The sequence below is a fragment of the Adiantum capillus-veneris genome, chromosome 30, assembly GCF_014529385.1.
Source record: "Adiantum capillus-veneris isolate H3 chromosome 30, ASM1452938v2, whole genome shotgun sequence".
Classification (NCBI taxonomy): domain Eukaryota; kingdom Viridiplantae; phylum Streptophyta; class Polypodiopsida; order Polypodiales; family Pteridaceae; genus Adiantum; species Adiantum capillus-veneris.
The window spans coordinates 12243304-12387482 of record NC_140960.1 but is presented as its reverse complement, the minus strand read 5'-3'; the positions used below and the strand labels follow the sequence as shown (position 1 = coordinate 12387482).

General features: G+C 43.4%; 2 protein-coding genes across 3 annotated transcripts; one reads left to right on the top strand and one right to left on the bottom strand.

Annotated features, from left to right (window-relative positions):
- Nucleotides 1–19829: 19829 nt before the first annotated feature.
- Nucleotides 19830–24361, top strand: LOC147417553 (uncharacterized). Its single transcript, XM_086506641.1, has one exon. The coding sequence runs from the start codon at nucleotides 20179–20181 to the stop codon at nucleotides 24145–24147; it is 3969 nt and encodes a 1322-aa protein (XP_086362767.1). The 5' UTR covers nucleotides 19830–20178; the 3' UTR covers nucleotides 24148–24361.
- An 18491-nt stretch (nucleotides 24362–42852) lies between these two features.
- LOC147417552 (E3 ubiquitin-protein ligase UPL3-like) lies at nucleotides 42853–135580 on the bottom strand. Of its 2 annotated transcripts, XM_086506564.1 has the most exons (18): nucleotides 135432–135580; nucleotides 134467–135300; nucleotides 134086–134196; nucleotides 133885–134001; nucleotides 133612–133791; nucleotides 133383–133535; nucleotides 47689–47877; nucleotides 47487–47608; nucleotides 46136–47384; nucleotides 45944–46048; nucleotides 44533–45861; nucleotides 44220–44450; nucleotides 44022–44126; nucleotides 43866–43946; nucleotides 43705–43773; nucleotides 43481–43609; nucleotides 43277–43396; nucleotides 42853–43191 (listed from the first exon to the last, which is right to left on the bottom strand). In XM_086506564.1, the coding sequence occupies exons 2-18, from the start codon at nucleotides 135247–135249 to the stop codon at nucleotides 43126–43128; spliced, it is 5139 nt and encodes a 1712-aa protein (XP_086362690.1). In that variant the 5' UTR covers nucleotides 135250–135300; nucleotides 135432–135580; the 3' UTR covers nucleotides 42853–43125. The 2 variants fall into 2 exon arrangements, with proteins under 2 accessions (XP_086362690.1, XP_086362689.1); XM_086506563.1 differs by having other exon boundaries at nucleotides 134467–135570.
- Between the last annotated feature and the right edge of the window lie 8599 nt (nucleotides 135581–144179).

The following is a 144179-nucleotide window of genomic DNA, read 5'->3' as shown; positions in this document are numbered from 1 at the left end:
CAGGTTGAGTTCCTTTGATTGATTAATAATGAGTGGGAAAAATCTTGGTACTGTGAAACCCATTTTCAAGTTGCTATATGCGTAATAAGAAAAAGGAAATGGTCTGCATGCGGTATCCCTATAAACTTGGATGGTAATGAGAAGAACTACTTTAGCTGCTATTGAATATATATGGTTGACAGTTAACCTGGTCGTTATACACGTCTTACTAATTAGTGTAATGTATTTGGAAAACATGAGAAAATTGGCTTGGTAGTTGGTGTCACAGACTGGTTATTCATCTTAGGCTGGCAGTGATAAGCCCTCATAACTGTGTAACCCCTGACCTTAATTTTTCATTGACATGAATTGAGTCTGTAGAATGTCTTGACCATGGATAGAGGTCCATCCTTGGGTAGATTAACTGTGCTATATCCGAAGGTATGCAATCTCGAAAGTGATAGTATATATGTTGATTAACATTCCAGGCTGTTATGGTATACTTGCTATGCTGACCGGTTGCTTTGGTAGCTTTCATTTACTGGTTTACTTTGGAAGCTAGTCCAATCCAACTGATGACAATGATTTACTCTATACTCATTTAATACTAATGTCATGACAATATACTAGCCTTTGCTGACTTAAAACAGTATAACCAGGTATGTGCTAGGTGAGAAATTGGGATAAGGAGAGATTTACTTACTAGTTATGTTTGTGCAGGTTCATTGCTAAATTCTAGAGTGTATATTAGCTTGAATTTGGATGGGATGTTCATTAAGCATGGATTATGGATATTGTCATGTTTACGGCATACTAATGCAGGTTTTAGTAGACTCCATAGTCTAAACTTCTTACTAACCAGGCAGTTTCATTTGGCTCATTAGACTAGGTCTGAAAGCTTACTATCCTAGGCTTTCTGGACCATAGCTTGTTATGGTATTGAAATAGGGTAACGGATAAGGAGAGATGTACTTGATGGTTATATATGTGTGCGCAGGCTCATTGCTAAATTTTAGGGTTTATATCAGCTCGACTTTGGATATCAAACTCATGGGATGTTCATTGTATTTGAAAAACATGAGAAAACTGGCTTGGTAGTTGGTGTCGCAGACTGGTTATTCATCTTAGACGGGCAGTGATAAGCCCTCATAACTGTGTAACCCTGACCTTACTTTTTCATTGACGTGAATTGAGGCTGTAGAATGTCTTGACCACGGATAGAGGCCCATACTTTGGTAGATTAACTGAGTTATATCCGAAGGTATGCAATCTTGAAAGTGGCAATATATATGTTGATTAACAATCCAGGCAGTTATGGTATTCTTGCTATGCTGACGGGTTGCTTTGGTAGCTTTCATTTACTGGTTTACTTTGGAAGCGAGTCCAGTCCAACTGATGACATTGGTTTACTCTATACCCATTTAGTACTAATGTCGTGACATTATACTAGCCTTTGCTAACTTAAAACAGTATAACCAGGTATGTGTTGGGTGAGAAATTGGGATAAAGAGAGATTTACTTTATTGGTTATGTTTGTGCAGGCTCATTTTAGAGTGTATATTAGCTCAACTTTGGATGGGATGTTCATTAAGCATGGATTATGGATATTTTCGTGTTTACTTCATACTAATGCAGGTTTCAGTAGATTCCATAGTCCAAACTTCTTACTAACTAGGCAGTTTTGTTTGGTTGATTGGACTAGGTCTGAAAGGTTACTATACCTGGCTTTCTGAACCATAGCTTGTTATGGTACTAAAATAGGGTTATGAATAAGGAGAGATGTACTTGATGGTTATATATGTGTGTGCAGGCTCATTGTTGCTGAATTTTAGGGTTTATATCAGCTCGACTTTCGATTTCAAACTCATGGGATGTTCATTGTACTTGGAAAACATGAGAAAATTGGCTTGGTAGTTGGTGTCAGAGACTGGTTATTCATCTTACACGGGTAGTGATAAGCCCTCATAACTGCGTAACCCCTGACCTTACTTTTTCATTGACGTGAATTAAGGTTGTAGAACGTCTTGACCATGAATAGAGGCCCATACTTGGGTAGATTAACTGAGTTATATCCGAAGGTATGCAATCTTGAAAGTGGCAGTATATATGTTGATTAACAATCCAGGCTATTATGGTACTCTTGCTATGCTGACCGGTTGCTTTGGTAGCTTTCATTTACTGGTTTACTTTGGAAGCGAGTCCAGTCCAGCTGATGACATTGGTTTACGCTATACTCATTTAGTACTAATGTCGTGACATTATACTAGCCTTTGCCGACCTAAAACAGTATAACCAGGTATGTGATGGGTGAGAAATTGGGATAAAGAGAGATTTACTTACTAGTTATGTTTGTGCAGGCTCATTGTTGAATTTTAAAGTGTATATTAGCTTGACTTTGGATGGGATGTTCATTAAGCATGGATTATGGATATTTTTGTGTTTACTTCATACTAATGCAGGTTTTAGTAGACTCCATAGTCTAAACTTCTTACTAACCAGGCAGTTTCATTTGGCTCATTGGACTAGGTCTGAAAGGTTACTATACCTGGCTTTCTGGACCATAGCTTGTTATGGTACTGGAATACGGTTATGGATAAGGAGAGATGTACTTGAAGGTTATATATGTGTGTGCAGGCTCATTGCTAAATTTTAAGGTATATCAAAGTCATGGGATGTTCATTGATATAGCATGGATACTTTATTCATGTTTGCTTCATACTAATGCAGATTTCAGTAGACTCTGTGGTCTAGACTCCTTACTAAACAGGCTGTATCATTCGGATCATTGGACTAGGCCTGAAAGGTTAACTGTACCTGGATTTCTTAACCGTTGCTTGTTATGTACTGAAATAGGGTTACAATGTGAGGTGAATTAATAACCAGATCTAGCTCAAGATATTACATTCTTGATTTGTTGTTGTTTTCATGCTGGACAGTTTTGGTACTGGCCTTTTCGGGATTCGTTTAAGCTTTACATAGGCTCGATCTCAGGCCCTTCTTAGGGATAAAACTCCTGGCCTTTCATATACAGACTCTGATAGGCTAGTCTTACTATACCCCTTAGGATAGATTTAAAAGCTATCGTGCCTAGTTACTAGACCGAAATCGGTAAAGTTGTGGATATGGGGCTATTGTTTGGTATTACTTGGGATTTAGTAGAAATGTCTTGGGTTTAGCAGTTATAGCTGAGCATCAAAGCATCATGGTTGTTGATGTTTACTTACCACATGAATTGGAATATTGTCTCATTGCAGGATGGTGATAGTCTCTTGGCTGGAGTTCTTCTTGTTTCCAATTACTAACACTCATAGGGCTTTCAGAGTTTTTGATTTTTGCTACATAACATCATGTCTGGGACATGGATAGGAGCTAGACCAGCTAGTGGCAAATAGAATCTCATTAAATAGGTTTCCATTAAACTTTCTGACCCAACATGTGACTATAGCATGTACAGATTACTTCAAGTTTAATCATGGTAGCTGTACTCTGGTGATTATGGAGTCCAACGACTTGAGGGCATAGGAGGTCGCTCAAAATTATGGCAAAAAATGTCACGGTTTCATACATAAAAAAGAAACCTGCAAAAGTGTGTTAGTCTTATAAAATGATTTGTCTATTGTTATCAGGTTCTACCAAAATATAGGATGACTGCTCGGATGAGTACTATAAGTGATCTGATCAAGAGCGCACAAATCTCAAAAAAGCTTAAGATAGCTAGGGATGAATATATAGCATCATTTGCAGCAAAGAACGGGGCATGGTCGAGGCAGAGAGCATATCTTGATCGAACTTGCAAGAATAAGGAGATAAATTATAAAGATACTTAAAAGAAAATCATTGGGAGTTTGGTAACTGATGAAGCTCGTTATGAAGTTATAACTGACTACCAAAGTCTTATTAAAATTCATTTTTTAATTCACAAAGAATAGTTGAAGCTTTGTGACATGGATAACAACTAGGATGCCCATACATCACCTACATACAAAGCCAATGCTAATAGAATGTTATGTTGTTCTATGGGTGCAGGTGAGGGCTACTCTCTTTGGTTCAGCTTTTTGGTTGCTTTATGGTTTGGAGGAATGGCTGCTGGTTCACAGTTTGTAAAAGAATTTCTACATTTGGATGGTGACTTGTACCAACCTAATTATATTCATTTATACAAAATCATGCTGGGGCTAAAATAATAAACCTTGTATTTATCTGGGTACCTTGGTCTTTGAACATATGTATGTTCGTATGTGGGTAATATATGTAGATAACTAAAACACACACAATTGGCACTTAGATTCAATTTTACCACTAGGTCAAGACCAAGTTCCCGAAATTTTGCTAGGATAGATTCATCAGATTGTGCACTCAATCTGCTCTAGAGGGGTTAGCCTCACACCATCATTATGAATTTTTATGACTGGTTGATGGTTGAGGTGACTACCAGATTACTATATTAAACCATTAGCATTAGGCTTATTCTAATATTCTTCCTTTTATATTATTTCCTTTCTATTTTTTTCTAACTACACCTCCTTCATGCTATTTCCTTGTATCAGGGATTGGAATTGCCAATGGAGCCACTCTCAAGAGCTTCATTGTTGGTTCTAAGATGAATTCAAGATGCGAAAGCATCTGCTCTCATTGTGGCTTCATCTAGTAATCCTACTACCTCCCTTATTCACACCATCTCATTTGACAAATGGGTCAAAACATTGGCAGCGTTAGTCAAAAACAGTAAGGATGGTGTTTCGGCTATTTCCAAAATTATTGCAAATGTCCCAACTATCTCTAAAGCGCATAAAGAGGACTTGGCTAAATTTTCATCTGATGGTGTTGAACTTGCTAACCTTATCAGAATGCAATTTGGACTCAACCCCAGTTTTTTCACAGCCCCGACTATTTTGATTCTCCCACCTACAAACAATCTGTTTTGTAGAGATGCAGCAGTTGCAGAAGCAGTTAAAGAATTTCAAAAAGATTTATGTTCTCTAAGTGAAACTTCACTTTTGGAATTAGTTCCTTAAGGTATCTAGAATATTTCCTTTTTTTCCAATACAACAAGTGGAGGTTGAATCCTTAGGGGTTGAGCACAAACTTTCGCTACTCTCTAATAAAGGATTTATGGCTCCTATCTCTATAGAGACCTGGGTTTTTTTGGCAAATCTACCTGCCTCCACAATGGAGGACTCTTGACTGAAGATACTCAAAGGAGTGCAATGTTTAGACAAAGGAGACCTGATTAAAGCTCCGTTCAACATGATTTTTTTGGACTCCAAGAAGTGTGGGTCTAATGCAGGGCTTTGTGTGAGAACAAAAGGACTCATGGAATTCAGTAAAAACAATGCTGATTATTATGCAAAATCAGTCTGGAGTATTTATAGACCTTATCTGAAGTGTGCTTGCAGATTTTTGGACCACCCTAAAGCGTCATGTGAGTCTAGCATCATATGGTTTGACCATGCAGTTTGGTTTTCCATCAACAATCTGGAATCTATATTCCCGGAAAAGCCTACATCATTTCATCTTACTCTCATCTGTTCATGGTTAGGTGGACAAGCCAAGGGGTTAGTTCTGGCACAAATTGCCTTCATACAATTTCATACTTTGATCATTGAAATGCTCAAAGAGCTAGGGGAAAATGAACTAGGAATGCTCCTAACTACTTATGGTTCTTACAAAGGGATAAAAACTATTTTGGGTCTGCTAAAACCTAACTTTGAAGATGATGAATCCCCCTCTCAAAAAAGACCCAACACACTGCTAACTCCAAATTCCACGTTTACTTCCTTTCTTACCCCCTCTTTGTCTATCGACTCCAGTTTTGGAAGAGGAAAATCTAGAAGCTTTACAAGAGGTAGGGGTCAAGGACTACCAGTTGGAAATGTGACTATGCAGGTAGTGGTCAATGAGATCGAGAGGTGCTATCTACCAAGCAAAGCTGAGGATTGCAGTACTTGTTTCATTCATTGTCATTTCACGAATAGAATTTTTGAGTTCTTTTCACCTAAATCAATTTTTGAGTTCTTTTCACCTAAATCAATTTTTATAGAAAGTTTTGATTTGGTATATGGATCATTCTATAATAAATAATATGGTGTTTGGGTGGAAATACTCTGAAACTATTAAGTGCTTTGTATACTCAAATGAATTTTTGAGGTATGAACCTATTTTAAGATGTAACTATAAAAATCTTACTACCTTCTGTAAGGATTTTGAATTACTTAGTTCACATGTCTGTAGGACAAACCTAGCTGTCATTAACCTTCTTCTCTTTGAAATCTACTTGGAATGGGTTTGAATCACATACCGATGGAACCGCTTAACCCTAGAGTGGCATTTTCTGCACTACTAGAATGTCTGGCTAACATAGCCTTAAAGCTCCAACTGGAGCAACAGATCCAACAGGATCTTGCTGAGAAACCAGAAACAGACTTTTATCACAAGATTAATCTTTTGCCAGAAAAATGGCTCAGTTTGACTACTACTTGGGTCACGCCCAAAATTATGCAAGAATGTCATGAGCTGACTCGGGAATGGTTTATTGTCGGGCTAGATAAAGCTGCGAACACTGTATCAGTTATCTGTAAAAAGCTAGTATATGAAGCTGCCCTGGTAAGGTTGGCGGGAACTGAATTTGTAAAGACAAATGAAATACTAAAGGATGTAGCTCTAGCATTGTTGAGAGATTTGGACAAAATATGGGTTACGATGAAACCTCTAGTAAGCTTCTTGTTTTGTTCCCAACCTTTAAAAAACACAAACAAAAGTTCAGATGGATTTCTGATGCTTCAAACTGTATATTCTCCAATATTACAAAAGATGTTACCTCTTATCTAAACCTTATCATGACTGAGATGTACAATCTTTGTGCTAAAAGAAGAGTAGATCTTAAAAGATTCAGTGGTATAGAATGTTGTACCTTCTGGCTTGCTAAGAATTCATCGGAGGTGTTTATCAACTTACCTACAGATATCTATTGTATCTTCACAGCTGATATTACAGAATGTAATGAAAAAATTCCTCTCTCAGGAAATTATGGCCTTCTTGGAGTGCTCGAAGAAATTAGTAACCAAGCTTTTTCCAGCAAAAAGTCACAAGGGTTTGAAAAGATCTCATTGGTAAGAACACCTTGTTGGGTTAAAAATTCAGTCAAAAAACCACAACTGTGCTTTGAAAAAAAATCTCTTATTATGGTAATCAAATGGATATTGCAGAATTGCTTTATCCAATTAGGGCCAAACTGTTATAGACAAAAAATGGGAATACCTAAGGGGTTCTCCTGCTCACCCATAATGTGTAATCTGTACTTATTGTATTTGAATACAAATGGGTATGCTCTAAAATGAAAAATTATGAGGAGGCAAAACAACGGTTAGCCTTCAATAACACATTTAGATTCATGGATGATTTATTGGGTATAAACAATCACACTTTCAAAAACCACCTAGCAGAAATTTACCCACCTTGCCTCATAATAGAGCCTACCTCGTTGGAAGAATTGGTGATAGATGGTAAGACTATAGTTAAGAGAACCTGTTTTTTAAACATGGAGATACTGCTTCACTCCCCTTACATTGGACATTACACTACACACTTCTTCACTTAATCCTGCTGAATTCATTAAAAAGAAAAGTAGCAGACCAAGTAAGAATGCGAGTGACACCTGCTTAGGTATTCTATCACTTATAATATACTCTTCGTCAGATAAATTTTTTTGCATTTGTAGAAATAAACAAACTGATTGGTAAATTCTATAATAATGGGTTTCTGCGGAAGGAATTAGTTGCTAATATTACTAAAGCAATCTACTTGCATAGTTGGCCAGGTACGAGAATAAATACTGGGTTTCTTTGTAATCTACTAAGGAAGTAGGCCCATACCTAATAGGTCTATGACCTTTTTAGGTATGTGCCTGGGTATGGGTGGACACACACACACAAATGACTTAAAATGGGGAAATGAAATTTCCCTTGGCCAGGAATCTTTCCTTGTTAAGCCTAGGGAATTTTGTAGTGGAATTCGGAATATCAACTTTTGTACTTTTGGGATTGCAAGGGGTGTTCTTGGGAAAGGGCGTTGCCCATTAGTCTTATCGAAGTATGTAACTGTCGATCAGTATCTTCTTGGGAATGTGAAAGTGGAATTTATGGCAGATTTAGGTTGTTGTCAGTTTCTGTGTTCTGTTCTAGTTCCAATTCCATTCTGATTTCTGTGTTTGGTCTATTCTGAATGTTTGTGCCTTAAACACTTGGCGATCACGGTGTAAGTGTGATGTAGCATGGACGGATTCAAGTTTCTCTCGTAGGAGCGAATGTTGTGGCAATGTAAGGTTTAGTTGAATGGAGGGAGGATGTTCAGAATAGTGTGAGTTGGTATGGGTGGTTGGCTACACTCTGGAGGAAGCGGAGGAGGATACATTCCCGTATTGGACAAGGTCGGTTGCTAGGCGGTTTCGGCAGTTGTATGGGCGAGATGGTCAGCGTTCGAAACTGCAGGTAATTTTGGATTATACTGGGATGCACCGAGTTTCTATAGGGGAAGATTCAGATGATACTGTGGAGGATTTGGATGGCGCAGAGGATTATCTAAGTAATAGATGGGAAGAAGTAGCGAATGAAGAATAGGATATATTTTCGCGGTTGTTGGCGGTTGCAGTTGTTCAGCATGCATTAGTGGCGAGAAGGAAGTTGTTGTTGGGCTCTCCAACATTTGAAAAAGGTAAATCACCTTTCAAAGTCTCTTGGAAGGGTTTGGAAGAATCGGAATCAAAGCCAAACAGTTTCACAATGGAATCAGAATCAAAGAAATCGGAGTCCAAAGGCAAAAAGGTAACGCTGTTTATGAAAGGATTGGGTGGAGCTGTGGAGAAGACTGCTCTGGAAAGTTTGAAAGTAAAAGCGTGACAGTTATGAGCAGAAGGGAATTTTTTCTGTGGAAGAGATAGCTAACAGTTTGACTCAATTGAATGAGTTTATGCAGAATCAAGATGCAGCTTTGAGGGTGATGGAAGCTGAGAAAATGGAGCATAAATGCAGTGCTATCCCGGAGTGGGAAATGCAGATTGTTCGGATGCAGTTGTTTCAGGAGAGGTCAGATAAAGAAAGACTACAGAAGGAAGTTAAACGGATTACAGGAGAGGCTTTGGCGAGAAATGTTGAAGTTCTGAGTGTAGCTGAGGATTTTACTAAGTGGGCAGACGGACTAAAAGCTGCAGTGGATGAACAATTCAAAGAACTGGGAGACAAAGTGGCTGAGTTGACCACTAAGAATATTTTCTTGATTAATAGATTGACTCCGTTGATGGATATGCATTGCAGAACTAGGGAATGACAGGTATTTTGGTTGCAGATTCAGATGCAGATGTTCTGAAGCAGGAAGTGCTGAAGTATACACAAGAGATGTGGAATAAAGCAACTAGGCTTTGGAGGGAACACATGGAGAAGGCAAATGCAGAAGGGGATGCTGGGGAGCAGGTTGTTTGATCAAGGGATTGTGGGTCCAGGTCAGCTTGTGGCTCTAGCCACCGGGCTCTGCCAGGTGTTAAGCGTAGGGAATTTTGGATACTTTACCTTAGTGGAATTCGGAATATCAACTTTTGTACTTTTGGGATTCCAAGGGGTGTTCTTGGGAAAGGGCGTTGCCCATTAGTCTTATCGAAGTATGTAACTATCGATCAGTATCTTCTTGGGAATGTGAAAGCGGAAGTTATGGCGGATTTAGTCTGTTGTCAGTTTCTGTGTTCTGTTCCAGTTCCACTTCCATCCTGATTTCTGTGTTTGGTCTATTCTGAATGTCTGTGCCTTAAACATTCTTGCTTCATGTGTAACTAAGCTTTAAAAATCCTTTTAAGGTATTTTTTCACTTAGTGTGCTTTACTAAATTGAGGAAAACTGAGATCGAATAAAGGGGTTTAGGTGGATCTCTGCAGCGCACCTACTCGATCGATGAAACCAGGAATCTGTGCATCTGTAGAAGAGAGAAACTAGTAAGGCACATGGCCATTCATGGCAATCTACCTTCACCGAATACAAGGATGTGGATAATGGGCTCGACGCTAAGTTTGGGCTGTGTAAATTTGAACTACTCTACAGCAACGCTATAAAGGTGAGGGTCTCCCTCACTTAGCTAGCTTGTATATACCTTTGTATTCTCTGTGTGTAACGAGGGTTAGTGTCTAAGAGGGTGAGCTTGGAGTGTATTAAATTATGGTGAAAGGAAAGAAAGTCTTGGAAGTCCAACCGTTGGCCTCTGCTGCTTCTTCTCAGGCCGAGTTCCTTTGCTTGATTAATAATGAGTGGAAAAAATCTTGGTACTGTGAAACCCATTTTCAAGTTGCTATGTGTGTGATAGGAAAAAGGAAATGGTCCGCATGCGGTATCCCTATAACCTTGTATGGTAATGAGAAGAACTACTTTAACTGCTAGTGAATATATCTGGTTGACAGTTAACCTGGTCGTTATACAGGTCTTACTAATTAGTGTATTGTATTTGGAAAACATGAGAAAATTGGCTTGGTAGTTGGTGTCACAGACTGGTTATTCATCTTAGGCTGGCAATGATAAGTCCTCATAACTGTGTAACCCCTGACCTTACTTTTTTAGTGACATGAATTGCGGTTGTAGAATGTCTCAACCACGGATAGAGGCCCATCCTTGGGTAGATTAACTGTGTTATATCCAAAGGTATGCAATCTCAAAAGTGACAGTATATATGTTGATTAACAGTCTAGGCTGTTATGGTATACTTGCTATGCTAACCGGTTCCTTTGGTAGCTTTCACTTAGTGGTTTACTTTGGAAGCTAGTCCAGTCCAATTGATGACATTCATTTGCTCTATACTCATTTGATACTAATATCCTGACATTATACTAGCCTTTGCCGACCTAAAACAAGATAGCCAAGTATGTGCTAGGTGAGAAATTGGGATAAGGAGAGATTTACTTACTTGTTATGTTTGTGTAGGCTCATTTTGCTGAATTTTAGAGTGTATACTAACTCGACTTTGGATGGGATGTTCATTAAGCATGGATTATGGATATTTTCATGTTTACTTCATACTAATGCAGGTTTCAGTAGACTCCATAGTCTAAACTTCTTACTAACCAGGCAGTTTCATTTGGCTTATTGGACTAGGTCTAAAAGGTTACTATACGTGGCTTTCTGGACCATAGCTTGTTATGGTACTGAAATAGGGTTACGGATAAGGAGAGATGTACTTGATGGGCATATGAGTGCCAAAGGAATGCAAATCCTTCAAACAAAAAGCTTCTACCAGGTTTGAAAGAAGTAGACTTAGAGTTCTGTGAAGATTGTGTTTATGGTAAACAAAAGAGGGTAAAATTTCAAAAATCAGGAAATGAAAGAAAAAATAAAAAACTTGAGTTGGTTCATTCTGATGTTTGGGGTCCTGCAAGTACACCATCACTTGACACGAGCAAAACCAAGGTGGCAAAGGCAAGAGGCAGAGAAAATTTACACTAAATTTCTTTAGGCTTTGTGTTAAACTTGGTTTTTTTTCTTGCCTTCAAGTTAGAATTTTGTTGCTAAATCTATATTAGCTTCAAAAGAATACAATCCCGTCACGTTAATATAAATTCTCTCACTCACAATTGTGAGTATAGAAAAAAAAATAAAAAAATATATGGCTAAATCTCAAAATTTATAGGTAAACCTAAGTTTACTTTGAGCATTTGCACACAGTACAATGTTTTTTCAAAAAAGTTTAAAAACCGACTGATTGAAAATTAAAGGCAATTTTGCTATGTTTCATCAATGATTTTTTCCTAAAATTTGTAGGTTTTCTCATCTTCAAAACTAGAATTTAGAGGTGGATTTCAAATTTTCATATGTGAGAATACACAAAACTTGTGTTTTTCTTTCAAGCAATCTAATAGCCACTCATATACACAATGCTTCTGCTGAGACACTTGGTAAACATGCATATGAAAAATTTTAGACGCAATCTACTTCTACTATATGAGCATTGGAAGCTTTGTATTTGAAACAAATCCGAGGTTTAACTGAACACAAGCAAAACCGAGGCAGAAGGTGAGTGAACCCAAGGCGGCGTGACCGAATCCAAAGCAGCATGAGGAATCCGAGGTGGGAGGGCAGATGTGAATCTCAAAATTTATAAGTGGAATTCTGGTAAAATCAGGGTTTCTTCTCACCTTCGATTAGCATTTAGAGGTAAATCTCAAAATTTGTACGTAGGATTACACTAAATCTAGATTTTCTTTAAGCATTCACATACAACTTCTATACTATATATAGTGGAGCTTAAAATTTTTGAGGAAGGCCCAGGGCATCCACATAAACTATTAGGTGACCTTATTTTGCTTTCATTTCTATAACATTTGAAGGTGCCAATGGTGTATAAGTGTACATGAACAAATAGTGTACACGTGCTAACCTACTTATGCATCGTTATGATCTGATGAACACTATTACCATACTTGTGCACAAAACATAGATAGAGATGCAAGCAAGTGTGGCATCTGTAGAGAAACATAGACGGAAAGGCCAATCACATTCTTGATATTAAAAGAAAGTCAACTCATCTCTTTGAAACTTGAAGCTCTCTTGCTACATTGGAGACTATGAGTCCTAATAATGTTTTCACAAGTCCACTCTTAGACATGAAAAGTTTTATGATTACACATTGTACTAGTTATGGGAACTCATATTTAAAAACTTGCTTACTTACTTACTCAGTTTGTACTTTTGCATTTGGTAGCACTTCTATCAACCCTAGGTAGACCAAGAGGAAAATGTCCTTCCTACTATATAGTAGGTTATGATGTGCACTATTGCCATGCCTTGCTCTCACAAGAAAGAATCAAGGATAGAAGCAAGTAAGAGAGTGGAGTCAAAACATTGAATCCAATTGTGTTCCCGTTGTTGAAACCAATTCTATTGAACCCACTCCATTGTTGAAACCAATTCTACAGAATCCAATCCATTTTCAAACAAAGTTTTATGATCACATTGAATTCTCTTAGCTTTCAAATAATTAGTAATCATTATATTTGTTGCTTTTCATGGTTTGTTCTCTTAATATCTATTGCAAATGAAAACACACTACAATGTAGACTTCTATTCATTTGCAGTTCAACATGTATTTTTGCAAAAGCATGTGCTTCTAAAATTGTTATGTTACTAGTATACATAAAATACTGGGTCATTACATTCCGTACAAAATCCGTATGAGGGGGGTGGCTCATTGCGAGAACGTCTGTATCTTGTCCATATTTAGGGGGGTAGGTTAGCATATATGATACCGTACATAGGGGGGTTTCTCTAATTTTGATGCACGCAGGTGACATCCCCCCATCACTAATAGTGAATCCCCCGGGGTTGGACCTTAATCTACCGTTGCGCTTCTCGGTGACCATTGGGGTCTCAATCAACATCATCTCACACCCACATGGAGGTATGTTTTGGTATGCTTGTAACGCATGCACAATAATGCTTGCATTAGTGTGTGCTTGGGCAAGCATTAGTGTGAAAACACACTAATGCAAGCGTTAGTGTGTACTTGTAACGCATGCACACACTAATGCTTGCATTAGTGTGTGCTTATGCACAAATTAGTGTGTGAAAACACACCAATACATTCACGCACACACTAATGCCTAATTTGTGCATAAGCACACACTAATGCAAGCATTAGTGTGTGTGTGTGCATGCATTGGTGTGTTTTCACACACTAATTTGTGCATAAGCACACACTAATGCAAGCAGTAGTGTGTGCAATTTTTTCACACACCAATGCTCACAATAGTGTGTGCTTGTGCATGCATTAGTGTGTAGACACACTAATTTGTGCACAAGCACACACTAATGCAAGCATTAGTGTGTGCTAGAGAGGTATCCACACACTAACGATTGCATTAGTGTGTGCTTGGGCACAAATTAGTGTGTGGAAACACACTAATGCATGCACACACTAATGCAAGCCTATGCTAACTTATCTAAGCTATATAATCAAGCTTCGTAGCATTGCTAAACCCAGACACACAAAAAGGAGGACTCTCTCTCTCTCTCCAACCTAATAGAAGTTTATTGAACAAGCGCTAACAACTCACAAAAGATAATTTCTTTGAGCCTAGCTCCCAAGCTTGGTATTAAAAAATGATTTGCAGCTACATATTCATATTTGTTAGAATTTGTCAAGAGGTTGTGTCATGCATCACTTTTAGAAATACAACAGACTATACATGTAGAATAGAGTATTGATGGTGTTCCACTGCGAGGAAAGATAGCCCTATGAGAATAGTGGCCATGTTTCTTTGGTCGTAGCAATGCACGGGTCACATACTAGTATAAGGTGAAGCACTATTCAAGAATGTCTCTTTTATTAAACGATCGGGTTTCCTCCTCACAAAGAAGCAAACCAAATATGCTAGTAATTTTTTTGAAATTTGTAGGATTTTTTAGCTAAGTTTTGACATCATTGCACCGGTTTTTCTTCTCTTTATCATGGTTTGTTCATTAATATATATATATATATATATATATATATATATATATACACACACACATATATAACTAATAAATATATATGTGTGTGTGTATGTGTATGTGTGTACTATAGAACTTACTAGAATTAAGATAAAATAAAAATATCCATTTAATACTTTAAAACCAAAATAACATTTAAGGTAAGTCTCAATCGTCACTGAAAACATTGAAAGTATCCTAACCCAATACATCTCCAAGGATTCTTTTAGAAAGCCAAAAAAGATATCTTGTTGCCATGTATCACTAATCAACAAGCTTTTTAACCAATGGTCCACAATTGCACCCAAAATGTAACCCTTTTACAATGGCCTTATGGAGTCCCAAAAAAATAATGTGAAAGTTCATTATGGTCTACACAAGGCTATGTGAGAGAAAACAAATAAAATTTAAATAACATTTAAGGTAAGTCTCAATCAGGCTATTTTTTTATGTTCTTCTAGTCGGTACTCGCTACTCGCAAATGGCTCTATATTATGAAAGAGCCCCAATAATAAGGTAAATGGTACATATACGTGGTTCACCCAATGCGGGCTACGTCCACGGGAAAGCAGCCACTCAATGGTTTTAGCACTTCAAAAGAAGAAGTAGTTTACAAAGGGATTAAACCCTTGATAGAGCTCCCGCCTTGCTTCACTCTCACCACCTCACACTCACCTTGTTGCATCAACTTCACACTATGAAATGTGTGTAGAAATGGCCTCCTTTTATAGGCCAAAAGGGCTGCCCTCTCTTATGAGAGACAGACATGTGTAGCCGCCCTTGTGCGAATAACTCCAAATCGGACCCTCCAATCCGCCCATGTGTGGCCGCCCTTGAGAATACAAGTCCGCTTTTGAATTTGGCCACCGGCCATTGACTTTCGACCACCGGCCACCGGCCATTGACTTCCGACCACCGGCCATCGGCCATTGACTACTGGCCAACCGACCGGTTGTTTTCCGACCATACCTACACACACACACACACAGCATGCTCCCATATATATATATATATATAAGGTTACTCCTATCTCCCATATATACATAGACACACATGCACACAAATTAATACACACACACACACATATAAAGCAAAACATATATAAATATATAAGGTTACTCCTATCTCCCATATATACATGCACACAAATTAACACACACACACACACACACACAAAGAGAGAGAGAGAGAGAGAGAGAGAGAGAGAGAAGTATTGTCATCAAAGGTGATAATATGACCTATGGGACCAATGCTTTATGCTAGGTTGTCTAATGGTTCTCAATGCTTGAGGATTGTGGAGACGAGGGTGACAATTGAGCATCCATGAAGTAACTGGGAGGCTATAAATGTGAGGAAAGCAAGTTTGAATGTGATAAAAACCAAGCACTCAAGTTGGGTAAGAAGCTAAGCCTACTAAACCTGCAAGGGGTATAGTGTATGCGCAATAATGGAAAACACTTCCCAAAAGTCCCAATACCATGTTTCAAATCAAAGGGAGTGGAAACTAATTTGGATCACTGCTGAGGTGCAGATGATAAGATAGGCTCAAGAATTTAAAGGTGAGTTCAATAGATTATCTCCCCATGCGGATGACAAGATAGGCTCAAGAATTTAAAGGTGAGTTCAGTAGATCATCTCTCAAAGATTAACATGCTTTAGCAATTGATGGACATATAGTAATTTGGATTGTTATAAATTATTACAACTTCATTATTTAATTTGATGTTTGAAGTTTTCAGCCATCACCATAGTATATTTAAGGTTATCATGATTCAATGTCACTCTCTCATATCATCATTCATTATCAAAGCATTAGTAAGTGTATGGTCATGATGATGAAGTGTTGGATGTCACTTTTAAAGAATGATTTCTTTGTATGAAAATTTATGCTTCAAAGACATCCTACTTCGTTATAGTGTGTTGGGACAATAAGATGATGATGGCACCTGTATAATTTCCTTCTTACGCGCACATTTACCTTCAAATCTTGTGAAATTTGATTAGGTTTGGTTTCACCCATCAATTTCCAACATTATCTCTCATCACACAAGGTCTACAAGTTTGCTCTCTCTCTCTCTCTCTCTCTCTCTCTCTCTCTCTCTCACACACACACACACACACACACACACACACACACACCAATCTCATGTTCACCTAGCTAAAGTTTGAGTGTAGTAATGACTTGAGGTTGAATTGTGTGTAATTTAAAGCTTCAATTACGAAATAATCATGGAAACACTCTTTTATTTTTATTAATACAAAGTGATTAAGAGAAAAAGAATGTCTCTTTTCTTTTTCAAACACTCTTTTATTTTTATTAATATAAAGTGATTAAGAGAGAAAGAATGTCTCTTTTCCTTTTCAAACAATGATAGGTAGATAAATAAGGCCAGAGAGCCTATCCATGCCATTAACAAAGCCCCCTACAATGCACACACACATGGTGCATCAAATATGTCCAATACTTAACACATTACATAGGTGAACAAAGAGTTAGGTAAGAAGGCATCTTCAGCGGACCAATTACTTCAAAGTATTGTCAGAGAAAATTCACAATGACGCTTTATATAGTTTTGTGTATTCCTTCGTAATGAACATGATGTATGTGAAGATCCCCTTTTGCTCTCTGTGTGTGTGTGTGTGTGTGTGTGTGTGTGTGTGTGTGTGTGTGTGTGTGTGAGAGAGAGAGAGAGAGAGAGAGAGAGAGAGAGAGAGATATGAATTCATGTATCAGCTTTCTTGGCTAATTGAACAACAAAATCTTGGAAATTATGATTGGAATATTATGTGATATGCAAGTTTGCAAAACCTCATAAATTATACACCATGTACACCAAGGTTCCATGTACACCAAGGTTATACATCCCATCTATAGATCATACAACAATTAGGCCATGCTACGAGCAAAAAGATGTATCACCTCTAAGTCATTTGCCAACCAATGAACATCAAAGAATAACCAACTCAATGGAACAATATAGTAACTTAAAGTAGCCACCCCAACAATTACTGCATGTCTCAAAAAGGTTATAAGGATAAACACATTGATTGAGTGGATTTCCATTGGATTGTCTTCTTAGAAGGTTTAGATGTCATTTCCACTATTTGTCTATATGAGATGTCACTATTGGTAGTTAGTTATTATAGTTGTCTTATCTAGCTTTGGAGGATGATCTTAGTTAATAATGAAGCATCCAAGAGTATATTTGGCACTACCTCATCGATGCATAGAGAATGTTTACACATGTTGCCACGTTAGGAAAAGAGGAGAGAGGAGAGTGTCACAGAATTAAGCCTAGCTTCTACCTAGCAGCAGCAACGTGCGGGTCACATACTAGTTTTCTATGAAGGCATTAAAAAAGAAGTCCTTAAATAACAAAACATTAGGTAGGGCGTTTGTAGCATAATCTGTCGTTGAAGACAATAGTGGGGGTCAAATCGACCAGTAAGCCGTTCTGGAACCGCTAGTTTGTAATTGTGTGTGTATATGGACAATACAATTTTATATTAAAACAATACAGCTGCAACACTAATTAAGACCTACTTTCAATAAATCTTTCCTCCCCCTTTACCTTCAACAGGCCATCATGAGTCCTCACTTTGTTGTATTCACAAAATTGATCCCTTAAGGACACTTGTTTAACAATGAAAATTGAACGACCTTCACCCTTGGGGTACTAAAGCTTTTAGCTGGCCAAAAATTGCCATCCACATACAACGTAAATCTCTAGGAGGAGTGAAAACTTGGATGGATCATGGATTGACCGTTGCAATTCACAAACCTTGCCTAGATAATAGCACTAGTTGACACAAACACACACACACACACACACATACTTGTCAACATCAAACATGTGCACATCTCTCTCTCTCTCTCTCTCTCTCTCTCTCTCTCCTTCCTTCTTCTTGTTCTTCTTCTTCTTCTTCTCTCTCTCTCTCTCTCTCTCTCTCTCTCTCTCTCGCTTTCTCTCACTTTCTGTGTCTTGGAAGTGTAAGGTCATGTGCAAAACTAGCTCACATCAGACTCCGAGTCATGACATGAGGATTGTTTGAGAACCGCTAGTTTATCATTGTGTGTGTATATGGACAATACAAATTTAATTTTAAAACAATACAGCTGCAACATTGATTAAGACCTACTTTCGATAAATGTTTCCTCCCCCTTTACCTTTAACAGGCCATCATGAGTCCTCACTTTGTTCTATTCACAAAATTGATCCCTTAAGGACACTTGTCTAACAATGAAAATTGAACGACCTTCACCCTTGGGGTACTAAAGCTTTTAGCTAGCCAAAAATTGCCATCCACATACAGCCTAAATCTCTAGGAGGAGTGAAAACTTGGATGGATCATGGTCAATAGCGTAAATCTCTAGGAGGAGTGAAAACTTGGATGGATCATGGATTGACCGTTGCAATTTTCACACCTTGCCTAGATAATAGCACTAGTTGACACACACACACACACTCTCTCTCTCTCTCGTCAACATCAAACATGTGCACATATGTCTCTCTCTCTCTCTCTCTCTCTCTCTCTCTCTCTCTCTCTCCTTCTTCTTGTTCTTCTTCTTCTTCTTCTTCTTCTCTCTCTCTCTCTCTCTCTCTCTCTCTCTCTCTCTCTGTGTGTCTTGGAAGTGTAAGGTCATGTGCAAAACCAGTCCACATCAGACTCCGAGTCATGACACGAGGGGCAATTTTACTACTCTACTGAGTCTACTCAAGTCCTGACCTCATCATCTTTTTGTGACGATGCGCTCATTTGCTTTCATAATTATTGATGGACATGCACACCACCGACCCTCGTTTCTTTTGAGATGACAAGGATCAGCTTCACTTCGTTAATGAATCTGAAGAAAATTTTAGCATCAAATTGTGGCTTTGAAGTTTTACAGTTTACTAATTCTTTGAAACATCATTGCTTGGGGCTTTTGTATTCAGAAAGAAAATAGAACCTACAAAATGGGGAAATTGGAATGACCACCACCCTAATTTCCAGAGTACCAAGAGTTCTACCAAACTACATTTATCTTTGGGAACCTTTTTGCTGCTTTCAGACAATTCTCCATAGACAGTGCCTGCTTGTTATCTTGTTGCACCTCCACTAAGTCTTCTTGGGGTCTTTGGGTGTCTCCATACTACATATGCAAACCGGTGGCCAGATTTTACCTTGTCCTGGTTTGCAAGGAGGTGTGGCACTGTGGAGGAGCATTGAGAAAAGTGTACACCGGTTTGCATATCAATGAGCCATTGAGAGGACAGCGTACACATGTGACATGGATGTGCAGAAGATAAGGTGAAGGGCCCCCCCCCCCCCCCCCCCCCCCCCCCCCCCAAAAACCAAGTTCCTAATTTCCTATATAATGAATCAACCACTCCTACCCAATGCTACCCATCTTTCGTTACATGATCAACCTTGGGCTATCAATAAACAATTTATCAGCTCCTCTAGTATCTTACCCTCCTACTCACCTAAAGCCCTCAGTAGTATCTTACCCTCCACTCAGCTATACCCTTCTTCATGCATGTAGAGTATCCTTGCTTTGCGCCCTCCTGAAAGTACCCATAAGAAATATACACTGATAACTACACAGTATGCATACCTCAATTGTAGGTCAGCCTCAAATGCATACAATTACACGCTCTTCTTAGTCATTGATACTGAAGTAGTTGCGATTTTGCCTCTTCACTGTACTGTTCCCCTAGCAAACATGCCCAAATCAGGAAAGGTGCCCAAGCTGCCTCCTACATTGTGCCCACATCAGCGCCACTCCGCAAAACATCTCTCCTCGGAGCATGGCAACAAGACTAACTGGGACTTATGGACAGTGGTGCAAAGGGGCCTGGTTTACCCTGCACCGCATGCCATCTTCTTGATGTGCTGGAAAACAAGTGATGTGCTCACCTATGATGTGCTTTGCAACCTCATGACAGAGGTGCGGCAGCACATTCATAGACATCTGAAAAGCCGGAACACTAGCGTGATTGTTGGGGTTGGCTTTCCTCTTTGGAAAAGCTGGTGCAAAGAGCAAAGCTTTGAGGTGCCCCATGGCATGAATTTTGCATACCCATCACCAGAAGACTCTTCAAAATCAGCTGTGGTGAATGACTCAAATGGTGTCTTTGCAAACTCCGAAGCGGACCTGTTGTTTCACATCAAGTCTGATGAGGAGGCACATTGTAGTGAGACAGAGAGCCTCATACGCCACAAGTTAGAGATAGAGCTTCAATGCATCAAAAGTGATAGCCAAGTGACGGCCACCAAGTCAGCTCGACCTGACAAAATGGGCGGCAAGGTGCTCGGTTGCAGATTCTCAGAGAATCTCATGAATCCCTCTGATCCAGTTACAATGCAAGACAGTATAATCATTGGATTTGAGGACCCCAGCCACATCGGTGGGTCCTTCATGATGGTGCAGAGGTTCAACTTCATATGGGAGAATCTCCTCAACATGTCAACCACAGAATTCCAAGATCTGGTGGGAAGAACATTTGATGATGTGATGGTTCCATCAGACGACATACGGAGCCATATCAAATGTGCAAGAGTTCAGAATGATGTGGGTGACACCACCCCTGTCTTGCGCTTAGGGCTGCCTTTTGGCAAGTCTCCTGCAATAGACACCGATGACGGTAGGCAGAAGGGTGCAAGCTTGCGAGATGAGCAGGGCATCTACTTTGCTGGGCTCGCTAAGACTGCTACAGTTTTGGAAGCTGTCATGCATAACCAGGTGGGAGACAATGCTGCTTTCTCCATGCTCGATAGGCTTCTGTCAAATGCAAGGTCAAATGCTGGGGGATTCTTCTACATACCCAACGTCATTGAGCTGAAGCAGGAGCTTGTCCTACCCACTAGGGTGTCATCGCAATGGGTGCACTACCCTGGTGTGGATTGGAGCAGGCTGGACAGGCACTACCAGCTCCGCTCTGCCAATGGCTACATGTACTATAACCACCAAGATTACTTGCATGCCATGGGCACCATGGTTGGCAAAGATAGGCAAATCTACCTTCCCCCTTCAAACCGCATTCTGCGAATCCTCAGCAATGTTTTCTCACGCTGGCAAGACAATTGGTACTTTGATAGAGCGCAGCCTGAGCTCGAGCCCTTGCACACACATGTGGAGAGATATTTTAGCAGAGAGACAGCTGATAAGGTAATGACATTGTCTGTGGCTGAGCGAATGGGGTGGGCTATACGCATGGGTGTGGGCTATGTGTTTGTCAGCCACGAGTATGGCTTCAGAGGGAGGAAGCAAACTCCAACTGGGTACATCTCTGGGGCAGATACATACAGGATTTATCCGGCTGAGATGATCGTAGGAGCACTACCAAACTTAGGGCTTGGGCAAGGCCGGTATGTAATTGACTATACACGCGAGGATGAGAAGCTCACAGGCTATTTTGCAGGAGTGACCTATGCATCTGGTGTTGGGCATGTTGTACCAAACTACAAGCTTGCCCTGGAGAAAGGACTTTCCGGGATCATAACTGAGGTCGAAGCCAAGCTCAATGCATCTGCAGATGCCTGCAAACGAGAATTCTACAATGGTATAATTATATCTCTTCTGGGTGTTCAGGAGCATTGTCATGCATACGCGCGCCTTGCAACAGAGATGGTGGCTAGATTGGGTGCAGGACAGCTTGCTGAGCGCGCAAATCTAGAAGATATAGCAGCCCGCATGAATCGGTTGGCAAGCGAGCGTCCTCAAAGTATGCTGGAGGCAGCCCAGCTTATCTTCACTCTTCACTCATGCTTGCACCTCACTGGCGAGCCCACTGCCATAGGCCGCCTAGATCAACTTCTTTACCCATTCTACGCGGCGGATATAGCTAACGGAGACCTCGACGAGGACCAAGCCCAGGAAATAATTGACTGCTTTTGGATCAAGATAGGTGAAAAGGTGCAACTGAACCGCTTCTATGTGGAGGATCATCAACCATATGGCAATCTGGCCTTTGGGGGGTCTAGTGGTAGCTATCCACAGGGGGGTGGCAATAATCAATGGGTTCAGCAGGTAACTGTGGGTGGGACCGTTGCAGAGGCTGACATGGAAGGTGAAGGGCAGCCTGCTTACAATGCCATCACAATGCTGTGCTTGCGTGCTGCCCGACGGCTGCCCCTCAATGCACCATGCTTAGCTCTACGGATAAGGAAAGACATACCAGACGAATACTTGCAGGAAGCAGCCATGGGAATCATTAGTGGGGGTGCCCACCCTTTTCTGATCAGTGATGAGAAGATCATTCCAGGATTGGTAAAGAGTGGAGAGAGGATTGGTGACGGGTCAATGTCGACCGAGTACACTCCCGTAGCAGAGAAAGCAGGGGATCTTTGGAGCAGTGAAGTTGACTTGGCAGTAGCTAGAGATTATGCCTGTGATGGATGTTTTGAACCTCAGCTCTCTGGCTGCAACTGGTTTATCCTAGGTGGATTCACAACACTTGTAGTACTAGAGGCAGCCTTAAACCAGGGCAAATCATGGGCAACAGCAGGCCCAATCTACTTCAGAGGACAAAGAGTCTCCCTCACCACCATCCCTCCTAAACAGATCCTCACATTTGAACAACTGCTTGATCTTTTCTTCAGTCATCTGAAATGGATGTACTCCAGAGATGTGGATAGCACACTTGCCATATTTGGCAACATGGCAGCATTATGCCCTGCCCCTCTTCTGTCTCTGTTCACAAATGACTGCCTGGAGAAGGGCCTCGACATCTATGGAGGTGGTGCACGTTACAATGTGTTTGCTCCATGCTTCACAGCACTGCCCAACACCATCAACTCGCTCTATGCCATAAACCAGCTGGTGTTCAACAAGGACACTGCAATGACATCTCTTCCAGAGCTAGTGCAATGTTTGATCAACAACTGGGGGCACTGCATGCAGGAGCCCTTTGTGAATGTGCTACAGGGGCCGGCGCGCATAGAAGGGCAGGCAGAAAGGTACAAGAGCTTGAGGGAGGCCACACTGGCGTTACCGAGGTATGGACGTGGCGATACTGACATAGATGCATTTGGAGACATGTTCCTAAAGAGAATGTCAGAGACGATCCTGAGCGTGTTCACAGAGCCTGTGGAGAGCACTGCAAAGAAGATGGTGGAGCTTGCAATGAAGCTGGGAACGAAGGAGAAGCCCTTTGGGGGGTTTCAGATATGGCCAGGGGTGGGCACATTTGAGAACTACGTGGAGTTTGGAGCTCCGTGTGGAGCATCAGCCGATGGGAGGCTGAATGGGCAGCCGTTAGCATCAAACATAAGCCCCACTCCAAGCCCTGCGGACATGGCGGTGCAGGCCCAGCGCGCGCCATTGAGCAAGGTAGTCAAGGGGTATACCGGCAAAGGGACTGAGAGTGTATGGTGTGGAGCACCCACAGACTTGAGCATAGACGAGGATTTCCCTCTCGATGAGTTGAAGGGGATTTTGCGGGCCTTCGCTGAGGGTGAAGGCTCCAATGTTCTCACCATTACATGTGCCAATCCAGAAACTCTTCAGGCGGCCAAAAAGAACCCTGAGAAATATGACCTTCTTAGAGTAAGAATGGGTGGGTGGACTGAATTCATGGTGGCCATGTTCCCCGCCCACCAAGCTCAGCACTCGCGTCGCCCACGCGATACCGCCGATCCGTCATTGCCAGCCGAGCCGCCTCTGTTGTCGAACAAGCGCAAACGACACTAAGTCGACAAACCTGTGTGCACACTGCAAACACATCATGTTTCTTTTCAATAAAGCGCATCATGTTTGCACATCATGAGCTCTCTAGCTGTTTGACATGATTTTAATCTCTAGTGTCTAATTTTTTTCTTAGCTAAGATTACAATCGTTTGTATCAAAATGTTTAAGAAGGTTGTGTGAGCAAGTGAAGGCTTGGGTTCAATTAAATTTGACACAATGGAGAATGCTCATTACTTGATTAACTTCAATGCACATGTTTGGCTTCAATGTACCGAGGCCACCATGATGCTTCTAAGCTCGTAGGTATGTTATTACGATATGGCAAACCCTTTTGTCAGCATGTAGTTTATGGTACGCACCCTCCCCTTCTTTCTTCTCTCCTTCATCCTTCACAAGCTCGTGCAACCTGTCGACGACGAGTCTCGCTCGCCCCTACCAACGGGATGTAACACACACTTTGCAATGGCCAATCCTATACCCTCTATCTATCTCCCCCTACTCTTATCTCTCTCTCTCTCTCTCTCTCTCTCTCTCTCTCTCTCTCTCACGGATCTAGTCTTCTTGCTCACATCCTTGGGGTACAGATGCGGCACTCATGGAGTTTTTTGCCTTCTCCAATTATAGATGCAAGTTAGATATGAAACATCTTCTCCACTTATAGAAACAAAGTTATATAGGATTTATATAACCTACTATCCACTTTCCCATTGAGAATATTTTTCAATTTGAAGCCCAATATGATGATCCAAGTCTTGATGCTATACGTAATGTAAGCTTTGAATGTGGAGGCTATACCCAAAATCGTTTCCCCCTTCACATTTGTTTAGTTCTTTGCCACAATTGCGTAAAGATTTGTCTCGTTGGTGGCGCTACCTGACTCGTTGCTTGTTATTTGGCTTCTTCGACATAAATCCTTGGTAACAAAAGGAGGAAGGGAGCATGGTCAAACCATGTATGTAGCTCATTTGCATTGTGAGTCGTTCTTGATAATTGCCCAACTTAGAGCTACTTAGCCATTCAATTGTTGTGCTCATCATGCAACTTCATCCCATGATGCTTTATGCTAACATCAAATGACGATCTTCTTGTTATTGTGACTGTGTTTCTCTCCTTGGGATGTTACCACATGCTCTCAATGCATCTTGACACTCGATTTGCAAGGGACTTTAGCAATTAGTATAGTACATATTGAGAGTTGATGCTTCAAGGGACTTTAGCAATCAGTATAGTACATATTGGGAGTTGATGCTTGCTTCATAAAGGTCTACTACTATTAGGTCCTCTCCACCATCTCTACTAACGGAGCCACACATGTACACACCTAGAGAGAGAGAGAGAGAGAGAGAGAGAGAGCTCTTACTCATCCCCAGTGCAGGCAGCCCATGCATACCATTACGTAGGGATTTCATATTCATGTAATCATGTGTTTTTTCATGTGATCACAATAATTAACAAAATTCTCAATTCACAACTCTTCACATTCACAAAAAATGACCATGTGACCTAAAGGCTACCATACGGTCCAGTCATTTTTGCTCGTGGGGTAATAGTCCTAGACCTCCAGGGTCCTTCAAGATACAGCCTTGACCCTGTGGTTAACATTAGGGGCCCTCCAGGCAACATCAAGGGCCCTTCAAGAAACATCAATACCCCAACAAAAGTGATATGTAGGCAAAAAAGCAAAATAGCATGAAATTGGTGTAATGATGAGGAGTGCTCCATTCCAACAATATAAATGATCCCCAAGCACTTGGATCATCTAAATCCTCCACGAGGATGCTTCCTACCCAAACCTGTTTCTAGGCGGATAGACATCCAAGGGAATTAATTAGTCGTAAACTACAAGTATATTGATGTAGTGATGTGAGGAGTGCTTCATTCCAACAATAGAAATGAGTCCCAAGCACTTGCAACACCTAAATGCTCCACCGCTCCACGAGAATGCTTCCTACCCAAACCTGCTTCCAGGCATATAGACACCCAAGGGAGGTAACTACATGTGGACGTTCTTATTACAGCTTTCAGACTAAAGTATACAAATAATAGTAAAGATATATTGTGTGAGCTCGACATGATCAAGCAGGGTAAGCTATTGGTCAGGAGTTATGTTGAGAAGATCAAATAGTTAACCAGACAGTTACAAGAACCCCTTTTTGAGAAGAGGATGAGAGCTTGGTTTCTAAAAAAATTCACAAGTAAAAAGCTAAGGGAACAAGAGGTTCCAGTGCCAATGAAGAAGTTCAACGACTTAGTACAAAGAGCTTTGAAACTAGAACATCAAGATAAGAAAGAAAAGGGTCACAAAAAGAGACAATCTAGTGATAGGGAGTCTTCTACTGAAGAGAACTCCAGTTCCAGTTTCAAACACTTGTACTCAAAGATGTTGTACTTACATAATCCACCCCTCGTTGAGTTTACACTCATTGTATTGTTTTACTATTCTTAATATACAATTCAAGTTCCAATCTCTAAGTTCAGTACCCAAACCCAATTTCACTTTCTTTTCCAGTTCCAGTCTTGTTTCTAGTTCCAGACGTGTCTATGTCTAATCTGGTTTGAAGTCTAATATCTGATCTGAACTGACTCTAACTAACAACCTGGAATAGCTGACTAAAAGTGACCAGCTCATTCTATTTTGGTGATCACGATGGCTTAGGCTAACTTGCTTTCAATAGGAGAATTATCTCACAGTGGGTGTTAGAGCTCTAAGATATCAAATATGCCGCCCAGAAGAGGTACAAGTGGTCGATGGCTAGCTACTGGATTCATGGATGATCCAAACTTGTCAGTCTACTTCAAAAGGAATTAGAGGAAACTGAACACAAACTTGGTAATGAGATGCATGTGGCCACGGGGCAAGGGACTGCTAACGAATCAAGGGATTCCTAGCATTCCACTCATTCTAGGAGAAGGAGGGATGCATGGGCTGAGCGAAGGAATCGATCCCATGGATCCTAGAAAAGCCAAAAACACAATGAAGAAAGTGACGGCAGTAAACGAAGTCACAAATCAACACATAAATCAGCAAAACGAAGAAGGAAGAAGACACAGTGTTAGAAATTGAGACAGACAAGGACTGGAATGTGGATATGGATCACTGCAGTAAAAGAAGGTCCAAACAGAAGAAGCCAATTCACAAAACTAGAACCAATCACATTGCTCAACACTCTAGTAATTTGAAAATTTCCTTCCCAGTGTTCAAAGGTAGAAAGAAGGATGATACCGATGTTCATATCCAAGCTTTTGAGCAATATGCTGAGCTTAAGAAAATTGACGAAGATGAATGGAGAGAGTAATTTCCACATACCTTAAAGGAGGTAGCTCGAAAATGGTACTACCATTACCCCAACTCCAATCATACCATAAGCTTATTAAAGCTTTCAGACTAAAGTATACAAATAGTAGTGAAGATATTTTGTGTGAGCTCGACATGATCAAGCAGGGTAAGCTATCGGTCAGGAGTTATGTTGAGAATATCAAATAGTTAACCAGACATTTACAAGAACCCCTTTTTGAGAAGAGGATGAGAGATTGGTTTCTAAACAAATTCACAAGTAAAAAGCTAAGGGAACAAGAGGTTCTAGTGCCAATGAAGAAGCTCAACAACTTAGTACAAAGAGCTTTGAAACTTGAACATCAAGCTAAGAAAGAAAAGGGTCACAAAAAGAGACAATCCAGTGATAGGGAGTCTTCCACTGGAGAGAACTCCAGTTCCAGTTTCAACTCCAGCTCATCTAAAAGTCAATCAGATGACAAGGGCAAAGAGAAGAAGAAAGGATCGTGGAGCAGAAAATTGGAGGAGATATTGAAACAGATCATTGAGATTGCTAAAACAAGACCTTCAGGCAAGAAAATGGAAATTTGGTGCTCCAAGTGTAGATCCAAAGATCATAGGTCCGAGCCGATGAATGTTCACAATGTACTTATTGTAGAGCCTATGGTCATGTGTGGAACAAGTGTGGAATCATAATCCATCATTTCAAGAAAGGGAAAGATCTATCAATGATAGCACTAACAAATCCAGAAGCAGTCAAGACAAATGGGGCCAGTGGGTCTAAAGAAAATGAAGGCATCACAATTCCTAGAGGTATTGGTTACTAGCAAAGGCAGATACCAAGGGGGCATTGGTAGGGGTAGAGGACAAGGAAATTTTGAAAAGCAAAGCCTCAACTGTTATACATGCAGCAAATATGGACATTCTGCAACTCATTGCCCAGAAGGTTTGAAGCCAGAGACTACTGACTAGAGGGCACAAGAACCAATGCCAGTCAGGGTGGTAACCATAAGTAAGGGAGTCGTCATAAAAGAGATCCCATATGAGAATGAGGGAAAACAGACTGTGGAAACCAGAAAGTGGGAGCAACATTAGCAGTCTCTAAGGCTAAGGGAAAGGAAAAGGTAGTGGACGAATGGCAGGAGCAAAGGGAGCTTGTAGAAAAAATCGCACAGAATTTGACTAGGAAGCTGCCAGAAAAACCAAAATGTTCTGAGGCTTGCACAATTCAAATGCTATTGTCTCAGTCTTCAGAAGAACAAAAAGACTACAATGAGAAGGCAGCATCTCGACCAAGTGAGTCCAAGATTGTTGCAGGACAAAGTCTGGCAAGCAAGGCGAGGCAAGTTAGATCAGACTTGGCTCAAGCTGGAGCCACTAGTCTGATGGATCCATCAAAGAATCTAGCTCAGAATCATCCAGCAAAATGGAAATGTGAGGATAGTTAGGAGGACCAATCTCATTCAAACTCGATGACATCAAGAGGACATTACTAGCAGCTACAAAGTTCATTAGACAAAAGAGAAAAGCTGAGGTTGAGACTAGATCAATGGACCTTGCGGCCATTCAAGATGATGAGGTTCCAATAACTCAAATTGATTACAAGATCACAAAGCAATGAGAACCATTGTCTAGAGTGATTCTAGATGGAGGGAGCCAATACTTCACCAGCCTAACTGGGATGTAATTTTCCATGTACGTGTAGATGCTTCTGGTATGGCAATGGGAGCTATATTGGACCAACCTAATGGAAAAAGGGACTATCCGGTCTACTTTGCCAATTGCAAGTTCAGTGGAGTTGAACAAGGATATTTTACCACCGAGTGAGAAACATTGGGAATGGAATTCAACACTACTAAATTCAGACACTACTTATTGGGCAAATTATTTCACTTTTATGTAGATCACCAGGCTTTGTTGTTTCTAATCAATAAGGTCATTATTTAAGGAAGGCTAATCAGATGGATGATGTTCTTAATGGAGTTCAAATTTAAGATTTTCCATAAGCTAGGGAAAACACACTATGGAGAAAATTTCCTTTCTAGAAGCACAGAGGGTTGTTGAGAAACTTCATTAAGAGATGAACTAGTAGATGCTGAGTTATTTTAGGCCACTACAACTTAGGAGGAGCCAAATCCAAAGTGGCAAGATGTCTATGAGTTTCTTCAGCTGGGAAGTTTTCAAGAAGACTAGTCTTATAATAAGAAGAATGCACTAATTATCAAAAGTACGAAGTTTACCATCATTGTTGGAGCACTTTACAAATTGGGAATCGATGGTTTACTTCGCAAATGTGTTCCAATGAGAGGAGACGAATAAAAATAATCATTGAAGCTCACAATGGAGATGCAAGAGGACACTTGTCAATTGACATTACATATAAAAAGATCCTTCAGGTAGGATGATGGTGGCAGAAAATGATGGCCAATGTCAGAGCTTTCTACAAGACTTGTGTTATTTGCTAGAGGATGGGAAGGCCAACAACAACTGATATGACACCATTAACTCCATTACAACCTTTGGGAATCTTTATGAAATGGGGTTTAGATTTCATGGGGCCATTCAAGAAAAGTCACTCCTAGAAGAACATATATATTTTTATGGCCACATGTTATGCCAGTAAGTGGGTTGAAGCCAAGCTTTACCAGACAACACTGCCAAATCCATAGTCATATTTTGTATGAAAATATTATATGCAGATAAGGATGCGCACTCGAATTGTCTCAGATCAGGGAACTCACTTCATCAATGAAACCATTCAAATACTGATTGAGATTTTCTCAGTAAAGCACCAGAAATCAACTCCTTATTATCCTAGGTGCAATGGCTAGGTTGGAAGTAGTAATAAAACTATCAAGACAATTCTCAGAACGATATTTCAGAAGGAACCACACCAATGAGATTCCAAACTCCAGACAGTGTTATGGGCCAACAAAACTACCTACAAGATTAGGACTGGAACAACACCTTTCAGAATGGTGTATGGCACAGAGGCAGTAGTACCAATGGAGTTTGTTGTTCCTAGTCTTAGACATGCAATAGAACATGGCATGGACTTCAACCAAAACTTGAAGAGCATGTTAGATGAGTTTTTGAAGCCAGATGAGGCCAGACAAAGGGAAATGTTGGAGCAGGAAATTGTTCAACAAAGGAGAAAACACTGCCACGACAATAAGATCAAGGTTAGGGAATTTTCCTCATACTTCTATATCAGTCAAAATTGGGACCAAAGAAACAAAATTTGAAGATAGATTCGTCAAGACCCTATGAAGTAGATTGGGTGTTCTCCAATGGTATGGTAAGGTCAGAGATTTTTTGGGATTGTTGTTACCGGGAGTATACAATGTGGCCAAGATCAAGTTATACTTTTCCAGGATAGAAGAAATACCAGTAGAACCAATACCAGATGTGCCTCTGAATCAGAAGATGAACCTCTGAATCTACTTTTCATTAGACTAGTAGGACAGCGACCTGTTAACCTTGAGACAAGTTCGGGCCAAATTCAGAAACTAACAATGCCAATACAGTCTTATTTGTCCAATACTTACGTGCAACATTGTCTTCAGATTCAATTATGCCACAACCCAATCAGACCAATTCAGATCTAGTGGGCAATACTAGTACCATCAGTGCCCTATAACGATCATCAAAAGGAAATAAATGCTACAATCATAAAAAGAATCTTGTTAGTAATAACAATTACAATGGACCATTGCATGTGTGACATGTCACAAATGGTGCACATAATTCCGAGCTAGCCAAGGAGTGGTGCATTCATGGCTCGTGTGCATATAACTATGCAAAGGGTGCACCCATCCTCACTTTACTCGCATCCTCATGCGCCGCTTGCATTGCAACCTAGAGAAATCTCCTTGAGCTTACAACAAAAAGATTCTTCGCTACACACACCCACTCCTTTGGCAGTCACAATAGCTTTACCCAAAACCCCTCGTTGCTCTCTTTACGAGTCCTTTTACTACTACAAGTGAGTATTCTTCTTCTACACAAGCTGGTTCACTTGAGTCGTGTATGGTCGGAGTGGTTCAACATAGAAAGATAGCTAAGTATGAATTTTAGGAGAGGGAAAAATCTTTGTTACAACTATGGCAATTAGAATTTAGAAGTTATGATGAAGATCCTTGATGAAACAAAACCCACACCTACCACTGCTGAGCAGGTCATATAACTATGCAAAGGGTGCATATAACTATGCAAAGGGTGCATAGTTATTACTCGCATCCTCATGCGCCGCTTGCATTGCAACCTAGAGAAATCTCCTTGAGCTTACAACAAAAAGATTCTTCGCTACACACACCCACTCCTTTGGCAGTCACAACAGCTTTACCCAAAACCCCTCGGTGCTCTCTTTACGAGTCCTTTTACTACTACAAGTGAGTATTCTTCTTCTACACAAGCTGGTTCACTTGAGTCGTGTATGGTCGGAGTGGTTCAACATAGAAAGATAGCTAAGTATGCATTGTAGGAGAGGGAAAAATCTTTGTTACAACTATGGCAATTAGAATTTAGAAGTTATGGTGAAGATCCTTGATGAAACAAAACCCACACCTACCACTGCTGAGCAGCAGGTCAATAAATTTTGAAGAAAGATGAACATGCCAAAAAGAAGCATAAGGATGGAGCCTAGGGAATTCTAGTAGCAACACTGGAATGTACCTCAGTATACAAATGTGTTCATTGCAAAAACCATTAGCTCAAATAAAAATGCCACTTATTTATTTGAGAAGATGTTTGCCATGCTACTAGCCAAAATTCAAGACCCGAATGCCAGTATCAATATCAGCCAATTCTTGTATACCAATGTGGTGCAATAGATGTCCAAGGTTAAATCCAAAAGTCTCTTTAAAGCCTAGAATGTTTGGTAGTTTCTATATTGAGAAATTTTGACTCCAGTCCATGTCAATGTTCAGAATGCTTAGGACAAATTGGCAAAGGAGAGGACGCCATAAATCACAGTATCGTCCTTTGACGACATTGAAATTGGGAAGGTTGGTAAGAACAAAGGACATTGCAACAAAGCAACCTGTTGAAGGCAAAGGAAAAGAGGCAATGCAACGGTTGAAAGGATTCCAGGTTAGAACACAAAAGCTAGTGAGCACTGTTGAGCCACTAGTGGACACAACACAAGGATAGGCTAGTGGGTAGCAAGAAGTAAAGAATACTACTCATAAAGATACCAGCACCGAATAGGCTTTCACCAGTGTCACGTCTGAGGAAGAAAAGAACCAGGCATCAGGTAGTGGCTTAGAACCCTCCCCAAACCAGATGCCAATTGTAAACTTGGACAGGCTTCAACGCATTTAGAAACAACCGCCCAAAGGGAGAATGGTGATGAAAAAAATAGATTGATCTACTCTACCTTATGCTTTTTCCATGACAATATATGAGACGCATCAGAAAAATCCGAAAGTCGTTCACAATGGTGTGCTGCAGCTATCCAATGTGGTTGAAATACAATTGTAAATTCAATCGACCACATGATGGAATCACAAAAATCCATTTCCAACTTAGAAGTGGATAGCTTGAAAGAAGAGCTCCATGTGACTAAAGATGATCTTGAAAGGGTTAGGAAAATACAAGGTGAGTGGACACAACAAGTTTTACACTTACAACTTCAGTAACAACATCACAATAGAGAAGTGGAAATTCTTCCGAAGAAGATTGAAAAACTTACCAATGCAAACATTGTTATGGAGGAAGAGAAAAGGATTGCTCGATAAGTAGTTGAACGCACGGAGGAGGAAAAAGGATTTTCTCAACAAGCAGTTGAATGATTCAAATCATTGTTAAATGCAAAACGAGCACATTATAAGAAGCTCCACTAAAAGCGTCATTTAATGAAAGAGGCCATTTTTTAGAAATATATTTATTATTCCTTAGTGTAGATAATGGACAAGGATGTCAATCTGACACACTGAATCTGAGTGATCTAGAAAATATAATCAAATTTAATCCAGTATGATCTACAAGAGAAAGCCAATGAGGACACTACAACACTGGTCAATGAAGCTCTGACAGAGTATTTGGATAATCAAAAAAATAAGGACGATGATGATTATGAAAAGGATTACCAGGATGAGAAACCAAAGAACCAACAATCGCCCAAAAATGATGATGTTGATGATGGCGATGATGACACCCCAGGGTCAGCTATAGGTGGGTCAACACCCATGGGGAGTCAGGCTCCAAATCAGGCCAAGGACGGGCATCATAATGATCAAGCGCCACAGACTAAAGAATCTCAACAACAAAACCCTCCAACTGACCAGCAAATTGGGCAATAGGCAGCTCTCTCTCTCTCTCTCTCTCTCTCTCTCTCTCTCACACACACACACACACACACACACACACACACACACACACACACACACAACACACTCATGCACATATACTAGAGCACACTATAAAAATATAGGTCTATGCATTGAGTTCCTCTCATGGCTATAAAGGTGCTAAGGTAGACCTACCCATAATGAAGCCTAGCGTGTTGTGACCTACCACATCCCAAATTGTATGCTTTACCTCATTTTCTCTTACAAATGTTTTTGAGACGTATATTCACATGACACCCAAGTTCAACTGGTGGTTTTGCAAACTTTATCTAGAAAAACTTTGATGACATCGTCCAAATATAGCTAGACACTTTTAAAGCTTCTGCACAAGCAATGTCGTCTAAATGAAGGGTCACACTTTGAGATAAGCTTAAGTATTGCTTCTCTTTCTTGACTTCCACCTTAAAAATAGGCCTTTGGTTGTGTACTAAAATGCTTACAACACCTTCTAGATAGTTGTTTGGACAAACAATTGAATTGTAGAGTCTACAGATATATGAGTCCTTTGTAGATAATGAAATACACGAATAGTCTCATGGTCATAGCATTGTCATGAGCATGTAACTCGTACCCTTTTCTAAGGCCATCATTAGGTGGCTAAACAATTTCTTACCCATCAATAACTATTTTTTCCCATAGAAGATTTTGTACACGTGAAAGCCTTTGAGTGGCTTATGTGCTAGTTTCACCAAACTCGTGCAAAATGAAAAACCAACAAAACAAGGTCATGCAAATGCTCAGCAAAGGAAAGGAAAAATTGCCTCATTTTTCATCTTCAATAAATATATGGACTAAGAATGTGTGTTGACTTGAGAGAAATCAGCTTTGCTACAACTAGCTAGTGCACGTTGTATCCACAATTGAAGAATTGCATGGGCATTGGAATTTTTAATGAAACTATGATCCCATTGTACTTATCGTAATTTGAACTCTCACCATAAGCATGGGATCTATGAGGCCAAGCATCTCCAATATGTTGCTTGATGTCTACTGAAATGTTTCTCTAGTCTGCTCTAGGCCTGCTTTATGATCCATAATTGGGTCCCACTTTTGGTTTCTTGGTCTTTAATGTCCACAACAATTCTATATAACTCATGGGTCCCCAAAAGGTGGAATGATGCCCCTTCTCAAAAATTGAAAGCATGACCTTTGCAAAAGAAACTAAATGATGCATAACTTTGTAGATAACTCGCTTGATCATTGGTAGAAACTCCTCCATGACTACCTCAGCTTTCTTTGAGATGCCTTTCACAAAACAAGCATATGTGGGTTCTAACTAGACATGAAGAGTTATAGAAAATCTCAAATGATCCATTACATGGACTATACACGTATAATACTGTACATGTATAATCTAAGTTACTACAATTGTCAATGTAAGAAACAATCAAAACTAAGTATTTTTGAGATTCAACATGACCAGCCTAGGCTTAGTGTGTGGCTCCAAAAATCTAGATTTCAACCATCATAAGGGTTGAAACTAGATAAATAGGTGTAGTTAGAAATGTTTCAAAGACATCATGTAACTAGATATGGTCCAAAAGGAGAAAACTCGTTAAAAAATCATAAGCAGTCCTCCTAACAAGCTAGCGTCCCTACAATGGGACAAATAAGTTTCTCACAACCTACATACTTGTGCTTCGGGGGACATCAAATAGAAAGTTTTGTCTCCTATCACTTGACAACAAAAGCAAGGAGATGACCTTAAAAGTGCTACTTTTCTTCCTGATTCTATTAAGGTAAACATTGGCTTCATGCTCTTGACATTGATGCTTGCAAGGCATAAAAAAGGTGTAGATTAAAAGATAAGGTCCACAATTAGATGCCTTGCATGTGAGGAGATGCACCAAGTGAAAAACCACCATAACGTTATGTCCTCTTGAAAAGACAAAGAACAATATATGAAAGAAAATCCTTTTTGTTGTGGGATAAGAGAGTGCATTCATCTTACTAAATCGCGTAGACTAAGAAGGAAATTCTGAATTGGGCATGGAATACCCTAGACCATATTGATAATGCTAACTCAGAGAAGTCAGCTTTACAAAGTATGTTGGAAACCGATAGAAAACTTAAATAGAAGTAAAAATGGAGGTATACCAAAAATCATGTCCATAAGGCAAGTAGAGATAGACTTTGATGAGTCAGAAGGTGGTGCTGAGAGTGCAAGCTCGTTTGTAGAATGTTTCTACAAATCTCCCTCTTTGGATTCCAAGTGTTTCTCATCTTCAGCATCTACACCTACTACTTGTTGCATAGGCCATGTTTGCCTCACATTATGGTGCTTTTATGGAGTTTGCTACCACTCCCCTATTGACACTCTTTTGAGCTCCTGCTCCCCTTTGCTTCTTCTTTTGTGCTTGTGATTTTTCTCTCACTCACATGCATGTGACTCATGTTGGCCTTGCTGGCAATGCTGAAAACAAGACAAAGATCAAGGATATCAAGCTATTACATCAATGAGAATCAGAGAGAGAGAGAGAGAGAGAGAGAGAGAGAGAGAGAGAGAGAGAGAGAGAGAGAGAGAGAGAGAGAGAGGAATGTTGTGCCATAGTCTCTCACTCCATTCCTACTCGAAGCTTCAATCCTTGGGTAAGTCGAACCTCCTTCATTGTTTACCAATGTGTGTGTGTGTGTGTGTGTGTGTGTGTGTGTGTGTGTGTGTGTGTGTGAGAGAGAGAGAGAGAGAGAGAGAGAGAGAGAGAGAGAGATCATGTTAACGCGAGGATGTGGAGGGTTGTTAAGAAACAGGTTTTGGATGTCGCTAGGTCTTCCTATAGAAGAAGTGTCAACTATAAAGACAACATGGGAGCCAAGAACCTATACGTCATCTCCATCAAGGGTCCCCTCAATAGGCTACCTACTGCTTGTGTGGGAGACATGGTGATGGCCATCGTTAATAAAGGAAAGACGGATCTCTATGAAAAAGCAATTATCGGACTATAATGATTGGGTCTCTTATGGAAAAGTTGTTTGGGTGCATAATGGAGATGAAATTGAGTGATTGGACTGAAGAGAATGACAAGCATGCAAAAGGACAAGCAGGTTTTTGTCGATGCCGTAGCACCATTGATCATCTTTTCACTTTTTGTGTTCTTGTGGAGGAAATTCGGGTGAAAGGCAAGCAATTGTATTGTTGTTTTCTGGACTTTAAGAAAGCCTTCGATATGATTCCACGTAACAACTTGTGGTTTTGCAAATCTATGAGAAGGTGATGTGTCAATTGCGCATGGGAATAGGAATTTCAGAAATTTTTGCAAGCATTATTGGGGTTAAACAAGGATATCCGTTGTCACCAACTCTCTTTGGTATATGCATCGATCAATTAGAACAAATGGTACTTGACTTTATGCAAGAAGAAGGCATTGAAGAGGTCACTATTTGCAATCTGATAATCATGCTTTTGTTGTACGTGGATGATGTAGTGCTTCTAGCAAGATGCACAAAAGCTTCTGGTTGTCCTTAAGAACTTTTGCTTGCATAGAGGGTTGATTGTGAATGAATTAAAAAAAAGATTATTCTTGTGAAAACCAACCATAAGGAGAAGCCATGCATTGTGTACAACAATGAGACACTTTGAAGTTGATGAGAGCTTTAAGTACCTTGGCCTTGAGGTTCCGGCCAATCACAAGTGGCATGAATGTGCTATACATCATGTGGAAGTGGGAGAGAGAGCATACTGTGAAAATGAGAACATGTGTAATGCGGGAAACATCAAGTGTTGGTTCTCAAGAAGTACCTCTTTGACACATTGGTGACACCCATTCTTCTTTATGGAGTTGAAGTGTGGGATGGGAGAATCTCAAAGTCTACTTGGATAGAGTTTGACAATGTCCAAAAGCATTTTCTTACAAGCTTTCTCCAAGTCAAGACACAAACACCATGTATGCTCTTACTTCTTGAGTCGGGACCTCTTCCAATTGAGGTTATCGATGCATCAAAACCCCTCACATTGACTTCCTACAATTGCATGGGAAGCAAGAAAAGATGTTCAAAAGATGCATAAAAACAAGATCATGAACATGGGATGGATCCAAGACATAAAGAAGTGGTTTTGGAGATGGGATGCATTTCACTTGCTACATAAGCTTTTCTACAACACCAATGTATTACGGCTTGGGAGGAATCCGGTGGGTCATGCTTCATACATTGCACCATACATATTGCCCCCAAGTACAAAACCATGTTCTTCGCTGAAAGAGGAAACTGTACTCACACTTACATGCTTGATCCTATCCCCTTGTCAGAAATACGCACTATTGCAGCCATTCGGCTTAGCTACTACTCTCTTCGATGTGAGACAGGGTGTTGGGGCACGACATTGGGGCAATAGAGAAGAGTCAAATCAACTCTGCACATTATGCTCACTGCAAGTTCAAGAGTATGAGTACCACATACTACTAGAGTGCTCAACTTTTGGTCACATCCGAACTTGCTTCCCTCACATTTTTAGCCATGACTTAGACCTACACACTTTCCTCTCCCAAGCACAATGTGGGCTCTCCATTGCAACTCTCATCACCACAATTTTGGAGCATCGAGAGTCACTCCCACAGCCACACACATACTACAACACATGTAACTTTGCTCCCATAAGTCATATTTGACCTCCGAGGATGATAATAAAATCTCTCTCTCTCTCTCTCTCTCTCTCTCTCTCTCTCTCTCTCTCTCTCTCTCTCTGAGCAATGCCTCGCCATTGATAGTAGTAGAAAGACAAATGTTGGCCCTACCTTGATGCGCACACCACTTAACAATGCCCCACCATCGTCAGCAATAGCAGAACAAAGCCTAGCACTACCTCAGAGCGCACACCATTGCCAATTTGAAATACTATCAATAGCAACTTGCCATGGTTTTTTGGCAAGTTGTAGACGACCATTCCTTTGGCGAGTTGTAGACACTTTCCCTGCCTTTTGTTTAAGCTTCACTTTGAACATTTTTTTAACATCAACTAGATTTGACCTTGGTTCCCATAGCCGCAGCTTGTATAATTCAAGTTTGCCCTAGCCTTGTGCGGGCCTGCCCACATAATAGAGTCAAACAGCTCCAATGTCCTCCTTCAAAACACCAATGTCCAACACACGCAAGAGTTTTCTTGCGGTGGCAACTGTGCCTAAGAAGAATCCTGTCACTCACCAAGACACAAGGATCATGGCCCTAGAGGCTCAAATCTAAGAGCTTATTTTGGAGAATGTTGAACTCAAAGCTTGAGGAGTTGAAGGCAAAGGAGAACAAAACTCCACTAGCAAAAACACACAAAGCGGAAGATTCTTTCACTATGATTGTCAAGGCGCCTCAGAAAGAAGCCCATGAGGTAGCACATAAGAAGATCGGCAACAAAATACAAGTAGCCTTACAAGAATGCCGGTTGCACAAATCCCTTACTCTCAAGATCAGGACTGGAGAGCTCTCCTCACCATGGTGCATCAAGGAGGACACACTCAAAAAAGCCATCACCAAGCTCAATGATATTCTTCACCGAATTAACATCGAGCTTGATATTGTCTCTTGGATTGATGACACGCATAGGTGTGTGCCACCTAGTCAATGCATCCTCACTTTTAAGAACAAAGAAGAACAAACGAGCCTACTATGACAATCCTACCGCCTCAAGGGGACAAAGATTTGGATCATCAAGGAACTGATCACAAATTAATGCAAGCTTAAAGCAAGCGAGCTCAAGAAGATTCATGGAGCCCATAAACAAGGTAAATGGGAAGTCTACCGTAGCGGTGGTAAAGCCATCATCCAAGAGTTTCAAAATCCCAATCCATCTCCCCCTCCACCTTACCTTCCTTAGATTTTGTTTCTTGGTCTTTCCCTTCTTCCCTTTACTCCTTGATGGACCCTCAATCCCTAACTAATATGTATCTAACATCTTCACCTCAAAAGAGCTGATGTAATGTTTTGTTTTGGTCCCATGCGTCATATCTGACCTCCATGGATGATAATTAAATCTATCTATATATCTCTCTCTCCCCCTTCACAATTCAAGCTCGTACAAGTCACATGCTAGTTTTTTTGTTTACAAGGCTAGTATTGAATTCTCATTGTAGCTTTGAAAGTTAAGCTCTTTGGATTTTCACACATGGACGGAGTGCACACATGTCCTGGTTTGTAGTATGAATTTCCCAATTAAAAATGGAACTTTTTTATTGTTGATCAAAGCAATCTTTAGTGGAAAGCATTCAGATTGCGGATCAACATGAAACACCTACAAGGCTTTTCAAGATGCATGTGGTTCACACTAGTGTCTAATTAATATGTCACAAAGCTACAACCATGTTTACAACGAAGTACCTACTAGCATGCTTGTAATTGCGTGGTTGGTTGTAGCTTTGTGGGATCAAAGGATCAAGGCTTACCCACCAGGAGCCGTGCAAAAAAGTGCTCATACAAGTTTTCCTTCCGAGGGGGAAGGCCATCCATCCTCATGGCAAGATTGGAAATGTAGCTTGCACTAATGATCTTTTGTGTGAGAATTGCGCCGATTACTTTACAACACCTTTGCAACACATCCTTGCAGGAGCCTTCATTCTAGGAAGCCTGAACCGCCCAATATATTTTTTACAACATCACATCTTCCTGAATAACATAATAAAATTGAAATACACACAAAAGCAAAAGATGAACAAGGTTGAATGAAGTGGGTAGAGAAATCCCATGGCATGTTGGTAGAATACAAGTATGATTCAAAAGTGGAACCTACCAATGGTGATAAACTAGGAAAGATCAAGCTCGCACGAAGAACACACCTCTCCATCTACCCTGACACCAACAAATACTTCGCTTATAGTACATAAACCTCCATTTACAGGATAAGGGACACATAACTTCAAGAGAAACAAGCAATAATGCATCAAAATAAAAGCACAAAGCACAAGAGCTAAGAACATGAGCAAATTCTCCAAGCAAGTGCAATATATAGAATGAAACATATGCACATAATAAACATTGAATAAGACTTGCTATTGGATACAAAATTCCTCAAAACTCCAAAACATCACGAACAAATAATGTTCGTTGACTTGCACTTTGCAGATTCATGATACTTTCCTGTCCTTGATAAGTTTTTATCATGTTACTACTTCTTGAGGTTGCAAAATTCATGTTCATTACTCAATGAATTTGAAGTCCCTCCCTCCTATAGGAAAAACACCATTGGAAACACCGTTTGAGGTAAGCGTAAGGGGATATCCGAGGTGAAATAGAGGCACTCATGCAGTCCTGATCGTGTTCGAGCATTGGGTTTGGGTTTTAGAGTGCCTCTTCAGTTTAAGTGTTCCTCTTGGAACTTAAGAGCAAGGGGAATCACAGAGATTACAGCGAATAAAACTAAAGTAGAGCCACTAGGTATAGACACCAGGAATGATATCTCGGAGTTTATGTATAGTTTATGTGATTATTATCCATCTTTCACAAAAATTTGGTGTGTTGTTTGTGATTGTACTCTTATTTCACAAGCATGCCTTTTTAGTAGTAAAGGGCTAGTCTAGAGAGACTATCCAAAGTCTCAACAAGACTAGTGGAGTCTAGTAGGTATAGTTTTGAGCTAAAGGGCTAAGGGGTGGACCATTTTGAATGAAAGACTTGATGTATAATCATGGTGAGAACTCAACCAATATGGGCCTTGCTCTCAAGGCTATTAAAGCCAAAAAAGGTAGGAGAGGATAGAGCAAGGTAAGTATATCGTTGTACAACTATTGCATAAATGATATCTTAACATTGGCTAGCTAACATGAAGCCAAAAGTACTATGTTTGTTCATGTAGGAGCAACTTCAAAATATGGAAAGTTACATGGTACATACTGACTTGGTATTTGATAGCGTGCTCATTTGCATAAAGGGAACACCACAACAATCAATTACACATAGTTAACTTTTTATGAAAGCTCGAATGTTGTTGGTAGAATGCAAAGATGATTCAAAAGTGGAACTCACAAATGGTGATAAACTAGGAGAGGTCAAGCTCAGACAAAGAACACACCTCTCTATCTACCTTGACACCAACAAATACTTCGCTTATAATACATAAACCTATTACACATGATAAGCAACACATAACTTCAAGAGAAACAAGCAATAACACATCGACATAAAAGCACGAAGCACACAACATAAGTAAATTCTCCAAGCAAATGCAATATGTAGAATGAAACATATGCACGGAATAAACATGAAACAAGACTTTGGTGGATGCAAAGTTCCTCAAAACTCCAAAATATCACAAACAACTAATGTTCGTTGACTTGCACTTCGTAAATTCATGATGCTTTCCCATCCTTTGTATTTTTTTATCATATCACTATTTGTTCATTGCTCGATGAATTTGAAGTCCCTCCCTCCTGTAACGATTCGGAAACACCGTTCCAAGTGAGCCTAAGGGGCTACACTAGGTGGAATAGAGGCATTTATGTCTGGTCGCGTTCGATCATTGGATTTGGGTTTTAGAGTGCCTTTTGGGTTAGAGTTCCTCTAGAAAACTAAGAGCAAGGGGAATCTGCAGAGATTCCACTAATAAAACCAAAGTAGAGCCAATAGAGGGGGATCCAATCACATTGAATCAAAAATAACAAATCAAATGAGATACAGTGTCAAGTATTGCGGCCAACACGACAATCAGACAAGAGATCGTGCCCACAAGGCAACAGGTAGACAAGCACTGGACGCGCAAGGAGACGAGCATGGGACGCGCAGGGACTGCGGGCGGGGGGCGGCTGAGGAGGTCATGCACAGAGAGGTAGACTTGCAAGCTTTTTTTAATTGCATGGGTTGCCAGCTCGGGCCTGCTCAAAGGTCGCACACGAGCTAAGAACATAAGCAAATTCTCGAAGCAATGTAATATGTAGAATGAAACATACGCAAGGAATAAATAAGACTTGCTAGTGGATGCAAAGTTCCTCAAAACTCCAAAATATCACAAACAATTAATGTTCGTTGTCTTGCACTTCACAAATTCATGATACTTTGCCATCCTTGGCATTTTTTTATCATATTAATATTTGCTGAGGTTGCAAATTCATGTTCATTAGTCGATGAATTTGAAAGTCCCTCTCTCTCTCTCTCTCTCTCTGCACTTTCAAATTCTGAGCTGAACGAGGCATCATCCACAGAAATTTGTGTTAAAAATAGACCTATGTACATATTTGTGTCATTATTCTGGCGCTATACTTAGCTTCTACTATAGCTTTTGCACAAGTGCAAAATACATTCTTGCCTCTGATCTACAAAGTAAGTAAACAATGGTAAATTCTGTATTCTGTATGCCGTGTTGGTATTCCCTACGCTGTGTTCCTAAGTCTTGAAATGGTGGCTAAGGTTCAGTATGAAGATAAATGCAGGATAACCAACCAGGTCCTATGATAAATCAAAGGACCCTTGACCTTCCTGTATAGCGTACAATAACCGTTCCAACATAACCTCCTGCAAAACAACAACCATTTTAGCATAAACAATGATACCCACAAGACAAGATTAAGAACAGCACACTGAGCTTGTTATAACTAACCTTGCAAGAATATGGAGGTAGCTTTAAATAATTGGCACAAGTCATCACGCTTGGCAAATCCCCATCCACAAATGTAGCATATGATCCAGGAGATACGTCCCCACTTGCTCCACTAGGTAGCTGCCAAAGAAATCCGTACTTATTGAGAAGAAACACAAACTTGCACATGGTTACTGTTAAACAACTCAGACAAACCAAGCGTACCTTCCTAACGATGGTTAGCTTTGGGCGTAAAGCAGCTAGGCCTCCGCAAGGAAGCTGAGGCGCCCCTGTAACAAACTGTAAGAACGCACGTTGTTGCTCTGCACTGAATTCTCCCATAATTTCAAGCAGCTGGACACACAAAAACCAGATGATCAGTACTCCTGTGCAGGAAGTAAAAGAAAGAGAGCCAAAACATGGAGGAATGCTGTATAAGTAAAACATACATATTTTACTGGTAGACTTGACGCGTTGTAGCCATGGTCAAACCTTAAATGCTCCACAAGAGTTTCGGGCTGTCAAAACAAAGCGTAAACTTCTTTTGTGTGAGATTCAAACAAAAAAACAGAATAATGTGATGCTGGAAAACAGCAAATAAAGAATGGACCTGCCACAAGTCGCAATGACCACAAAGCATGTAAGAAAGCTCCTCTTCATTGAATATTTGTAGCGTGGATATGGGGAAAACCTGCAGCATATAACAATCATAAGAGATGCCTGTTTCAAATTTTCAGAAGGCACAACAGGATATATCAACACTAACTTGGTTAAATCCTGCTCGAAATGCATCCAATTGAGGAAGAATTCCAGTCCTCACAGATGCATCCACTACAAGAGTTATGTACTCTTCAAGGTTTTCGGAATCCACCTGCAAGGAAGAAAAATTGATTACCCTCATGCTATGGGACAACAATTAAATATGCAGAGATACCATAAACAATAAATGAGCATGCAAGAGTACCATAATGTTGTCTCCCCCTCGTTTCAAAATGTAGTGTGGATACCCTGGAAGGGTAAAATTTAGAAAGAGCTCTTCTACTTTGGTATTGTGAAGGCGCAAACCACGTTTGCTTTCTTTAGTTAATCGTTTTGATGCTTTGGATTGCTGCTTTTTGACAATTAGCTTGTGCATTTGCTCTAAACTGTTCCCAAGTTCAAAGTCAATGAATTTGATATCATAAAGATCAAGATCCTGCAATTGTGCAAGTCAAGTCAATCTCTTATATGAACCCCTCAAATGAACATGCTATTTCAGAATGTTTATGTGAAAATACCTGCTCAAGTATAAGCTTGTAGAATAAATTTGACAAAGGCAAATCCAAAAGCCGCCCATCTTGTAGAGCTTTACCCACCACTTGACCAAGCAGTTGGAAATGCTTCAAAATTGCCCCATGATTTTGAGAGCTCTGTTGCCAAGGTCGTGGAAACAGTCCAAATGGAGTATATGCAAGATCATTCTTGTTTTGATCATCTTGTGCAAAAGCATCATCCAACCGATCTGAGATAGCAGAGCTCCGCCACATGCCCAAAGAGGCCTTCTGCAATTCATGGCTCAATAGCGTAAAGAATTCAAGCGTAGGCCCCAACCCTGTTCCTACCTCATCAAAATATTCCACCTCAAGAACACCCTTGTCTTTGGAGAAGAGATCCATGACCTTCATAGCTGACTCAAAAATGCTGTCCCTGGATATCCGAACTTTCCTGCGTCGTAATCTGTTCACCCGAGTTTCTCTGTCATTTGAGGACGCCATATTGTTTGCAATCTGTTGCTGCTGAAGACGATGCAGTGCTCTTGGCAAGCCAAAGGAGGTCAAATAGAAGTATTGCCTCCTAGACTCAAAAGAGAAAAGAAAAGGGCAAGCTTGAATAAGTTGGTGACACCAGGCAGGTAGGTTGCCACTACACAAAGCCAATGCATCCTGCATCTGGCGGATCATCTTGGGCATAAGCTTATTACTGACAAATTCTTCATTAGAAACAGGGTGATCTAGCACTGCTCTTTCCTGCTCATTTATACCTGGGAAGCGTGGGGAAAGACGATTTAGCCCCTCCAAAATATAAAGCAGGAGAAGAATGTTATAAGTAGGAGAGGTCTCATCCAAATCACACGGAAGCTTTTTCTGCAAAATCCTGTCAAGAAAGAATGCTGTATGACCCACACTGTCAGCCGCATTAGTAATCTCCAACTTTTTTCCATGCCTCAAGGAAGAAAAAATGTCAGGAGAGTCTTGTGAGTTCATCTCAGAATGAGCCTGCTGGTAGTCAAATGTGTGTAATTTGTCCAGAAACCACCTATCATAGCAAAGACTAGTAAACCTCTCGTCATCCAAACCATTGGAGGCTAGGCGGCTTTGAATAGCTTTTAGTACTGTCCAACTCCTGTCACATGCTCTTCCACCTAAAGAGAAGCACAGTTTGGCTGGTGCAGAGAGGGACGAAGCTCCTGGCACTACAACACAACCTTCTAAGCCATCCTCCACAACTCCTCGACTACTGGTAGATGTAGAACCTATTACTCCCTTGCTTAACTTCCCGTCTGGTTGTCTTTCATCCTCCAATAAAACTTCATAGACATCACACACAATGGACTCCTCCTCAGACACCTGGAATACACAAACAAGAAATAATTACACTTGCATTTGGGAAGGTAAACAGCCTCTTTATCATAAACTTTGAGATACTCACCAGTCGCACTTGCCCATGGTCGTCTCTATCATCCTCAGAATAATACTCATCATCAGTAGTGAATATCTCATCATCTTCTGAGCCATAAAATTCTGCCCCTCCATCCTGGTAAGCAAAAAAGAGGTAAGAATGGAGGAAGAATAAGTCCTTGAAAATTCATGCAAATCTTCCGAAGAAGGCAATTAGTGCTACCTCAACTTCAGGAGAAGCCTCAAAATGTACACTAGCTGCTGCAGCCTGACGCCTCCTCTCTGCTATACTCCTCGTCTCCGGGCCCTTTCGATCATTCATATTATCTATCTTTTGTTTGCCTTTTATTTTGATAGCTGCTGTGGCATCAATATCAGCAAGATCCCCAAACTGGGTGAGCCTTTCTGAGGCCACAGGGGCATCCAATTTAGATTGTGGTAAAGACCTGCTGTCTGCATAAACAGGTGCTGATGTGGAGGGTGATGCAGCCAAGATGTGTGCATCTGGATTTCGAACATGAGGCCAAAGATAGTGTTCAACAGAAGACAATGTTGTAAGTGGACTGACAAGGATAATATTAGATGGAAAGTCTCTCAAAAAAATTTCTCCTGATGACCTGCAAAACTTCAACTTGATAGGATGAGCAAGGGCATTCAGACCCACAGTATGACCTGAATTATTGTTTCCTGCAGGTTGACGGGTTAGTTTAACAGGGAAGGATTCAAGCGACGCCAAAGCACTTTGAAGCTTCCTGACAATCAAGGTCAAAAGCCGCTCCGTTGATTTGTTATTGCAAGAGGTAGCAATTGTAAAAAACTGTTGTAGTCTTTCAAGCACTTTCTGCCTAAGCTCAACTGGGGGCAATTTCTCGTTTCTCTGACTCTCACAAGAAAAATAATCTAGCAGTGAGTCAACTATACCACAACCAACAAATTCAAAGGTAGAAACACTGCTGTCCTTGCCAAGCTCTGTAAGTATTTCTACAAGAGCTGCTGTCATGGCCTCATCATTAGCTGGGAGCATCGAACCATTCTTCCCTTTTACCTTGGGTTCACCACTTAGTGTTGAACAAAGCTTCTTCAACTTCTTAAATATAGCTGTTTCACTAGTACCTGAACTTGATCGAAAATACATTTCCTTGAATTTTTTTGCAAGGGTATTAGCCATAGAAATCAGGTCTTTTTTTGGTGCTTCTGAAGGTGTAACCCCACTCTGGATAACTCTTTCTTCCTTGACATCGTCTGATTCTGTTGCAACATTGGAGACCTTTGACCTGCGTTTGGACCTGTCTCCTGGAATGGATGAGTTGGCAAGTTCCAAACCAAATTGAGTGGAAACTGTATGGAGCACTCCTTCTTTGATAAAAACTTTCTGAAAATGATCTTCGAGCTTCTGCATCAACAAATCTGCTATCTGCAAAGCTGCAATCTGTGGTGTAGGATCTTTGGAAGCTAACAGTCCAACTAGAAAGCTGCAAGTAACAAACAAGATTCAGTCCCCTGATTTTTCCAATTTTACCATGCTATTTTTCCATTCTTCCTGTGCTATTTTCAAAATTCCAAAGCAAATATACCTTGATATATTCAATTCATGAAAAATGGGACGCAGTATGTCTGCACTACTAAAGTATACAAGCTTGCGTATGGCGTCAAGGCATGTAGATCGAACTACTGCATTTAGACAGGCACCGTATACCTAATCAAGACACCGGTCATGAGATACGGTGTGCGACACAATCTGTAAAGATGAAAACGTATGCAGAACATAAGTTTTACCTGTACGAGAACTGGGAACAAGTCAGTACCAAACTGAGCCAAAAGGCTAGGTTGATCACACAGAGGTTGCTTGCGACTAGCAGTATTGCTGTTAACAACTCTTGCTTGACTTTGTAGAAAATTGGCAAGGACTAATGATTGTGGTGTTGGAGGAAGTAGAGAATTGATGAGAGTGACGATTTCACAAAGCTGTAAATTGCGGAAAAATGAATAAAATAAAGAAACTCTTTCTCTACACATTAATAGGATCACAAAACAGGTTTTTTTAAATATTTTAAAGATACAATTTCACATGTTAAACTTGGTTGCTGCCATAAAACAAGGGTAGAGAGAAAGAAAGTTCTATTATCATCCTTTACAGACCAAAGTTGACATACACGACCCATCAAGTACATCCATGATTGCATTCCATTGTAGGTATCATGCCATGTAGGCCAATAAAAAAACGGGTGGAAATGTAGAAAAAACACTCCCCCTCTCTCTCTCTCTCTCTCTCTCTCTCTCTCTCTCTCTCTCTCTCTGGGCAGGCTATATAACAAACCCAATGGAAGCCCAAGCCCACATACGAACACCCATGCCCCACATGGCACGAAGAGCCATTTCTTTGATGTGCACAAGGTCACATATGCTCAAAAAGAAACAGAGGGTTGGATGAAAATTGATGCTTCTAAACGGATATGCACATCATGTACAATGCAAGCTCCCGAAGATGAAGCACATGTGACATTGGAATGCCCGGAATATGCTCACATCCGGGCTAATTTTCAACCACTCCTAAGCGGTTGTTCGACCTTTGCGGATCTATTATCCAAGACAGACCCCTCCCCTACAGCTCTTGGAACATACCTCACCCGCATACTTGAGCATCAAAAGACACTCATAAGAACACAAAAAGAGAACAACACACACCATACACCCCCGTGAGGGGAGACTATGTATCACTTTGAGGTCCCATGGGTCATTTCTGGCCCCCTACGGATGTTAATACCAAATCAAATCTCTCTCTCTCTCTCTCTCTCTCTCTCTCTCTCTCTCTCTCTCTCTCTCTCCTCCTCTAGTGTCTGATTAATGATGTTGTTGGGTGTGGGCGTGAGCGTTATCTCCTTGCCTTTTCCTTTCTTGGCCACCTTGATCCATTTCTCGGCTTCGTCCGCCTTCTGTTGAGTTTTGGTAAGAACATCCACCCAAGAGGTCGTCATTTCTTTATGCTGCTCTTCTCCTTCTTTGATGGCCCGTACTTGCTCCTTTATCGTGTTGATTTCTTCGATACTCAGGGTTGCAGTTCGCCCTCTTCCAGTGTGTTTCTTGATCGTGCTTCGGCGAGCTCTTTTTTGAGTGACGCGATCTCTTCCTCTTGGGTCGTCACTCGGTCTTCCAACGTGCTTATCTTGCTCTCTTGGATCAGCACGCGTCCTTCGAGTATGTTTATTGTGCCCCAGAGGTTGTGGTTCATCTTGGTCATGGTCTCCGTCATCTCCTCTTTGCATTTTTGAATGGCATCCTCTAGGGGGTCAGCTTTATCGTTCATCTTCCTCATGCTTGATCGCCGTCCGCAAGGGAGTTAGGTGTACGTGTGCACCCACCCTAGCAGCGGGCGCGGCGGCTGGGAGTCACTGGATGTACGTGTGCTGAGCACCTCTATCACACGATGTGGAATGTATTGAGTATGGGCGACACCTGATAGACATGGGCACTGCACATGGATTGGCCATCTTGAACGGCCTACAGAGATTTCCTGCTTCGGGAGGTTTTACATGCTTCCCACACAGACATGGAGCCAGCACAGTAGACTATGTCATGGCACAGCCGAATCTCATCTCTAGTATCCAGGATCTCACAGTTGAGCCCAGCCCGATCGGGGTGGCAGTGGATCATGCTCTGGTGTCGATGACCATCTCCTTCCAGTTCAGTGTAGCACACAGGCCACGAGTAGCAGCCCCTACTCGCTACACATTCACACGGGAGACGGATTCTGTATACATGGACGGAATATACAGACGCCTATGCACTGAGGACCCGGGGCGACCTCTCGAAGAGCTAACTACTATACTGACACAGACACTACATGAGGCAGCAGCAGAAGCATACCCACACACCCAGCCTGAGCAAAGCCGCCGATCAAGGAGCATGCCTCAGAACAGCTGGTACGATGAGGAGTGCCGCCAGACTAGAGCCAGACTTCAGAGGGAGGTGCTGTTGGGAGACGTCACTCACAGACAGTCACAGATTGACTTCCGACGCGCCTGGTGCGGCGGAAGAAGAGGGCTTTTTTGGCTCGACTCGAGCAGGATCTATATCAGCTATTCTTGAGTCAGGACTCGCATGAGGCGTGGCGGCTCTTTCATGAGAAGTCCCCCCCCCCCTGCTATTTCCTCCACAGAGACCTGGGGGCAATACGCATCATCTTTGTACACAGTACCCGGACAGCTGGCCCTCCCCAACCCCCCCGATCCATGCCCACACGCATGTGTCTTTTTCACCACTGAGATGGTGAAGAAAGCTATTGACAAGATGAAGACTGGGAGAGCGTATGATCATGATGGCCTAGTCACTGAGCATTTCATGCATGCCAAAGACCTACTAGCAGAGCTTCTAGCAGTTATGTTTAACTGGGCCATGTGTGAGCGCCTACCAGACTCTTGGAGCCTATCTACGATCGTACCTATCTTCAAATCAGGAGACCCCATGGAGCCTAGGAATTACCGCACTATTATGATTGGGCACACACTGGCACGGTTGTATGCATCCATTCTGGAGCAACAACCGAGTAGATGGGCAGAGAGGGAAGGGATGCGTGCAACTGGGCAGGGAGGATTCAAGAGAGGCTTCTCTACTCTTGACCATATCCTAACACTCAGGGCCATCATCGAAGAAGGCAGATCTCATGGGAGACGGATCTATTGTAGCTTTGTGGACTTCCGCAAAGCTTTCGACACGGTACCCAGAGCTAGACTGATGCGCAGACTACAGGAAATGGGAGTACCCACAGAACTCATTTGGGGGATCATGGCATTGTACAGATCAGTAGTAGGGCATGTACGCACCCCGGAGGGACTTTCTACACCGGTTTCCTCCACTATTGGGGTCAAGCAGGGCTGCCCGCTCTCTCCTACTCTTTTCGGTATGTATGTAGATGAGGTTTCTGACTACATTGACAACGATGGGGATAAAGGTGCTCAGTTAGCAGGGACATGGATTCCACTTTTGTTATATGCTGATGACATAGTGTTGATCTCCGAATCCCCAGACGGAATGCAACGTCAATTGGATGCTTTGCATACCTTTGCCCACGAAAGTGGTTTGTCTGTCAACCTGGGTAAAACCAAGGTTATGGTGTTTAATACCACCCCACAGTGGATCAGGAGGTCAGCACCTACATTCACATACGGCCAGGAGACGGTGGAGTACACAGACGCTTACACTTACCTTGGAGTGGTTTTTAGAGGACCTGCATTCTCACTCAGAAGAGCAGCAGAGACCAGACTTACTAGAGCCCACGCAGCATTGGGTAGATTGGAGAGGATGTGTTCGCAGGTTCAATTTCAGGAGCCCCGAACGAAGCTCTGGCTCTTTGACACCTTGGTGGCTTCAGCATTGCTCTATGGAACCGAGATATGGGGACCTTCACTGGATAACCACAGGAGGCCGGGTCGCTCAGACGGATGGAGGAACATGGAGAAACCTCTCGTCTCTATGATCTCGCGGCTCATTAGAGCCAAGGCATCAGTACCACGGGCCATTATCCGAGCAGAGCTAGCGGCCCCCCCACTTGTGGTGGAGGCGCTCACCAGATTAGTCTCCTTCATAAACCGCACATGGGCACTTCCTAGAGACAGATATGCTCGCATAGCACTTGAATCCTCTCGACAACTAGCCATACAAGGAGATACAACATGCTGGTATGGGGAGATGACATCATGGTTTCAGGGACATGGGTTCAGCATAGACAGGCTGCCACCACTCCAGTACTCATTGGATGCACCATCTCTCACTCTTACACAGTCAGAGATCACCAAGCTCATCCGCCAAGACCTGACCCAGCTAGACACCAGAAGGACATGGATACAACCAGCACAGGAATTGGGCACAAAGATGGCTTTCTACAGAGACCACCTTCTCCAACTTACGGAAGATGGTTTTGTGGCGAGACCCAGATACATGGATACCCACTTGTCTCATGGGATACGATGTGCTATTGGCCAATTACGCACATCTTCTCACCAGTTGAGGATTGAGACTGGGAGATACAGCGGAGTACCAGCAAAGGACAGGACATGCCCCTTGTGTAACATGGAACCTGAGACAGAGCTACACTATACATGCCGCTGCCCCGTCTACTACGAGATACGAGGCCGCTTCCATGGCTTGTTCAGAGAGGGTTTTGGACCACTCTCAAGAGTCATGGGATACGAAGATCAGAGATGCCTGGGTTTGTTCTTGCTCGAGCTGCGCAGACACAGAGATAGCCTGATGAATGGCGAGGCTAGCCAGTCTCAAAGACGGATCACAAACTTCTTCAGAGCAGACACAAGACAGCCACAAGAGCCACTCCCACAGCAGAGCTCCCCCCCGTCTCACACCAGAGGCACACTAATTGACCGAGCAATTGAACTGGGAAAATCCAGGCGCCCGCGACTGCGAAGAACTACACAGCATCAACGAAGGCTACGACAGAAAATTCGGAGCACGATGGCCAGGCATACACGACGCCCGGTCAGACTACTAACCACGGAGGAAATTGATGAGATTCGCCAACGACCGATGCTAGATCTCTTGTGATTCAGCTATCCCAACAAGCCGCCCATTATTCTGCTTAGTTTTTTGCCTGACTCACATCGACCAACTTAGGACCCCATAGTATATATCTTTGTTTTGTACTGTTGTTAGGTTATTTTGTTACTCTGACTTTGTATCAGATCCACCACTTTGTAACTTTCGGGCCTCATAGGTCATTTTGGCCTTTTGAAGACGTTAATATAACATTTCATCTCTCTCTCTCTCTCTCTCTCTCTCTCTCTCTCTCTCTCTCTCTCTCTCTCTCTCTCTCTCTCTTTTCGGAACACCAGCATTTTACCAGCAGATAGCGTGGGTCAGCCAGCAAACACCTGCATTATCCTACGCCCAGCACCTGGCAGCCTGCGTTAGGCTCAACTTGTACCAGAGTTTGCTGCTCCAGAGTTAGCGTTTTCAGCAGGGGCTTCGGCGTGTCAACAGACCAGACATCGCAGAGGTCTCCCTTCCCTCATCGCCATCTCCTGGAGTCAGCATCCTGCAGTACCCATTCAGTACTCAGCCATCCAGTAGCTTCAACACCAGTTCAGTAGCATCTGCCATCAGTATCAGCATTCATTCAGCGCGTATTGAGCCCAGTATAGCTTTCAGCGAGTATCTTACCTGCAGGGATTTATTTGCAAGGAATTTGGAAACTGCAGAGCTCACAGAAATTGCAAATTGACACATACAGAAAGCAAACATATGCCATGTAGGCTGAATGGGGAAACATATGTATGCATAATGCGGTGCGTATAGGTTGCTCTCTCCTCTCTCTCAGAAAGTGAAACAAATAAGGCAAGACAAATGGCGGCGCACTACATGGTCACAAGCAAGAGGATGACAGCCATTGAAAAGGAGTTGAAAGAATGCAAAGCCCACATGGATGAGTGGAAGAAAGAGAAGAATTTAATTCTCGAATGGAAAAAGAGGGAGGAACAGGCGAGGGAACTAGAACGCAAGGAGTTCCGGGATGAAATTCAAGCTTTAAAAAGTAGCATCTCAGCCCTTCGGGAGGAACTCGACGAAACCAAAGAGGAAAGACGCCTTGAAGATGGGGAAATTCAGCCATCAATGATTGACGAGCTGAATAGTATACGAGCACAAGTCAAAAAAATAAAGGAGGAAGGAGAAATGAAGACCTCATGGGTGGAGGTTCTCTCCAAAACACAAAAGAAAATGGACGAGGCTGAAAAATGGATTGAAGTTGTCAAGAAGGGAAAGGGCAAGGAAATTCCGACTACACCCGACATCATCAACAAAACACTAGAAGAGGAACAACGAAGAAGGGTACGCGCTCTACACGTGAGAGTGACCGGCCTAAAAGATTCAGATAAGGTGGACCAAGAGGTGAAGAGCCTCATGTCCATGATGGGGGTGGAGAAGCCCTCGCACACACAAGCTTGGAGAGTGGGCAAGAAGAGTGAAGGTAATGGGGAGAGTTCAAAAGGACGGGCTCTCATTTTGCGCTTTCCCTCCATGGAAGAAAAGAAAGACTTTTTAAAGAAGAGGCCAACCCTCAAGAAAACAGGTATCTTTTTAGGAGATGATCTTACGCTCTCACAGCTTGCACATATGAGAGAGGTCATGCCAGAGATTATAGCAGCAAGGGAGAAGGGGAAGTTAGCTTTCTACAGAAATGGACGAGTAGTGTTTACAAAGCACCGCTCTACATGACGGTGCGAGACCTATGGGACCACTCTCAGGATGGCAGTTTGGAACTGTCATGGTTCGTATAGACTTGATGTGGGGGCCTTTGAGGATAGCTTCAGAGACAGAGACATTGTTTTCTACTCAGAGACTCATCAGGCTCCAGGACAGTTGATGCCGCACATATCAGGATACAGATGGGAGACAGCTTGTAGGACATGCACCAGAACTGCACATGGGACTAGAGGATCAGGAGGTGTAGCAGTTCTTTTTAGAGAGGAGCTCCAACCACTATTGCACATAGTTCGGAGAGATGATCAGGCCAGATACTTGTGGGTGAGGCTGAGGGCAGAGACTGGACGTTTCTTGTACATCGCCATATGCTATTTTCCTCCCAGCACTTCAGTATATGCTTCACCCAGAGGACAGTCTCCTTACTCTGTACTTGATGATGATATCTGGGAGTTCTCCAGAGATGGAGACATCATACTCCTGGGGGATTTCAATGCCCGTACAGGCAGCTCACAGACAGTCTTCTATGACACATCAGAGGAGATGCTTAGAGAGCTAGAGCCAGAGGAGGTGGGACTTGAGAGATGCTCACACGACAGACAGCATACAGAGTATGGGAGATGCTTGAGAGAGATGACGACTACTCACAGTTTAGCCATACTGAATGGCTTAACGACTTTCCCATTGTCTACAGGTTTTACTTGTTTTCCACATAGACATGGGTCCAGCACTGTAGACTATGTTCTGACACATCCGAGCTTTATCTCTCACATTCAGGATTTCACAGTGGGGCCCAGGCCAGTTGGGATAGCAGTAGATCATGCACTTTTAACATTATCAGTCTCCTTTGAGTACAATACATCTCAGGCCTCACGGGATGGTGGACATACACGCTATACTTTTACACCAGAGACTGACTCAATCTATGTAGAGGAGATACGTAGGCTTTTATGCACATCAGAGCCAATATACACAGTGGAGGAGATCACATCTATGCTGACAGTGACATTACATGGGGCAGCGACAGAGGCATATCCACACACTCAGCCTGGGCAGAGACGTCGTTCTGGGCACATGCCTCAGAACAAATGGTATGATGAGGAGTGTCGACAGAGGAGAGCTCAGATACAACGGGACCTTACATTGGGAGTGATCACCTATAGACAGTCTCGCATTGCTACACGACGACTAGTGCGGCGGAAGAAGAGAGCTTTCTGGGTCCAGATGGAGCAAGATTTATATCAGCTCTTCCTTAGTAGAGATTCAGGAGAGGCTTGGCGTCTATTCCATGAGAAGTCTCCCCCACCAGTGATTACTTCTACAGAGATATGGGGGCAGTATGCAACATCTTTATACACTGTACCTGGACAACCACCATTACCAGACGCACGGTTATATATGCATCCATCCTCGAGCATAGGCTGAGCAGTTGGGCAGAGATTATGGGCATACGAGCACCTGGGCAGGCTGGTTTCAGAAGGGGTTTCTCCACACTAGATCATGTCTTTACACTCAGAGCTATCATTGAGGAGGGTCGAGCACATGGTAGACGGATATACTGCAGCTTTGTGGATTTTCACAAAGCCTTTGACACAGTGCCGAGGGCCAGATTGATGCACCGGCTTATGGAATTGGGGGTACCCACAGAGCTGATGTGGGGGATCATGGCATTGTACAGTTCAGTGATGGGTCATGTACGCACATCAGAGGGGATATCCGACATAGTTCACTCCACCATCGGAGTGAAACAGGGATGCCCACTGTCCTCTACTTTATTCGGTATGTATGTTGATGGGGTCTCTGATTATATTGACAGAGGAGGTGATAGAGGTGCTCAGCTTGCAGGGACATGGATCCCTCTTTTATTGTATGTTGACGATATCGTGTTGATATCAGAATCGCCAGAGGGTATGCAGAGACATTTGGACGCATTGCATAGTTTTGCAGAGGATAGTGGATTGTCTGTCAACCTTGGTAAAACCAAGGTCATGGTATTTAATACCACGCCACAGTGGGTTAGGAGATCAGCACCTACTTTCACATATGGACAGGACAGTAAGGAGTACACTGATGCATACACATATCTTGGGGTGGTCTTTAGTGGACCGAGGTTCACACTGAAAGTAGCAGCAGACACTAGATTGACTCGTGCCTATGCAGCCCTAGGTGGTTTAGAGAGGATTTGCTCGCAAGTTCAATTCCAGGAACCTCGAACAAAGCTCTGGCTTTTCGATACTTTGGTCGCTTCAGTTATGCACTACGCGGTTCAGGTTTGGGGACCGTCTATTGATAGTGCTGGATGGACTAATATGGAGAGACCCCTAATATCTATGATTTCTAGGCTGATTAGAGCCAAGGCCTCAGTCCCACATGACATCATACGAGCGGAGCTGGCTGCCCCACCTATGGAGGTTGAGGCACTCACCAGATCAGTATCATTTGTACACAGCTTATGGGACACCACCAGGGACAGGTATGCCAGGCTTGCTCTCGAGTCATCCAGACAGCTGGCATTACAGAGAGATACATCATGTTGGTATGCACAGATGAACTCATGGTTTCAGAGGCATGGTTTCAGCATGGACAGGCTGCCCCCTTTCCAGTATTCTCTTGATGCACCATCCTTGGCTCTTACACGGATGGAGACTACTAGACTCATTCGGCAGGATCTTATCCAGCTTGATAGCAAGAGGACATGGATAGAACCATCACGGGAGTTGGGTACGAAGAGGGTTTTCTATAAAGAACATCTTCTTCAACTCACGACAGACGGATTTGTCACACGGCCAGTTACATGGACACACATCTATCTCATAGGTTACGATGTGCTATTGGCCAGATTCGCACATCTTCACACCAGCTTGGGATTGAGACAGGTAGATTCAGAGGCATACCAGCAGACAGTAGGATATGTCAGTTATGCCATGCAGAGCCAAAGACAGAGTTTCACTACATATGTCGCTGCACAGTCTACTATGAGATACGGGGACGCTTTCATTGTCTATTCAGAGATGGTTTTGACTCGTTAGACAGAGTCATGAGATATCAGGATCAAAGATGTCTCGGATTATTCCTACTTGAGATTCAGAGACATAGAGACGCTCTATTGAATGGGCAAAGACAGAGACAGTCCCAGAGACGCATCTCAGATTTCTTCAGTCTGAGTACCACAGAGTCAGAGGGGACACCACCACCAGAGAGCTCGGTTCCCACCCATACACACATCAGCGGTACTCTCATTGATCGAGCTTGCGACAGAGGATCCACAGGATTCTAGCACGACACCCAGAATGTCGATCGGGATAGGCTTCATGCTACTGCTATATTGTATCATGGTGACACTTATCCCCACTTTGTACCTTTATGGCATGATACCATTGCTCAGCCTACCAGCCACCCATAGGAGTCGGTAGCACTCCTATCAGTTCTTTGTTTGTAGTTTTCTTGTTTGTACCCAGACTTGGTACTAGACTCATCATTGTAATCAGTTGGTCTCATAGGTCATTTTGGCCTCTTGTAGACGTTAATATATCATTTCATTTCATTTCTCTCTCTCTCTCTCTCTCTCTCTCTCTCTCTCTCTCTCTCTCTCTCTCTCTCTCTCTCTCTCTCTCTCTCTCTCTCTCTCTCAATCAACAGGGGTTTGCCATTCACTCTGGCAGTCTGACCTACCCCACCGATGAGGCCATGACACAATGAGCCGAACAGACTTCTGGGAATGAAAGTAGAAAGAGAAAGAGCAACCCAGAGAAGAAGGATGCATGACCCAAGCTTACTCCTCAGGAGCGAGCTCGCTTCATCAGGGAGGGGAAGTGCTTTGGATGCAGGGAACATGGACATATCTCCGCGAAGTGCCCTAAAAAGGCACCGAAAGAACAGAATGATAAGGACGACAACAGGCCTGAGAGTTTGAGAGCAACTAAGGAACGTGGCAGAAAAGGCAAGATGAAAACAGGACCGCTTCCAGACTGTGTGGGTACCGATCCCAACACCATCGACGAGAGTACAGAACTTTGCAAAGCTTGGGGCAAAGTGAAAGATCAAGAGGCCCTGATCTTCTTTGATGGAGGAGCCAACGCCAACTTCATTTCACCGGAATTGGCGGCGCGGCTTGAGATCACTCCTGATCTTCAGATTACATGGCATGCCTAAGACGATTGTCTCAGACAGAGACCCAAGATTTACGAGTTTGTTTTGGAAGGCAATTTGGGAGAACATTAGCACGCGGTTGCAGTTCTCGTCATCGTTCCACCCGCAGACTGATGGGCAATCTGAGATTGCAAATTCCGTGGTTCTAGATTTATTGAAGTCTTATATCTCAAATGAGAAGACTCAATGGGAAAAGTACCTACCTTTGGTGGAATTTTGCCTACAAAAACACAATACACTCTTCGACGGGGAAGGCGCCATTTGAGATTGTTGAAGGTGCTGCGAAGATTCCACCCTTCCTAAGCACGAAAGATAAAATTTTTGAAGCGGATAAATATACGCGAGACTTAGTTATGGCTTTTGCCAAGGTTCGCGAGACTTTGCAGAAATCTCAAGAACGACAGAAAAAGGCAGCGGATCGCCATCGTCGCGACTTGAAATTGAAGGAGGATGATTGGGTGCTCTTACGTTTTGAGAAGGAAAGCCTGAGAAAGAAAAAGGGAAAGGAGAGGCTTTTTCCAATGCTTAGTATGCGATCCTACGGACCTTTCCAAATCACTGAAAAGAAAAATGATGTCTCCTTCCGACTGAAACTGCCTAATACTTGGAGGATTCACAATGCATTTCATGTGAGTCTCTTGAAACCTTTTAAAGGTGATGTGCTTGATGATGGGGAGCCTGATGAGCAACTCGAAGTGGAAGAAAGCGACGAGATCCTTGTTCCTAAACAGACTTTGGCACATAAGGATACGAAGAATAAAGGTAAAGTCCGAAGGCGGTTCTTGGTTAAGTTCAAGAATTATCCTGCATTGGATGCGAAGGGATGGAGGAGGAGGACCTAGCAGATACTCCTCAGATTGTGAAATTTTACCTCGATGCTTTTGGTTTAGCATAGTCTACTCCAAATGGAACCCGGAACTCAGCTTGGCCGGAGATCTGGTGCAATGGGATGGACAAGAGGGGAGTCACTCTGCTCCTTTGTCAACAGATGCCTTGATTTAGATACTACAGTCACTGATGTCTCTTTGAGCTTCAAGGATACTGAAAGCTGACAGTATTCTGTTGTATGACTTTATGCAATGAAATTCCTGATTATGATACGGATTTTGTTCTTGACTTCTTTTAAGTGTAGCAACTGATAGACGAAATGACTGCAGCATTTTGGTCTGATTGATCTCGAATAGACATGGTTGCAATAGGGGTTAGTCAATCGGACATCAATGAGGTCCTGATTGGATCTAGATGTGATTGCGAGCTACATTACCGATAAATCATGGTCTAAGATCCGAATGAATGTTGAATGTCATGTGATGTCCAGTGATGTCTAGTGATCTCCTGTGATGTCTTGTGATGTGACTGTCAATTTGGTACATGTGCTAGATGTGTGTTCCTAGTACGTAGGTACTAACAGTCAGTGTCTGCTAAGACAGCTTATGGCTTCTGTCTGTTTTGCAGGCATAATCGAGGGCGATTACAATGCTTTCAAGAGGGAGGTGTGTCACAAAATGATGACGTGTGCCCGAGAGCATGTGAGAAACCCTAACCCTTACTGCTACTGAAAATCCTAATTCTGCAAACCCTAACCCTAAAACCTGCAAACCCTAAAATTTGCCAGGAACCCTGAACCTAATCCTAACCTATAATCTGCCATAAACCCTAACCCTAACCCTAGCAACAAGACTCCATTTCCGTGAAAAGCGCCAACAGAATTTCCGTAATTTGCAACGGAATTTTAGGGTTTTTGGCGTCAGCTTTTTCTCCACGCGATTTGAGAAAGAGAGAGACTTTGCTTTATTTTACAAGCTTAAGAGAGCTTGAGTGAGAGAAAGAAACCTAGCTTTTATTTTTAGGCTTTTGGAATTGAAGCTTTTGGGGCTCTGTTTTTGGCAACCCTTGTAAACAAATAAATAAGAGGTGAGGGTTTTCACTCGGCAGAGCATCTGGACGTAGAGTCTGAGAGTGAAACCCTAACCGCTCTCTTGTACTTTTAACATTGATTAATATATAAAGAAATACCGAAAGGGATGCCAATCTTTGGGACGAATATCTCTAGGCACGGAACTCTGCCATGCCAGTGCAAATCTATTGTGATCTGTGAATTGTTTTGAAGTGGTTATTTGGTGTTGTTGTGATTGATTCTTGACTTGGAGTGTCCAAGTCTGTTATAAAGAGAAGGTGCCTGTTGAACCTTGGTTCCTGCTGCCTCTTCTACTAGCTTTACTTATATACTTGCTTGCTAAAATTGCCCTACCTAGTTCCCAACAAAAGTCACTTTAAAAAAAATAATAAGTGAAAATTGACTACAATAGGGAAAATAGATCTATGCACTGTAAAAATGCTCTTGATGGGTTCTGATGGAAATCTGATGATCATGTTGTGTGCAACCAGAGGATATGCAGTGTCTGGACATGCACGGTCTGCGAACAGACTCACAAAAGTGCCAAAACACTTCCTAATCTAACTAAACTGAACCCATGTCATGAAGTAGCTTGTCCACGTACACATAGGGTTAGATGTGCACGTGACATCTACTCCTTTTCAAAGTGAGGTACTAGTACCGAACTGTATGGCGTCGAGGGAGATCGCCAACAGCGTCTGGAATCCTGGAAAGGACTCTTCGCCGGCCCACTCTAATGCGTGGGTCATGCGATACTTGAACTTCATAAAGGTCTGTAACGCTTGCTTCTTTGGGCCGCGCTGAAGGCGACACAAAGTTATATGTGGCTCCTTCAATGTTTCAACTTCGTCGATAGTCCTGCGTCTACCATCTTCAAGAATCGCCAAGGCTAAAAAATTCCTGAAACCACTTCCAACACAAAAACATGAACATACCCATTCCATGTAAAGTGACTGGAAAAATTCTAGTCTTCTTGAAAGACTGTGCATGCAATGTAGATGAACAAAGAGATGGAGTGCCAAACTGTTCATCAAACACACACGAACAATGGGGTCGAATCTCGACTTTCTGATCTAAATCAATCAACTGTGGCAAAACACAATGGAAATGCCGATGCTTCATGCTCAATCCTTCTTGTGCTCTTTCGGATACTGTGTCATGCCAAGAAAGAGACATGGAATGTGAATTCCTTGGGTGCAAACATTTCATGTTTTCATGAGTAATCCGCATACATCCGTGCTCATTCATGAGTGAATCGTGTTCATCGTACAATATGGCATGCCTATGAAAAGGGATCACATAAAGACGGTGACTAAAATACAAGAAAGCATCACGAATGAAACACTCGAACAATGCGTGCTGACTAATCATTCGTACACATAATACTTCCTGTGAGGGTTCTTTGGACCTCGACGAGAGCCAAGATCAGTTCTTCGTGATCTATCAAATCTGCAATGAGGTTAGCTTCACTACACAAAGTATCAACTAAACCATCATCCTTATATCATGCTTGTGGATAATCAAATCTTGATCATGCAAATCATCCTGCTTATCATTATCATGCAAATCATCTCGCTTATCATTATCATGGAAATCATGTGTGTCATGCTTTGGAAAAGAAGAGACTAAGAGAGTCTACTTTTTCGGATTCTTTTCAATCTTCGCCTGCACATTAGAAATGAGAGATGAAGAATGAACAACTTGCTCTCCACGAATGACAAGGGAAGAGTCACTTTTGGCATGGAAAGCGAACGTATTTTCCGCCCAATCAATGACAGGGTTATGCTCACGAAACCATCGAATGCCCAAAAGCATATCACATCCTGAGAGAGGAGAGACTACAATTTTCTGCAGAAGGACACTTGTTGAACAGTGAACAAAACATCAAGGCACTCTTGCATGATGAGAGAGTCTATACCGGCAAGCTTAGGACATGTTCTTATGTGACCCTTGAAGTGACACTGAAAACAACGACCTTCCTTAGAATAAATGCTTTGTTCTTCTAACGTGATGTATCCTCCTAAAACTCCTTGTTTTTCCTTTTCATCTGGAGTGAGCTTAGGTTTAGCAATTGTGTTAGCTTTACCCTTAGGTTCATTTGGAGAGTTCTTTTTTAAGAGACTATTGGAAGATTGGTTAGAAGAGTTACCGTTCTTACCATTCTTACCGTTCTTACCGTTTTGAGGGTTCTGAGAAGTCTAAGAGGTACTTGTGAAAGTCTTGTTTTCCTTGGGCTTTCTCTTGTTGTGCTTCATCTCCTGTGCGAGAGCAATCACTACCGCCTTGTTGAGATCGATTGGGTCGAGGACTTCGACATCAAACCTAATATAGTCGTCCAACCCGTAAAATGAAAGCCTCCTTGCATTCATCATCCGATTTGCGTAATTGGGTGCCGAGCTGCAACACACAATTAGAGAAAAACATAACTGGTATATCATTTTGCATGAGACTGCGCCAATCGTCTTTCAACCGCGCTAGGTACTATGGGGGCACAAACCGCGCCTTGAGCTTGTCTTGAAAGTCGGCCCAATTAAAGGAAAGGGACGTGCCTTCCTCGGTTTCCTCTAAGTGCGCGGTCAACTGTGCTTCTTGCCATTCGTGGTACCAATTAATGGCATCACCGGCAAGGTACATAGCTGCCGTCAAAACCTTGCTATTTCCTGTCTTCTTAGCTATCGCAAAATAAGCATTAAATTGATGCAACCAAGAATGAATAATCGTAGCATCCATCTTACCATCATACTTATTGAACGTGATCTTCTCTATGACAGGGTTTATTGGAGTCCGAATCTCAGCTTGCGCCACGTGATGAACCACCAACATCTTTGGCCGGCTTGGATTTCGAGGTGAGAGCCTGTCGGACCAACTCTTGCATGCGTAGGTCTCTCTGCACCTCACGCTCTGCCTCTAAGGCCGCTCGTCTGTCTTCGGATGCCAAGCGTTCTTGCTCACACTCACGCTCCAAGCCAACGTTTCTTTATTTGCGCGCTTCGCGTTCACGTTCCAAGGAAACACGATTCGCTTCTTATTGTGCCATCATGTCCATCATCGACTTGACCAAAGCCTCCATAGGATTTGGTGCAAATCGTGGCGTGGATGGGGAAGAGGGAGGGTCGGAAAAAACCTCCTTGTGGGGAAAATTCTTCTTCACCTTCTTCATGCTCATCACCTTCATGCAAAGTATCCATTCCGCTTTGGGTGATGACCATACACTGAGATCTTTGGTTCTTAAGTTCACGAGGAACTTGGGTTCTTGTGGGTCTTGGGTTCTTGGGTTCTTGACTTCTTGAGGTTCTTGAGGGTCTTGAGGGTCTTCGGGTTCTTGAGGTTCTTGAGGTTCTTGAGTTCTCCAGGTTCTTGCGATTCTTCTTTCGCTTGCAATCTATGTTAGAGAAGGACCTTCTCTTCACCCAAGCTCTTTTCCACGGGCACGCCCCTTAGCGGCCTTGCGCTCACACCAAGGTTGCTTTTTCCCACTTCACGTCGATTGGTTGGCGGCTAAGTGCACGGTCCGCTCTCAATGAGTGAAAAGAAGCACAAGGGGAGACAGGACGAGCCCTTCTTTCTTGGGTTTCCTGTCACTCTTCAAAAACACGATTAGGAATCGACATGCCCAAGAGGTCTTGGGTTACGTGCGACTGCAACAAGCAAAAAAAAATTATGTGGTTCTTGTGGTTCTTTCCTTGAGTGATACAGAACACTGCCAAAGCTTTGATACCAATGTAAGGTGTAGCGGAAGTGAATGTTGAACTTTGCTCAAGATGAGTGCTCCGAACTGTGCTCAAGGTTCCTTTTACTTACGGAAGGGAGAGCCTTCCATTCCTTTAGTGAGAGAGTGCAAGTGATCACAAACAAGTGGATAAACACTGTGAATGAAGGTGCTAAGACTGAGAGATAGAGAGAGAAGAATACGACACCAGAATGTTGTCAACCCTCCTCCGAAGGTCCCACTCTCTATGGCGAGAGCGGTCTACTGTTGATTGCACAAATCTCTACAATGCTTTGGACTTGCCGACGATGTCAACGACAACGAGGACGACGACGGCTGAAATCTGAAAATGCTAAGGGCTGATTCTGACTCTATGTCGGTGACGATGTCGATGGCGACGATACGCTGAAAAAGCAGATGCTGAAATCTGTGTTTTTCGAGCTGAGACTGCAAACTTTGATGGATCTGATCGTGTGGCGATGGTCTGTTGCAGGAAGCTGAGATTCGCGAGGTTCGGGACTAGTTCTGCGGGATTTGACTGCTGAAAACTGAAAACGTTGGTGCTAACTGAGGTTCTGTCGCAATGAATCTGCAAAACACTGAGTTGCTCTGCTGATCCAAAAATGCTAGGCTGAATTCTGTCTTGCTAATGCAAAACGCTAGGCTGAATTCTGTTCTGCTGTGGAAATCTGCTAATGCTAGGGCTGATCTGTAGTCTTTTGTCGCCAGGCTGCTGCAAATGCAAAAACACTGGGCTTGTTCTGCTAAAAACACTAGCTTTTGATGATGCAGAAAACGCTAGGGTCTCTGCTCCAAAAATGCTAGGTGTCCTATGGGGGTCCTGCTGAGAAGGTGCCTGTTGAGGTTCCTGCTACCTCTTCTACCAGAAAGTGCTAGCGCTAGCTTTACTTATATACTTGCTTGCTAAAATTGCCCTACCTAGTTCTTAACAAAAGTCACTTAAAAATAATAAGTGAAAATTAGCTAAAATAAGGAAAATAGGTCTATGCACTGTAAAAATGCTCCCGATGGGTTCTGATGGAAATCTGATGATCATGCTGTGTACAACCAAAGGATATGCATCTACTCTAAGTGTCTGGACATGCACGGTCTACGAACAGACTCACAAAAGTGCCAGAACACTTCCTAATCTAACTGAATTGAACCCATGTCATGAAGTAGCTTGTCCACGTACACATAGGGTTAGATGTGCACGTGACAGTTTGACAGACTTACAAAGTCTTGACGAGTGGTGTATTTTTAAAGAAGAGTTCCCACCAACTTACGAGGTCCTGTCCGATGGGGCCCAAGTGACATAAAGGCATTAAAAATAAAGGAAAACACACTCAGAAGACTTTGCACAGCAAAATATGATGACGTGGCACCTATACGGATGTTCCGCAATTCGCGGCAAATTTTTAGGAAAATCCCGAAATTTTAGGAAAGCGTTTTTTTGGGGTCAGCTTTTCATATTTGATGCTTTTAGGCTTTTGGTCTTTAAATATGAGCCTTGGGGTCCCTCTCTGGCACTCTTCAGCGCGCAGATTGCAAAGGGACTGTTGTACTTTGCAAATCAACGATAATAAAGAAACACCAAAAGGGGCGCCAGCGTTTTGGGGCCAGTGCTTTCTTGGGAGGAACTTCGCCACTCCCCGTCTCGTGTCGTGCATCACTTTCAGTTCAATTGTTATTTGAAGTGCTTAAAGTTGTTCAATCTGTTCTTTTCTATTGGCACGTGGTGCCCGTCTTGTGGCACCTCCCGCCCTGGGAAAGCATTGCCATGGATTTTATTTTTGATCTTCCAAAGACTCAAAGTGGGCACGATGGCATTTGACAGTCATTGACAAATTCAGCAAGCAAGCTCACTTCATTTCGGTAAAGAAAAGAGTTAAACCGGATTATTTGGCAAAACTATTTTATTTCACAGATTTTTCGGTTACATGGCATGTCTGAGTCCATAGTCTCACATAGAGATCCCCAATCCACTGGTTTGTTTTGGAGGGCAATCTGGGAGAACATTGGCACGCAGTTGCAATTCTTCTCCTCGTTCCACCTACAGACTGACGCGCAATCTGAGATAGCCAATTCAGTGGTTTTGGATTTGTTAAAGTCTTATATTTCGGTTTAGAAGACTCAATGAAAAAGTATTTGCCTTCGGTGGAGTTTGCTAACAACACAGTTCATTCATCGACAGGGAAGGCACCATTTGAGGTAATCAAGGGTGCTAAGAAACTATCTCCATTTCTAAGCACCAAAGGTAAGATTTTTGAAGCAGATCAGTACACACGAGATCCGGACACTGCTTTTGCCAAGGTTCACGGGGCTCTTGAGAAGTCTCAAGCACGGCATAAGAAGTCAACCTGTAATAAACTTGGACACCCCAACTTAAGATTCTACCGCGATATAGCAAAGATTCACTTCAAAAATACTGCACAACTTCAAATCACAGTTCAAAAGAGAGTCGACACTGCCCAGCGTAGTTCCGTGCCAAGAGGTATTGGCCCCAAAGACTGGCGCCCCTTTCTGTATTTATTTGTATATTAACCTTTAAGCAAAGTACAATGAGCCCGCGGGTGTTCACTCTCAGACTCTGCGTCCAGATGCTTTGAGAAGTGAGACCCTTGGGCGTATTTATTCTTACAAGGGATGCCCAAAAGTAGAGCCCCAAAAGCTTTCAAACTCAAATGCAATTGATCTCCAAAAGCTTTAAACTTATAAATTCCAAAAGCAACTAGTTCTCAAAATCTCCCAAAAGCAGTCAGCACAAATTATTGAAATTCTTTACAGCTGCCACGTCAGCATGTCAGTGCGAATTGCGGAAATCTGCCATGTCAGCAGCGCAGTGCGTTTTTCAAAAATCTACCACGTCAACCTGTCAGCGCGTGTTCCCGGCCTGCCAGCAGTGTAAATACGTCCGAGGGCTAGCCACATCACCGGTTTGTGACATACCCCCCTCTTGAAATAATTGTAATCGCCCTCGATTACGCCTGCAAAACAGACAGAGGCCATAAATTGTCCTAGTAGACACTAACTGTTAGTACCGATGCACTAGACAACACATCTAGCACTTGTACAAATCGACAGTCATATCACCGGACATCACATGACAAATCACATTCAAATTCATTCCAAATCTCTGACCATGATTAATCAGCAACGTATTTAGTAATCGCATCTAGATCCAGTCAGGACCTCACAGATGCCTGATTAACTAATCCTTATGGCAATCATGTCTATAGAGATTTATGAGACCGAAATGCTGCAGTCATTTCGTCTTTCAGTTCCTGAACACACTCGAACAAATCAAGTACAAATCAATCGGTTTCATTTTTGGAAATTCCATTTCATAAACTCATGCAGCAGAACAATGTTAGCCCCACAGTATCCCTGAAACCCAAAGGGACATCAGTGACTATATCAAAATCGGGATAATCCGTTGACAAAGATGCGGAGTGACTCCCCTCTAATGCAAGCCCACTGCACTAGATTCACCCATGCTGAAATCGGGGTTCTATAGGAGTAGACTATGCTAAACCGAATGCTTCAAGATAAAGTTCCAAAATCTGAGGAGTATCTGCTAGGTCCTCCTCCTCCATCCACTTCAGATCCAATGCAGGATAGTTCTTGAATTTAACCAAGAACCGCGTAATCGATTAACCTTTACTCTTTCGATCTTTATGTGCCAATATCTGTTCTGGAACGAGTATCTCCTCGCTTTCCTCCACTTCGGATTGCTCATCTGGCTTGCCATCATCGGGCACATCGCCTTTAAAAGGCTTCAAGAGACTCCCATGAAAAGCATTGTGAATTCTCGAAGTATCGGGCAGCTTGAGTCTAAAGGAGACATCATTTTTCTTTTCTTTTATCTGGAAAGGTCCATAGTATCTCATGCTAAGCTTTGGAAAAAGCCGCTTCTTTCCCTTTTTCTTTCCTAGGCGTACCTTCTCAAAACGTAGCACCCAATTGTCTTCCTTAATTTCAAATCACAACGGTGTCGATTTGCTGCCTTCTTGTGTCTTTCCTGAGATTTCGTTAAAGCCTCCTGGACCTTGGCAAAAGCAATGTCCAAGTCCCTCGTGTAATGGTCGGCTTCAAAAATCTTATCTTTCGTGCTAAGGAAGGGTGGAACCTTTGTAGCACCTTCAATAATCTCAAATGGCGCCTTCACCGTCGAAGAGTGGATCGTGTTATTGTAGGCAAATTTCACCAAGGGCAAAAAAAAGATGCCATTGAGTCTTTTGGCAATTTGAGATTGCAAATTTAGTCGTACTGGATTTACTGAAGTCTTACATTTCTTATCGGTGGAAAGATGACGAGAACTGCAACCATGTGTCAATGTTCTCCCAAATAGCCTTCCAAAACAAACTCGTGAATCGGGGATCTCTGTCAGAGACTAATGTCTCAGGCATGCCATGTAATATGAAAATCTGTGAAATGAACAGTCTCATTGATGATCCGGCTTGACTGTTTTCTTTACTGGAACGAAGTGAGCTTGCTTGCTAGATCTGTCACTGACAGTCCAAATGTCATCATGCCCACTCTGTGTCTTCGGGAGATCAAAAATGAAATCCATTGCAATACTTTCCTAGGGGCGGGTGGGAATGGGTAAAGGATATAACAATCCCTTGTGTTATGCCTGTCAAACTTGACCTTCCGACAACTATCTGGCATTGGATGCGAAGTGGATGGAGGAGGAGGACCTGCCGGATACTCCTCGGATATTGGAACTTTACCTTGAGGTTTTCGGTCTAGATTCGACTACTCCAAGAGATCTCGAAGATCAGCAGGGTTGAATCTGGTGCAAACGGGACTGCACGAGAGGGGAGTCACTCCACTCCTTTGTCACGGGTTACCCAGATGGAATAAAGTCATTGATTTTTCTTTGGATTTCAGGGATGATAGTATTCTGTTGTATGACTTTATGAAAGAAATACTTCGAACTGGGAACCCGAAATGAATCTGATATATGTGTGCTCTCTGTAACACGCTTGGACACTATATATATATATATATATATATATATATATATATATATATATATATATATATATATATATATATATATATATATATATATAGAGAGAGAGAGAGAGAGAGAGAGAGAGAGAAAGAGTCAACACTGCACGACGGAGTTCCGTGTCCAAAAGCATTGGCCCCAAAGACTGGGGCCCCTTTCGGTGTTGGGGACTCCCAAAAGCAATCAGCGCAATCTACGAAAATCAATACAACCTGCCACGTGGCACCAACGACGCAAAACGCGAAAATCCATACAAGCTTGCCACGTCAACATTCGTACAATCTGCCACGTCAGCATGTCAGTGAATTTACGAAAATCGCTTCCAGACGTCAAGTTTTTGTCTTTAAGGGTTTCGGGTCCTCAGTCAGTGTCAATGAGACGGGCATCACATGCCAACTAAAAAGAACAGACTGAACAACTTTATGCACTTCAAATAACAACCGAACTGAAAGAGATGCACAACACGAGACGGGGAGTGGCGGTATTCCACCCCAAGAGGAGCACTGGCCCCAAACCTTGGCACCCCTTTCGGTATTTCTTTATATTGCTTGAACTCAATACAATGCCGGTAGTCACACTCTGTACCTTCACCTTGAAGCGTGCCACAGACCGAGCCCTTTGCACATATTTAAAAGCCCTTGGCCTATGAAAAGCAGTTTACATGAAAAGCTTCAAACTCAAAAGCACTTAAATCCGTACAATTGCCACGTCAGCATGCAGCAGCATAAAACGGGAAAATCCGTATAGGCTGCCACGTGGCACTGTAAAGTAGTTGCATACCCTCTGATTGCACAACCTTTTGGGTCTAAAGGCCCTCTGGACACCTCTATTGTATATTTTATGCCTTCTTATTCTTTGGGTGTAAACCACCCCTAGGGTCACTTAAGTGACCCTTATACTTGTACCCTCATAATAATACAACACAACATTGAAAAGTGTGTGATTATTATCACACGACCGAAACTCTGCGTTGCATTCCGCTCTCTGTCGTCTGCATCAACGTTTTGCATTACCTGCACCCAAAAGGGCTTTCGCTCCCTTCAAACTGGTATAAGAGCAAGGTTCTCGCCTCCGTCTATGCACAGCAGGTGTTTGCCCTTTCTCTCTCTTCGACCTCAGCCCACAGCGCTTTCTCTCTCTCTCTCTCCGATTTCAGCCCAGAGCCTTCTCTCTCCTCTCACTACAGTCCATAGCTTGCTTCCCTTTGAAGTTTGAAAGTCACGCGTTTGCGACATAGAAGGGATTAGCACGCAAAATCGATTACAGGAAAAAGGAGAAATTCACAGGTGGCTAAAATTTCAGCATTTTTATAGCATATTGAAGCTTTACATGCTGAAATTTCACTTACAAGTTGAGAAAAAATGGGGGTTTTTCCAGAAATTAGACCGTCAAAAGTGGGAGCTTTGCTAAAATTTCAAAAATTTGCAGACATTGGTGAATGTATTGCAATTTGAGGACACTCTGAGCAGAGAATTTGAGTTTTATTCTTAAGTTTTTCAAGAAATTACAGAAAAACGCAGGTTTATATCCATCGGGACATTTATGTGGCACACATTTATGTATTTTACGTGTGGAATACTCGGCATTGAGTTGATGTATTGCTGAAAATACATTTTGCAGCAGCTTTTAATCCATTTGCAGATTTGAGGTTGTTGCATATGCACTTTGGTTCTACTTTTGAAGTGAGTACTCATGCAAGGATTGTATGCCCTATTTGTGTGCTGAAATTTCAACTTTTATTGCTGAAATTTATCCTTCTTTACTATTGTACACTTGTGATAAAGTGCCGGTAACGCAGTGTCAATTCCTTATCATCATGAGGTTGATGACATGAAGGAACAGTATACTGTTGATGAAGATTTTGCAAGGATCTTTGAACAGTTACAAGAGGGGCAACATCATGAGCACTACCTCCTCAGAGATGGTTTTATGATGATGCATGGCAGACTTTGTGTCACTAGGCCATTGCGACATAAGGTCATGGAAGAGAGTCATGTCCCACCGTATGCAGGGCATCGTGGCATTGATGCAACAGTTAAAGCGGTAGAGACGTTCTTCTATTGGCCTACCTTGAGGAGAGATGTGGATGCCTTTGTGCGAGCATGCATAGTTTGCCAAAAGGTCAAGTTTGACAGGCAAAAGGCACCAGGGTTGTTACAACCACTGCCGATTCCGGATAAGCCATGGGAAAGCATTGCTATGGACTTTATCTATGATCTTCCAAGAACGCCAACAGGGAATGATGGTATATGGACCATTATCTGCACGTTCAGCAAGCAGGCCCATTTTATCCCTGTTAGGAACAAGATAATATCTGATCAGATGGCACGCTTGTTCATGTACAATGTGTTTAAGTACCATGGTATGCCACAATCGATTATCAGTGATCGTGATCCTCGCATGACCAGTTTGTTCTGGAGAGGATTGTTTGAGAACATGGGTACTACGCTCAAGTTCTCGTCTTCGTTTCATCAACAAACTGATGGACAGTCAGAAGAGGCCAATTCTACTGTCTTAGATCTGCTGAAATGCTATGTGTCAGATAATAAGGGCAAGTGGGAACAGTATTTGCCTATGCTTGAGTATGCGTACAATAATACGGTGCATTCGTCTACTGGCAAAGCACCTTTTGAAATTGTTGAAGGCGGCAAAAAGGTTCCTCCCATTTTGCACACAACGGACAAGATCTTTGAGGCAGATCGATATGTTGAGAACATGGATGAGATGTATAAGAAGATTAAAGTTGCCTTGGAGAAGACTCAGGCAAAACAGAAAAAGGCTGCTGATCGTCACCGTCGTGAATTGTTACTATCACCTGGTGATTGGGTTCTCTTAAGGTTCGAAAAGGCAAGGTTAAAGAAGATGAAGGGCAAGGAACGGCTGTTTCCTAAGCTCAGCATGCGATACTATGGACCTTTTCAAGTGCTTGACAAGATCGGCGCTGTGGCTTACAGGCTGAAATTGCCTGATGCGTGGAAGATTCATAATGCGTTTCACGTGAGTCTTCTAAGACCCTTCGTGGGTGATGTGCCAGAAGATATGCCAGTTGAGGATCAGCCAGAAGTTGAGGAACTTGATGAGATCCTGGTACCTGAGCAAGTTTTGGCACATAAGGACAGAAAAGTTAAAGGACAAGTTGCAAGACGTTATTTGGTGAAGTTCAAGAACTATCCGCCTATGGATGCAAAGTGGATGGAAGAGCATGAACTGTCAGAGTCACCAAATGTATTGCAGCTTTACCTTGAAGCCTTTGGGTTACAGCCTACTTATGCCCCAACCCCACGTGTGCAAAGGAGGGGTAATGATAGAGCTAGTACATCAAATGTACATATGAATTCAGTGCCATAGATGGAAATGGCAAAAGTATGAAGGCCTCATTAAGTCATTTTTATCTATGTATGTTACGACCTTTCTTGCGGATACATGCGATGATAAAAGAGTGTTAATAGCACAAGATGATCAGTGGCGTGTATTTATGGTATGCAATCGAGGACGTTTGCAATTTCAAGAGGGGGGTATGTCACGAGGACGTGGCAGTTATTAACCATGTCACAGAGATGTGGCAACTGCTAACCTTGGTTGTTGGTTTCTTTCCAATGGGGTTTATTTTATTTGTTTAAGACCCTCTTTTTGAAGTAGCAAACGGTCGGACATTGTATGGCCAATGTGAACGATAGATTCACCCGCAGACGGGAAGTGGTCGGCACTGGAATTCGTATGGTAAGAGGATGTCTAGGCTCAGAGCAAGATCATATAGGTCCCCCCGTCGCACTTAGCAAGTTGGTGGATACTAGGAAGTGAACTCAATTAAGGCGTAAAGTCAAGGTGGGACTACCAACAAAAAGTATCCGACAATTGGGCCACATTGCACTTTTGGATGCGGTCCCAATGAGGATAGATGGTCAAAAGACCAGTGGGAGCCCAGCGGAAGCATCTTCTAAAATTTAGGGAACTGCTATTTTGGGCCATGAAATGTGTTCGCGTCATTACCTCCAGTATGACTAGGGGAACATTTTACAACTCTGCCGCGAAGTCAACTGGGCAACCGGTCAGGATATTTTTAAGCGGCAAGCCCGAAACGGGCAAATGCTTGTAAATGCGCCAAGTGTCAACTTTTCATGCACTTTCCTCTTGCAAAAGAATTGGCGCTGAATTTAGAGAAGGGAGAGGCTTCATTTGCAACCTGTCACAGGTTAAGAGCTATGGAGTGCTTCCTTTCCCTCTCATGTACAGTGTGGTGCTAGGAGTGATGCCTTGCACACTACACACTGCTCTCTCTCTCCCCTACGTGCAGTTATGTGATGCCCCACAAGAGGGCTACTCATTTGACTGATGTACAGTTGTGTGGGTTCATGCTTTTGTGTTGAGGCAAGAGCCTCCTTGAGCAGGAACAGGGGTAGCTAACTGCTGCTCCAAAGCAGGCACTGGTGAGGGTCATAACGTCACCGTACAGGTGCAAAATCAGCGCTGTGTATGCGCTGTAAATTCACTGTTTTTCAGCCGTACGGACGCCAAGATCATTGGGAATCGTGCCCCACTGGCAAAGGACAGTTAGGGGACTGTTTGGGGCTGAAAACAGGGCAAAAACCAATAAATACAGCGTGCTGAATTTACTGTTACTGGACAGGAATCAGAGGGTATACGACAGTGCAAGCGAGTTCCAGCAGGGGAATTGGTTTCGCGCAAGTTTTGGGGCTGTTATGCTGCCGAAATTTGGCCAAATCAAATGGTATCTAGGTGGATACACGTGAAGGATTCTCAGGACCTTACCTTGTAATTTACCCTCCTAAAGAATAAAGAAATACCGAAAGGGGTGCCAATTTTGGGGCCTACAGGTTGTCGGCGTCTGCTCGGAGCATTCTAGCTTCCGAGCCGTGTGTGTATTCAAGTGTTAACTCCCGTCGCAGGTTCTCTTTGCAAAGTGCTCTGTGTGTGTGTATAAAGTAAAGAATTTCGGGTGAAAGCCAACGCCTACCGCCCTACGGGCCGGTTTCACCCCCCCCCCCCCCCCCCCCCCTTCCCCCCCCTTCCACACCCGGTGGCTCCCCGACCTACAGCTCCCACTCTCTTTACCATAGAAATGGCATCCAGAGTCTACAGCACCGCCGCGCCGCAGACCACACTGAGCTTCAAGGTGAGCATTTTATATACGCTACACACACTTTGGCTCCATTGATTGCACACCTGTTCAACAAGGCATTGGCAGAGGGATTTCCAGAGAGCTGGACTATGCATACTATTGTGCCTTTACATAAGGCTGGAGACCGCATGGATCCAGCCAACTACAGGACTATCATGATTGGTCATATGATGGCCAAGACTTATGAAGCAGTTTTAGAGTCAGAGTTGAGCTGATATGCAGAGACCGAGGGGCTACGCGCCTCCGGACAGGCAGACTTCAGACGCACATTCTCTACTGTGGACCACATCTTAACTCTCAGATGCCTGATAGAGCAGTCACGGAGCCGAGGGAGATGCCTCTACTGTTGCTTTGTGAACCTCCGCAAAGCCTGACACAGTCCCCAAAGAGAGACTACTACAGCGACTCATATCGCTTGGGATACCCCCGGACATGATATGGGCCATATATGCTTTGTATGAGAAGTGTCAGGCAAGGTCAGATGCCCAGGAGGACTATCAGATAGCATCACTAGCACCATCGACAAGGGTGTCCACTCTCCCCTACTCTATTTGGTTTGTACATAGATGAGATGGAGGCCTACATCCGACAGAGCAGAGGAGCAGGCGCCAACCTATTAGGCACTTAGGTACACATTATGCTATATGCTGATGACATTATTTTACTCGCAAAGTCACAGGAGGATCTCCAGCTCCACATACAGGCTCTAGACTTATTTTGTACACAGAGAGGAGTGACAGTGAACCTTGGCAAGACCAAGGTTTTAATATTCCGCACATCAAGCATTATTCGGAGGAGATTAGTTTTTCCTTTTGAGGGCAGCCAGATTGAGGTAGTAGAGTCATATGTATACTTGGGCATCACCTTTACAGCCAGGACTGGCCGCTTCACTATAGCACAAGCAGCCCGAGATCGCACCACACGAGCGTATGCGCTCTAGCCATACTTGAGAGGGGATGCCATCAGACACATTTCCAGGAGCCCCGCACGAAGAGCTGGCTATTTGACACTTTGGTGACACCAGCTCTTCTATACGCTGCCCCAGTGTGGACCCCAGGATTATCAGAGCAAGCTTGGAGAAGACTCGAGAGGCCACAGATATTGCTGCTTGCCCGGATGATCCGGAGCAAACCATCAGTCCCACATGATATTGTGAGAGCAGAGTTCGGTGCCCCACCCATGGTAGTGGAGGCGCTATTTCAGACAGTGGGATACCTCCACAGGCTGCGAGACATGAGGGCAGATAGACTACCTCGCCTTGCTCTTGAGGCCTCCCGCGGGCTAGCAGACTCTAGGGATGAAAGATCATGGTATGCGAGTGTGACTAGATGGCTTCAGACATACGGCTACTCTATGGACAGATTGCCTCCCTCACAGTATAATCCAGATGCACCACGCCAGGCCCCCTCACACACTGAGAGGAACACAGTTGTCATATATGAGCTCATACAGAGGTATCTAGAGATGACTTGGCTGCCATTGGCCACGAAGATGGCATATTACAGAGATCATTTCCTTATGCTCACAGAGGACAGGTTCATACAGAGGCCCCACTACATGGATATATATCTACCACATGGCATGAGGGTAGCCATCGGACAGCTCAGTGTATCATCCCTGAGATTGAGAGCGGCAGAGCGGCACGAGACCCACGCGACGCCAGGATATGCAGATTATGCAGGCACGAGGTAGAGTGTGAGAGCCACTTCTTCTGCAGATGCCCTCACTATGCGGAGATCAGATCACGGTACCCCACTCTATTTGATAGGCCAGAGGTCTCATTACAGACAATGATGACATCATTAGATCAGAGACTACTTGGGAGACTCTTGGTGGAGATGCACCAGCATAGAGATAGAGCCCTCCAGACGGGGGAAGGTGGAGGATCGGACAAGCAGACACACCTTACAGACTACTTCCAAACTAGAGTACCCATGCAGCCACAGCCAACCACACATCAGGGGATGTCTTTCATACGAGCTGAGGAGGCCAGAGCTAGGCGACGACCACGACTACCAAGATATCGCTCCAGGGCCTCTCAAAGTGTCACCAGCCAGTGGCAATTCCATTTTTGTTTATTCTCTCTTTCTTTGGGGAATTTTGTTTGTTTTACCTTTTGGAAACACCCCTCTGGAAATCTAACTGCCCTGCATTGCATAGCCAGTGTGGAACTGTTCAGAGAGAGTCTAGGCCTGAGGGCTAAAGAGCACTAAGGTTGGACAAGGACTATGGTTAGCCAAAGTAAGGTCATTGGCCAGCCAAAGCGGAATCCTTTACTACATAGGTTACATTTCAGTTCTGGGTGTGGCTACAGTGTACAAACACGGTCAGATGACCTAGAAGAATGTAATGGCAGAAACTCCTAAATTTTAGGGACTGCTATTTTTGGACGGCAAAATGTCTTCGCGTCATTACGTGCAGTTTGACATGGGGATCATTTTGTTACTCTATGGCCAAGTCAACAGAGGCTGTAGCTGAGATATTTTTAGACCCGAGGGTCTAAAGCGGGAAAATGCACAAATGAGTGACACTTGGCACTCTGAGGCCAGTTTACTACTTAAAGAGAAGGCAAAAACGTGATTTTCAGCTGTGAGCTCGTTTCTGAGTGCTGTCACAGGTGGGAGAGCTGCAATGGAATGCTTGCTTACCCTCTATGTACAGTGAGGTGCAAGATGTCATGACCTGCACACCTCTCACGGCTCTCTCTCTCCCCTATTCTTTATGGTTATGCCCCTCTAGTGGGCTCATCAGATTGACCATGTACAGTCTTGTGGTTTGATGCTCTATTGCTGAGGCAAGAGCCTCCCTGAACAGGAACAGGAGTAGCTAACTGCTACTCCAAAGCAGGGAAACGAGAGGGTGATAACCTCTCAAGTAAACACACAAAAATCAGCACTGTTTTATTGCTGATTTTGGGCTGTTTTGGGACTGTTTTGTGCTCGGAATCATGCCAGAATCAAGGGGCACGTGGTCCAAGGCATTGGGAACAGTACAGGGACAATTGACAGCTAAAATTAGGTCAAAAACAGACCCTAACCAGAAAATACAGCGGTCTGAAATTTACTGTTTTGCAGCCGTATGGATGCCAGATGCATTGGGAACAGTGCCCAATTCTCTGAGAACACTTCTGGGAAGTGTTGGGGCTCAAAACAAGTGAAAAACCAGAAATTTCAGCGAGCTGTAATTGCTCTTTTTGAGTTGGAATCAGAGGGAGGAAGTGAGTTCCAGCAAGGGAATTGGTTTCGTGCAAGTTTTGGGGCTATTATGCTGCCGAAATTTGGCCAAATCAAGTGGTATCTAGTTGGATATAGACAAAGGATTCCCAGGACTCTACTTTGTAAATTTACCCTCTCAAAGTATAGAAAGAAATACCGAAAGGGGGGCCAATTTTGGGGCCTATAGGTTATCGGCGTCTACTCGGGGCATTCTAGCTTCCGAGCCGTGTGTGTATTCAAGTGTTAATTCCTGTCGCAGGTTTCCTTTGCAAAGTGCTTTGTGTGTGTCTCTAAAGTAAAGAATTTCGGGTCAATTTTGGAGCCGTTGTGCTACCAAAATTTAGCCAAAACAGGTGTTGTATTGCTGGATACAGATTAGGATTCCCGGAACTCTGATTTTTGTAGGTTTGGGGCTGTTTCGATGCCCTAAATCCTTCCAGATTCAAGGGGCAACTAGCCCAAGGTACAGGGAATAGTGAAGGGGCTACAGGGAGCTGAAAACAAAGAAAAACCAATCAATAACCAGAAATTACATAGGCTGGTTATGCTCTATTTTGGTCAATTAAAGGTGGAATCGGGACAAGGACAGTGGTCTCCTTAGGATTCCCTACTTGCAGACTACTTTGCGCAGGGTTCTGCGCCGTTATGCTGCCCAAATTCCTCCAAACAGGATAGAAACTGCGGGATACAAGTTAAGAACTGCGAGATACAGGTTTAGTGCTATAAGCACTCTTTGTACTTCCTCTTAACTGTAAAAGAATAAAGAAATACCGAAAGGGGCGCCTATTTAGGGGCCAATCTAGTGTCTGACTCACATACAGATGCATTCTAGCATCTGTATCCCATTCCCCTCTCTTGTGTCATTATAGCACAGGTAGAATAGACGACTAATAATGGGTGAAAGCTAAATCAAGATTTGAAGTAAAGTCTACCGTCCTTTTTGAAGTTAACAGGCCGGTTAAATGGTTCCATCGACGGGATTAAATCACTTTTTCCTCAAAAAGTGAGCCTTGGTCAGTTTGGGTTAAAGACACAGAGAGAGTTTGGGATGACCTTGAAAACACAGAGAATTTGAAAGTAGATAGAGTGGATTTACAGGTGAGAAAGGCTACGAGAGTCTTTCTTTGGATACAGGTGAGAAAGGCTACGAGTCTTTCTTTGGATTTACAGGTGAAAAAGGCTACGAGAGTCTTTCTTTGGATACAGGTGAGAAAGGCTACGAGTCTTTCTTTGGATACAGGATGGATGGCAACAAGGACGAGGGTTTCTCTTCAGAGGATAGACAACCTATTCCAACTGCACATGAAATTGGCGAGAGTTCAGGCCAAGCAGAGAAAGCTTTGCAGGTTGTTACTGCTGTGACCATGTTCAAGCAATTGATGGAGAATCCAAGATTTATGGAGTTCATACAATCTTCATCAACTTCAAGGCAGTTTTGGCATGCCAGGAACAGTGTTTAGGGGTATGCAAGGCATGGTGCCCAACCCCATGTATGCAAACATTGGTTTGCACCCAGGATTTCAGGGCACACAAGGTCAGTTTGGGGTGTCATAAGGCAACTTGGGTATGGCTGGTTTTTCAATCCCATCAGTGAATATGACACCTGCACATCAACATGTTACTGGCCAAGGAGTACAAATGGCTCCCACAGGTGTACCCATTATGCAAACTATCTCTTTTGACAATTTGGAGTCAATGGGTAAGCTAAAGCCATACAAAGAAGATGATCAGTGAGTCCATTGACACATTCAATGGCTTTGATGAGAGGACAAAGGTTTTCTCTTTCCTCGAACAGTTTGACAAAGCATTTGTTGGAAGGAGCATTTAAAGTCAGAAAAGCTGCCACTTTTCTGGAATGGAAAAAAAATGCAAGTCAGTGGTGGAATACACTGTTGTTACAAGGACAGACTCCTTCCACTTGGAATGATTTCATACAGGTACCGAATTAGCTAAAGGCTAATTCAAAACAAGTACATGATGATTTAACAAGATTTCTTGCGAAAAATCTCGTGTAAATCAAAGGGCAAGTAGTCCTACTGATGCAGAAGATCAAACGCTACGAATTGGTGCGATTGGCACGCAAAACAGAGCCCGAAAGAAGAAAATACAGCTTGCTGTATTTTTCTGCAGATTTAGGGTTTTGACCCTATTTGATGCCTTTTTGTCCCAAGAGCTTCGGGGAAGCTAGAGGACAGTAATACAAGTGATCTGGAGCATTTTAGGAGCTAAAAACAGAGAATTCAGCGTGCTGAATTTCCAGGACAGGTTTGCAAAAGTGCTCTATTAAGCGTGGATAATCACTTGGATATGTGAATTTTTTGTGGTGAAGGTTTCTACTACAGTTATGCTGCCAAAATTGGGTGAAAAAGAGAATTCTCGGCCCAATAAAAGTGACAGCATAAGGGTAGATCACAGGTTAATCTCCAAAGATCAAGATGAAGAGCAGAGAAAGATTGTTTTCGATGCTCAGTATGCAAATCAGTGATATTGCATAAAGGCTGAAATTGCCTGAGAGTTGGAAGATTCACAATGCGTTTCACATGAGTCTTCTCAAACCCTATGTGGGTGATGTGCCAGAAGATATGCGAGCTGAAGATCGGCCGGAAGTCGAGGAACTTGACGAGATCTTGGTCCCGGAACAGATTTTGCCACATAAAGAAAGAAAAGAAAAGGCAAGGTTGCAAGGTGCTGTTTGGTAAAGTTCAAAAGCTATCCACCTCTGGATGTCAAGTGGATGGAAAAAAGTGAACTTGCATAGTCACTAAAAGTATGGGAACTTAAAACCTTGGTTTGCAACCTACCTTGGCCCCTTGAGATTCAGAGCTACATGGATTGTCAGTGTGACACTGGCTTCTGAAAGAAATGATGTACATGTTACTTACAGTGAGCTCAAATGAAGTGCATGTTACATGAATGTTAGAGCTGTACAGATTGTCAGTTTGGCAATTGCTCTTATGGAATGTCCAAAAGTTTGTTTAGTGCTATAGAAGTGAGTATTTCTTGTCAATTTGTCAAGGGTACAGCAATTATTTCTATTGAAGAGTACATGTGTAACTGCATTCTTAAACTTTCGGTTTCGGTATGCTCGAAAGGTTACTCGATCCAACGTGTACTAAAAGACAGTGGCAAAATGTGACGCTTCCATTTTGTCATTGGAAAGTTATGGACTCAAAGCAATGGCAGAGTGTCACGCTTCCACTATGTCATTGGGACATGTATCAACGAGGTGTTGACTGTGAGCATGTATGTGTCGTACATATGTCGACAAAGGTGTCCGCACACCCGAGTGCTGACTGTAAGCATGTACGACATAGGTGCAAACGAGCACGTTTGAGATTTCAAGAGGAGGGTATGTCACCAGCCAGTGCGAATTCCATTTTTGTTTAATCTCTCTTTCTTTGGGGAATTTCGTTTGTTTTACCTTTTGGAAACACCCCTCTAGAAATCTAACTGTACTGCATTGCATAGCCAGTGTGGAACTATTCAGAGAGAGTCTAGGCCTGAGGGCTAAAGAGCACTAAGGTTGGACAAGGACTATGGTTAGCCAAAGTAAGGTCATTGGCCAGCCAAAGCGGAATCCTTTACTACATAGGATACATTTCAATTCTGGGTGTGGCTGCAGTGTACAGAGGGTCAGATGACCTAGAAGAATGTAATGGCAGAAACTCCTAAATTTTAGGGACTGCTATTTTTGGATGGCAAAATGTCTTCGCGTCATTACGTGCAGTTTGACATGGGGATCATTTTGTTACTCTATGGCCAAGTCAACAGAGGCTGTAGCTGAGATATTTTTAGACCCGAGGGTCTAAAGCGGGAAAATGCACAAATGAGTGACACTTGGCACTCTGAGGCCAGTTTACTACTTAAAGAGAAGGCAAAAACGTGATTTTCAGCTGTGAGCTCGTTTCTGAGTGCTGTCACAGGTGGGAGAGCTGCAATGGAGTGCTTGCTTACCCTCTATGTACAGTGAGGTGTAAGATGTCATGACCTGCACACCTCTCACGGCTCTCTCTCTCCCCTATTCTTTATGGTTATGCCCCTCTAGTGGGCTCATCAGATTGACCATGTACAGTCTTGTGGTTTGATGCTCTATTGCTGAGGCAAGAGCCTCCCTGAACAGGAACAGGAGTAGCTAACTGCTACTCCAAAGCAGGGAAACGAGAGGGTGATAACCTCTCAAGTAAACACACAAAAATCAGCACTGTTTTATTGCTGATTTTGGGCTGTTTTGGGACTGTTTTGTGCTCGGAATCATGCCAGAATCAAGGGGCACGTGGTCCAAGGCATTGGGAACAGTACAGGGACAGTTGACAGCTAAAATTAGGTCAAAAACAGACCCTAACCAGAAAATACAGCGGTCTGAAATTTACTGTTTTGCAGCCGTATGGATGCCAGATGCATTGGGAACAGTGCCCAATTCTCTGAGAACACTTCTGGGAAGTGTTGGGGCTCAAAACAAGTGAAAAACCAGAAATTTCAGCGAGCTGTAATTGCTCTTTTTGAGTTGGAATCAGAGGGAGGAAATGAGTTCCAGCAGGGGAATTGGTTTCGCGCAAGTTTTGGGGCTATTATGCTGCCGAAATTTGGCCAAATCAACTGGTACCTAGTTGGAAATAGACAAAGGATTCCCAGGACTCTACTTTGTAAATTTACCCTCTCAAAGTATAAAAAGAAATACCGAAAGGGGCGCCAATTTTGGGGCCTATAGGTTGTCGGCGTCTACTCGGGGCATTCTAGCTTCCGAGCCGTGTGTGTATTCAAGTGTTAATTCCTGTCGCAAGTTTCCTTTGCAAAGTGCTTTGTGTGTGTCTCTAAAGTAAAGAATTTCGGGTCAATTTTGGAGCCGTTGTGCTACCAAAATTTAGCCAAAACAGGTGTTGTATTGCTGGATACAGATTAGGATCATAGTTACCGGGGAACGCCCCCTAGCCCCCGTTCCGGCGTTCCGGGGGGCAGTTCTCTTCCCGAACGTTCCGGAACGTCCCGGAATGTCTAACATTCCAGGTGGCCAATGCAAACCGGAATGGCCGTTCCGGAACGTTCCGAAACGCCCCCGGACCGTTCCGGAATGCCCCTGGAACGGCCAACGGCTACAAACAAATTTGGCAAAAATTGAAAAAATTGAAGTAAATGTTTGGGCTTCTTTTGAAAGTGTGCAAGGCCTCAAGGACTCATAAAATGCACCCCCCTTCCCCTTTCTCTTCACAAGCTAATCCTCAAGGCTCAAGCTCTCCCTCTCACTCTCAAGATCTCTCCCTCTCAAGACTCACTCTCTCAAGGCTCAAGGCTTCAAGCCTTCAAGCTCTCTTCCTCTCCCTCCCACTCTCCAAATCTCTCCCTCTCTCTCTCTCTCTCTCTCTCTCTCTCTCTCACATCATCTAGTCATAGCAAGGTTGAATGGTCTTCAAAACGAGTTTTTTGTGAGTATTAGAGTCAAAGCACTCTAATACTCCTTGTATTTAAACACAAGGAGCTAAAAATTGCACTATTTGGGTGTTTTCTATACCTCCCGTTCCGCGACGTTCCCGTTCCGGACCCCTAGCCGTTCCCCCGTTCCGCGGGGATCTCGTTGCCGTTCCCGTTCCGCGTTCCGGGTAACTATGATTAGGATTCCCGGAACTCTGATTTTTGTAGGTTTGGGGCTGTTTCGATGCCCTAAATCTTTCAAGATTCAAGGGGCAACCGGCCCAAGGTACAAGGAACAGTGAAGGGGCTTTAGGGAACAGTGAAGGGGCTACAGGGGCAACTAGCCCAAGGTACAGGGAACAATGAAGGAGCAGTCTTTGTACTTCCTCTTAACTGTAAAAGAATAAAGAAATACCGAAAGAGGCGCCTATTTAGGAGCCAATCTCGTGTCTGAATCACATACAGATGCATTCTAGCATTTGTATCCCATTCCCCTCTCTTGTGTCATTATAGCACAGGTAGAATAGAAGACTAATAATGAAACCGGGGTAGGCGTTGGCTTTCACCCGAAATTCTTTACTTTATACACACACACAGAGCACTTTGCAAAGGAGACTTGTAACGGGAATTAACACTTAATCACACACAAGGCTCAGAAGCTAGAATGCTCCGAGCAGACGCCGACAACCTGTAGGCCCCAAAATTGGCGCCCCTTTCGGTATTTCTTTATTCTTTAGGAGGGTAAATTACAAGGTAAGGTCCTGAGAATCCTTCACGTGTATCCACCTAGATACCATTTGATTTGGCCAAATTTCGGCAACATAACAGCCCCAAAACTTGCGCGAAACTAATTCCCCTGCTGGAACTCGCTTGCACTGTCGTATACCCTCTGATTCCTGTCCAAAAACAGTAAATTCAGCACGCTGTATTTACTGGTTTTTGCCCTGTTTTCAGCCCCAAACAGTCCCCTAACTGTCCTTTGCCAGTGGGGCACGATTCCCAATGATCTTGGCGTCCGTATGGCTGAAAAACAGTGAATTTACAGCGCATACACAGCGCTGATTTTGCACCTGTATGGTGAGGTTATGACCCTCACCAGTGCCTGCTTTGGAACAGCAGTTAGCTACCCCTGTTCCTGCTCAAGGAGGCTCTTGCCTCAGCACAAAAGCATGAACCCACACAACTGTACATTAGTCAAATGAGTAGCCCTCTTGTGGGGCATCACATAACTGCACGTAGGGGAGAGAGAGAGCAGTGTGTAGTGTGCAGGGCATCACTCCTAGCACCACACTGTACATGAGAGGGAAAGGAAGCACTCCATAGCTCTTAACCTGTGACAAAAGCTGAAATGAGGCCTCTCCCAACATAAAAATCAGCGCCCATTTTTCTGCAAGAGGAAAGTTCACCAAAATGTGACACTTGGCGCATTTTCAAGCATTTTCCCGTTTCGGGTTCGCCGCTTAAAAATATCCCAACCGACGCGTCAGTTGACTTCGCGGCACAGTTATAAAGTGTTCCCCTAGTCATACCGGAGGTAATGACGCGAACACATTTCACGGCCCCAAATAGCAGTTCCCTAAATTTTAGGAGATGCTTCCGTTGGGCTCCCAATGGTCTTCTGACCATCTATCCTCATTGGAGCCGCATCCAAAAGTGCAATGTGGCCCAACTGTCGGATACTTTTTGTTGGTAGTCCCACCTTGACTTTACGCCTTAATTGAGTTCACTTCCTAGTATCCACCAACTTGCTAAGTGCGACGGGGGGACCTGTATGATCTTGCTCTGAGCCTAGACATCCTCTTACCATACGAATTCCAGTGCCGACCACCTCCCGTCTGCGGGTGAATCTACCGTTCACATTGGCCATACAATGTCCGACCGTTTGCTACTTCAAAAAGAGGGTCTTAAACAAATAAAATAAACCCCATTGGAAAGAAACCAACAACCAAGGTTAGCAGTTGCCACATCTCTGTGACATGGTTAATAACTGCCACGTCCTCGTGACAAATAATGGGTGAAAGCTAAATCAAGGTTTGAAGTAAAGTCTACCGCCCTTTTTGAAGTTAACATGCCGGTTACACAAAGACACAGACGAGAGGTCCAGGCCATCAGAGATCGACATACAGCATATATTCAGAGGAGGGCAGAGCTGACACTAGACATGGCGGGCATAGCCAGAGTCCTCACATCAGGCTCATGGATGTACCAGATACACCCTGCCATCACTACTGGATGGAGCTGATGTACCACACCACCCCCCTTCCTCCTTCCCTCACTCTCAGTACACACATACATGCCTCTCTCTATGTACACCGGATGTTCTGTTATTACCCGGTCACCCCCACATCTACACACCGGATGCTTTGTTATTACCCGATCACTTACCACACTACAATTTGTACACCGTATGCTATTATTACCCGGTCATTTTGCACATACCAAATATCCAAAGGATATTCACATTTTTGTACATGGATCTATCTCAGGCCAGTTTTCTTTGGCCTTTTGAAGACGTAAATAAAATCTTTCTTTCTTCTCTCTCTCTCTCTCTCTCTCTCTCTCTCTCTCTCTCTCTCTCTCTCTCTCTCTCTCTCTCTCTCTCTCTCTCTCTCTCTCTCTCTCTCTCTCTCTCGGCACTATCAATCATAGTTTTCCACTCTCTTTTGTTTGGTCATTGCACATTCTCTCTCAGTAAAGAAGGCTCTCCTTCCTCTAAGTAAAAGGAACCTTGAGCACTCACTGATCACTCATCCTGAGCATACACCATCACTCAATTCCGCTACACATTACATTTATATGAGAGCTCTTTGGTAGTGTTCGATATCCTCATAAAAGGAAAGAATCATAGGATTTTTTTTTGCTTCTTATCGCACGTAACCCAAGACCACTTGGGCGTGTCGATTCCTAATTTGTGTTTTTGAAGAGTGGCAGGTAACCAAGGAAAGAAGGGCTTGTCCAGTCTCCCCTCGTTCCTCTTTTCCACTCATTGAGAGCAGACCTTGCACTTAGCAGCAGGCCAATCGACGTGAGGTGGGAAAAAGCAACCTTGGGGTGAGCGCAAGGCCGCCAAGGGGGCCACCCGCAGGAAGGAGTTGAGCTTGGGTAAGAGAAAAGCCTTCTTAAACGCAGATTGCAAACCAAGATCCCCAAGTACTCAAGAAGTTAAAACCCCAAGAACCTCGAGTACTTAAGAACCTCAAGAACCCAAGAACCCCAAGTTCGCAAGACCTCCTCAAAGCATGGTCATCACCCAAAGCGGAATGGATACTTTGCGTGAACGTGATGAGAGTGGAGTTGGAGAAGACGAAGTTTCTACACCAAAAGGATTGTTCCCCGATCCTCTCCCTTCCCCATCTACGTCACGGATTGCACCAAACCCTATGAAGACTTTGGTGAAGTCGATGATGGAGATGATGCTACAACAAGAGGCGCAACGCGCCACCATGGAAGTAATAAGGGCAGCTATGGAGCTTGAGCGTGAGCAAGCACGCATAGCGACAGAAGAAAGAAGGGCAACTATCACGAGGACGTGGCAGCTGTTAACTATGTCACGAGGATGTGGCAACTCCTAACCTTAGTTATTGGTTTCTTTCCAACAATTTTTGTTTAATTTTTGACACCCTCTTTTTGAAGTTGCAAATGGTCGGACATTGTATGGCCAATGTGAACAGTAGTTTCACCCGCAGATGGGAAGTTGATCGGCACTGTTCTCGTATGGTAAAAGGATGTCTAGGATCAATTCAAGATCATGTAGGTCCCCCTGTCACACTTAGCAAGTTGGTGGATACTAGGAAGTGAACTCAACAAAGGCACAATGCAAAGGTGGGGTCACCAAAGGAAAGTACCCGACAGCTGGGCTATATTGCATTTTTGGATGCGGTCCAAGTGGGGATAGATGGTCAGATGACCAGTGAGAGTCCAACGGAAGCATCCCCTAAAATTTAGGAAACTGCTATTTTGGACCATGAAATTTGTTCGCGTCATTACCTCCAGAATGACAAGAGGAACATTTTAGAACTCTACTGCAAAGTCAATTGGGCAACCAGTCGGAAGATTTTTAAGCGAGAAGCCCAAAGCGGGAAATTGCTTGTAAATGTGGCAAGTGGCACACTGTGGTGAACTTTCCTCATGCAACAAGAGGTAGCACTCGATTTCTAGCTAGGAGAGCCTCATTTACAAGCTTGTCACAGGTTGAGAGCTACTGACTACAAGCTTTCCCTCTCATGTACAGTGTAGTGCAAGAAGTCATGTCTTTGCACACCTTACATTGCTCTCTCTCTCCCCTACGTGCAGTAATGTGATGTCCTATCACAAAGTGATGACGTGGCCGACAGCAGAAACCCTAAAATTCCTACAAACCCTAATTTCTGCCAAAAACCCTAATTTCCGAAAATCACAGAGGCGGAAAAAAAAAATTAATGATGAGCGACGCAAATCCTAGCTTTTTGCTACGCAAGGATTTTGGATGAGAGAAAGAGTTGAATTGCTTTATTTTAACTCTCATTGAGAGAGAGAGAGAGAGAGAGAGAGAGAGAGAGAGAGAGAGAATTTGCTTTTGCTTTCAAGCTTTTGGGGCTCTGCTTTTGGGGATCCCTTGAAACCTTTAAATTAGTGGTGAGGGCCTCATTTCTCAGAGCATCTGGACGCAGAGTCTGAGAGTGAATCCTGACCCACTCTCTTGTACTTTGAACTGATTAATATAAAAAGAAATACCGAAAGGGACGCCAGTCTTTGGGGCCAATATCTCTAGGCACGGAACTCCACCGGGCCAGTGCAAATTTATTGTGATCTGTGAATTGTTTTGAAGTGGTTATTTGGTGCTGTTGCGGTTGATTCTTGACTTGGAGTGTCCAAGTCTGTTACAATGGTATCAGAGCACGGCCGATTTCTCTTCTACGGGAAATCCGATCCCCAATTTTTTTTCCGCGGCACCTATGGCTTCACGCAAGGATCAGTCGACTCCCTCTGCATCTGGAGATGCGGGTAGGGATCACAACGAAGATTCAGAAAGAGAGTATGGCCCGCCTCGGCCTACTCAGGCGGAGCAAAGAGAGATGAAGCGCCGTCAATTGATCGGCGATGCAACAAAGATGATGCTCAATTTTGCGAAGGATCCGAAATTGGCAAAATATATGAGCGAGACTTCTTTTCAAGAAGTGCATGCACAGTGGTAGAAAACCACTATACCACCCTTGAAACCCGCTCTCAAGAAACCTTCTGATCACAAATAGTATAAAGAGATGGAATTACAAGAGGTGGTTGATGCACGGATTGCTCAGCTTTTTGACGCGCAAAAGAAAGCCAAAAAAGCACGGCAAAAAGCAGAAGAAAAGCACTGACTTCCCGGGATGTTTGGGTCGTCAGTCGACTTTTGACAAGGCAAAGAAACGGAGGAAGCGTGTTCGATTTGAAGGAGTACCCAATTCTTCTTCTTCTTCTTCTTCTTCTTCTGACAGTTCCTCTAGCTCTTCAGATACAAGCAAAGAAGACAGAAAAAGTAAAAAGCGAAGCAAGAAACAAAGCTTCAGAAAGAGCAAGAAAAAGGCAAAGAAGACTAAATCTCGCCCAGAGACTGACAGTTCTACTGAGGACTCGTCTACAGACAGCTCAGATTCTGATGATGGAAACTTCTATGCGAACAAGAAGAATTTTTACAAAGCCAACCAGTATGACTTTCTCGAAGATAAAAGCAAGAAAGTCGGGAGAGTTTAAGGAAGGTGGCCACTCGATCAAGTTTGATACTTTTTCAGGATACTCAGATGCTTCGATGCCTTTTGGCTTAACCAATGCTCCTGCGACATTTAACCGGATGATGGACAGGATTTTTCAAGAGTACAAGCTATTTGTTGACACTTTCTTTGATGATATCATTGTTTTCTCCAAGAATGAAGCAGAATACACAGATTATATGCTTCCAAGATACATTTTTTTTGGGACAATTTGTCTCAACAACAGGAGTGCAAATGGATCCGGCAAAGGTAAACACTATCCGTGATTGGACCGATTTGAAGAATGTCTGAAACCGGCCCGTAGGGCGGTAGGCGTTGGCTTTCACCCGAAATTCTTTACTTTATACACACACAGAGCACTTTGCAAAGAGAACCTCCGACGGGAGTTAACACTTGAATACACACACGGCTCGGAAGCTAGAATGCTCCAAGCAGACGCCGACAACCTCTAGGCCCCAAAATTGGCGCCCCTTTCGGTATTTCTTTATTCTTTAGGAGGGTAAATTACAAGGTAAGGTCCTGGGAATCCTTCACGTGTATCCACCTAGATACCATTTGATTTGGCCAAATTTCGGCAACATAACAGCCCCAAAACTTGCACGAAACCAATTCCCCTGCTGGAACTCGCTTGCAATGTCGTATACCCTCTGATTCCTGTCCAAAAACAGTAAATTCAGCACGCTGTATTTACTGGTTTTTGCCCTGTTTTCAGCCCCAAACAGTCCCCTAACTCTCCTCTGCCAGTGGGGCACGATTCCCAATGGTCCTGGCATCCGTATGGCTGAAAAACAGTGAATTTACAGCGCATACACAGCGCTGATTTTGCACCTGTACGGTGAGGTTATGACCCTCACCAGTGCCTGCTTTGGAGCAGCAGTTAGCTACCCTGTTCCTGCTCAAGGAGGCTCTTGCCTCAGCACAAAAGCATGAACCCACACAACTGTACATCAGTCAAATGAGTAGCCCTCTTGTGGGGCATCACATAACTGCACGTAGGGGAGAGAGAGAGAGAGCAGTGTGTAGTGTGCAGGGCATCACTCCTAGCACCACACTGTACATCAGAGGGAAAGGAAGCACTCCATAGCTCTTAACCTGTGACAGGTTGCAAATGAGGCCTCTCCCAGCATAAAAATCAGCGCCCATTTTTCTGCAAGAGGAAAGTTCACGAAAATGTGACACTTGGCGCATTTTCAAGCATTTTCCCGTTTCGGGTTTGTCGCTTAAAAATATCCTGACCGGTTGCCCAGTTGACTTCGCGGCACTGGTCTTCTGACCATCTATCCTCATTGGGACCGCATCCAAAAGTGCAATGTGGCCCAAATGTCGGATACTTTTTGTTGGTAGTCCCACCTTGACTTTACGCCTTAATTGAGTTCACTTCCTAGTATCCACCAACTTGCTAAGTGCGACGGGGGAACCTATATGATCTTGCTCTGAGCCTAGACATCCTCTTACCATACGAATTCCAGTGCCGACCACTTCCCGTCTGCGGGTGAATCTACCGTTCACATTGGCCATACAATGTCCGACCGTTTGCTACTTCAAAAAGAGGGTCTCAAAACAAATAAAATAAACCCCATTGGAAAGAAACCAACAACCAAGGTTAGCAGTTACCACATCTCTATGACATGGTTAATAACTGCCACGTCCTCGTGACAATGTCCATGAAGTTGAAAGCTTCTTGCGACTGTGTTCGTACTACAGACGGTTCATTCGAAAGTTTGCAGAGGTTGCTTCCCCTTTGCATATCTTGATACAGAAAGGAGTCTCTTTCTCGTGGGGATCCACAGAGGTGACTGCCTTTCAGACATTGAAAGAGAAATTGACTATAGGACCAGATTTGACTTTGCCGGACTTGCAGAAGTCATTTGAAGTATTTTGTGATGCTTATGGTCGTAGTCTGGGTGCAGTCTTGATGCAAGAAGGCCATGTCATTGCTTACAAAAGCCAATTGTTCTCTAGGCCGGAGATGACAGCACAGATTTATGAGAAAGAGCTTTTGGTGGTTATCCATGCTCTTACTCAGTGGCCACATTACCTACTCAAAGGGGATTTTACTGTCTTTACAGACCATCAGAGTTTACGCTACTTCTTGCCATAGAAGCAGCTTTCGGAAAAGCAGATGCGGTGGGCGAACATTTTGTCACAGTTTCACTTCCAGATTGTCCACGTGCAGGGACAGAAGAATGTGGTGGAAGATGCTTTGTCTCGGAAGCCGTTGGTTCTGGCTATTTCCTCGATACATCATAGGAGCTTCGAGGATATGGTCGATCAGTATGCCACAGATACAGATTTTGCAGATATTTTCACACGGATACGGAATGGGGAGACAGTAGTTGGATACTCCCTTCGGGAAGGCTACTTGATGAGAAAGACTATGGTGTGCGTTACACAGCCGTTGCGGGAAAAGGTTATGACTGAATGCCACTGTCCACCTCTTACGGGTCACCGCGGCATTGCTACCACCATGAAGGGGTAGAGAGATACTTCTTTTGGCCGAGACTCAAAAAGGATGTGGAAGAGTTTGTGCGCAGTATGAAAGAAGGTCAAGTTTGACAGGCATAAGGCACAGGAATTGTTACAGCCTTTACCCATACCCACCCGCCCCTGGGAAAATATTGAAATGGTTTTCATTTTTGATCTCCCTAGAACACAGAATGACCACAATGATTTTCCGATTACATGGCACGCCTGAGACGATTGTCTCCGACAGAAACCCCTAGATTTATGAGTTTGTTTTGGAAGGCAATTTGGGAGAACATTGGCACGCGGTTGTAATTCTCGTCGTCATTCCACTTGCAGACTGACGCGCAATCTGAGATTGCCAATTCAGTGGTTTTAGATTTATTGAAGTCTTGTATCTAGGATCAAAAGACTCAATGTGAAAAGAACTTACCTTTGATGGAATTTGCCTACAATAACAAGATACACTCTTCGATGGGGAAGACGCCATTTGAGATTGTTGAAAGTGCTGCGAAGGTTCCATCCTTCCTGAGCACGAAAGATTAGATATTTGAAGGGGATGAATATTCGCGAGATTTGGATATGGCTTTTGCCAAGGTTCGTGAGACTTTGCAAAAGTCTCAAGAGCGATAGAAAAAGGCAGCGGATCGCCATCGTCGTGACTTGAAACTGAAGGAGGATGATTGGGTGTTCTTACATTTTGAGAAGGCACGCCTACGAAAGAAAAAGGGAAAGGAGAGGCTTTTTCCAAAGCTCAGTATGTGATACTACGGACCTTTCCAGATAACTGAAAAGATAAATGATGTCTCCTTCCGATTGAAACTGCCAGATACTTGGAGGATTCACAATGCATTGCATGTGAGTCTCTTGAAACCTGTTAAGGGTGATGTGCCTGATGATGGGGAGCCTGATGAGCAACCCGAAGTGGAAGAAAACGAGGAGATCCTTGTTCCTGAACAGATTTGGCACATAAGGATACGAAGACTAAAGGTAAAGTCCGAAGGCGGTTCTTGGTTAAGTTCAAGAACTTTCCTGCATTTGATGCGAAGTGGATGGAGGAGAAGGACCTAGCAGATACTCCTCGGATTGTGAAACTTTACCTCGATGTTTTGGTTTAGCAGTCTACTCCAAACGGAACCCAAAGATGCACAAGAGGGGAGTTACTCCGCTCTTTTGTCAACAGATGCCTTGATTTTGATACTAAAGTCACTCATGTCTCTTTGAGCTTCAGGGATACTGAGAGCTGATAGTATTCTGCTGGATGACTTTATGAAATGGAATTCCTGATAATGATACTGATTTGTTCTTGACTTCTTTTGAGTGCAGGAACTGATAGACGAAATGACTGCAGCATTTTGGTCTGATTGATCTAGAATAGACATGGTTGCAATAGGGCTTAGTCAATCGGACATCGATGAGGTCCCGATTGGACCTAGATGTGATTGCTAGCTACATTGCCGATAAATCATGGTCTAAGATCCGAATGAATGTTGAATGTCATGTGATGTCCTGTGATGTCTGGTGATGTCTGGTGATGTCCTGTGATGTGACTGTCGATTTTGTACATGTGCTAGATGTGTGTTCCTAGTACGTAGGTACTAACAGTCAGTGTCTGCTAAGACGGTTTATAGCTTTTGTCGGTTTTGCAGGCGTAATCGCGGTCGATTACAATGCTTTCAAGAGGGAGGTATGTGTAACCGGCCTGTTAACTTCAAAAAGGGCGGTAGACTTTACTTCAAACCTTGATTTAGCTTTCACCCATTATTAGTCGTCTATTCTACCTGTGCTATAATGACACAAGAGAGGGGAATGGGATACAGATGCTAGAATGCATCTGTATGCGAGTCAGACACCAGATTGGCCCCTAAATAGGCGCCCCTTTCGGTATTTCTTTATTCTTTAAAAGAGGGAATAAAAGTTGTGGTTCCCTACAAGCTGCCCCACACAATCTTGGCTGAATTTCAACTGTTCTGGCCTGATTTCGACTCTTCACAGTCACTATTCCCACGCATTGGATGACTTTCCCGACGCATACGGACACTTTGCAAAACCTGGCGAGAATCTGCAACACGCTGAATTCTCTGTTTTCTGCCCCGAAAATGTGCCAGATCACCTGTACAACGGTCCCCTTGCGTCCTCGAACCTCCTGGGGGTATTAGGATCCGTTAAGGGCCAAAACCCTAAACCTGCAAAAATACACAGCAGGCTGTAATTCACTGTTTCGGGCTCCGTTTCGCGTGCCGGTCGCATCCGTAGCAAGACCTCGAGCTCCCGCACCTGTAGGGCTACTTGCCCTTTGAATCGGACAAGATTTCTCACGTGAAACCTCTCCGAATTCACCTGTACCTGCGGGGGATTAGCCGCTAGCTAATCCAGTACCTGTGCAAGAGGCTCTTGCCTCGGCAATCGCGCATGAACCCACACAATTGTACATTGGTCAATTGAAAAGCCCACTAGAGGGGCATAACATATTGCCATACGGGTGAGAGAGAGCAATGAGAGGTGTGCAGGTCATGACATCCTGCACTTCACTATACATAGAGGGTAAGCCAGCACTCCATTGAAGCTCTCCCACCTGTGACAGCACTCAAAAACGAGCTCACAGCTGAAAATCACGTTTTTGATTTCTCTTTAAGTAGTAAACTGGCCTCAAAGTGCCAAGTGTCACTCATTTGTGCATTTTCCCGCTTTAGACCCTCGGGTCTTAAAATATCTCACTTGCAGCCTCTGTTGACTTGGCCACAGAGTAACCAAATAATCCCCATGTCAAACTGCACGTAATGATGCGAAGACATTTTGCCGTCCAAAAATAGCAATCCCTAAAATTTAGGAGTTTCTGCCATTACATTCTTCTAGGTCATCTGACCCTCTTTGTACACTAAAGCCACACCCAGAACTGAAATGTAGCCTATGTAGCAAAGGATTCTGCTTTGGCTGGCCAATGACCCCACTTTGGCTAACCATAGTCCTTGTCCAACCTTAGTGCTCTTTAGTCCTCAGGCCTGGACTCTCTCTGAACAGTTCCACACTGGCTATGCAATGCAGGGCAATTAGATTTCCAGAGGGGTGTTTCCAAAAGGTAAAACAAACGAAATTCCCCAAAGAAAGAGAAAATAAACAAAAATGGAATTGCCACTCGCTGGTGACAGTATGTCACAAAGTGATGACGTGGCGGACAGCAAAAACCCTAATTTCTGCCAGAAACCCTAATTTCCGAAAATCGCGGAGGTGGAAAAAACAAATTTAAATGATGAGCGACGCAAATCCTAGCTTTTTGCTACGCAAGGATTTTGGATGAGAGAAAGAATTGAATTGCTTTATTTTAACTCTCATTGAGAGAGAGGGAGAATTTGCTTTTGCTTTCAAGCTTTTGGGGCTCTGCTTTTAGGGATCCCTTGTAACCTTTAAATTAGTGGTGAGAGCCTCACTTATCAGAGCATCTAGACGCAGAGTTTGAGAGTGAATCCCGACCCACTCTCTTGTACTTTGAACTGATTAATATAAAAAGAAATACCGAAAGGGGCGCCAATCTTTGGGGCCGCTATCTCTAGGCACGGAACTCCGCCGGGCCAGTGCAAATTTATTGTGATCTGTGAATTGTTTAGAAGTGGTTATTTGGTGCTGTCGCGGTTGATTCTTGACTTGGAGTGTCCAAGTCTGTTACATGCCCCACATGAGGGCTCTTCATTTGACTCATGTACAGTTGTGTGGACATATGCGTTTTTGCTGAGACAAGAGCCTCTCTGAGCAGGAACAAGAGTAGCTAACTGCTGCTCAAAAGCAGAAACCGTGGAGGGTGATAACCTCACCGTACAAGTGCGATTTCAGCGTTGGTTATGCGCTGAATTTAGAGTGTTTTTCAGCCATACGCATGCCACAACAATTGGGAACAGTGCCCCACTGTTAGAGGACAGTTCAAGGACTGTTAAACAGGGTAAAAACCAATAAATACAGCGTGCTGTATTTATTGTTTATTAGAAATCAAAGAATTTACGTTAGTGGAAGAGAGTTCCAACAGAGGAATCGGTTTCGGGCAAGTTTTGGGGCTGTTATGCTGCCAAAATTTTGCCAAAACAGGTGGTATTGTCAAAAGGCGGGCACTGCGTGCCAATAGAAAAGAACAGACTGAACATATTTTTAGCACTTCATTAACAATTGAACTGAGAGAGAGAGAGACGACACGCGACACGCAGTGGCGGAATTCCACCCCAGAGAGTATTGGCCCCAATCCTTGGCGCCCCTTTCGGTATTTCTTTATATTGCATCAACACAGTACAAGCCGGTACTCCAGACTCTGCACCTTCTCCAAGAAGCATGCCAGAGAATTAACCTCATATTTAAAGGCCCTTGGCCTGAAAAGCAATTACAGTGAAAAGCCTTCAAAACTCAAAAGCTCCTAATCCAAAAAGCAATGCCAAAAGCTACAAGCTTTTCCTAAATCACGTAGGTGTCCGTACAGCAGGCCACGTGTCAGCCCGCCACGTAAGCAAATCAGGGTTAGGGTTAGGATTAGGGTTTTTGATTTTAGGGTTAGGATTTCGGGCAGAATTAGGGTTTCTGATTTTAGGGTTAGGGTTTCAACAGAATTAGGATTTTGGGCAGAATTAGGGTTTTTGATTTTAGGGTGAGGGTTTCAAGAGAATTAGGGTTTTGGACAGAATTAGGGTTTTTGATTTTAGGATTACGGTTTCAGCAGAATTAGGGTTTCGACACGTCAACAGTTTGTTACAAGTATCTAGTTGGATACAAGTAAAGAATTCCCAGGACTCTTCTTTGAAAGTTACCCTCTTAAGGAATAAAGAAATACCGAAAGGGGCGCAGCCTACAGGTTGTCGGCGTCTGCTCGGAGCATTCTAGCTTCCGAGCCGTGTGTGTGCTTTAAGTGTTAATTCCCGTCGCAGGTTACCTTTGCAAAGTTCTCTTTCTGTGTAAAAATCTAAAGTAAAGTAAAGAATTTCAGGTGTCACCAGGAGGTGTATTTTTCCTGTTGCCTTCCGTAAATAATTACTAGATATTTTTATTTATTTTTATTTTTACTTGTTTTCCCCGGAACCCTTGAAAAGGTGCAAGTGGACATTGCATGGCCAGTGTGAAACGGCTGCGGCCGAATAGGTTTCTCACAGCAGGAGTCTGGGTCGGTCGGTCTGGGACTGGTCGGGCTAGTTAGCACTGAATTCTGATGAGTATGGAAGCCTATGTGCGCCAAATGAAGTCTGGGCCACTCGGAAAGTCACTTATAACTTTATAAGTCAGTGGGAACTAGAGAATTAACTCAAAAGGGGCAAACTGGACACATGGCGGCTCCAGGCAGTTTTGCCACTTCCAGCATGAAGAGGGGGCACCCAATTTGAGAGAGGAGGCTGATTTTTTATCATAAGTGACCTACAGTGTGTGTGTGAGTAGTGGGTGCAGGTCTACAGCTTTAATGGAAAGCTTGCCTTCTCCTCTGTCTCATGTAGGGGAATGATTTGCTCTCGTGCATCTCTCTCCCCCCTTTGACACATATGGTAATGCCCCACTAGTTGGGCTACTCAGTTGAACATGTACAGTTCTGGGGGTTTATGCGCGTTTGCCAAGGCAAGAGCCTTCTGAACAGGAACCGGATTAGCTAATTGCTAATCCCCCACAGGTACGCACAGTTCCATCGCGAAAGATTGCGAGTTCGGAGAGTTTTCTCGTGTGAAAACTTGTCCAATTCACAGGGGAACTGTCCCATTGCGTGCGGGAGTCCTTGGGACACTCGTAGGCGTGTTCGATCCGCTAAAAACGATCCGAAACAGCGAATTACAGCCTGCTGTGTTTTTCTGCAGGTTTAGGGTTTCGCACCTAAACTGCAAGGGAACACCGGGGGAGCCTTGTGAGAGCCTTGGGATGCGTGTACAGGCTTTTGGGCACCCAGCAGTGAAAAACAGGGAATTACAGCCCGCTGAATTTCTGTGACAGCTCACCAGAAAGCTTCCAGATAGCGAGGGAATCCGTCCTAGACAGGTGCTTTTGACCTACAGGGGTTCTTGCGCCGTTATGCTGCCAAAATCAGGTCGAAAACCTGCGTTTTCAGCCCTCGCCAGGTTTGGACAGCTTTGTGAAAGCTTGTGCGAAGTGGTCGGATCGTCTACCTTAATTTGAATAAAGAAATACCGAAAGGGGCGCCAATCTTTGGGCGCCTACAGGGTGTCGGTCTCGTGTGCACAGTGACATTCTAGTCGCTGGACGCAACTGTGTTCTCTTCCCTTCTCAGTGCTCTATGTAAAGTTAACAGGTAATTGAAATAGTACCGCCCTCTACGTTGTACAGGCCAGTTATATCAGGTGAAAGCCATAGCCTACCGCCCTACAGGCCGGTTTCATGGTTCCATTGCCGAGACTAAATCACTTTTCCTCAAGAAGTGAGCCTCAGTTGTTTTGGGAAAAGACACAGAGTATAGGAACGTGGAATTACACTATGGCCGACAAAGGAAAAGGCATTATGGAAGAGGGTTCCTCTCCGCAGGACAGGCAAGAAATTCTTATGTCCTACGAAAATTCTTATGGTGTTCGAGGTTGGCGAGAGTTCACGGCCACCCCTGTCTGTACCTTTTCCCGATGTGAATGCTCCTTCAATGCAGGGCGTTATGACTGGGCAACTTGAGGATGATGCGTTCAGGACTCGGTTAGTTGCGCAGTGAATGTGTTTTCGCAACTGTTGCAGAACCCAAGGTTTATGGAGTTCTTGCAAGCGCCATGAGTGCCGCAGCAAATAAGGCAACCTACATCGCGAACAGAGCCTGTTGAGGCTCCAAGCCCGAGTACTTCGTGCATGTTGCGGAGTCAGGGGCTCCAAAACAGGTTCCTCTTGTCCTTGAACAAGAGGTTAGGACGTCGATTCCACAGGCTATGCCAATTCAGCCCGCCACCTATCAGAGCCCGCATGCTATCTTAAATGGACTTACCAGGCAATGCATCAAGTTTTTCCACCAGCCACGGTACATCCTGGGTATTTCGAGGGTGGATCTATGTTCCAGAGTATGGCTGGTTATGCGCTGGAAGCCAGCCGTACATGCCAGGAACAGTGTTTGGGGGTATGCAAGGCATGATACCAAACCCCATGTATGGTAGCATCGACATGCAGCAAGGCTTTCAGAGCAACCAAGGCCAGTTTGGGGTGCCACAGGGTAATTTTGGCATGGCTAGTTTTTCTGGACAGCAGCCAAATATGGCACCTATGACGCAAAATGTCAATGGCCAAAACGCGCCGATCATGCCTACTACAAAGCCCATGTTGCAGACAATTTCTTATGACAATTTGGGGCACGGGAAAAGCCGAAAGCTTACAAAGAAGGTGGTGCAGCTGTAAAGTTAAGCACTTTCAACGGCTTTAAGAATAAGGCAAAGGCTCTTACTTTCCTCCAGCAGTTTGATACAGCTTATGCAGGAGGGAATTTTACAGAGGCCTCTAAGGTCAGGAAAGCTTCCACTTTCTTGAGAGACAATACGCTTACATGGTGGACGACATTGTTTATGCAAGGACAGGCACCCGCCACATGGGTCTACTTCAAGCAAATGTTTGCATCTGCTTGGCTGTCAAATGAATTTGAAGCCGACGTCATGACAGATTGGCACCAGCTTACTGTAGCTACTTGTAAGTACAATCGGAGGTTTTGTTAAGCGTTACTCTCAGTAACCTCCTACAGATTTGTGCCATTGACAGAGCAGATAGAGAAGCATTTTTGTGGACTGCCTAAAGGGCTTCGGGACTACTATACCAAGAATAGAGTGGCTACCCTCACCCAGCTTATGAAAGTTGCTAACACTGGTCTTGCCTTGTTGAAAGGAGAGGACAGTGGGTTTCCGAGCAATGAAAAAGGAGGGCAGCATAAGAAAAATTAAGCGAAGAAGCCCTTTGTGAAAAGGGCTCCTGAAGTGTCATAGGGGTTAGAAAAGGTCAATAAGGATAAGGACTCAGCAAGGACTTCTAGAGCGCAGGCAAAGAAACAGAAAAGCTTCAGCCTTTTGTGCGTAAGTCGCTCGAAGAAAAGAAGGTCTTAATGCTTTATATGCGAGCAGCCTGGTCACTAGCTACAAATTGTCTACAAAGGAAAAGACCAGCTGACTCAGATGATAAAGAGGACCAAAAGGGCAAGAAGCCTAAACCCACAGTAGGTTTGGTGCCAGATATGGTGGGTGACGGGCCCAGTACAGATGCCAGCGAGTTATGCAGAGCACAGGGCAAAGTTAGAGATCAGACGGCACTCATCTTCTTTAATCCAGGTGCCAAAGCAAACTTTATCTCTCCAGAGTTAGCTATGAAGTTGGGCATCAAAGCTAAAGAGATGGAGTACACGACAGAGGCAAGGTTGGCATGTCTTGGCCACTCGGAGTGTGTTACTCCCATTAATGGAAAGCTGTGTTTGCATATTCAGTCATATGTAGACACAGAAGAATTTTATATCATGCCATTGGAAGGGTGTGATACGCTACTTAGAATTCCGTGGATGTTCAGAGTACATGGCGTGCTGGATGCCTTCAACAAGACGATCACCCTTCAGCATAGGGGCAAAACTCATGTTTTGGATGTAAAGCTCAAAGGGGAGTTTGTCCCTATTGTGTTTGCTTCGGCTATCACTTCTGTAATAAAGAATCATCTTTCTGTGTACTTGATTTTTGCACGTGATGTCTCAGATAATTGTCATTCAACTTTATCTGTGTTAGATAATGAAAGATCAGCATTTTTGCGAGAGTTTAGTGACTGTTTTTCTGATTACTTACCGTCGCAATTGCCGCCACAGAGACCTTAGGACCATCGGATAGATTTGATGCCAGGGTGTAACCCACCAAATAGACCTCCCTACAAGGTTAGTGTGGTGCAACAGAAAGAGATTGTGGGCTAGGTTGAGGAGTTATTAGAGAAGGGGCTGATACAGCCTAGCTCTTCACCCTCTTGCTCCCCAGTGCTCCTAGTACAGAAAAAGGATGGCTCAAGGCGCATGTGTATTGATTATTGTGCGTTGAATAAGAATACCATCAAGAATAGGTTTCCTATTCCAAGGATTGATGATATTCTTGATCGTTTAGAGGGTGCTGCAATTTTCAACAGGATAGACCTAAAGAGTGGGTACCATCATATTCGTATAAGGCCAAAGGATGTGCACAAGACTGCGTTTAGAACGACATTTGGTCTTTATGAGTTCCCAGTGATGTCGTTTGGTCTAACAAATGCTCCTGCCACGTTCAACAGGATGATGGACCAGATTTTCCACTCGCATCAACAGTTTGTTGGGACATTCTTCGATGACACACGTTCAACAAGATAATGGACCAGATTTTCCGCTCGCATCAACAGTTTGTTGGGACATTCTTCGATGACATGATAGTCTATTCGAAGAATGAAGAGGAGCATAGGCATCACCTTGACCATTGTGTTCAAAGAGTTGCGCAGTCACAGCTTACTTGTCAATCCTAAGAAAAGTGAATTCTTCTTGGAAGAGCTCCACTTTCTTGGCCACATAGTGTCAAAGGATGGTGTCAGAATGGATCCCACAAAGGTTGAAGCTATTAAGACATGGCCAAACTTGAAGACTATGCACGATGTCAGAAGCTTCTTGGGATTGTGTTCCTACTATAGAAGGTTTATCAGTTATTTTGCAGAGATAGCATCACCTCTTCACGCTTTGCAAAAGAAAGAAGTCACTTTCAGATGGACACAAAAAAGATTTCAGCTTTTAGTCTCTTAAAGGAAAAGTTAACTTCAGATCCAGTAATTGTTTTGCCAGATCTCAGGATGTCATTTGTGGTCCAGTGTGACACGTGTGGCAATAGCATCGGAGTAGTGCTAATGCAAGATGGATGGGTAGTAGCTTATGAAAGCCAAATTTTGCAAGGGCCAGAGAAGACTATGCAAGTCTATGAGAAAGAGAATTCGCCATGATTCATGTGCTTTCTAGTTGAAAGCACTACCTCTTAGGTGCTGATTTTGTTGTCCAAACAGACCATCAGACCTTGTGATACTTCTTGAAACAGTCAAAGCTATCCGAAAAGCGTATGCGATGGGCAAACATTCTTTCTATGTTTCACTTCCAAATTATGCATGTGGAAGGCAAGAAGAATGTTGTGGCTGATGCGTTATCAAGAAAGCCACAAATTTCAGCTGTGTCAATTCCTTATCATCATAAGCTTGATGACATGAAGGAACAATATGCTACAAATGAAGACTTCACAAGGATTTTTGAACAATTGCTAGAGGGACAACATCATGGACACTACCTCCTCAGAGATGATTTTATGATGATGCATGGCAAACTTTGTGTCACTAGGCCATTGCGCATAACATCATGGTAGAAAGTCATGTCCCACCGTATGCAGGGCATCGTGGTATTGATGCGACAATTAAAGCAGTAGAGACATTCTTTTATTGGCCTACCTTGAGGAGAGATGCTGCCAGGCGAGTTGCCACCAACTCGTCCTGAGGATCGTACCATTGATCTGATACCTGGAAGCACACCACCGAACCGGTCACCTTACCGTGTGAACCGAGCCCAGAATGAAGAGATTATGAACCAAGTAAAAGACCTCTTCGAAAAGGGTCTTATCCAGCCGAGTACTTCACCTTACTGCCCCCCGGTGTTGTTGGTTTTGAAGAAAGACGGATCTTGGAGAATGTGCATTGATTATAGAGCTCTCAATAAAATCACCATCAAGATCAGATTTCCGATTCCTAGGATCGATGATATTCTAGACCGACTACAAGGATCCTCTTGTTTCAGCAGGATCAATTTGAAGAGCGGATATCATCAGATCCGAATCGCATCGGGAGATGTCTACAAGACAGCTTTTTGGACAACCTTCGGTTTATTCGAATTTTCGGTGATGCCTTTTGGCCTTACCAGTGCTCCAGCGACCTTTAACCGAATGATGGACAGAATTTTCAGAGAGTACAAATCTTTTGTGGGCACTTTCTTTGATGACATTATTGTCTTCTCTAAGGATGAGTCAGAGCATAGAGAACATCTGCTCCAAGTCTTTCAGGCATTGAGAGATCACAAGTTGGTGATTAACGCAAAGAAGAGTGAACTTTTCCTACCAGAGATACACTTTTTGGGACACATCGTCTCAGCAGCAAGAGTGAGACTATACGTGATGGACCCGGCCAAGATTGAGACTATACGTGATTGGCCCAATTCGAAGAATGTTGTCACAAAGTGATGACGTGGCTACCTGACTGCTGAAACCCTAACCCTAATCTGCAAAAACCCTAACCCTAACCCTAAATGGCTGCAAGTTGCATTGCTGACGTGACATGCAGCAAGGAAAAACAACCAGAAAATGCACAGACATGATGACATGGCACCGTACGGCAGATTCCGAAAAACGCGGCGCATTTCACGCTAGACTATATGGCAGACTTTCCGCTTTTTGCGCTGCGAAAAGCAGTAGGAAACTCTACGCAATTATTGGGCAGCTTTTGAACTTTGCTTTAATTTTTCAAGCAAGGCTTATGAGACAAATTGCTTTATTTTTAAAAAGATGGCAGCTTTTGGGGCTCTGCTTTTGGGCATCCCTTGTAAACAAATAACTAAGTGGTTTGGGCTCCCACTCTGCAGAGCATCTGGACGTAGAGTCTGAGAGTGAGACCCAACCACTCTTGTACTTTGAACTCAGATTAATACAAAAAGAAATACCGAAAGGGGCGCCAGTCTTTGGGGCCAATATATCTAGGCACAAAACTCCGTCGGGCAAGTGTAAATCGATTGTCAACTGTGAACTGTTTTGAAGTTGTTATTTGGTGCTGTCGCGGTCGATTCTTGACTTGGAGTGTCCAAGTCTGTTACAGTGGTATCAGAGCACGGCCGATTTCTCTTTTGCGGGAAATCCGATCCCAAATTTTTTTCCACGGCGCTCATGGCTTCACGCAAGGATCAGTCGACTCCCTCTACATCCGGAGATGCGAGATGGGATCACAATGAAGATTCCGGTAAGGAGTATGGCTCGCCTTGGCCTACTCAGGCGGAGCAACGAGAGATGGAGCGTCGTCAATTGCTCGACGATGCAACAAAGATGATGCTCACTTTTGCCAAGGACCCAAATTTGCAAAATATACGAGCGAGACTTCTTTTCAAGAAGTGCACGAGCAGTGGCAAAAAACCACAGAACCACCCCCGAAACCCGCTCTCAAGAAACCTTCTGCTCATAAGAAATATTCAGAGAAGGAATTAGAAGAGGTGGTTGATGCACGAATTGCTCAGCTTTGTGACGCGCAAAACAAAGCTAAAAAGCACGGCAAAAAGCAGAGGGAAGGCACTGACTTCCCGGGTTATTTGGGTCGTCAGTCGACATTTGAAAAGGCAAAGAAACAGAAGAAGCGTGTTCGATTTGAAGAAGTACCCAATTCTTCTTCTTCTTCTTCTTCTAACAATTCTTCTAGCTCTTCTGACTCGAGCGAAGAAGACCGCAAAGCAAAAAGCGAAGCAAGAAACAACGCTTTGGAAAAGGCGGCAAAGAAGTCTAAATCTCGCCCGATGAGTGACAGTTCTACAGAGGAATCGTCTATATACAGTTCAGACTCTGATGACGGCAACTTTTATGCAAAGAAGAAGAATTTTTATATAGCCAACCAATATGACTTTCTAGAAGATAAAAGCAAGAAAGTCCGAGAGTTTAAGGAAGGTGGACAGTCAATTAAATTTGACACGTTTTCGGGATATAGAGATGCTTCAAAGGCTTTGTCTTTTATACAGCAGTTTGACATCGCTTTCGCTACTCAAAGCACTCTAAGATTCGAAGAGTTGCCTCTTATTTTAAGGGGAATGCTCGACCTTGGTGGTCCACGCTTCTTTTAAACAAGACTGCGCCAGTTAAATGGCTGAAATTTAAGAAGCTTTTTATTTCTTCTTGGCTGACTCAAGAGTATGAATGCAATATACGAGCTGCTTGGAACCATCTTCGGATGACCAAGAAAGATACAGTGGATGCTTATTGTGAGAGATTCTGGAGCTCTTTTCTACCCGCCTCTTCATTCAAGAAGATCTCGTTCAGAGAACGGATTGAGCGGTTTACCTTGGGTCTACCTACAGAGATCCAAGATCACTGCTTGAAACAGAAGTCAGCTTCTATTCAGGAGTTGATGAGTCATGCGAAACTGGGTTTTGCCATTCACTCTCGCAGTTTGACCTACCCCACCGATGAGGTCATGACACAACAAGCCGAACAAACTTCAGCGAATGAAAGTAGAAAGAGAAAGAGCAACTCAGAAAAGAAGGAGGCCCTGATCTTCTTTGATGGAGGAGCCAAGGCCAACTTCATTTCACCAGGAATTGGCGGCGCGGCTCGAGATCACTCCCGATCAGATGGGACCACTTGCGGAGGCAATTCTAGCGCCACCCGACAGGGACGTAGCCATTACACCTGTCATTGGCAAACTTCAGTTGCATTGTCAGGGGTATTTGGGGCATGAGGACTTTTACATAATGCCTTTGGAAGTTTGTGATATTCTCTTGGGAATTTCCTGGTACCACAAGAACAACGCCGTGGTCGATTATCGGGCGAGGAAAGCGACTTTGACTACAGAGAAGGAAAGAACCATTGTACTTGACATTAAACTGAAGGGCGACTCTGTCCCTATTGTATGGGCTTCGGCCATTTCTAAATTAATGAAATCCAGTCTGTCTGTTTACTCGATCTTTAAGAAAGAATTGAGTGATGAGGATAAGACAAATATGTCTAAACTTGATAAAGAACGCCAAGATTTTCTCCACTCTCACGCCGATTTCTTCTCAGAGGGCCTACCAGGCGGGTTACCACATGCTTGTCTTGAAGATCATACCATTGATCTGATACCTGGAAGCACACCACCGAACCAGCCACCTTACCGTGTGAGCCGAGCACAGAATGAAGAGATTATGAACCAAGTGAAAGACCTCTTGGAAAAGGGTCTTGTCTAGCCTAGTACTTCACCGTACTGCTCTCCAGTGTTGTTGGTTTTGAAGAAAGACAGATCTTGGAGAATGTGCATCGATTATAGAGCTCTCAACAAAATCACCATCAAGAACAGATTTCCGATTCCTAGGATCGATGATATACTCGACAAATTACAGGGATCCTCATGCTTTAGCAGGATTGATTTGAAGAGTGGATATCATCAGATCAGAATCGCGTCGGGAGACGTTACAAGACAGCTTTCCGGACGACTTTTGGGTTATTTGAGTTTTTGGTGATGCCTTTTGGCTTAACCAATGCTCCTGCGACATTTAACCGGATGATGGACAGGATTTTTCGAGAGTACAGGCTATTTGTTGACACTTTCTTTGACGATATCATTGTTTTCTCCAAGAATGAGGCAGAACATAGAGATCATCTGCTTCGGGTCTTTCAGGCATTACGAGATCACAAGTTAGTGATTAATGCAAAGAAAAGTGAATTTTTCCTACCAGAGATACACTTTTTGGGACACATTGTGTCAGCAGCAGGAGTATAAATGGATCCGGCCAAGATAGAGACTATCCGTAATTGGTCCGATTTGAAGAATGTCCATAAAGTTAGAAGCTTCTTGGGACTGTGTTCGTAGTACAGGCGGTTCATTCGAAAGTTTGCAGAGGTTGCTTCCCCTTTGCATATCTTGACACAGAAAGGAGTCCCTTTCTCATGGGGACCCACAGAGGTGACTGCCTTTCAGACATTGAACAAGAAATTGACTATGGGACCAGTTTTGACTTTGTCGGACTTGCAGAAGTCTTTTGAAGTATATTGTGATGCTTGTGGTCGTAGTCTGGGTGCGGTCTTAATGCAAGAAGGCCAAAACATTGCTTACGAGAGCCGATTGTTCTCAAGGCCGGAAATGACAGCACAGATTTATGAGAGAGAGCTTTTGGCGGTTATCCATGCAAGAACGACAGAAAAAGGCAGCGGATCGCCATTGTCGCGATTTGAAATTGAAGGAGGATGATTGGGTGCTCTTACGTTTTGAGAAGGCACGCCTGAGAAAGAAAAAGGGAAAGGAGAGACTTTTTCCAAAGCTTGGTATGAGATACTACGGACCTTTCCAGATCTTTGAAAAGATCAATGATGTCTCCTTCCGACTGAAACTGCCTGACACTTGGAGGATTCACAATGCATTCCATGTGAGTCTCTTGAAACCTTTTAAAGGTGATGTGCCTGATGATGGGGAACCTGATGAGCAACCGGAAGTGGAAGAAAACGAGGAGATTCTTGTTCCTGAACAGAATTTGGCACATAAGGATACAAAGAATAAAGGTAAAGTCCGAAGGCGGTTCTTGGTTAAGTTCAAGAACTATCCTACATTGGATGCGAAGTCACAAGTGGATGGAGGAGGAGGACCTAGCAGATACTCCTCAGATTGTGAAACTTTACCTGAAGCTTTTGGTTTAGCATAGTCTACTCCAATGGAACCCAGAATTCAGCTTGGCTGGAGATCTGGTGCAGTGGGATGCACAAGAGGGGAGTTACTCCGCTCCTTTGTCAACAGATGCCTCGATTTTGATACTAGAGTCACTGATGTCTCTTTGAGCTTCAGGGTTACTAAGAGCGGACAGTATTCTACTGTATGACTTTATGAAATGGAATTCCTGAATATGAAACTGATTTGTTCTTGACTTGTTTTTAAGTGCAGGAAATGATAGACGAAATGACTGCAGCATTTTGGTCTACTTGATCTCGAATAGACATGGTTGCAATAGGGGTTAGTCAATCGGGCATCGATGAGGTCCCGACTGGATCTAGATGCGATTGCTAGCTACATTGCCGATAAATCATGGTCTACAATCCGAATGAATGTTGAATGTCATGTGATGTAAGAGTAAGCAAATGTACAAATTTCTTTTAAATGACCAATGTTTTTGTTTTATAAGACTAATTCTCTCTTTATTGTGCACAAATTTAAATAGTATGCATGCTTTCAATCATGTTTGTGATAACGATGTCTCTCAAACACCAAGTAGCATTTGTCACTCTACTTTGGGAAAATGAGATGGACTAAAGAGCAAACACGCTTGTGGTAGCTATGTCTCCCAAGCACCAAATGGTTAGTCATCCATCTTGGTATGATGTCGTACGGTAAAAAGGGATCCTCTACCCGTTAAGAAACATTGACTAATGACTAAGGCTTTATCTCTTCTACCTCATAGTCGAGGACGACTATGATTTCAAGGAAGAAGTAATGCCATAAAATCTAATATCTAACCAATCGTCAGTGTCTACTAAGACGGTTTATGGCCTGTCTTTTTTGCAGGTGTAATCGAGGGCGATTACAATGCTTTCAAGAGGGGGTATGTCACAAAGTGATGATGTGGCTACCCGACTGCTGAAACCCTAACCCTAATCTGCAAAAACCCTAACCCCAACCCTAACCTTAACCCTAAATGGCTACAGGCTGCATTGCTGACGAGGCAGGTAGCAGGGAAAAACAACTAGAAAATGCACAGGCATGATGACGTGGCACCGTACGGCAGATTCCGGAAAACACGGCGCATTTCACACTCGACTGTACGGCAAATTTTTCGCTTTTTTCGCTGCAAAAAGCAGTAGGAAACTCTACGCAATTGTTGAGCAGCTTTTGAACTTTGCTTTAATTTTTCAAGCAAGGCTTATGAGACAAATTGCTTTATTTTTAAAAAGATGGCAGCTTTTGCTTTTGGGCATCCCTTGTAAACAAATAAATAAGTGGTTTGGGCTCCCACTCTGCAGAGCATCTCCACGCAGAGTCCGAGAGTGAGACCAACCACTCTTGTACTTTGAACTCAGATTTATACAAAAAGAAATACCGAAAGGGGCGCCAGTCTTTGGGGCCAATATCTCTAGGCACGGAACTCCGCCGAGCCAGTGTAAATCAATTGTGAACTGTGAACTGTTTTGAAGTTGTTATTTGGTGCTGACGCGGTCGATTCTTGACTTGGAGTGTCCAAGTCTGTTACAAATGTCCATGAAGTTAGAAGTTTTTTGGGCTAATGTTCTTACTACCGACGGTTCATGCGAAAGTTTGCAGAGGTTGCTTCCCCTTTGCATATCTTGACACAGAAAGGAGTCCCTTTCTCGTGGGGACTCACAGAGGTGACTGCCTTTCAGACATTGAAAGAGAAATTGACTACATAACTAGTTTTGACTTTACCGGATTTGCAGAAGTCATTCGAAGTATAATGTGATGCTTGTGGTCGTAGTCTGGGTGCGGTCTTAATGCAAGAAGGCCATGTCATTGCCTATGAGAGCAGATTGTTTTCAAGGCCGGAATTGACAGCACAAATTTATGAGAAAGAGCTTTTGGCGGTTATCCATGCTCTTACTCGGTGGCGACATTACCTACTCGGAGCCGATTTTACGGTCTTCACAGATCACCAGAGTTTACGCTACTTCTTGTCACAGAAACAGCTATTGGAAAAGCAGATGCGGTGGGCAAACATCTTGTCACGATTTCACTTCCAGATTGTCCATGTGCAGGGACAGAAGAACTTTGTGGCAGATGCTTTGTCCCGGAAGCCGTTGGTTCTGACTATTTCCGCGATACACCATAGAAGCTTCGAGGATATGGTCGATCAGTATGCCATAGATACAGAATTTGTAGATATATTCACTCGAATACAGAATGGGGAGGTAGTAGCGGGATATTCCATTCGGGATGGCTACTTGATGAAGAAAACGACGTTGTGCGCTACACAGCCATTGAGGAAAAAGGTTTTAACCGAATGCCATTGTCCACCATTTACGGGTCACCGCGGCATTGATACCACCTTGAAAGGTGTGGAGAAGTACTTCTTTTGGCCGAGACTCAAAAGGATGTGGACGATTTTGTACGCAGTTGCTTGGTATGCTAGAAGGTCAAGTTTGACAGGCATAAAGCACAAGGATTGTTATTAGCCTTTACCCATACCAACCCGCCCCTGGGAAAGTATTACAATGGATTTCATTTTTTATCTTTCGAAGACACAGAGTGGGCACGATGGTATATGGACTGTTATTGACAGAGTTAACAAACAAGCTCATTTCATTCCCATGAATAAAACAGTCAAGCCAGATCACTTAGCGAGACTGTTCATTGCCCAGATATTCAGATTACATGGCTTGCCTGAGACAATCGTCTCTAACAGAGATCCCCGATTCACGAGTTTGTTTTGAAAGGCTATTTGGGAGAACATTGGCACACGGTTGCAGTTCTCGTCATTTTTCCACCCGCAGACAGATGGGAAATTTGAGATTGCAAATTCAGTCGTACTGGATTTATTGAAGTCTTACATTTCATATCAAAAGACTCAATGGGAGAAGCATTTGCCCTTGGTGGAATTTGCCTACAATAACACGATACACTCTTCGACGAGGAAGACGCCATTTGAGATTATTGAAGGTGCTCCGAAGGTTCCGCCCTTCTCAAGCACGAAAGATAAGATTTTTGAAGCCGACAAGTACACGAGGGACTTGGACACAGCTTTTGCCAAGGTCCGGGAGGCTTTAGAGAAATCTCAGGAAAGACACAAAACGGTAACAAAACGACACCGTCGTGATTTGAAATTAAAGGAGAACGATTGGGTGCTCTTATGTTTGGAGAAGGCACGCCTGAGAAAGAAAAAGGGAAAGGAGCGGCTTTTTCCAAAGCTTAGCATGAGATGACCTTTCCAAAGAAAAGATAAATGATGTCTCTTTTACAGTTAAGCTGCCCGATACTTGGAGAATTCTTTTCATGTGAGTCTCTTGAAGCCTTTTGAAGGCGATGTGCCCGATGATGGGGAGCCAGATGAGCAACCCGAAGTGGAGGAAAGTGAGGAGATACTCATTCCAAAACAGATACTGGCACATAAAGTGAGAAAGATAAAAGGTAAAGTGATAAGGCGGTTCTTCGTTAAATTCAATAACTATCCCGCATCGGATGCGAAGTGGATGGAGGAGGAGGACCTAGCAGATACTCCTCAGATTGTGAACCTTTACCTTGAAGCATTCGGTTTAGCATAGTCTACTCCGATAGAACCCCGACTTCAGCATGGGCGATGTCACAAGACGGGCACCGCGTGCCAATAGAAAAGAACAGACTGAATGAATAACAACTAAACTGAAAGAGAGAGACGACACGCGACATGGAGTGGCAGAATTCCACCCCAGAGAGTATTGGCCCCAAACCTTGGCGCCCCTTTCGGTATTTCTTTATATTCCATCAACACGGTACAAGCCGGTACTCCAGACTCTACACCTTCTCCAGGAAGCATGCCAGAGAATGAGCCCATGGCCTCATATTTAAAGGCCCTAGGCCCCAAAAGCAATTTACAGTGAAAAGCCTTCAAACTCAAAAGCATATGGTCCAAAAGCAATGCCAAAAAGCTGTCAGCATAAATCATGAAATTCCATACAGCAGTCAGTGCAAAACGCGGAAATCCGTACAATCTGCCACGTCATTATGTCAGCGCAATTTCCGGATTTTCCGTACAATTGCCACGTCATCAACTGCTACGCAATTCTCTCTGCGTGTGTATGGGTCCTCCTTTATTTTAATCGTTTATGTCACTTGGCGCCCCATCGAACGGGGTCCCCATAAGTTGGTAGGACTTCTTCTTTTGTTACTTGTTCTTCTTAGGGTTTAAACCCCTCGGCCAGCATCTGCAAGTTGGCTCCATTCTTCAGGGCTTTGACACGTCAACAGTTTGTGACATCTCCCCTTCTTGAAAGAGAGTAATTGTCCGCGATTACAGCATATCTGCAAAACAACTCAAGTTAGCTCAAAAAATTTGAATGAATTTGTCACGTGATGTCCTGTGATGTCAGTGATGTCTGTGATGTCCTGTGATGTGACTATCATTTGGTACATGTACTAGATGTGTGTTCCTAGTGCCTCGGTACTAACAGTCGGTGTCTGCTAAGACAGTTTATGGCCTCTGTCTGTTTTGCAGGCGTAATCGAGGGCGATTACAATGCTTTCAAGAGGGGGATATGTCACAAACCGGTGACGTGGCTGCCCAGTACGCACACACCCGCTGTTGAAGTGATGACGTGGCAGGTCCGCAGATTGCGGTGCAAATCCCAGAAGGCTGTACGGACAGTCACGTGGCAGCAGCGTACGGAAAAGCAGGTTGTACGGCAATGTTTTTTTTTAATGCAGCAAGCTGGGAATTTTTACGCTAAGGCTTTTTAGAGGTTGCTTTATTTGCCAAGCTAGCCTTGTGAGATGAAGGGCTTTACTTTTAAATGCTTTACATTGGCAGCTTTTGGGGCTCTGCTTTTGGCATCCCTTGTAAAACCTTTATAAGTGTGGGTAGGGCTCCCACTTCTCATAGCATCTCGACGCAGAGTCTGAGAGTGAGACCCTCCCACGCCCTTGTACTTTGAGTTGCAGATTAATACAAAAAGAAATACCGAAAGGGACGCTAGTCTTTGGGGCCAATATCTCTAGGCACGGAACTTCGTCGGGCTGTGTCGAATCAATTGTAAACTGTGAACAGTTTTGAAGTGAATTCTAGTCGTGTCGCGGTAGAATCTTGACTTGGGAGTGTCCAAGTTTGTTACAGTTGGCTTCTCCTTTCGGCTCTTTTGATCAAGGAGTTGGCTTCTCCTTTCGGCCAGATAGGAACTCTTGATATTCCGGCATAGTAAAATTAGCCATCACACCCAGACCGCGCTTATCTTCCACTGATGTCTTGATGCACTAAAATTACATACCCAACCAATCTCATCCAATTAGGAATATTCAGTGGTTGGCACATCACAATGCAACACAAATGCTCACATATGCATGTTACAAGACATAGAAACATAAAGTCACAGATGAACACTCCTCCCGCATAACCTAACAAGATCCGGGCTAGGAGATATTCAACGACTCCCTCATCACTCCTCCTGCATAACCTAAAAAGGTCTAGGCCAGGAGATATAGAGGCCTTTTACAACCAAACGCCCCCCGAACCGCAGCCTGCATCATTTGGAGGTGCTGAGAGTAACCACTCAGCACTGCTCAGACTTCTTAATACTCCTCCCGCATAACCATCCAAGTCGGGGCCGGGAGTCACAACAATTATTTTACAAGCATACAACCAAACGCTCCCTAGGCATCAACCTGCGTCGTTCGGAGGTTTTCTAGCATACAACAGAGCGCTCCCCAGACATCGGCCTACATCGTTTCGTGGTTTTGAAACATACAATGAAACGCTCCCCAAGCATCGGCCTGCATCGTTCCGAGGTTCAAACAATACCAAAATAGTATTTTTCACTTCTCCACGCGAGGGTAAAATCACCAATCAATAAAACCAATATTAAAACCAAAGTCAAACATTTCAAATCGGCACCAAAACAAGTTCAAAACAGATACATTCCATTTCAAGCAAACTCCAACAGGATCACCAAACAAGTTCTCAAACTGATTTCAAACCTGCACCAAAAATTAGAGTTAGGTTCATTCCATAAGGTCGTAGCCGTGCAGGGCATGGTCCATCAGCTCTAGGACAGATAGTGTTTTCTTTGGCGGCGATGTTAGTCCCAAGATAGCAATCGCACTAGACCTCCAAGGTCATCTTCTCATGAAGAGACATCTACTGAGAGATGTCGAGAAATTTCAAGTTATAATATGCTAGGGTTTCCATGGCAAGAATTTCAGGATACCGCACTCTGCTAGAAGTTGCTTTTCGGAAGAGGAAGATGTCAGAAACCATTTAACTTCGGGCAAAATTTTTCTTGAAAGCTTGCCAAGTCCTTGGAAGTGTGCGGCTTAATAGCTTTACGCATCAACATCTGCATGGCACTGCTTTCAAGAAAAACAGTGACTCGAGAGTCGAAACAAATCTTGGATTCTTCTCTTGCAAGTGAACTTTTTGGCTTATGCCCTGTAAGACATGAGCGGTGAAGACGGGAGCGCGCCTGATGCGCGATGAAGTAAGGGTGGGAGTGGCTAATAAGTCTGGGGTCAGAGCACAAAGCTAAAATTTCCAATGAACTTTGGAAGTGCGATCTTGCTCTGTGTGCTCTTTGGTGGGACCTGTATGCTTTCAGAAAAGCACACACCTGATGCTCTGATCCCACTGTCACAAGACAGGCACCACGTGCCAATAGAAAAGAACAGACTAAACAAACTTTTAGCACTTCAATAACAATTAACTGAAAGAGAGACGACACGCGACACGGAGTGGTGGAATTCCACCCCATAGAGTATTGGCCCCAAACCTTGGCGCCCTTTTCGGTATTTCTTTATATTCCATCAACACGGCACAAGCCAGTACTCCACACTCTGCACCTTCTCCACGAAGCATGCCAGAGAATGAGCCCATGGCCTCATATTTAAAGGCCCTAGGCCCCAAAAGCGGTTTACAGTGAAAAGCCTTTAAACTCAAAAGCATATGATCCAAAAGCAATGCCAAAAAGCTGCCAACATAAATTACGGAATTCCGTACAGCAGTCAGTGCAAAACGCAGAAATCCGTACAGTCTGCCGCGTCATCATGTCAGTGCAATTTCCGGATTTTCCGTACACTTGCCACGTCATCAACTGCTACGCAATTCTCTCTCTCTCTCTGTGGGTCCTGCTTTATTTTAATCCTTTATGTCACTTGGGGACCCTTGGGGCCCCATCGAACAGTGTCCCAATAAGTTAGTAGGACTTCTTCTTTTGTTACTTGTTCTTCTTAAGGTTTAGGCCCCTCGGCCAACATCTGCAAGTTGGCTCCATTCTTCAGGGCTTTGACAAGTTGGCTCCACTCTTGCCTCGGCAATCGCGCATGAACCCACACAACTGTACATTGGTCAATTGAAAAGCCCACTAGAGGGGCATAACATACTGCCATAGGGGAGAGAGAGGGCAGTGCGTAGCGTGCAGGGCATCACTCCTGGCACCGCACTGTACATAAGAGGGAAAGGAAGCACTCCATAGCTCTTAACCTATGACAAAATCTGCAAATGAGCCCCTCCCTCCTTCAAATTCAGCGCCACTTCTTCATGCATGAGAAAGTGCACAGAAATGTGCCACTTGGCACATTTACAGCCTATTTTTCGTTTCGGGGTTGCCGCCTAAAAATCTCCCAACCGGTTGCCCAGTTGACTTCACGGCAGAGTAATAAACTGTTCCCCTTGTCATTCTGGAGGTAATGACGCAAACACATTTTCAGGTCCCAAAATAGCAGTTCCCTAAATTTTAGGAGATGTTGCCATTGTATCTTTCTAGGTCATCTGACCCCCTTTGTACACTGCAGCCACACCCAAAATTGAAATGTAGCCTCTGTAGCAAAGGATTCCACTTTGGCTAGTCAATGACCCCACTTTGGCTAACCATAGTCCTTGTCCAACCTTAGCGCTCTCTTGCCCTCAGGCCTGGACTCCCTCTGAACAATTCCACACTAGCTATGCAATGCAGGTGTAACAGACTTGGACACTCCAAGTCAAGAATCAACCGCGACAGGACCAAATAACCACTTCAAAAGAATTCACAGATTACAATAGATTTGCACTGGCCCGGCGGAGTTCCGTGCCTAGAGATATTGGCCCCAAAGACTGGCGCCCCTTTCGGTATTTCTTTTTATATTAATCAATCATCAAAGTACAAGAGAGCGGTTAGGGTTTCACTCTCAGACTCTGCGTCCAGATGCCCTGAGAAGTGAGGCCCTCACCACTAATTTAAAGGTTACAAGGGATGCCCAAAAGCAGAGCCCCAAAAGCTTTTAAAATCAAAAGCATCAGTTCTCTCTCTCTCTTAGAGAGTCTTTTCTCTTTTTTTTATAAAAAAAAAGCAAAAGCAAAATTCGCGTCGCTCATCATTTTCCAAAAAAAAAAAAAATATTTTATTTTTTTTTTAATAATCCGCCTCCGCAATTTCCGGAATTTAGGGTTTTTGGCAAAAATTAGGGTTTGCAGGAATTTTAGGGTTTCTGGCAGAAATTAGGGTTTCTGCTGTCCGCCACGTCATCACTTTGTGACATACCCCCCTCTTGAAAGCATTGTAATCGACCGCGATTACGGCTGCAAAACCGACAAAAGCCATAAACCGTCTTAGCAGACACTGACTGTTAGTACCTACGTACTAGGAACACACATCTAGCACATGTACAAAATCGACAGTCACATCACACGACATCACAGGACATCACCAGACATCACAGGACATCACATGACATTCAACATTCATTCGGATCTTAGACCATGATTTATCGGCAATGTAGCTAGCAATCACATCTAGGTCCAATCGGGACCTCCTCCATGTCCGATTGACTAACCCCTATTGCAACCATGTCTATTCGAGATCAAGTAGACCAAAATGCTGCAGTCATTTCGTCTATCAGTTCCTGCACTCACAAGAAGTCAAGAACAAATCAGTATCATAATCAGGAATTCCATTTCATAAAGTCATCCAGCAGAATACTGTCAGCTCTCAGTATCCCTGAATCTCAAAGAGACATCAGTGACTTTAGTATCAAAATCGAGGCATCTGTTGACAAAGGAGCGGAGTAACTCCCCTCTTGTGCATCCCACTGCACCAGATCTTCGGCCAAGCTGAGTTTCTAGGTTCCGTTTGGAGTAGACTATGCTAAACCAAAACATCGAGGTAAAGTTTCACAATCCGAGGAGTATCTGCTAGGTCCTCCTCCTCCATCCACTTCGCATCAAATGCAGGAAAGTTCTTAAACTTAACCAAGAACCGCCTTCGGACTTTACCTTTCTTCGTATCATTATGTGCCAAAATCTGTTCAGGAACAAGGATCTCCTTGTTTTCTTCCACTTTGGGTTGCTCATCGGGCTCCCCATCATCAGGCACATCACCCTTAACAGGTTTCAAGAGACTCACATGCAATGCATTGTGAATCCTCCAAGTATCTGGCAGTTTCAATCGGAAGGAGACATCATTTATCTTGTCAGTAATCTGGAAAGGTCCGTAGTATCACATACTAAGCTTTGGAAAAAGCCTCTCCTTTCCCTTTTTCTTTCTTAGGCGTGCCTTCTCAAAAGTAAGAGAACCCAATCATCCTCCTTCAATTTCCAGTCGCGACGATGGCGATCCGCTGCCTTTTTCTGTCGTTCTTGAGACTCCTGCAAAGTCTCGCGAACCTTGGCAAAAGCCGTATCCAAATCTCACGAATATTCATCCGCTCCAAATTTCTAATCTTTCGTGCTCAGGAAGGATGGAACCTTCGCAGCAGTTTCAACAATCTCACATGGCGTCTTCCCTGTCGAAGAGTGTATCGTGTTATTGTAGGCAAATTCCACCAAAGGTAAGTTCTTTTCCCATTGAGTCTTCTGATGCGAGATAGAAGACTTCAATAAATCTAAAATCACTGAATTGGCAATCTCAGATTGCCCGTCAGTCTGCAAGTGGAACGATGACGAGAACTGCAACCGCGTGCCAATGTTCTCCCAAATTGCCTTCCAAAACAAACTCATAAATCTGGGGTCTCTGTCGGAGACAATCGTCTCAGGCGTGCCATGTAATCGGAAAATCATCGTGATCATTCTGTATTCTCGGGAGATCAAAAAAAAAATGAAATCCATTTCAATATTTTCCCAGGGGCGGGTGGGTATGGGTAAAGGCTGTAACAATCCCTGTGCCTTATGCCTGTCAAACTTGACCTTCTGGCATACCAAGCAACTGCGCACAAACTCTTCCACATCCTTCTTCAGTCTCCGCCAAAAGAAATCTCTCTCTACCCCTTTCATGGTGGTAGCAATGCCGCGGTGACCCGTAAAAGATGGACAGTGGCAATCAGTCATAACCTTTTCCCTCAACGGCTGTGTAACGCACAACATAGTCTTTTTCATCAAGTAGCCTTCCCGAAGGGAGTATCCAGCTACTGTCTCCCCATCCCGTATCCGTGTGAAAATATCTGCAAAATCTGTATCTGTGGCACACTGATCGACCATATCCTCGAAGCTCCTATGATGTATCGCGGAAATAGCCAGAACCAACGGTTTCCGAGACAAAGCATCTGCCACCACATTCTTCTGACCCTGCACATGGACAATCTGGAAGTGGAACTGTGACAAGATGTTCACCCACCACATCTGCTTTTCCGAAAGCTGCTTCTGTGACAAGAAGTAGCGCAAACTCTGATGGTCTGTAAAGACAGTAAAATCCGCTCCGAGTAGGTAATGCCGCCACTGAGTAAGAGCGTGGATAACCGCCAAAAGCTCTTTCCCATAGATCTGTGCTGTCATCTCCGGCCTAGAGAACAAACGGCTCTCGTAAGCTATGACATGGCCTTCTTGCATCAAGACCGCACCCAGACTACGACCACAAGCATCACAAAATACTTCAAATGACTTTTGCAAGTCCGGCAAAGTCAAATCTGGTCCTGTAGTGAATTTCTCTTTCAATGTCCGAAAGGCAGTCACCTCTGTGGGTCCCCACGAAAAAAGGTACTCCTTTCTGTGTCAAGGTATGCAAAGGGGAAGCAACCTCTGCAAACTTTCGTATGAACCGCCTGTAGTACGAACACAGTCCCAAGAAGCTTCTAACTTCATGGACATTCCTCAAATCGGGCCAATCACGGATAGTCTCTATCTTGGCCGGGTCCATTTGCACTCCTGCTGCTGACACAATGTGTCCCAAAAAGTGTATCCATGGTAGGAAAAATTCACTTTTCTTTGCATTAATCACTAGCGTGTGATCTCGTAATGCCTAAAAGACTTGAAGCAGATGATCTCTGTGTTCTGCCTCATTCTTGGAGAAAACAATGATGTCGTCAAAGAAAGTGCCAACAAATAGCCTGTACTCTCGAAAAATCCTGTCCATCATCCGGTTAAATGTCGCAGGAGCATTGGTTAAGCCAAAAGGCATCACCAAAAACTCAAATAACCCAAAAGTCGTCCGAAAAGCTGTCTTGTAGACATCTCCTAGTGCTATCTTGATCTGATGATATCCACTCTTCAAGTCAATCCTGCTAAAGCACGAGGATCCCTGTAACCTGTCGAGTATATCATCGATCCTAGGAATCGGAAATCTGTTCTTGATGGTGATTTCGTTGAGAGTGCTATAATCGATGCACATTCTCCAAGATCCGTCTTTCTTCAAAACCAACAACATTGGAGAGCAATACGGTGAAGTACTAGGCTGGACAAGACCCTTTTCCAAGAGGTCTTTCACTGAGTTCATAATCTTTTCATTCTGTACTCGGCTCACACGATAAGGTGGCCGATTCGGTGGCATGCTTCCAGATATCAGATCAATGGTATGATCGTCAGGCCCTCTCAAAAGCAATCGGCATGAGCGTGGAGAAAAAAAAAAATCTTGGCGTTCTTTTCTTCAGGTCAAAACATATTCAATTTTTATCCATCGTTCAATTCTCCCAAAAGGATGAGTAAGAAAACTAAAGCTCATCAAGTACAATCTCTAAGCCCTTCATTTATCAAAGTCGCTTTCTCGGCCCGGTAGTCAACCACGGCGTAGTTCTTGTGGTACCAAGGGATCCCGAGTAGAACGTCACTCGCGTGCCCTGAACACCCCTGTCTTTGCAAACGAAGTTTGCCAATGCTCGGTGTAATGGCAACATCCCATCCGGGTGCCAGTCGAACTACCTCCGCCTGTGGCGTCAGTCTGTCGGGCGTAGTTCCAAATCGAGCCGCCAATTCCAAGTGAAAAGAAGTTGGCCTTGGCTCCTTCAAAAGAGCTTCCTGATCCTTCGCTTTGCCCCGAAAGCGGCAAAGTTTGTACTTTCATTCATTAGATTCGGTGCAGGTCCCACGCCATGTGGTACCAGTTCTGCTTTTCTATCTGCCTTTTCTGCCACATTCCTCAGCTGCTCTCGAACTCTCAGACCTGTCGTCGTTTTTATCATGCTGTTCTTTCTTTGCCGTATTAAGGCACTTCGCGAAAATATGTCCATGTTCCCCGCATCCAAAGCACTTCCCCTCTCTGATGAAGCGAGCTCTCTCCTCAGGAGTAAGCTTGGGTCGTGCATCCTTTTTTTTCTCTAGGTTGCTCTTTTTCATTCTACTTTCATTCCCAGAAGTCTGTTCGGCTCGTTGTGTCATGGCCTCATCTGTGGGGTAGGTCAGACTGCCAGAGTGAATGGAAAAGCCCCGCTTCGCATGACTCATCAACTCCTGAATAGAAGCTGACTTCTGTTCCAAGCAGTGATCTCGGATCTCTGTAGGTAGACCCAAGGTAAACCGCTCAATCTGTTCTCTGAACGAGATGTTCTTGAATGAAGAGGCGGGTAGAAAAGAGCTCCAGAATCTTTCACAATAAGCATTGATTGTATCCTTCTTGGTCATCCGAAGATGGTTCCAAGCAGCTCGTATATCTCGCTCAAACTCTTGAGTCAACAAAGAAGAAATAAAAAGCCTCTTGAATTTCAGCCATGTAACTGGCACAGTCTTGCTTAATAGAAGCGTGGACCACCAAGTGCGAGCATTCCCCTTAAAGTAAGAGGCAGCTCTCCGAATCTTGGAGTGCTCTGAATAGCGTCCTCCCGCGAAAGCGATGTCAAACTGCTGTATAAAAGACAAAGCCTTCAAAGCATCTGAGTATCCTGAAAAGTATCAAACTTGATCGAGTGGCCACCTTCCTTAAACTCTCGGACTTTCTTGCTTTTATCTTCGAGAAAGTCATACTGGTTGGCTTTGTAAAAATCCTTCTTGTTCGCATAAAACTTTTCGTCATCGGAATCTGAGCTGTTTGTAGACGAGTCCTCAGTAGAACTGTCAGTCTCTGGGTGAGATGTAGCCTTCTTTGCCTTTTTCTTGCCCGTTCTGAAGCTTTGTGTCTTGCTTCGCTTTTTGCTTTTTTCTGTCTTCTTTGCTCTAATCCGAGGAGCTAGAAGAACTGTCAGAAGAAGAAGAAGAAGAACTGGTTACTCCTTCAAATCGAACACGCTTCTTCCGTTTCTTTGCTTTGTCGAATGTCGACTGACGACCCAAATATCCCAGGAAGTCAGTACCTTTGTTCTGCTTTTTGCCGTGCTTTTTGCCTTTCTTTTGCACGTCGAAAAGCTGAGCAATCCGTGCATCAACCACGTTCTCCAGTTCCTTCTCCGTATATTTCTTGGAGGCAGAAGGTTTCTTGAGAGCGGGTTTCGGGAGTGGTGTTGTGGTTCTCTGCCACTCCATCTGTACCTCTTTCAAAGAGGTCTGGTTCATATATTTTGCCATCTTCGGGTCCTTGGCAAAATTGAGCATCATCTTTGTTGCATCGCTGATCGACTGGCGACGCTCTATCTCTCGCCGCTCCGCCTAAGTAGGCCAAGGCGGGCCATACTTCTGCCTGAATCTTCGTTGTGATCCCAGCCCACATCTCCAGATGCAGAGGGAGTCCACTGATCATTGCCTGAAGCCATAGGTGCCGCGGAAAAAAATTCGGGGATCGGATTTCCCGTAGAAGAGAAATCGGCTGTGCTCTGATACCACTGTAACAGACTTGGACACTCCAAGTCAAGAATCAACCGCGATAGCACCAAATAACCACTTCAAAAGAATTCACAGATCACAATAGATTTGCACTGGCCCGGCGGAGTTCCGTGCCTAGAGATATTGGCCCCAAAGACTGGCGCCCCTTTCGGTATTTCTTTTTATATTAATCAATCATCAAAGTACAAGAGAGCGGTTAGGGTTTCACTCTCAGACTCTGCGTCCAGATGCCCTGAGAAGTGAGGCCCTCACCACTAATTTAAAGGTTACAAGGGATGCCCAAAAGCAGAGCCCCAAAAGCTTTTAAAATCAAAAGCATCAGTTCTCTCTCTCTCTTAGAGAGTCTTTTCTCTTTTTTTTATAAAAAAAAAGCAAAAGCAAAATTCGCGTCGCTCATCATTTTCCACAAAATATATATATATATTTATTTATTTATTTTTTTAATAATCCGCCTCCGCGATTTCCAGAATTTAGGGTTTTTGGCAAAAATTAGGGTTTGCAGGAATTTTAGGGTTTCTCGCAGAAATTAGGGTTTCTGCTGTCCGCCACGTCATCACTTTGTGACAGCAGGGCAGTTAGATTTCCCGAGGGGTGTTTCCAAAAAGTGAAAGTAAATAAATAATAAGAAAGAAATCAACAAAAAGGATACATAGTAGTCACACGCTGGTGACATACCCCCCTCTTGAAATCTCAAATGTCCTCGTTTGCATCTATGTCGTATATGCTCACAGTCAACACTAATGTATTCAACACCTGTCGACACATGTACGACACATACATGCTCATTGTCAACCCTGGTGTGTTCAACACCTCGTCGACACATGTATTGCCTGCGTGTGAATCCTGTCCCAATGACATAGTGGTAGCTTCGCACTCTGCCATTGCTTTGAGTCACTAACTTTCCAATGACAAAATGGTAGCCACACATTTTGCCATTGTCTTATAGTACACGTTGGGCCCAGTAACACTTTCGACCATACCCAAACCGACAGTTTAAGAATGCAGTTACACATGTACCCTTTAATAGAAGCAATTACTGTATCCTTGACAAACTGACAAGAAATACTCACTTCTATAGCACTAACCAAACTTTTGGACATTCCATAAGAGCAATTGCCAAACTGACAATCTATACAGGTCTAACATTCATGTAACATGTACTTGATTTGAGCTCACTTTAAATACGATGTACATCATTTGTTTCAGAAGCCATTGTCACATTGACAATCCATGTAGCTTTGAAACTCAAGGGGTCAAGGTAGGTTGCAAATCGAAGGCTTCAAGGTAAAGTGATAACACAGTTGGTGACTCTGCAAGTTCACCTTCTTCCATCCACTTAGCATCCATTGGTGGATAGTTTCTGAACTTCACCAAGTAACGCCTAGCAACCTTGCCTTTCACTTTTCTTTCTTTATGTGCCAAAATCTTTTCCGGGACCAAGATCTCGTCAAGTTCCTCGACTTCCGGCTGATCTTCAGCTGGTATATCCTCTGGCACATCACCCACATAGGGTCTGAGAAGACTCACATGAAACGCATTGTGAATCTTCCAACTGTCAAGCAATTTCAGCCTAAATGCAACATCACTGATTATGTCGCACACTTGAAAAGGCCCATAGTAACGCATGCTGAGCTTTGGAAACAGTCTTTCCTTGCCCTTCATCTTCTTTAACCTTGCCTTTTCAAAGCGTAGAAGCACCCAATCACCAAGTGAAAATACCACTTCACAACGGTGACGATCAGCTGCTTTCTTTTGCTTTGCCTGAGTCTTTTCTAAGGCCACTTTGACCTTCTTGTACATTTCATCCATGTCCTGAACATACTTATCTGCTTCAAATATCTTGTCCTTTGTATGCAGTATGGGAGGAACTTTCTTGCCACCTACAACTATCTCAAAAGGTGCCTTGCCAGTTGATGAATGCACTGTATTATTGTATGCATACTCCACCAATGGCAAATACTGCTCCCACTTTCCTTTATGCTCTGACACGTAGCACTTCAGCAGATCTAGGACAGTAGAATTTGCCTCTTCTGACTGCCCATTTGTTTGAGGATGAAATGACGAAGAGAATTTGAGCGTTGTGCCCATATTCTCAAACAAGCCTCTCCAGAACAAACTTGTCATGCATGGATCACGGTCGCTAACAATCGACTGTGGCATGCCATGATACTTGAAAATATTGCTCATAAACAAGCGTGCCATCTGATCTGGCTTTATCTTCTTCCTGCTTGCTGAATCTACAAATGATGGTCCAAATACCATCGTTTCCTGTCTGCGTTCTTGGAAGATCAAAGATAAAATCCATAGCAATACTTTTCCATGGTTTATCTGGAATAGGTAGTGGTTGCAATAACCCTAGTGCCTTTTGCCTGTCAAACTTGACCTTCTGGCAAATTACGCATTCTCGCACAAAGGCATCCACATCTCTTCTCAATGTAGGCCGGTAGAAGAATGTCTCAACCGCTTTAACTGTAGCATCGATACCACGATGCCCTGCATACGGTGGGACATGACTCTCTTCCATAACTTTGCGTCGCAATGGCTTTGTGACACACAATCTGCCATGCATCATCATGAACCCATCTTTGAGAAGATAGTGTTCATGACGTTGTCCATCCATTAGTTGCTCGAAGACCCTCGCAAAATCTTCATCATTTGCATATTGTTCCCTCGTATCATCAAGTTCATGATGATAAGGAACTGACACAACTAAAATTTGTGGCTTCCTTGACAAGGCATCAACCACAGCGTTCTTCTTGCCTTCCACATGCACAATCTGAAAGTGGAACATGGACAAGATATTTGCCCATCGCATATGCTTCTCAGATAACTTTGCCTGTGTCAAGAAGTATCGCAAGGTCTGATGGTCCGTTTGGACAACAAAGTCTGCACCTGGCAGGTAGTGTTTCCAACTTAAGAGTGCATGAATCACGACCTGCAGTTCTTTTTCATAGACTTGCATAGTCTTTTCTGGCCCTTGCAAGATTCTACTCTCATAGGCTACTACCCTGCCATCTTGCATTAGCACTGCACCAATGCTACTACCGCAGGCGTCGCACTAGACCACAAATGACTTCCTAAGATCTGGCAACCCAATGACTGGATCTGAAGTCATCTTTTCCTTTAAGAGATTAAAAGTTGAAATCTCTTTCTGTGTCCATCTAAAGGTGACTGCCTTCTTTTAAGAGCATGTAAAGGTGAAGCAATCTCAGCGAAATTTCGGATAAACCTTCTGTAATAGGAGCATAGTCCCAAGAAACTTCGGACATCGTGCACCGTGTTCAAATCTGGCCATGACTTGATCGCTTCAACTTTAGCAGGATCCATTCTGACACCATCCTTTGAGACAATGTGTCCGAGAAAATGAATCTCTTCCAGAAAAAATTCACTTTTCTTTGCATTGATGAGCAACCTATGACTGCGTAGCTCTTTGAACACAATGGCCAAGTGATGCCTATGCTCCTCTTTATTCTTTGAGTAGACTATCTATCATGTCATCAAAGAATGTACCAACAAACTGCTGGTGTGGACGGAAAATTATGTCCATCATCTTATTGAACGTAGCAGGAGCATTTGTGAGACCAAAGGGCATCACTAAAAATTCGTAAAGACCAAACGTCGTTCTAAAAGCAGTCTTGTGCACATCCTCTGATCTAATGCGGATCTGATGGTACCCACTCTTTAGATCTATCCTGCTAAACATAGCTGCTCCTTCTAATTTGTCTAGAATATCATCAATTCTAGGTATAGGGAACCTATTCTTGATGGTATTCTTGTTCAATGCACGGTAGTCGATGCACATACGCCATGAGCCATCCTTTTTCTGCACCAACAACACTAGAGAACAGAATGAGGATGAACTGGGCTGAATCAGCCCCTTTTCTAACAGCTCCTGTACTTGGCTCATTATCTCTTTCTGCTGAGCCGCACTAACCCTGTACAGAGGCTTATTTGGTGGGCTACTGCCTGGCACCAAATCTATAGCATGGTCCTCGGGTCTCTCTGGCGGTAATTGAGACGGTAATGAATCGGAAAAACAATCACTATACTGTTGTAAAAACATTGACCTTTCTTTATCTAGCACAAATAAATTTGATTCATCACAATCTGACACTTCACGTGCAAAAACCAAGTACGCAGAAAGATGCTTTTTCATTACAGAAGTAATAGCAGAAGCTGATACAGTGGGAATAAACTCCCCTTTAAGCTTTACATCCATAATGTGAGTCTTTCCCCTGCTCTGTACAGTGATCTTTTTGTTGTAGGCATCCATGATTCCCTGTACACGAAATAACCAAGGAATACCTAACAACACATCACATCCGTCCAGTGGCATGATGTAAAATTCTTCAGCATCTACATAGGACTGGATATGTAGGCGCAACTTTCCAATGATGGGTGTCACAGCCTCTGTATGGCCAGGACATGCCAAAGCTGCCTCTGCTGTATACCCCATCTCTTCAGGTCTGCTTCCCAACTTTGAAGCCAATTCTGGGGAAATGAAGTTGGCTTTGGCACCTGGATCAAAGAAGATAAGCACTGTTTGATCCCTGACCTTTCCCCATGCTCTGCAAAGCTCACTTGCATCTGAATTTGGCTTGTCGCCCACCATATCTGGCACTAGACCAGCCATGGGCTTCTTTCCTTTCCTGTCCTCCTTGTCTTCAGAATCAGTTGGCCTTTTCTTTGTAGGACAATTGTAAGCAATGTGGCCAGGCTACTCACAGATGAAGCATTTGTTCTCTGACCTCAGGACCTTCGTTTGCTCTTCTGACTTGCGAGGAAAACGTCTTCCATTTCTTTGCTGGTCCCTTTTCTGATTCAGCCGTAGCTTTGCCTTTCCCTGCATTGGCTGGCTCCTGAGTCCCTTTAGGAACCTCATTGTGAACGTGCTTCTTCGCTGAATTTTTCTTGGTTGATCCCTCCTTGACGCCAGTATTGAATTCACAATCTTCTCCCTTGAGCAAACCATTGCCAGTGTTTGCTACCTCGATGAGCTGTCAAAGTAGTGACTTTGAAGTTTGGTCTTCATGCAGTACTTTCTCAATCCTTTGGGTAGGCCACAACAATATTTTTCAATGTGTTCTGTCAATGGCACAAACCTATAGGAAGTTATTGGAAGTAGATCTTTCCAAAACTTCCGATTGTAGTCATCGAGATTCTTGCAAGTGGCAACATTAACCTGGTGCCATTCTGTCATGAAATCTGCTTCAAAGTCATCAGATAACCATGCTGCTGCAAAAATCTGCTTGAAGTAAATCCATGTGGACGGAGCTTGCCCTTGTAGCAATAAAGTTGTCCACCATTGTCCCGCATTCCCTGTCAAGAAAGTGGTTGCCTTGCGGACCTTTGAGCCTCGGTAAAGTTTCCCCTTGCATAGGCCTTGTCAAACTGCTGGAGGAATAAGAGAGCCTTCTTCCTGTCATCAAACCTTGTAAAGGTCGTGAATGTCACACCTTTGCCACCTTCTTTGTACGGAGTTGGCCTCTCCAGCGGCGTTAAGTTGTCATATGGAAGTGACTGAAACATGGGAACACTGTTAGGCTTCATTTGTGTTCCTTGACCGCAATTAAGTTGACCTGGAAATGCCATATTTGGCTGCTGATTTGTAATTCCAGCCATACCAAAATTTGTCTATGGCATCCCAAATTGGCCCTGAGTGCTTTGAAACCCTGGTAGCATGCCTGTGACACCATACATGGGGTTAGGCATCATCGTTTGCGCACCCCCAAACACTGTTCCTGGCGTGTAAAACTGATTTCCAGGTGCATGACCAGCCATGCTCTGGAATACCGATCCACCTCCAAAATAGCCAAGGTGTACTGAAGGTGGTAGGAAGACTTGTTGCATAGCCTGTAGGTTGCTTCCCTGCCCATTAGAACCAGCTATAGGCTGCTGAAAAGTGGCTGGCTGAACTGGTACAACTTGAAAGACTGGGATCTCAGCCACCTGTTCTTGCACCTTAGGCACATGTTGTGGAGACTGCATGTTCTCCGTTAAGTGTACAGGTGTTTCCATTGACTCTGCAGTATGAATCACGTGTGCTTGAGCCTTAACAGGCTTTTGAATATGATCCAGTGACCGAACTTGCTGAGACGGAAGAGAAGGTTGCAGAAAGGCTAAAAACCTAGGGTTCTGCATTACTTGTGTGAACATAGCCACAGCAGAAGCCAACTGGGTCCTGAATATATCATCATCCGTCTGTGGTGGTCTTGAAGACTCACCCACTCCATGTGTCTGTTGACCCTGTGAAGAGGAAACCTCTTCAGTCACATCATCTGGTCTGTCAGTCATAATTGCAATTTCCTGTGTCTGGTCTATAATCCCCTGTGTCTTAAAGCCCAAACTGACCAAGGCTCACTTCTATGGGAAAAAGTGATTTAGTCCCGGAACCAGCCTGTTTAATTCAAAAAGGGCGATAGACCTTAGACTTAAACCTTATTTGCTTTCACCCATTTAATTTGTCACCCACTTTACCTGTACTTTCAAGACACAACAAAGGGGAGAGGGATACAGGCTGCTAGATTGCACCTGTAGGAGAAGACCGACACCAGATTGGCCCCTAACTTAGGCGCCCTTTTTGGTATTTCTTTATTGTTTAAAAGAGGGAATAAACGCTGTGGTTCCCTACAAGCTGCCCCGCACAAACTTGGCTGAATTTCAACTATTCCGGCCCGATTTCGGCAACATAACTGTACCAGGACCCTTCACAGTCAGTATTCCCACGCATTGAATGACTTTCCCGACGCATACGGGCACTTTGCAAAACCTGACGAGAATCTGCAGCATGCTGAATTCTCTGTTTTCAGCCCCCAAAATGCGCCAGATCACCTGTACAGTGGTCCCCTCGTGTCCCCGAACCTCCTGGGGGTATTAGGGTCCGTTTAGGGCCAAAACCCTAAACCTGCAAAAATACACAGCAGGCTGTAATTTACTGTTTCGGGCTCCGTTTCGCGTGCCTGTCGCCTCCGTAGCAAGTCCTCGAGCTCCCGCACCTGTAGGGCTACTTGCCCTTTGAATCGGACGAGATTTCTGGCGTGAAACCTCTCCGAATTCACCTGTACCTGCGGGGGATTAGCCGCTAGCTAATCCCGTACCTCTGCAAGAGGCTCTTGCCTCAGCAATCGCGCATGAACCCACACAACTGTACATTGGTCAATTGAAAAGCCCACTAGAGGGGCATAACATACTGCCATAGGGGAGAGAGAGGGCAGTGCGTAGCGTGCAGGGCATCACTCTTGGCACCGCACTGTACATAAGAGGGAAAGGAAGCACTCCATAGCTCTTAACCTATGACAAAATCTGCAAATGAGCCCCTCCCTCCTTCAAATTCAGTGCCACTTCTTCATGCATGAGGAAAGTGCACAGAAATGTGCCACTTGGCACATTTACAGCCTATTTCCCGTTTCGGGGTTGCCGCCTAAAAATCTCCCAACCGGTTGCCCAATTGACTTCACGGCAGAGTAATAAAATGTTCCCCTTGTCATTCCGGAGGTAATGACGCAAACACATTTTCAGGTCCCAAAATAGCAGTTCCCTAAATTTTAGGAGATGCTGCCATTGTATCTTTCTAGGTCATCTGACCCCCTTTGTACACTGCAGCCACACCCAAAATTGAAATGTAGCCTCTGTAGCAAAGGATTCCACTTTGGCTAGTAAATGACCCCACTTTGGCTAACCATAGTCCTTGTCCAACCTTAGTGCTCTCTTGCCCTCAAGCCTAGACTCCCTCTGAACAGTTCCACACTAGCTATGCAATGCAGGGCAGTTAGATTTCCCGAGGGGTGTTTCCAAAAAGTGAAAGTAAATAAATAATAAGAAAGAAATCAACAAAAAGGATAGATAGTAGTCACACGCTGGTGACAGTACTTGACTTGTTTGAGTGCAGGAACTGATAGACGAAGTGACTGCAACATTTCGGTCTGATAAATCTCTATAGACATGATTGCCATAAGGATTAGTTAATCGGGCATCTGAGAGATCCCGATTGGATCTAGATGCGATTGCTAAATACGTAGCTGATTAATCATGGTCTGAGATTGGAATAATTGTTGAATGTGATTTATCGTGTGATGTCCTGTGATGTGACTGTCGATTGGTACATGTGCTAAATGTGTTTTTCCTAGTGCGTCGGTACTAACAGTCAGTGTCTGCTAAGACAGTTTATGGCCTCTGTCTGTTTTGCAGGCGTAATCACGAGCGATTACAATGCTTTTAAGAGGGGGGGTATGTCACAAACTGGTGACGTGGCATGGCCTGGACATGGGGCAACAGAGCACCCACAAACACACCCCGGCTCCCAGGCCCGTGAAATGCGGAGACAGGTTGATGTGGCAGATTCCGAAAAATGCGACGGGTTGGTGACGTGGCATGCCGTATGGGCTTCCGTGATTTGCGTCGTAAAAAGCGGCCTAGCTGTACAGAATTCTTGAAAAAGCGCTAGCTGATTTGCAAGAATTGCTTTATTTTGAAAAACTTGAGAGCTTTTGGATTACTAATTTTGGGGCTCTGCTATTGGGCATCTCTTGTAAACATATACATTAGTGGGCAGGGCCCTCACAACTCAGAGCATCTGGACGCGGAGTCTGAGAGTGAGAACCCTCCCACTCTCTTGTACTTTGCGCACAGATTAATACAAAAAGAAATATCGAAAGGGGCGCCAGTTTTTGGGGCCAATATCTCTAGGCACGAAACTCCGACGGGCCATGTCGAATCAATTGTGAATTGAGAACTGTTTTGAAGTGAATCTCTGCCGTGTCGCGATAGAATCTTGACTTGGGAGTGTCCAAGTTTGTTACATACCCCCAAACACTGTTCCTAGCATATATTGATGGTTTCCAGGCGCATAACCAGCCATGCTTTGAAACACTAATCCACCCCCAAAATACCTAGGATGCACAAGAGGCATGGGCTTGAGCCTCAACAAGCTCTACTACATGAGATGGTTGCCTTGTCTACTGTGGCACTGGCGGCGCTTGCAGATGTTCCAGGATTTTGCACCAACCGAGAGAACACATTCACAACAGCAACTAACCGTGTCCTAAACTCATCCTCATCTAGTTGCCCGGTCATATACCCTTGACCTTGTGGAGCATTCAAATCAACAAAAGGTACAGACAAGGGTGACCCTGAACTCTTGCCAACCTCGAACACTCGAGGAATAGCCTGTCTGTCATGTGAAGAGGAACCTTGTCCTATTAGTCATAGTGTAATTCCGAGTTCCTATGCTCTGTGTCTTCGTCGCAAACCAACCAAGGCTCACTCTTTAAGGAAAAAGTGATTTTGTCCCAGCGACGGAACCATAAAACCGGCCCATAGAGCGGTAGACTTTAGCTTTCACTCGATTCTTTACTTGAACTTTACGACACAAAGGAACTTCACAAATCACCAATAAACCTGTGACTAGAATTAACACTTCAAATAAACCACAGCCTAGCAGCTAGAGCACTACCAAGCAGACAACGACACCCTGTAGGCCCCAAAGATTGGCGCCCCTTTCAGTATTTCTTTATTCTTATTGCGAATAGACGATCCGAACACTTTCACCTAATTCTCACCAAGCTGTCCAAACCTGTCCATGGTTGTAATTGCAGGTTTTTGACCCAATTCGCCAACATTAGACCCAATTTCGCCAACATGACGGCGCAAAAACCTTTGTAGGTCAAAAGTACACGTCAAGAACACTTTCCCTTGCCGTTTGGAAGCTTTCCAGTGAGCTGCAGATCAATTTCAGCATGTTGTAATTCCTTGTTTTGACATTGTCAGGTGCCCAAAGCCCTGTTTAAGCATTCCGAGGACTTTTCGAGGCTCCCTTGGCGATGTCCTACGGTTTAGATGTGAAACCCTAAACCTGCAAAAAAACGCAGCAGGCTGTAATTTTCTGTTTTGGATCCTTTTGGGGAGAGCAAACACGTCTACGCGTGTCTCAGATGCTCCCGCAAGCAATGGGACACTTCCGCTTTGAAGCGGACAAGTTTTCACGCAAGAAAACTCTGTTTTCGCAGTTCCCCTTTGAAATGGACGAGTTTTCACAAGAGAAAACAGAGTTTTCTCTCCGTTTTCGCAATCCTTCACAATGGAACTATGCATACCTATGGGGGATTAGCAATTAGCTACTCCAATACCTGTTCAAAAGGCTCTTGCCTTGGCAAACGCGCATAAAACCCCCAGAATTGTACATGGTCAGTTGAGAAGCCCAACTAATGGGGCATTACTATACGTGCAAAGGGGAGAGAGAGATGCACGAGAGCAAATCATCGCGCTACATAGAGCAAAGAAGAAGGCAAGCTTTCCATTAAAGTTGTGATCACCTACAACCACTACTCTCTCTCTCTCTCTCTCTCACACACACACACACACACACACACACACAATGAGTAAAAATCAGCCTTCTTCTCAGATTTGGGCGCCCCCTCCAACTAACGGATCTACAAACAGCCATGGAGCCGCCTTATAGGTGTTGCGATGCAAGAGCTCTCTTGTATGCCGAGGATGTGTGATTCGTCCGGTGAGGGTGAGGGTGCGGGTAGGGGTTACATGCGTCGACTACACATCGCCTGTAGGATTCGCCTTTCTATTTCCTCCATGAAACTCCGGGAAGAGGATTAAGAGGCTAGCGGCGAGGGTGAGAGGCTCAAAACCCACAGGGCCGGGAAAAAATTGTTTTGATACCACTGTAAGGATTCTAGTTACTAATCCTTAATTAAGTACTTAAACTCGTGATTAAGACTTAAGAAACTTGAACTTGACTCAGAGACAAGACTCGGAAGACTGTGTGTTTGATTGCTTGAATGAATGAATGACTGCTTGAAACTAGTACAATAGGCTCCTTATATAGGAGACGAAGAGACACAAATGAAAAGACATGACTTTAGACGTAAAGACACATCCTTTCGACGAAGAGCTGCAACCATTGGGTGAAGAGTCGCACCCGTAGAGCCAAGGGGTGTGACCATTCGTCGAAGGAGTGTGGCTTTTGGCGAAGAGGCACGTCTCTTGAGCGAAGGGTCGTGACCATCCAAGCATAGGGGTTCTCCTTGGCATGGCACTTCGCGTAACTGCAACTAGAAGTAGATGAAATAGTGCAACATAGTCACAATCATGACAATTGATTTCTCACTTGGAGTGTCCAAGCCTGTTACGGGGGAGGCACGCACTATATATATAGATGCACGAAAAATGTGCCCTACGGCCGAACTCCTAATAATGTGTAAATTAAAAGTGACCTACTACCACATTTAACAGAACACTAGAGACTTTGACGCGCACAAAACCCCAAGAAAAGGGAGGCACGCGCTACATATATAGATACACCAAAAATGTGCCCTACCTTCAACAAAAAAACCCCACGACCCAAAATATGGCCAAGCTCCTAATAAATGTGTAAATTAAAAGTGACCCACTACCCACATTTAACAGAACACTAGAGACTTTGACCCCCACGAAACCCCAAGAACAGGGTCCGGCCTCATGCCAGCCTACCGGGTGAGCAATACAATGGAATGCACCGCCAAGAAGGTATGTCTACCTCATGTAGAGCCGGGCACAGCCACAAAGCAGTCCCCCACCCCTCCTTAGAGATGCTCGAGCCACCACCGGATACTACAGCCCCCCCTTGCATCAAGGAATAGGAAACAAAAGAAAACTAAGGCCCGTTCCATTGGCTGTTTTGTGGGCATTCAGCTCCTCTCGAGTAGAGACCATAGCCTCTACCCCTTGGTTCCAAAAAGATCTCAAAGCGCTTTTCTTGCCTCCGCAATACTTGAAAAGAACGAAAGAAAAATTTATGCGTTTGATACAAAATGGTAAACATGTTATGCCTTTTGCTAACCGAGTGTCACAGCTAGGTAGCAATCGAGGAAGAGAAATACGTCCATTCAATTAATTGAACATTCAATTTAGTGAATGTTTGTGACAGATGTGTGCAAGCTGAGTCCATTCTTGTGGCAAACCCTGATATTGGAGTGGCCAATATAGGTGTCGACAGTCCCCTAAATCGTCGGGCCGCACACCATTGATCACTAATGACATGCCACATCATTTTCAAATCCTGGATCAAGCAACACAATCACTCGCTCATCATTCACATAACCGATGCATTTAAGTAAATGCACCTTCTTCTGGTACTTCTACTTCCTGCTTTCGTTAAGTATGACATTAACTTGAGCAGTAGGCCGCCAATTGCTGTCAAACTAGAGCTAAGGTTTAGACACTCCTTCATGTGCCCTAAGATGTGGCAATAAAAACACCTATCATTCTTTATGTATTGTGTAACTTCACCCTCTGTGAATCTACCTCCTAAAATGTTTTATGAAATTCTCTGGTCGTGTTCCTTTTTTTTTCTCCTCCTTGTACTTGTTCTTTTTCTTAGACGTGTTTAAATCAGGGGGCAAATATTTTTCTTACAATTACCATTACTTGTGATCTCGGACGAATCTGTTGAAGATGAATCCTTGGCTACCTTCAACTTGTACTCTTGTTGTTCATTATTTCTTGAAATCGGGCCAATCTGATAGCATCGGCAAATGTTTGTGGTTCATTCGGCCTCCACGCCAATCTTGATTGAGTGGCCCAACCAAAAGAGAAATGCCTCCAATCTCTCTTGTACTTCTAGGCATTATAATGGTTTACAAAGTATACTACTCAAGTTAATTGCATTAACTTTAACTTGAGCATTGTACACTAAACAAGCGTGCTATCTTACAAGTGAGGACGCATGCAATCTTTTCAAGGTTCTGCCTAGAAAGCAACTCATATGCAATCTCTTCCTACCTACACTTTTGATCTGCGCTTCCACGCGCTTTTGTGATACTACCCCCAGCTGATTGAGCTGCAATCTGCTGCTATCACACCATAAACTGCCACATGGCAGTGCCACATTAATGATTATCCCCCTGGAGCCAACCGGTGAAATTATCAGTGAAGCTTACTCTAATGTCCTTTGTTGTCGCTATGCAGGACTGACTGTTAACTCACTCTTGATCAAGCAATGTCTTTTGCAGTTTCATGTGGCCAAAGTAAAATGCACATGATGGCTGATTCTTAGGGACTGTAATAGAGGCCGATCTAGCACTATGAGAGGCAAAAGAAGGTACTGTGACAGCACAGTTGCCGGGTTTGGACTACTCTTATGGGTGTTAGCACCAAAACTCTCTGCTTCTCCATTGTCATTGTTGCTACAAATGCAGAGCCATATTATATAGAAAATTTAGTGATGAAGGGTGAAAACATCTGCATGAAGAGACTAGTACTGCATGACACCGGCATACCTGCTGTGAGGGCATGTTCATCACCACGGAAGAGACAGATTGACCAGAAGTTGTCAAAATTTCTTTCACAATGCTACTTATCTTCATTTCTAAAAGGCTCTCTGCTGCCACTGATGAGCCACTGGCACATATTGACAACAATCGGACCAGGCCCTGCAAAATAATCCCAGCAAGTCAATAATCACCACAACTCTTGAAATATGTTCAAAGATAATGTCAAAAAGCCCACCGTATACGTTGAACTGCTGAGCGATGCTTGAGGAGCTATGTCCCCCACAGTGTGGTCAACAGATAGAAGACGCAAAGCTGCAGGAATCAAGCCATGCATACAAAGAATGTCCAATTTCTCCCAAGATGTTGCAAAGGACTCAGCTATACGTATCAAACAAACTGATACATGCTCTACCACCTTTAAAAAAATAAGTAAGCCATTATTGTTGATTGACCTGCAACTTAATCTTTGTAGTATTATCACTAATATCTGTCACAAACTCATAAGTACCTTGGAGTCTGGATACTCAAGGAGGTTGGTCAAAATCGGCAAAGCATCGCTCACATAGTTAAAGGCATCGGGAGGCATGCGCTTACACATGTTAGCGGCTGTAGAAACAGCAACTCTCTATCAAAAAATCAAAAGTATGAACTTACATCAAAACATGGCGTCTGAGAGCAGAAGACATCGTGTGAAAGGGTTATTTGTTACCTGGACTCCTGTGGAGTAAAAGTCGAAGTTTGACAACACTGCAGTGAGCCCACCTGCTCGCAAGCAGGGACCTGGATGCTCACGGGAGATTTTAAAAAGCCCTTGCAAAGACTGCAAAAATAATATAATTAGTTCCATGTCATTCTTGTAACTGTATATGTGGTTGTATCTCTGAATGTGAAACTGGGACCCGCCGTGTGTGTGTGTGTGTGTGTGTGTGTGTGTGTGTGTGTGTGTTTTGGGGGGGGGGGGCCTGCATTTCTCAAAAACTAAATCCAGCATTTCTAAAAGCACCAAAACCCTGACACGAACTGTGGAAGAACGGACTCAATATTTCTTTGTTGAAAAATAAACCTTGAGCTAAGAACCGAGCAGTCTCACCTGCTCAGCAACATCGATATATTGGATGGACTGCAATATTCCACAGAAGTACGGAACAGCCCCCTGATTTACAAGAGCATTGCAAGAGATTGGAATCATCTCACAGAGTTGAGTAAGAGCTCGGGCTGCTAAAAGCATGAGTTCTGGGTTGTCATTGTTTAGGATTTTGACCAACTCTGTAACAAATGAATTTACAGGTACACTGGACAGGGTATTCTCATTCCCCATGCAGAGCACTTCACATAGCTGTGTAAGACTGTCGATTTGCATCAAGTCATTTCCTGATTTGAGGTTCGAAAGAATGTTCATAATTACATTCATATTGTAAGACCCGCCTAAGTAAACATAGCGAGCCTTCTCAACTTTAATTGTTGCCTGTGTATTGTGTGGATATTCAGTATCTTTCTCAGAAACGAACTCCTTGGCTTTGCCCTTATCTTTCGATTCTGGTAGGACCTCTTTTTCTTTGCCTTTCTCAGAGGGTTTATGCACATTCTCCTCCATTTGAGAAGAGTCAGTTTCGTGTTGGGCAGTGTCCTCAATAAGATTGTCAGCTGAGTGTTTTTTCTTAGACCGCATTGTTCGCCTTGGGAGGCTGTCTTGATGTGAGTTGCTGGTCTGATGACGTCCTTGGCTTGATCTACGAGTTGGGTAGCGATGTTCACGGATGCGTGCAGCTGCTGTTGATGATGCAGAGGACCTATTAGGTTTCTTCTTTTCTCTGGCAGGAGAAGACTGAGCCTGCTCGAAAGCCTGTGCCCTCTTCCGACTTCGCGTTTCCATGTAAGCAAAAATGCGCGCCCACACCCCACTTTGATCAAACTTGGGTTGTTCCTGGATAGCGGAGTTTAGAGTGTTTTCTTTACAGATTCTGGGAGCGTTACCATCACCTGTATTACGCAGGTGCGCCTCCAACTGCTCTAAAGGAGTAGCAAGCATGCAGTTTCTCTTTAGCAATCACTTACCTGATGCGATGGTGTACGTATTCGCTTTGAACCTCTGCGATGGCCTAAAAATCGCGATTCCCAGCGCGAGACAGACTGATTCTTGCCTTCGCCTGGCTCTCCCTATGCAGCTCGGCTCTGGGAAGGAATACGTGAGCGGTCCTTTTTCTCAAAAGCTTTAAGTATAAAGCGGAAAAATAATTTTTTTCGTATGACAATTTTGAGCATAGATTTAACAAGCGCCACTAGCGTTTGGTCGGGAAATTTTGATTTCCTAAGAATACTACATATACAATCTATCTATCTATTTACTCTATTACGGAGAAGGGAAGGGGATTCAGGTAGTGCCACGTGGTACTAAATGCGAAATTGCAGCTACAAGGTACCATTAGAAGCCAGAAATCAACGAGTGAGAGCTAGGATTCGTTAGTCGGAAGGTACGCATGCAAGGGTTAGGAGTTGAAGGTGAAAAGGCGAGAGATGAATCGACTCCCCGGGGGGGGGGAGGGGATTACCATGTCGTTCTACGAGCATACATGCAAGTGGGGAGGCCTACTATCGGCAGGAGTTGAAGGGTCATGGGGGGGAAGAGGTAGCGGAGTAGCGCACGCTAAGAGGCACTTGAGAGAGAGAGAGAGAGAGAGAGAGAGACTCTCCAAGAGGCAGGTCCTTGCAATGCAAAAACACAGCAAAGCAAGCCGGATGGCTCTAGGTGGTGAGCGTCAGTGAGTTGCACGGTTGATGTTGGTGCATTATGCAGGCAAGCATGCATGCTCTCTCACAAGCGAGGTCGTAGCGCCCTTGGAGAGGACTTCATCTGCTCTTTGTGGTGAACCCTCTCTCTCTCTCTCTCTCTCTCTCTCTCTCTCTCTCTCTCTCTCTCTCTCTCTCTCTCTCTCTCTTACACACACACACACACACACAAATGTTCAACTCTCTTCATGGAAATCACTTGTGTCAAATTGTTCATAATCTCTCTCTCTCTCTCTCTCTCTCTCTCTCTCTCTCTCTCTCTCTCTCTCTCTCTCTCTCTGTGTGTGTGTGTGTGTGTGTATAGTATTCAATAGGCATTTAATGATGGTGTATTGTAAAAAATGTTTCAGGAAAATTTCAAGGGGTCAAGACCATGGCACGCACTAATTATTAGCACAAAGAGGGGGGCGGGGGGGGGGGGGGGGGGGCAGGGGAGACGACGCAGAAAAGGAGAGAATCTTAAATGTTGTAGCAACAATCACAAGGGACCTCACAGACCTACTTAACAAGCCTTGAGTTGAAGACATGCCCTCACGAGGGAAATGAAATATCAAGACTACAACAAGTTTTATTGGTAATGGGTGATAAAAAGATTGTTCAAGTTTCCTCTTTTTATGAGAAGAGCATTCCAAACAATCCCAAAAGACTTCAAAGATCTATACCCTCAATTCTGAGGGCAAGGCACTTACTCATCGAAAGAAGTGAAGTACCCATTGACAAAACGAGAAAGAGAAAGAGAGAGAGAGAGAGAGAGAGAGAGAGAGAGAGAGAGAGAGAGAGAGTGGTTCTCATTGTGGGCCCTAACAAGAAGCTCAAGGCTTCCATTCTCTACCTTGCCTCCACAAGTAGGAACTTTCCTGAGATCCTCCCCGTCTCCCTCTCCATCTCAAGCTTCCCAATAGCTCCCCATCAAATTGTGAACCCTTCACGCCCCCTACCAATATTGTTGGCATACCCCAAAACCACAATGCCACCCCATCTGCAAGCTATTAGCCCTAAAACTGTTAGAAAATTATCGCAACTAGAGGTTCAAATTACAATAGAATATTGTGTTGACAATGGACAACGACTCAAATTTGTAAAGCTTTGTACGATCATTTTGGTGTATACATTGAGAGAGAGAGAGTCGGCCATGGTTGTGAGCTAGCGTAATGCACTGTAAAAGGGGCATGCACGCGCACACACACACACAATCGACCATGGTTGTGAGCTAGTGTGCGCTATAGAAGGGGACCGAGGTAGAGAGAGATCGAAGGTCTAGAGAGAAAGTCAGAGGCTTCATTTAAAAACATGTGGCCTCCAGAACACTCCCCCTTGACTGTTGGATAACCTCTACTTGTGTTGCTAACGGTGTGATAAGCCTCGGTTATGCCTGAAAAGCCGATGTAGTATTCGTGCCCCAATCAAGTCAACTTCCGATGTATTAACATTGGTATGCTAGTGCATAGACAACTATTATGCATTGTCCTCGTAGGGAAATGCTAACACCATTCGCTTAACATACAACCAATCCTTGAAATTGCTGCTTTGCATTCTTGTGCAATTCTGCTTTCATCACAACAATATCATCTTTATAAGCTACTAGACCTTGAATATCCATTTTGTTCTCTGTCTTTGACATTCAATGCTTGGATTAGATTCGGCAAAAACCCATTATGTACATGCATCTTGTACAAGTTGTCCTACCAAATGCCTTCCCTTTTTCTTAATATATTGTTGAAAACTCTATGAACATTCATAGTAAATCTTTATGGAGCTCTGAGGCTGAAATAAAGTCTGCCTCATCTTGCACATTTTCACAGCATGCTCCTCCATTTGTTTCCTAAAATCTGTCAATTCACTTGGAACCTTCTTCAAATTCATAGAGTCCACCAATTGATGCTTCAACTCTACGATCTTGACCCTCAAGGTCACGTCCTCTACACCTTGCTCAAGCATATAGTGTTGTAATGTTGTCATGTGGCCAAAGGCAATTTCAGACCTTGCATCAATTCATTGAGGCTGCAACACCTTCTTGCTTAAATCTCTGACCATCATTATGCATCAAAAAACATTGCTTCACCACTTGCTTAGCCACCTCTATATCAGCTAGGGCATTATTTTTAATATCTAAAGCTTCTTCCCCACCTTCAAATGTGCAATCGGCTCTTCATCCACATCGATAGCATCTCACATTGCCTTTAACTCTTTGGATCTACCTTTTGCAGCCTGGATAGCTCTTCTAGACGATGGAATCCCTCAAGCTCAAATCACACACCATATCTCTATGTTGCTTTCCTCTTCTCTTGAACCATTTCATAACATGGATGTCCTTAGTATTATGTAGATAGTGTCACAAGACGACAATGGCTTGAACTTGGTGGTGGAAGTGTACTACAGTGTTTGGCCTTTTGTGGGGGCTGGCTTTTTACGGGCTAAACACCTATCAAACTCTGTAGAGTTAGGGTGCCAACAAGCCCCAACAAAAGGACAAACTTTGAGGTCAATGGTGTTCCTACACGAGGGCATCAAGGCACAAGTGGTGGGACGGTTTAGCTAAAATGAGAATTTTTTATTGGATGAGATGCTAGTTCAATACACGTTTGCGGCTGTGATTTTCCAACCACAAGGGTGTGTCCACTTATCAGGGCTCTCGTTTTTTTACATATGGCTTGAGAAACTTGTATTGCCTTTTGTCTACAGAGTGTCAGGGATAAAAATGCCAACATTGCTTGAAACTAGAGATGTTGAGTAATTATTCAAGCAATAGATTACCTCAAACGGTGCATCACACACCACACACAATTCATTTTTTGCTTTGTTGTCCTTGACACGGGGCTTTTACCCTAGCTAGTGGTGAGTTAAAAGACGAGTAGAGTTTTGGAGCGAGCTTTAGAGGGATCTTTTTTTAGAAAAATGCTCTACTAACCAAATATATTAAAAAAGATCACTTTGAAAGATTGCTCCAAGCAAGGCTTTTTGAGCGAGCTTTTGTTTCTCTCCCTCTCCCCTCTCTCTCACTCCCCTTTTGTCTCCCTCTCTCTCTCTCTCTCTCTCTCTCTCTCTCACACACACACACACACACACACACACACCCAAGTGTGGTAGATTGGTTATGCCATTTCCTTCTTGAATAACAGGTCTTGAGTTCACCTCTCCTCGTCGGATAGATCTTCAAGGACATCTTTGTATGTTCTGCATAGCTCCACAATGCATCATGCTAGTGTCAATCATTGTACGACTAACAATACTTGGTGAAAATGCTCTCACTAAAGCTGTTAGGCCAAACCTCAACACTTATAGATGAGATGTCCAAATGCTGACAATATCTGCACAATCTTGGATGTACCCACCGCCTCAACGCTATTTGCATACACTGCATCTCAAGACTAATAATCACATATGGATGTGTCATCACTCGCTGACATCAAGATGGCCACGTCTTTGTCATCCATAGGTAGCACCATGTGTCCTTGCGTCACCTCGTTAGCCTCTAGCATGACATATCGAAGAACTCCATGTCCATCATCTCTACGTGTGTCTTTAGGGAGCACACCTGCTCTATCTTTGTTTGCATTGACTCTGATGACACATATTGTGTCGCACTCGAGCAATACTACTCCACCTCTACCTCTTCAAATTCCAGTAAAATACAATGCACAGTCGATAGACACCGGACATCCAATCTCAAGGCAAGGCACATGCCGCCTTTACCCCATCGATATCTCCCCCCTCCCTAGAGGATTCTATATCTGTAATAAGACTAAATGATTCATCTAGTTTCCTTTGAAGGTGTTCCCTATTCTAGCAACATTCTACATGAAAATGCATTATTGAATCATTCTTAACCATATCTTGCCACATCGCCCTATTAGTACTTGAGGTTTGATTGAGCCCAAACTTGGGAGTACTTGTTTCCAATATGAAGCTATATGAAGTAAAAAAGCACCTACGTTAGACCTAGATGTATCTTGTGCATCGTTTGAAAGTGCCTTGTTAGCTGGATCCATCCCAACCTATGCAAGCTAGCAGAACTTTATCTAAGTTAGAAGGGATGCCACATACCTTGACTAGCTTTAGTCCATTCTCAATTTTTTGAAAAAATGACAAGAGCATGTTGAAGCTTAGCCATGTGTGATTGATAGTAGCTTTGTACTCATCTAGCACATTACAAGTATTGTAGCTGGTTGAGCTGGTTACTTCTCCAAAAAATATCTTTGCAAACAGTCCTACCTCAATAGACTTCATGCCAAGTATGATCCGCTTTGGTCTTGTTTTGGAAGTCCTTGACTCGATCTTTAATCCTCTAGTAATTTTGTTAATGAATGGAATGAGCAGAGTTGCACTCATATGCTGAAAGAGTGGTGTAAGTCTAACACCCTCAGCACTTGATGCTGAACAAACTGCATGAAGCCGAAGATGTGAGGCAAATGATGAAGATGTCTACTACGATGTCCACTGAAGAACACTCCATGAGTGTAGCAGCAGTCTGGGGTGTCACAACCACCAAGAAATCTCCATGGTAAAGTGGCGTCACGAGTAGTGTAGCAAATCGTTGTACTCCATCGATACAATGTGAAGGTACTGCATGAAGGTCTCAAACTGAGTGTGAAAACAACTCCTTGTCATGAAAGAAGTGCCAATAGATGTGCAAGTATCCTGCCCAAAAGGATTTGTGTTGTTTGTACTCCAGGAACCATCTGGAGAAAATGGGAAAGCCCAGGAACCTTCATGAGTATGATCGGAAGCCTGTCAATGCATGAACCTGTAACCCAAGGTGGCCAGGTGGCTAAGTTTAGCTCAGCTCACATGGATATTATGGTTTTACATCCACAATATTCCAAGTAAAATATGTTCTACTAGCTTTCTTGCAGGCAATGCATAAAACTTGTGCAAAGCAATGCAATAAAACTTTTACCTTGAGCATTAGCAATCCAAGAACAAGAGTATTTCTCCCACAAAATTCTTGATGTTTGGTTTTCTTTGGTTTGGTAAAGTTGATTTTCCTAGTATTTTCCACCTCTAAAAGCTCATGAGATTAAAAGAAACTCCCCTCCATCAAGGTAAGCATGAACAATGAGTGTATCATGTCCCATGCCTATTTTAATGTATGGTTCATCCTTTGAACTTTTATCCACGTGGTCACTACCACTAAAGCATAATTTCATATCCTTCTTCATCACAAAATATAATTGGTGTAGACTCTTTTAGCATAGACATCCATTGTTGCAAGGATACAAGCCATACAGGTGGTTTAAATAGGTGCTCAGGGAAAGGCTTAAGTCTATAGGTCTCATCCTTAACATCACTATCCAACATGTACTCTTTTTTTTGTAGACCCCTCTTACTAAATGCTCCACACAACCACAACTCTATCTTTTACAAGATTAAGTGTAGATTCCTTACATCCAAAATTTCTTTGATAGTACGTAATTTTGTGGATTTTCATAAAACCTCTCCTCGTATTCCCCTAAATGATGGTAAGGTTTTCAATGTGTTGGCCTTTGAAGCATCTAACTTTTTTGAACCTGCATATAGAGATTGCATTTCTAAGTCCAACGGAGGGGGCTCTAGGCAAAGCTCTTTGAAGGCCTCTAATGCACCATTGATTGGCTCAAAGTCTTTGTCCCTTAGTCTATTGGTGATTTGTTGACCTCACTTGAGTATGCTTCCTTGGTATTTTCTAGTTGTTCTAGAGCTTAGCTTATTTAGCCGACTTTTGTGTCTTTTCGGATTGTCTCTGCCTCTTAGCTCTTTTGGAGACTTTCTACTTCTCTTTGAGCTGTCGATGTCATTTTGTTTATGGAGCTCTTGACTGGCACTATTGGTTCACCCTTAAATGAGGTTGAAAAGATCACATCTTCCACATTTAATGATGTTTTGTTTCTATTGTTTGGGTTTCTTGGACAATCCTCTAGAAATTGGTGCCCTTTCTAATCACAATCCTGACAATATACAATAATAGGTACAGATTTTTGATCTGGCTCAAGATACTCACTTTTCCAATGATTATGGACTCCACCATGTTGACAATCCCCCAACCGTTTTGGGTGAGTCTTAGGAGGTGACGTCTCCTTTCCTTCGTCTACTTTGAAGTGAGTGAATTGGATTCACTTTTTCTGCCATATAGTTGGATGGTTCTATCATAAGAGATGGCATGTACCGACATTCATTAGTTGGCATAGAAGAGATTATCCCTCCATAGCTTGTGATAGGAATCATTGCACGTTCTTCTACTCGCTCTTTGGGTTATCCTTTTAATGTAAAGGGAATTCTGCCAGGTAATTGAGATTGTTGTCCTAAAGTAGATTGCGGCCAATCCATTCCTAGTCTTCGCTTTGTCATTTGAGTAACATTTTGTGGATATCTATATGTTGGTTGCCCTTGTGGCTCCGATGGCATGTAGTGAAAATTCCCATCATACTTTGGCCTATAGTAATACTACAATGTTTCATAATTTTTCCATTTTCCTTCTATAACACTTTGGTTGTTTTTGTTGAGCCATAAGCTATCCTTGAAGAGGTTTTGTCAAGGCATTTGAAGAGGTGGCTATCTTTAAAGACTAGCCATCGATTGTCTTTGAAGAATAGCCATCAATTGATTCATTTTCCTTAATGCTTCTTCTTACTCTATCGTAGTGAAATTCACTATTGGACCCACTTGTGCAGGTATAGCAAACCCCCATCTAACTTGTTGTATCTGTTTTTTGGAAAATTTCCCCATAGATCTCACAATTGTCCCCTAGGTCAATGACATTGTATTGCAAGCCTTCAATGTAGCATGCATCAATCTATATTGGTTTGTGTGTAACTTCTTATTTGATAAGTCTTGTAGGAAGAGTGAAACAAGTCTCTCTCATTCATAGATTTTTATATGTGGTCATCTCACTACATATTATCTCATTCAACTTGCACAATCTCCCATTGTTTCTCCTTTGCCAATGTGTTTTGTTAAATCCTTGTTTTAGCAAATGAGTCTATGGATCTTTTGGCTAGCCCACTAGTTGGCTAGAGTTTGAGGGTCTATAATATTCTCAGATTCTAGCGTTGGAACCAATTTAAGGCCTTGCTCTCTCGTGTCATTCCAAAATGCTCATATTGTAAGTGAAAATTGTAGACTTTTTCAACTCTTAGCACTTTGATGGAGCTTGCTAGGTGATCATAAGCACCCCTAACCCATTGCACCTTTTCAACCAATTTTGTAAATTTATCAGTCTTACTTTTTGTGTGTTATCAGACCTAGTTCTTCTAATATTTGGTGTTATCAATCCTAGATCTCCAAAGTTGGTTGTATTAAAGTGTGACCCATTTGGCCCTTTGTTGTTTTGTTGGTGACTTTGTTTATCTAGCTTTATGTTGTTGTTTCCTTGGTTGATCCAATCTTTCAATATAAAATCTTTGCTCTCGCTCATCAAGGTAGAATGATATAGTGGTTGGCATGCCTCTATATGAGCAGGACAACCACTCATTAAAGATCTATAAACCAAGCTCTATGGAATCCCTTAATATGATGAATACATCTTCTGGTTTGCTCTCAAATCCATTCTTAAAGTTGTCACAATTTTCCCATTGCTTGCATATCTAGCATGTCTCTTAGGTGAGTGGGAAATCCTTGTGAACCTTTGTAACACAAAGTTGAATGTAATTTACCCCTAAAAAACCATTAGATTTTGTCTCGTTTGTTTTGTAAATGCGGGATTTAGGGCTATGAGCTTCCAATTTGTATTAATAGATAAACATTTTGCTAAAATCACTTACTCATTATTTGGAGTAGAAACATCCCTTGTACATTTGAGACTCTTAGCCACGGTATATTTTGTAAGTTCAATCGATAAAGTTTTAGCACCCTCTTGTTGTCAAGATTTCATCCCTTTGCACTACACCACACGGTTACTGTATCAACAAGTCAAGAATATCAGCACGTTAGCCTCAAAGAGCTCTACACGTCGATATCTACATTGCAAGCGTTTCGCATGAGCATCGACTCCCACAACCTTCCAGGTGACATATCTCAATATACGTGCATTGTTTTGAGATT

Bases quoted from the DNA above. Each gene is read 5' to 3' on its own strand.
- LOC147417553 (XM_086506641.1), top strand. From the start codon at position 20,179: ATGCCCAAATCAGGAAAGGTGCCCAAGCTGCCTCCTACATTGTGCCCA.
- LOC147417552 (XM_086506563.1), bottom strand. From the start codon at position 135,405: ATGCTTGCTACTCCTTTAGAGCAGTTGGAGGCGCACCTGCGTAATACA. The intron at 134,197-134,466 runs GTGAGACTGCTC...TTATTTTTGCAG, and splicing joins ATATCGATGTTGCTGAGCAG to TCTTTGCAAGGGCTTTTTAA. The intron at 44,451-44,532 runs GTATTTTCACAT...GCACAATTGCAG, and splicing joins ACAAGCTTATACTTGAGCAG to GATCTTGATCTTTATGATAT.